This window comes from Mustela putorius, unplaced genomic scaffold (genome assembly GCF_011764305.1).
Source record: "Mustela putorius furo isolate JIRA1106 unplaced genomic scaffold, ASM1176430v1.1 tig00003845_pilon_pilon_pilon, whole genome shotgun sequence".
NCBI classification, from domain to species: Eukaryota; Metazoa; Chordata; class Mammalia; order Carnivora; family Mustelidae; genus Mustela; species Mustela putorius.
Genome location: NW_025421998.1, coordinates 15,417,744 through 15,530,479, shown reverse-complemented (window position 1 = coordinate 15,530,479; position 112,736 = coordinate 15,417,744). Strand labels below are relative to the sequence as shown.

Sequence of the window (112,736 nt, the reverse complement as noted above, 5' to 3'; positions counted from 1 at the left end):
TCTTAGACATTTAGACTTTTTCTGGTTTTAGAGAAAAACGTGCATGAAGGAAAACAAGTATTATTTTGTCAGAGCTATTTCATGAATAAAAAACTGCTGGATGTAATGACACAAATGTGTGTATTTGCGCAGGTCAGGTAAGCTCCATCTGTGCTGTTCTGAGAATAGACCAAATGACAGAAGTGCCACCAGGAGGAGTGTGGGAGTCTGAGGATTAACCAAAAAGAGTTTTGTAATGTGGAGAAAGGGGCGAGGAGGGTATGTACATTCTGGTGTTGGGACCCAAATCTCCAGAACATGGTGGTATGGTCACATAATATCCTGTGTCAGGTGGAGAGTCACATATACACCAGGTCCACTGATGATGTCTAAGCAAGAGGTGAATTTACAATGTACCCTGAGGTTACAATGTACCCTCCCACACATGCTGGGCTGAAAGAGTAACATGGGCCCATGCTCACGGAAGCCAAAGCTCACACAAATGTTGGTTCTCTGTATAGAACAAGAGGAGTGAAGTCTAGGGTGAGAATATGCTTTGTGAAGTCGGGCTGTAAAAGCCAAAGCAATAATGTCTGCAGTAGAGTTTTGTTTCCCTAAGGCCTGAACAGATTAGATCCCGGGATTGGGCACAATCTCTGTTCCATGTTTGGGTGGGATGTGGGTGTAGACACTTACTTTTTATGTTCACATCACTGAAAAGTCACCCTCTCCTCCACACCCCTCCTCAAACACACTTATCTGTTGTGCAAGTCTTCTACTGAGCATTGCTCTGTGTTGCTCTGTAGTCACTTGTCCCTGTAGGGAACTGGCATGACTCAGTCTGTGAAATTCAGTGACACAATTGAATTCAGAGCCTCCGTATATCCATGTGTTCTTGTGAGGAAAGAAGCACCTGCTGTTGTGTCGTCTACGGTCACCCTGTGCTAGTAACCTCATGGGCATGGGTCTCATATCACCCTGCCTACACGGACAAAATGAAACCAAAAGTCTGAGCCTCAGTAAATCACCTGCCATGAAAAGCACAGATCCCGGTGGAATGTTGGGGATCACCTAGTGCTACAAGAAATCTCTGCTATTTCCTTCAGAACAGTGTCATCGGAATGGACTGAGTGTGTAGCAACTCAACAGCCCTGGGCTTACAATCCTAACTCACATAGCAGCTACAAGAATGAACTTGGTATAAATAGAGGGACCCTCAGCCACAGCCAAAGAGTATATTTGAGAGCATGTGTGCAGATGGATCTTTTCTTTCCATTAGCTGTGACCTTTTGGAAAGGAGCAAAGTTGGCTGTGGTTTAACTGTTCTTATTTCATCTTTCAGCACCAGAGCCAGTGGTTGCAGAGCCCCAACCAGCAGGGCCAGCTTGACTTCAAGCACTTCCAGGAATCCACCACATTTGAAGGAGAACATAGCGCCCTCCTTCCACCCACACTGCTTCCAGGACCACCACCCTCCCCCTCTTTGCACCTCCCAGTCCAGGGCAGCCCAGGTCCAGTTGGGGAAGGAACGTGCTGGAGAGTTGAGCCACGGGACACAGTGCCTAGGACCCCCAGCAGTGACATTAGCTCACACGGCTTAAGTAATTTGCTAGTTTCCTCTCTGTGCCTCCATGCTTTCCACATGCAGAAATAGTTCTACATGTCTGAGTAAGGGCCCAGACATGTGTCCTAAGAGGTCTGAAGAAATTTTTGACAAGGAATAAATCAAAATTAAATTTCCTCTTTTTGTATCTTGTGGGCTTTATGTTGTTTCCACATGGGAAGCTCTAGTTGGTTTCCAAAAGCACCTGTTTCCCAAGAACTGAATCTGATTGTAAATTAAGAAAAAATCCTTCCCAATTTTAAATGACATGTTGTTTAAATTCTAATGTATTGAAGTTACTACATTAAATGGATTTGTTAACAAAAATAGAAAAAATAAACAATCACTACCTTTTCCACCACTTAACACACTGAATATTTTGATTTACATCCATATGTGTAGAAATATACACATACATATTAACGAGTGTTCTAATTGTTAGTGTGTTTGCATGTGTATGTGTGTGTTTCCCTTACTTCTAACGTAGAGCTGCCAACAGTAGAGGCTAATGTTGTTGAGCACTCACGGGTACCCAGGAAAGTTAACTCATTTTATCCACACAACTCCAAGAGATGGGTCACTTCAACTCCATTTCACAAATGAAAAAATTATGTCAGAGGGTTCAAATAGATATAGAACCAAGATTTAAGCTCAAGCATATGGAGTTCAGAAGTCAAGTACTTAATGCCTTCACCATTTTACCTTTTCAGTGTTAGTGCAGCTCTCTTGAGATTCTTGTGACATCAGGAATTTTTTTTTTAATTTTTTATTTTTTATAAACATATATTTTTATCCCCAGGGGTACAGGTCTGTGAATCACCAGGTTTACACACTTCACAGCACTCACCAAATCACATACCCTCCCCAATGTTCATAATCCCACCCCCTTCTCCCAAACCCCCTCCCCCCGGCAACCCTCAGTTTGTTTTGTGAGATTAAGAGTCACTTATGGTTTGTCTCCCTCCCAATCCCATCTTGTTTCATTTATTCTTCTTCTACCCACTTAATCCTCCATGTTGCATCACCACTTCCTCATATCAGGGAGATCATGTGATAGTTGTCTTTCTCTGCTTGACTTATTTCGCTAAGCATGATACGCTCTAGTTCCATCCATGTTGTTGCAAATGGCAAGATTTCATTTCTTTTGATGGCTGCATAGTATTCCATTGTGTATATATACCACATCTTCTTGATCCATTCATCTGTTGATGGACATGTAGGTTCTTTCCATAGTTTGGCTATTGTGGACATTGCTGCTATAAACATTCGGGTGCATGTGTCCCTTTGGATCACTACATTTGTATCTTTAGGGTAAATACCCAATAGTGCAATTGCTGGGTCATAGGGCAGTTCTATTTTCAACATTTTGAGGAACCTCCATGCTGTTTTCCAGAGTGGCTGCACCAGCTTGCATTCCCACCAACAGTGTAGGAGGGTTCCCCTTTCTCCGCATCCTCGCCAGCATCTGTCATTTCCTGACTTGTTGATTTTAGCCATTCTGACTGGTGTGAGGTGATATCTCATTGTGGTTTTGATTTGTATTTCCCTGATGCCGAGTGATATGGAGCACTTTTTCATGTGTCTGTTCGCCATCTGGATGTCTTCTTTGCAGAAATGTCTGTTCAGTGACATCAGGAATTTTGGTGCCTGTGACACACTAGACCAAGTCTGAGCACAGCCACCAGTCATGTGACATGTTATAGTGTCACCACCAGAGTGTATTCAACCAAATGAGTCTGAATCTGCTAAATTTTGAATGAAAAATAACCTGGAAACCTTGATTGTCTATGGCTCACATAGGATCAGTACCCCAAAGAAAGCTTCATAAGGACTATTTCAGAGAAAGAATTAGAAATGTGGAATTGACCATTATTACAAGTGATACTGAATTGGAAGACTCAGTTGTCATGCTGTCCTTTACTTTGGACTCTCAATTAGCACTAAATAAATTACACAGAGGCCAGAGAAGGATTTTGATTGTTTTTATTGTGCCTATTATGAAAAACACACAAATGTTAGGTAACAAGCATGTTGGCTTGCAGGTATATAAAATAAAGACTTCAAGGCAGTAATCTGGTTAAAGAGTTCAAGGAATGAGGTTGTAAGGTGTATGGTGGTTGTACCCAGAGGCATGGGGACTGGGTGGCTGGGAGCTGGTGGACAACAATGAGCGGGTGGTGCAAAAGACTCTGTGGATGCCCCCTGGCCCAGCCCCTGAGTCATGGCAGAATTTGTTCTAGCTGCAGAGTGAAAGCTTCTGTTTGTCAAGGGGTTTGTAAGCCTGTTTTTGGATAATGACACAAGAAAAGACACATGTGAACTGAAATAACCCAATATCAGAAAGAAGGCTCACTAGATCCTCAGCAGATACTTTTAGGGACACTAGCCAATGGCAAGAAGTGACACCTTGTGCCACCATGTATTAGGAACTCTTCCCACTGCCACTGAGTTCTGGTCTCCCAAGTAGACAGATGACGATGATGATGGAGTAGACCAGGCTCTTCAGGAGGAGGAGGAGGTAGGTATAGTAGACAGATGTGTTCCCAAGTTGCAGCTGCAGAGTGTCTAAAAGAAGCATTTCATCAATTTCACATGTTGTTTTGAAAGGCTAGGACTTATTAATGGGCGAAGGGTGACTGTATACACTTCTGATGACCTAGGTTAAAGTGACACACTCACACCAGCACAACTGGAGAATAAACACCTTCATCACCATCTCCACCACCACCGGCCCCAAGACAACTCAGAACACAGTTTGAAAACACAGTTTGAAAACATCTATGAAATTCACCTAGAACGTTCCAAAGTAATAAAAAGTAAGGTTGTGTTTTAATGAATGAATCCAATGGGAAAAAGGCATTGGTGATAAATAGCTTTTAACATCCCTTCTTCCCTACCATGTTTCGAAGTAAGAATAAGAGGCAATATAAGTTCTGCAGAAATTTCATGGATAGCAATTAGCTTAAAACAAATACAACTTTGTTGAACTTTGTAACACCTCAGAATTGCGTTGGATCTTATAAATCTGACTCATGAAAAAAGAAAGAGTAAGAGGCAATATCCACTAAGTACAAACTAGCTGTTACTTATTTTGGCAACTTTGTATGCACAGCTTAACTTTATTTAATTTTTCAATAACCTATGAGATTATTATTATTTTCACTCCCATTTTTACAAATAATCTGAAGACAGAGAGAGAAGGGCTGATTTCATGCAACTAGTAAGTACCAGAAGCTAGATTTCAAATCCAGCAATACATCATTTAAGAACATTTTCTCAGCTCTCTATAATTCTGCATATTCATGTGCAAAAAATAGCAAAGATATAAAAATGATTAAGCAAAACTATAAGCTAGGATGATGATAATGAAGAAGGTGATGATGATGGTTACAGCCCACAAGTTTTTTGATACTGGACATGGAGGGTGGATCAGCAGGGCTAGAACCAATGTTCTTCATCATTACCTCTGTTCATATGTTGGGAGAAAACACCAGGAGCTAGTACTTACGATGTAGCAACTAAGTGAGATACCTATGCTAGACATTTCACATATGTCACGTTATATCTTCTATGAATGAGTTAGGTGTTATTTGTGTCATTTTGGTGTGTTCAGAAAATGTAAATAGTTTAGCCACAGTCATGCAACTTATATTTAAAAGAGTGGAGTTTAAGTCCACTCTGTGGCACCAGAAGCCCTGCACTCAAACCCCCTCCCCATGTGTACACCTGTCTCAGGGTCTCGGCTTTGGGGATTAGAGCAAGAATAAAAACTAAAAGAGTATATGAACTCTTGATTCAGATGGTCTGGTATGAAGCCCTAGATCTTGCTGTGTGGTATGGAGACAAATAAATTTAGCTCATTGCCCCCCTGTGTAAAATGGGAATAAAATCCTCACAGTGAGTGTTAGGAGATTTAAACAAAATGCACTCACAATGCAGCACCTTCTGTATGAGAAGCTCTCAGTGTCAGTTCATGTTATTAACCACCAGCAAGAACATTTCTTTTAAAAATTTAGAAGCAATCTGGAAAAAAAAAATCTAGAAGCAATTGATATCCTGTTTTCCTCAGTCAGTAGTAACAAAGGTAACAGAAGTTAATGAATTCCACTGTTGAAAGAATTCAGAGCACATCACTGCACCCCTAACTTATCGTCCTCTCACACCCAAAGCAGCATTTACTGTGTGATGATGATTCCTGAGAGATGATGGATTGTCTTAAAATATCACTCAGTCTATTGTCCAAGATTAAGCATTCTGAGGTTTTTCCCTGAAGCCAGGGCAGTTCAAGGGTGATGTTGACGAGGAGGAAAAAATGCTACAGCAGAACATAAAGGCAAACATAGAAAAAAATCTTACCATTTTCATCATTCAGAGAAGATTTTGTGGAGTTAATAGCAGCAAGCTCTGAAAGAAATGAGTGCAAGTATTATTCAATTGTTCAAATCCATTATTTGATGTGTATCTGTGATGTGGATAGATAGATATTTAGATGATAGATAGATAGATAGATGATAGATAACAATTAGTAAGCAGAGAGGAGAGTCTTTACTAATATGACCTCTGGAATTCCAGAATTGATTGTTCTGAGTCTGTGTAATTCAGTAAATCAATTCAAAATTGTATTTTTGTACATGAAGATGTTGAACTTCATGAATTATGCATTTCTTTCCTTTTTTCCCCCATAGCTGGAGGGTAAATGCCTAAGACTACCATATATATATGGCAGTCTTAGGTATATGTGTGTGTGTATATATATATATATATATATATATATATATATATATGATTTCTTTTCAGCAAAACAGAATTCATTGTTTTTTCACCACACCTGGTGCTCCATGCAATACGTGCCCTCCTTAATACCTACCACCTGGCTGCCCCAACCTCCCAATCCCTGCCCCTCCAAAACCCTTGGGTTCTTTTTCAGAATCCATAGTCTCTCATGGTTCACCTCCCCTTCCAATTTCCCTCCACTCTCTTCTCTCTATCTCCCTATGTCCTCCATGCTATTTGTTATGCTCCACAAATAAGTAAGACCATATGATAATTGACTCTCTCTGCTTGACTTATTTCACTCAGCATAATTTTCCAGTCCCATCCATGTTGATACAAAAGTTGGGTATTTATCCTTTTTGATGGAGGCATAAGACTCCATAGTGTATATGGGTCACGTCTTCCTTATCCATTCGTCCATTGAAGAACATCTTGGTTCTATCCACTGTTTGGCAACTATGGCCATTGCTGCTATAAACATTGGGGTACAGATGGCCCTTCTTTTATTGCATCTGCATCTTTGGGGTAAATACCCAGGAGTGCAATTGCAGGGTCATAGGGAAGCTCTATTTTTAATTTCTTGAGGAATCTCCACAATGTTCTCCAAAGTGGCTGGACAACTTGCATTCCCACCAACAGTGTAAGAGGGTTCCCCTTTCTCCACATCCTCTCCAACATATGTTGTTCCCTGTCTTGCTAATTTTGGCCATTCTAACTGGTATAAGGTGGTATGTCAATGTGCTTTTAATTTGAATCTTCCTACTGGCTAGTGATGATGAACATGTTTTCATGTGTCTGATAGCCATTTGTATGCCTTCATTGGAGAAGTGTCTGTTCATGTCTTCTGCCCATTTTTTGATATGATTGTCTGTTTTGTGTGTGTTGAGTTTGAGAAGTTCTTTATAGATCCTGGATATCAACCTTTTGTCTGTACTGTCATTTGCAAATATATTCTCCCATTCTGTGGGTTGCCTCTTTGTTTTTTTGACTGTTTCCTTTGCTGTGCAGAAGCTTTTGATTTTGATGAAGTCCCAAAAGTTCATTTTCACTTTTGTTTTCTTTCCCCTTGGAGACATGTCTTGAAAGAAGTTGCTGTGGCTGATATCGAAGAGGTTACTGCCTATGCTCTCCTCTAGGATTCTGATGGATTCATATCTCATATTGCCAAAGACTATTTTGTTTTCTTTCTCTGCTCATAGCTCCTAGCACAGTGCCTACTGCAAAGTAGGTGTCATATAAAAATTTGTTGAATGGAAAAATAACCAGAAACTGGCTGCTGTACAGTCCTCAGCACCCACTGCTGACTTGAAGTACTGTTCCCAAGATGAATCCATCCAACCCTAGAATCACAGCAGAACCTTACATGTTTATAAGGAGTCTGGTTTAGGTCACTTTCCCATCTAAGCAAAAGAAAGCAGTCATATCTTTCAAATCATACAAATTTCAATATCCTCACATACTGCACATAATTTTGTGGAATGGTAGTATTTGTAGACATGACTTTGGAAGGGGAGTATGAATGAAAGTTAATACCTATTAAATGATTACTACTCTGCCAGACACTGTGTTAAAGGTTCACATGTATTACGTCATCTGATCCCCCAGTTACACTCATATCAGCTGAATTTGCAGGACTCCATTTTACCCAGAAGGAAATAAAATTTAGAGTCTATGTACCTTGCAAAATTATACAAGTGATTGTTAGAGCCAGCCCTCAAAGGATGATGGTGGGCATTTACATGAGTGAGAGCATGTGAAAAGCACCTTGTAAAACACCCCATAGAAATGGAACATAATTCCCCATTGTACACTGTCAAACACCATCTATTCCAGATATCTTAGTCTTTCATCTTAGCCAATGACCTTTTCATTACAGATACTCATTTTTAAAAATATTTTATTTATTTATTTGAGAGGGAGAGAGCATGAACAGGGAAAAGAGACAAAGGTAGAGGGAGAAGCAGATTCCCCACTAAACAGAGAGCCTAGGGGCACTTAGTCAGTTAAGTGGCTTTCTTTGGTTCAGATCATGATCCTGGGTCCTGGGATCCAGCCACCATTCAGGTTCCTTGCTCAGTGGGGATCCTGATTCTCCCTCTCCCTCTGCTTGCCTGTAGCTCCCCCTACTTATGCCCCCCCTCTTCCTTATTCTCTCTCTCTCTCTGTGTCAAATAAATAAATAAATTACTAAAAATATAAAAAAATAAACAGGGGGCCCAAAGCAGGACTCAATCCCATGACCCTGGGATCAAGACCTGAGCCAAGGGCAGGTGCTTTACCAACTGAACCCCCATTCACCCCTGAATGTGAACTTGTTTGTAGGGATAGAATGAAGACCGTGTCACATTTAGAGCCATCTGAACACACACAAAAAAGGAGTTGTATTTACCTATAGTGTAAATACAAAACAAAGACAAAACAAAACACAAAAGCACCCAAAATACATACTAAGACAAAATTCAGTAAAATGATCATTGACCACAGGATACAGGAAGAGAGAGTTGCAACGCTCTTTTGTTTTATCCTTTTTCTGATATATTTAACTTTGTCCACAGAGACATGGTTATGGTGTGCAATTTTATGTACTCCGCACAATCTTATTTTGGTGGGCTTTTGAAAAAATAGGTTTGAGATATAACATTTGAATATATCCCAGAAAGGAAAATGTTACTATAATTATGTTAATTATAATTACTATAATTGTTAGATGATCATATTATATATAATTACTATATATAATATACAGTATATAAAATACTATATACAACTATAAATAATTACTAGAATTGTTAGATGTTAAAATATCCTCAAGAACTTACTTTACAGTGGCTTAAAGATCTCCTTTTTTTCCATACAGTGACTTTATTGATCATATTTATATCTGAAATTAATATAACACTGTATGTTTACTAACTGAGAGTAAAATAAAACTTTAGAAAAGATAAATGAAAATCTCTTATCATCATGTATTGTTTGACATAAAGACAGTACAGTAACAAGTTTCGTATAAAACCTGTACATGGGATCTAGGTGCTCTTTCTCAAGACTTGTCAAAAATGAGGACAAGATGAGTTTTTTCTCTTGAGAATCACTTCATCATTCTGTGCTTTCATGTATCTATATACATACATGTAAGTTTTTATCAAAAACAAAAACAGGGATGCCTGGGTGGCTCAGTCAGTTGTACATCTGCCATTGCCTCAGGTCATGATATCTGGGTCCCGGGATCTAGCACCCCATCAGGCTCCCTGCTCAGAAGGGAATCTGCTCCTCTCTCTCTTTCTCTCTCTCTCAAATAAATAAATAAAATCCTGAAAAAAAAAAAAGAAAATTCTGTGAACCAAAATTAGAAATCTGCTATTGAATTGCATTAACAGAAATGTGTTTTTTAGCTTTCTTGCTATGAGAACTTGGAGACATTCCTTTCAGAAATGCTAAGTAAAATACGTCATATACACAGGAACTTCTCCCTTACCATAATTCTCACCATGAAACTTACTATACTTTTTACTTTTCTCTGCACACTAGAGAAATCAAAACCTAACAGGATACTTCAGCCAAGGGGTTACATTAAATTTATGCCTTGCTCATTTGCTTCCTGTCAGTTATAGAAATTAAAACATTAGGGCTGACTTATAATCTTATTTAAGTAAATTTTAGGAAAATATATAAATAAATACAATGAATATAGTAATAAATTCTCCCATGTTGTGTTTTCAACAAGCATTTTCACTGGCATAATTTCATTTGATCTTCATCATAGGTCAGGTAAAAGTAAATGTTTAATGTGAATATTGTCATTGGAGCAACCAGGAATCTGGGAAATACCAAAAATTCAAAACTGGGTAATTTTAAAGATTTAACTGGCTGTATTTATAAACCTGTTCAGGAGTCAGGCATCATCCTATCCAGGAAGTAGAGAGGAGCTTCAAAGGCCAATAGGAAAGAGGTTTTTCAAGATAGGGGGTGAAAATGAAATTATCAGCAAGGAAACCACTGGCTGAGGCAAGGTCATCCTCTTATGGGGAATGGAGGGGGACCATCAGTAAACTGCCTAGTGCTGACCAGGAAATTCCCATGTCCACTCATTAAAGATTACATTTCTGGGTGTTGACTCCGCAGTTGGGTAGGTATGAAGACTTAATGACTTGTGGCCTTAAGCTAACTGAGTACATTTTGAACCTGTGGTTTTCCTTTATAACAACTCTGCCTTTTGATCAGACTCTCAGCTGAACTGAGAGATGGGTTCTAAATTGAAGGCATTAACACTACTCTCAGCAACTGCTCTGACATTCTCACAGTAATTGTTGTTCCTCTGGGTGATAACCTTTTTCTTAACCCTTGTGATAGTCACAGGTTTCAACTTCAGCTTTACAATTTTTGAGTTGGTCATTCTCTTCATTCGTTGTAATGTTCCAGTCTTAGATCATTTGCTTGGAGATTACTGGCTTTGTATTTGCATGTAAAGCTTTTGAGAGGACATAGCACACCAGGCAGATTATTATGATGCCTCTAAACAGGATAATTCCTCATGTTTGTCATAGTCCCCAAGACTTGAAGCAATTAAAATCAAATAAGTAAGAAAGACACCATTAAAGAGTAACTTTTAAGCCACATGGCTTGCACAATGATCTGATGTTATTGGGTTTTAATTTTCCCAATAGTGTTCAACTTGGTATAGAACATGGTGTTGCCTACAGCAAAGATCCAGATTGCTCAGCGGAGTCACAATCAAGGGCTATTTTACTTTCAAGAACTGCTTTAGTCAGAGTCAAAGAGTTTTACTTGTTTGTTTGTTTGTTTTTTGTTTTTTTGGGGAGGCTACTCTTTGCTTTAGGAGAGCATCTGCAACAATTTCAAGAATGAAGGGAAAGATCTTGATTGTACTTCTTTATAATTATCCCTCACTGAAGAAGTAGGACCAGTCAAAGGAGTGAATCCCGGTGGTGTCTTGGTAATTCCTAACTAACTTCCAATAGAACTTTATGGTAATCAACCAATAAGATGTCTTATGACCTTGAGAAAAATTAGGATTTTTTTAGGGTTATATTTTCTGCTAGGTAACTCTGATTCTAGAGATTAGGCCTCTTGGCATTGACCTGGGAGAATCAGGCCATTGACAGAGTAAAGGAAAAGAAAAGAGGGAGAAAGGATGTCATATCTAAAGTATGAAGCTTGGAACCCCTGTCCAGATGAAAGCAGTCTATTTGGATGTCAGCTACTTCTCTGTCCCTCAATTTGATTCAGAAACTCCAGTGTCTGGGCAGGACTAGGGGTCAGGTGGAGACTTCTGTAGCTGTGGAATGTGTACAAGGTTCAACTATTAGTTTTATAGCAGGAACACTTAGTAATGTCCCTCTTCTATTGGAAATGTCCAGGGCTATCTTCCTCTGATATTGTGTCTTAAATACCTAATCACCAGGCGGCACCCTGTGACTGAGAGGATCCTTTAACTGTGCTCTAAGAAGGTTTCTGTAACCTGGTGATGACAGGCTTGAGCAACAGATACTGAGGACTCACATCCAAAGGATCAGCAGAAGTTTGTACACTGAGACAATTCCAGGAAGTTTGCAAGGTTTTCCTAAAGGCTCCTGTGATTTTCCCTGTGAATTATGTGCCCTAGTCACTGGAGATCACAGAAGGTGTACCCAAAGAGGAAACCCATTTTTAAGAATGTCTTTGCAACAATGAGGACATCAGCCTCTTGAGAGGGAAAGGCTTTACCTCACCCAGAAAATATATAAACAATGACAAGGGCATATTGACAACATGTACCAACTGGCAGTGGAATGAAGTCCAGCTGCAGGTGTTCAAAGAACCCAGAGGGAAGAGGCATGAAGCTTCCAGAAAGCAAGCAATTTTTCCAGAATTATGGAGCTGACTGGTCAGACAATGGTGTTTTGTACTTTTGAAGTCTCCAACCTGGTGGTTACCAAGCCAATTCCTTAAAACACAAAAGGACTTTTAGATTTGCAATTTGGGCTCACCTGGGTGGCTGAGTCTGTTAAGCATCTGCATTCAGCTCATGTCCTGAGGTAATGGGATTAAGCCCCATTGGAGGCTCCCTGTTTAGTGGGAAGTAATGGGATTAAGCCTGGGGTAATGGGATTAAGCCCCATTGGAGGCTCCCTGTTTAGTGGGAAGTCTGCTTTTCCCTCTCCTTCCACCCCACAACTCATGGTCTACAAAAAAGACTAAAAATTATGCACACATTAGTGTATGGCCAGTAAGAGATGTAACTGAGTTCTGGCCAAAGAATACTCTTGTGCAACACCAATTTTCCTGGACAATTCCTGAGGGTTCCACCCAAGGGAACTCGGTCTAAACGTTTAGGGGCTTGGTTGTGTGCCAGGTCAGTTGGCTTCTGGGCAAATATACTAGCTCAACAGAGCTGAAAAAAAAAAAAAAAAAAACATGCTACCTCGACTTAACACTAGCATAACACTCTGCCAGCCCAAGCTGGCCTGCCCTGTAAAGCAAAATCAATTACAGTAGGAGTTTAAACAAAAAGAGAGTCAAGCATGAACCAAGAACTCACCCACAGCCATTGGATCAGGTGAGAAATATCCTGAATTCAAAGGACTCACAGTTACCAGCTCTATGTTTCGCTTTGTTACTGAATGTCCCTGGGAGTCCATTTCAGATTCTGTCACAGCCATAAAACCTGTTAACGAACAAAAATTGGAACTAAGTAAATGTTAAAAATCTAATAGCATTATTAATCAATGTATTAATGAATCACTCAGCATCCCATCTAGGAAGTAGAGGGGAACTCAAAAGGATTAGAGGAAAGGAAACCTTTTTAACAACAGTGAGGGAGCAGAAAAAGAAAATTCTTAGCAAAGAATCCATTGTTTTAGGCAAGGTCATCTTCCTAAAGAGAAAGAGGGGATCCATCAGGAATCTTTCTGGGGCTGATCAGGAAATGCCCATGTTGACTGGGTAAATGTTACTCTTCTGGAGGGTTGAAATTGTACTTGGGTTAGGTATTAAGTCTTGGTTTAGTGACTTGGAGCCTTAAACTGAGTGTTACCATTTTAGGCATGTGGGGTTTTTTTTCCCCCAATGTGCCAAGAAGACAAAAATTTACTTCAGAAATTTAAACTTGTATATAGAAAGCTCTTCACAGTTCTTCTTACATGTTTGTTTCCCACTGCTTAAAAATTGCTTATGAATCACAGAGAAAAGTATAAACTGGCTACTTCTTAGGAGCCTTCTGTAGCCTTGGTCTGTGATGTTTATTCCAGGACGTTACTGAATCTACTGAGTTACTGGCTCACCATGGGCTAGGACACTTTCAGTTGGCTGCCCACAATGTCTAAACTGGTGTCTACACCAATGGGTCAACATTGGGACACCATGCCTGAATCATAAGGGACCCTCAGTGATTAGGAAAAGTCTATTTGCATTATGGTAATGATCCTCATTGGGATAGTAGTTCATCTTGCATCCCTTCCAACCTGGCATTCACTAGGACAGCCATAATGTTTGCTGAACAGCTTTACTAATGGAAAGAAATGTATTTATTTTGTAGAATGAAAGAAACTTTATACATATGAGCCTCACCCAATCTTTAGTAATGGCACTTCACCTTTTTCTGGTATATAAAATTCAAATCTGAAAACCTCAAGATCATACTAAAACCTCAGTAGCCAAATTACTATTTTAAGTTGAGTTGTGATTCGGCTCCATCAAATGAACACCATTTTGTGCCCTGTAACTCATTGTTAATGAGTCATACTTTGAGTTGAGCAAGGTTAAAATGAGAAGGACTGTAATGCCAAGAAGAATATTCTTGAAAGATATATAATTGTTCTTCTTTCCTGATCAAGTAAAATCATAAAAAGTGGACCCTCTGAACATTACATTTAAAAAGGGGGAGGGCACTCTGGCGAGATGGCAGAGAAGTAAGAGACCCTGTTTCAACCAGTCCCCTAAAGTGAGCTAAATATCTACTAGAACAATCTGAACACCATGAAATCGGCCTGAAATGTAAGATTATATACTTCTGGATTTCTGTGGGGGCAGAAGATCATCAGTGGAGGGGTAAAGCAGAGTGGGAGTGTTTGGACTGATATCAGAGGATAAACAGAAGGAGAGGGAGCCATCAGAAGGGAGACATTGGGAAGTAATACAACAATATGAAAGTGTCCTGTGCTCACAGACCAGCATTAACTTGGAGTCTGGTAAAAAGTACAAAAAAAGAACAAAAGGTCTTGAGGAAAAATTGGTAGAATTGCTCGGCCACAGGCTTGTACCTAAGCCCATGGTTCGAGGATGGTCACAGCTTGTGCCCACTCAAGCCTGAGAGCGCCCGACAGGGGCTCCTGCCAGTGGTCCCTGAGCCTGCAACTTCCCAATGCTTGCACCACCACTGGGGTTGGGTACACCCCAGCCCAATCTGAGAGAGCCTAATACAAGCTCTTGCCTGAAGTCCCTGGGCTGACAGCCTTCCATGACCTGCACTGCCACTGGGTTTGAGTGCACTCAGGATGGGTGTGGACTCCAGACAGTCAGCGACAACAGTCACCAGAATCAGGCTGGCCTGAACAAATATTGCTCACTGTTTTAGGGCACGGCGGTGTAGAGACAAGTGTGGTCCTCAGGACAACCACTGAGGTGGTGGGTGGGAACAGGCAATGCTGTGGCAGTTTGCAGTGTTCAATGGAGTTTGCAGAGGGGAAGTCTGTGTACTCTGAACAATCCAGAGGGGAGTAGACAGAGGCTTCTCTCTGAGGCGGAGGTCTGGGTGTGGACAGTTTACTTTGCACTAACCCTCCAAAAAGCCACCAAAAGCCATGAAAGAACAAAAGCCTCCAGAGAACCAAAGCCTGAACAGCAGGTTTCCGCAGAGCCCAGCCCCTTGATAGGTGGCAGGGCAACTCTGCCCACGCAAGACTGACTGAAGAACAATGCACAGGCCCTGCCCCCAGAAGACAAACTGAAAAGAACAAGAGGACAATAACCACAGGATCTCCATAAAACTGGAAAACCCTAACAATAGGGGGAAAACAATATTTTAAGCTCCCATTATTGCCTCCAAAAGTGTATATTTCATGAACACAACTTTTAAACTGATTTGTTCTCATTCTTATTCTGTTATTTTTTTAAACTTACTTAGCACTACAACTAGATGTTTATTACAACACATTACATAATAACATTTTTAACTTGAACTTTTTTCATACATATACCTGTGTTTCTTTTTTTAATATATAAATATAGATAGATATAGATATAGATATAAGCTTCAAGGTAGTCTTTTTTTCCCCTATTCAATACTACCCCTATATATAAAATACTTTTAATTTCCCTGGATCTCTGGAAAGTTGAGTCCTTTAACAAACATAACAAGATACACTCAGGATGAACTGAAATAACCTTCCTCGCCCACATCATGGGTTATAAACACATTTCCATCTTATTCTGTCAGTGTTTATGCATATTTGTTTCTGTTTATGTACTATATAAATCTTATTCTTGGAGTTCATTTTGGCTGTTTTGTTTTATTTTGTTTTTTTCTTTTCTTTTCTTGGTTTTCTTGTTTTTTTTTTTTGTTGTTGTTTATGTACCTTATAAATCTTACATTTGGGGCTCATTTTTGCTGTTTTTTCCCCTTATTTCTCCTTTTCTCTCTCTTTTTTTCTTTTTTCTTTCTTTTTGGTGGGGATTGCTGATTGCTCCAAAACTTGGTAAGGTGCACCTTGGCTGGATTGTGTTTGATGTATCCAGTATGTATCCCTTCAAACATCTCTTACCAAAATGACTAGGAGGAGGAACAGCAAAGAGAGGAGAAATTCAGAGACTGTGACCTCTGCCACAAAACTATTGGATGTGGACATAAACAATATGTTGGAAATAGAACACAGGGTAGCAATTATCCAGACAATAGCTAGGTTGGAGAATACCATTAGTGGCAAAACAGAATCGGTAGGACAGAAGTAAGAGTTGATCCAGCAGAACTTAAAAATGCTATCAATGAAATTCAATCTAATCTCAATACTCTAACAGCTAGGGTAAATTACATAGAAGATCGAATTAATGATCTGGAAGACAAGCTGATAGAAAAGGAGTATCAGGAGGAGACCTAGAACAAACAGATTAAAAGCCATGAAAACAGAATTAGGGAAATAAATGATGCCATAAAATATTCCAATGTCAGCATTACTGGGATTCCTGAGGGGGTGGAGAGAGAGAGGATTAAAGATATAGTTGAAAAAAAACCTGGATGAAAATTTTCCTAATCTGGGAGATAGAACAAGTGTTCATTTTCTGGAGGCAGAGAGGACACCCCTGCAAAATTAATGCATCTAGAGTGATATCTGGACAATTAATTGTGAAAATCACGGTTCATAAAATCAGAGAGGATGTGTTAGAGAGATTCCTTATGTACAGAGGAAGGACCATCAGAATAATGTCAGACCTAGTCCACAGAAACCTGGCAAGCCAGAAAGGGCTAGCAGGACATATTCAGGGCACTAAATGAGAAGAACATGCAGCCAATTATACTTTATCCAGCAAGGCTACATTCAGAATGGATGGAGAGATAAAGAGCTTCCAAGAACGGCAAGATTTAAAAGAATATGTGACCATAAAGCTGGACCTACAAAAAAATATTAAGGAGAGTTCTATAAAAGAAGAAAGAACCCAAGAGTAACATAGAACAGAAATTTACAGAGACAATCTATAGAAACAAGGACTTCACAGGCAACATCATGAAAATAAAGATTTATCTTTCAATAATCGCTCTCAATGTGAATGGCCTAAATGTACCCATAAAATGGTGCAGGGTTGTAAACTGGATAAAACAACAGGACCCACCCATATGCTGTCTATAAGAGACATATTTGGAACCTAAAAATAAACCCAGACTGAAAGTGACAGGCCTCAAAAGAAAGCTGGGGTAGTGCTTCTTATATAAAATAAATTAGATTTTAAGCTAAAGACTATATTCAGAGATACAAAAGGACACTACATTATTCTTAAAGGGTCTGTCCATCATAAAGATCTAACAATTGTCAAGTGTTTAAGCCCCTAGCATTGGAGCAGTCAACTACATAAGCCAGCGCTTAATCAAAATAGTCATGTTGATAGGAATACATCAATTGTAGGGGATCTTAACACATCACCAGCAGCAACAGAGAGGTCATCTAAGCAGAAAAACAACAAAGAAACAAGATCTTTGAATGACATATTGGATCAGATGGACCTTATAGATATATACAAAACATTCCACCCTAAAACAATAGAATACTTATTCTTCTTGTGCACACATGGTACTTTCTCCAGTTTAGACCACATACTGGGTGGCAAATCAGTGCTGAACCAATACCAAAAGACTAAGATTATTCTTAGACCACAATGCTTTGACATTGGAGCTCAACCACAAGAAAAAGTTTGGAAGGAATTCAAACACTTGGAAGCTAAAGACCATCCTGTTCAAAAATGTTTGGATCAACCAGAAAATCAAAAAAGAACTTAAACAATTCAAGTAAACCAATGAGAATGAAGACTCATCAGTCTAAAACCTACAGGATATGGCAAAAGCAGTCCTAAGGGGAAAATATATATTCATCCAAGCCTCAGTCAAAAAAAAATTAAAAATTCCCAATTACACAAACACTCGTTACACCTTAAAGAATGAGGAATCAAAAACCAACTAAGCCAATCCCACAAACGAGAAGGAAAATAATTAAGATTAGAGTAGAGATCAATGTATTAGAATCTAGAGATACAGTAGAATACATCAACAAAATAGAGGCTGGTTCTTTGAAACAATTAATAAGGTCAATAAACCACTGGCCAGACTAGTTCAAAAGAAAAGAGAGAGGACTCAAATGAGCAAAGTTATAACTGAAATGGGAGAGATCATGACTAACACCAAGGAAATAGAAATAATCATCAGAAATTGTTATCAACAACTGTATGCCAATAATTTAAGCAACATAGAAATGCATGCATTCCTAGAGACTTATATTCGAAGACTGAAACAGGAAGAAATTGCCAATATCTAGTAACAAGATTGAAGCAGTGATCAAGAACCTCCCCAAAAATGAGTCCAGAACTGACAGATTCCCTGGAGACTTCTATTAAACATTCAAGGAAGAGATAATACCTATTCTCCTGACATTCTTTCAAGAAATAGAAACAGAAGGAAAACTTCCAGACTCTTTCTATGAAGGCAGGATTACCCTAATCCCCAAACCAGGTAAAGCTCCCAACAAAAAGGAGAATTTTAGACCAATATCCCTGACGAATGGACTCCAAGATTCTCAATGAGATCCTAGCAAATAGGATCCAACAGTACATTAAAGAGATTATCCATCATGCCCAGGTGGGATTTACCCCTGGGATGCAAGGTTGGTTCAACATTTGCAAATCAATCAATGTGACAGAACAAATCAATAAGAGAAGAGAGAAGAAACACATGGTCTTCTCAATTGATGCAGAAAAAGCATTTGACAAAATATAGCATCCTTCTGTGAATAAAACTCTTCAGAGTATAGAAATAGAGGGAACATTCCTCAACTTCATAAAATCTGTCTATGAAAAACCCACAGGGAATATCATTCTCCTATGGAAAAACCTGACAGCCTTCTCAATGAGATCAGAAAGATGACAAGGATGCCCACTCTTGCCACTGTTGTTCAACATCATAGGAGAAATCCTAGCAACAGCAATTAGATGACAAAAAGAAATCAAATGTATTCAAATTGGCAAAGAAGTCAAACTCTCTCTCTTTGCAGATGACATGATACTTTATATGGGAAACCCAAAATACTCCACACCCAAATTACTAGAACTCATACAGCAATTCAGTAATGTGGCAGGATACAAAATCAAGGAACAGAAATCAGTTCTTTCTTAAACATGAACAATGAAAATATAGAAAGGGAAATTAGGGAATCGATTCCATTTACTAGAGCACCGAGCACCACAAGATACCTGGGAACAAACTTAACCGAAGAGGTGAAGGATCTGTACTGGAAGGACTAGAGAACACTCATGAAAGAAATTGAAGAAGACACAAAAAGATGGGAAAACCTTCCGTGTTCATTTATTGAAGAATAAACATTGTTAAAATGTCTCTACTGCCCAGAGCAATCTGTACTTTCAATGCCATCCCGATCAAAATTCTACAGGCATTTTTCAAAGTGCTGGGACAAACAGTCTTAAAATTTGTTTGGAATGAGAAAAGACCCTGTATTGCCAAGGAAATGTTGAAAAGGAAAAACCAAGCTCAGGGCATTATGTTGCCTGATTTCAATCTTTATTACAAAGTGGTGATCACTAAGACAGCATGATACTGACGCAAAAACAGAAACATAGATCAATGGAACAGAATAGAGGGCGCTGATATGGATCCTCAACTCATGGGCAACTAATCTTCTATAAAGCAGGAAAAAAAAAATATCCAGGGCAAAAAAGACCATCTCTTCAATAAATGGTGGTGAGGAAATAGGACAGGTATGTATAGAAGAATGAAATCGACCATTCTTTTATACCATGCAAAAAGATAAACTCGAAATGGATGAAAGACCTCAATGTGAGGCAGGAATCCCTCAAAATCCTGGAAAACATAGGCAGTAACCTCTTCAACATCCACCACAGCAACTTCTTTCAAGACATGTCTCCAAAGGCAAAGGAAACAAAAGCGAAAATGAACTTTTGAACTACATCATGGTAAAAATCTACTGCACAGCAAAGGAAACAGTCAACAAAACTATGAGGAAACCCACGGAATGGGAGAAGATATTGCAAATGACGCTATAGACAAAGGGCTGATATCCAAAATCTATAAAGAACTCCTCAAACTCAGCACCCAAAAAACAGATAATCAGGTAAAAAAATGTCCAGAAGACACGAACAGACAGTTCTCCAAAGAGGACATACAAATGGCTAACAGACACAGGGAAAAATGCTCATCATCATTAGCCATCAGGGAAACTCAAATCAAAACCACATTGAGATACTGGCTTATGCCAGTTAGGATGGTCAAAATTATCAGGACAGGAAACAACAAGTGTTGGAGAGGATATAGATAAAGTCGGAACACTCAGTGTTGTTGGGAATGCAAGTTAGTGCAGCCACTTTGGAAAACAGTGTGGAGATTCCACAAGAAATCAAAAATAGAGCTACCATATGATTCTGCAATTGCACTACTGGGTATTTACCCTGAAAATACAGATGTAACGAAAAGAAGGGCCATATGTAGCCTGATATTCATAGCAGCAATGGCCACTATCACCAAACTGTGGAAAGAGCCAATAGGCCCTTAACAGATGAATGGATAAATAAGATATGGTCCATATACTGAACTGTAATATTACCCAGTCATCAAAAGGATGAATACCCAACTTTTGTATCAACATAGGACCAGACTTGAGCAGATTATGCTGAGTGAAATAAACCAAGCAGAGAAAGTCAATTATTATGTGGTTTCACTTAATTGTGGAGAATAAGGAATAACAGGGAGAATATTCGGAGAAGGAAAGGAAATGTGAATTGGGGTAAATTGAATCATGAGATACTGTGGACTCTTAGAAAGAAACTGAGGGTTTTGGAGGGGAGTGGGTGATGGGTCAGCCAGGATATCAAGGGTATTAAATGGGTATTAAGGAGGGCACGTATTGCATGGAGCAGTGAGTGTGGTGCATAAATAATGAATCTTGGAACACTTAAAAAATAAAATAAAATTATATTAAAAAATAAAGTGAGGATAAAGTTATTTTTTTAAACATATTTAAGAGAGAGAGAGAGAGAGAAAACATGAAAGGGGGTAGGGTCAGAGGGAGAAGCTTACTCCCTGCTGAGTAGGGAGCCTCATGTGGGACTTGATCCTGGGACTTCAGGATCATTACCAGAGCCAAAGGCAGTTGTTTAACCAACAGAGTCACCCAGGCGCCCCTCTCTGAACATTTCTTATGTGCAAGGTTGCTAGGTGCTTTCACATGTATTGTTTCATTTAATCCATACAATAAGTAGAAACTATATCACTTTGACAATAATATTTTGGATGATGAAACTGATGTGAGAAAGGCTAAGTGAGTTTGTCTTTCTTTTCTTTCTCTTTTTTTTTTTTCTCTTCCACGGGCCATATTACTTTTTTTTTTTTTTTAAAGATTCATTATTTATTTTGAGAAAGAGAGAACACGGGGAAAAGAGGCAGACAGAAAGAAACTCAAGCAGACTCTGGGCTGAGCATGGAGCCCGACGGCGGTCTTGATGTCAAGAGCATGAGATCATAACCTGAGCTGAATAAATGAGGAGTCAGATGTTCAACTGACTAAGGTATCCGGGTGCCTTCAAAGCCCATACTATTTGAATTCCATTGGGAAACAGCAGGACATTTATGCCATCATTAAAGAAAACAACATTAGAGAAAATATTATGTATATTTGTTTTCATTAATACTTGACAGAAAAGGGGCACCTAGGTGGCTCTGTGGGTTAAAGCCTCTGCCTTACGCTCAGGTCATGATCCCAGGGTCCTGGGATTGAGCCCCACATCAGGCTCTCTGCTAAGCAGGGAGCCTGTTTCCCTTTCTCTCTCTCTGCCGGCCTCTCTGCCTACTTGTTATCTCCGTCTGTCAAATAAATAAATAAAATCTTTAAAAAAAATACTTGACAGAAAAGGTAGGGTTTTCCCTTTGAAACAAAGTGTTCTGTGTGGTTATATTCATTTTTATGTGCACATACCTTTGTTTACTGAAGGAAAAAGAATCTCTTGAACAACTTTTTTTCCACTTTCGTGGTTGACGATACATTTGTGTTCTTTATCCATTGATGCTCCAGTCACGGTCAGCCAGCTGAATTTCATGTATGTGTCCTTAGTCTTCATGGTGTCTCCCTGCTGAGATTTCAGGATTGTTTTGTCATCCTTTTCTTGCCAATCTACTTTGATAACATCAGGGAAAAAATCCTCAAGAAGACAAAGATATGTTCCAGCCTTATGGACTTCTACTTCAGCAACTGAAGGAAGAAAAACTGTGGGCTTGGGAGAAATATCTTCATCAGGAGTTTTATCTGTTGAAGAAAATGGAATAACAATGAGAACATAACTAGAGAAACACAAACATTGTGTGGTTGGGAAACAACCAGCACATAGTAAAGGGGAGGAAAGTTGCTATAGAATTAATGCTTTTTGTAGCTTTTCATCCACAGAGGGTTATGAGGTGCTTATTTTCTTAGTTTCTGTGGGCAAAGAGGTTCTAGAGGTTATGAAACATGACAAAGTCCCAGACATTTAAGTGAAAGAGCCTAGATCAGAACACAGGATATTTTTAAATAATACACAGTCACTTGTTTGAATGGAAATCTATCAAGTTACCCTTTTAGTTACAAATATGGGTTCCAAGCCCATTTCTGAATATGAGAATTCTTCTCCTTGATTTATGATTTTATAGAACATCTTGTTCTCATATCTGAACCACTGCAGGATTTTGAGTAGGACAATGTTTAATGCTGCACCTCCAACTAATTTACAATGCCGGAAATTTAGAAACCAAATGGCCATATATCCCAAACTTCTATTTTAAAAAAAAATTTTAAATTATTTTCAGAAATGTTCTTAGAGTAACCTAATCTTTACTTCAGGAAATGTTCACTAAAAGCTAATTTTATATTGGCATTTCATTTGAAGTTGAAGCATTACTGGGAAGACACCACATTTTGACTCTTCACAATTCCCTTTAAATCTGAATCTGCCAGCTAATTGTCCTGAACTTGTTGTAGTACCCCTTTCATTTCTCTTGATGAATAAAGTCACATATAATGATATAATGTTAACAGCTCTGGTCAGAGTTTCTTGTAAATATAATGTCAAATTTTATAGTGAAACATCATGGTTTCTTGTAAATATAATGTCAAATTTTATAGTGAAACATCATGGTTCTCATGGGCATATCACTTGAACACTGGGAAATTGTTTGGTTATACATTTATTATTAACTAATGATTCAAATTACAAATAGTAATACTCTTTCCAATTTGAGTTCAAACTGAAACACAAAAGCTTTATTAATTTTTTCTTTCCAGTCGTTTGGAGTTAGAATAATAATTTCATGGCCATTTCCTAAGAAATGACTAGGATTTCTCCTTTGAGAAAAAAGGGAAAAAAAATTCCTCAGAATTTTTGCCTGTGCACCAGAGCTCCCGATTTTTATACTAAATGAGTGAACAATGCGTTTTTTAATTCATTCTGTAAATAGGTATTAGATCATAATGCACTTGTTTTAATTTTGTACATCTTCCTGATAGTACAAATAGTATTTTACTGATTATAATAGAAAGACACTGTATTTTTCCTCAACCATATATTTTGGTTTTTAATTTAAAAAGCACGTTATATAAAGCAAGATCTACTTTTCAAATACATGATATTCCCATAATTTTTGCTCCTACTCAATACATTAAAGAATCTAATTTTTATCTTACAAAGTTTGGTTTCTGTTAGTAATACTTCTGATTCATCATAGTAAAGAACTTGATAATCCAGTCATGGGCTTGGGAAAATCTGGATGGTAAGTCATTCTGCCTATATCCTGTCACTTTTCTTTTCTTTTTTTTTTTAATTTTTATTTATTTATTTGACAGACAGATCACAAGTAGGCAGAGAGGCAGGCAGAGAGAGAGAGGAGGAAGCAGACTCCCCACTGAGCAGAGAGCCCGATGTGGGGCTTGATCCCAGGACCCTGGGATCATGACCTGAGCCTAAGGCAGAGGCTTTAACCCACTGAGCCACCTAGGTGCCCCCTGTCACTTTTCTTTATCTAGAGTCCTGGGGATTCATTCTTTTTAGGAAAAAAGGTATCTTGAACTTCCATAACTTTTTCAATGTCATAGATAACTGAGCATTAAGTAATATTCTTCATTTTTTATGAATTCTGCCTATGTTTTATGGAATTTCTATTACATATTTTTTTCAACATTCCTCATTTTAGGATTTTATTTATTTTAGAGAGAGAGAGAGTGGTGGGGGAGAGAGCGGGATTCCTGAGCAGGCTCCACACTCAGCCTGGAGTCCAACACAGAGCTCAGGGCTCAATTCAACTACCATGAGATCATGATCAGTTGTTTTATAGAAGAGCCACCTAGGTGCCCCTCACTATTCTTTATTAAACTTACTAAGAGTGTTTTTTATGGCCACAATCATTTCATTGATTTACAAAACAGAAACTGATTTACAAAATAAATAATTTTGTCTAATACATCTATATTATTCATAATCAGAAAAATTTTCAGCTAAATTGCCTGAGTTTATATATTTGATGAATATAAAGCTGTATGAATCATATATAAATTAACCAAATGCAATGACATTTTCAATTAAGTATGATACTTTGAATCTGCATATTAATACTAATTCAAAATTCCTCTATTTTATTCTTCTCATTTTATTAAAAATACTTAAAGCTATTTCTTATGTATATATGACTTTCAAATTGATGACATTTCTAAGTATATTTAAACATAAAAAAAAGTAGTAACTGTATTTCTAAATATATTCCTAAGTATTTTCTAAATAAAATTTAAAATTCTAGTTGTTTTTCTGCTAAATACCAATATGAAGCCCATGTTTGTGTTTGACATGATATCATAAGATAAAGGATTAAAATTTATGTAGCCACAACAACTTAAAAATTAAAAAAAACAAATTTGAATTTCATTTTTATGCCAAGTGAGGGAAAAGTCCATTAAACAAACTCCTCTAAAAAAAAAAAAAAAAAAAAAAACTTCAGATTTTTTGTGTATCAGTGGACAGTAAGATAATTTTTCACTAGAGTGGTTAGAAGTAAAGCCAAATCTTCTGGAGAATTTCTGCTCTGTCAGTATGATTGGTTAAAAATCACTCTCCATACTGGATACAATTCTCCCTCTAGGTTTGAAATGAGGCAACATGTATGCAACACTTGTTAAGTGTTATGTGCCAAGTACCTTATTTACAGTCTCTCATTTAATTTTCATATGCACCCTGTTATCCCATCTTTTGGATTAGGAAGCTGAGACCAGAAAATAATCACCCAAGTTCACAAAAGCAACAAGTTGTGGAGCTGGAGCACAGGTCAGTCTGAGTCCAAAGTACAAATCTCTGACAACACCCTTTCACCATCCGAAGAGACAATGTGTCAACTCACACAAGTTATTATCTGATCAACTTTGTTCTTGAGTCAAATTCTTTCAATACAATTATGTATGTTCTGCATAAGCACTTCATGCAAGTCCACTTGGACACAAGGTCAGATGCTGTTACAGTGTTTGCACAATGTAGTCTATGCCGACCTTTACCAGAAGGATTGGTATAAAAATCTCTCCTAAGATTTTCACATCTAAACATGCTACGAAAATGAGACACTATAATCATAATTAACATTACCATAATTATTAGCAATTTATTTGTGATTATTGTTCCTCCAACATGACATTTTATTCTCATGGGACCAAACTTTCCCTTACTAATGGGAATGCAGTATTTGGGGATAACAATTGGACCTATGTCATGTTAGATTGCTAGACTGTCACCTGCCTGACCAGGTCTGCTGAAGGTCACCATCTGTGAATGACATTAAATTTCATGATGCCCACAGTAAAGATGCAGTGGAAGCATGAAATGCATTTGTTAAAGATCATTTATTTTATTTCGTAAAATGTATGTGGAAGGAAATGCCCAGTCTTTCACTTTGCATTCCTCCTAAAGGACTCATGCATTGAAGTCTTTTTTTTTCTCATTTTGTGGTGGAGAAAACAACATGTGTGAAAATTGGGTGGGTTTCATTTTTTTCAGTTAATAAAAAGTATGTACTCTAATTCATATTTCTCCTACCTTTGAACATAAAATTATACCCTACGCTTTGTACTTTTTTTCTTCTACTTTCTTTAATGCTTTTGATCTTCTATTTTTATTCATTGCCGAACTGTACTTGCATATTTTATTTTAGGCCTTCTCAAATAGATTTTGTAAATAGGCAATATAAATAAATGAGAAATAGCTTGTATATTAGAGCTTGTTTCTGTTTCTGCCTGGAGCTTGATAGTTTCTTGAGGTCTACCTTGAAGTTGACATGTAAAAGGGGAGATACTACTTCAAAAACTAATCATGTACTGTATGGTGACTAACATAATAATAAAAAAAAGAAAAATGGGAGAAGATGTTTGCAAATCCCACTCTGTGATATAAATACAAAACATTCGGAATTCAAACACACTGAAATGCCAGAGCATAAGAGGAAGCTTTCATCCCCCAAATTATGCCTCATAAAACAGAGGTTGCCTTATGTTTCAGTTTGGGCAACTTCTCATTTTAAATAATGGTCTTGTAATACTCTACTTTGATTAAACAATGCACTTGGACAAGATATCAACTGGAAATAAACTCAATTAAAACTAGTTTAGAGGTAGTACCAGTAAAAAAAAAAAAAAAAAAAAAATTAAGAACTTTCATATGGATTTGGTAAACATTACCTGGGACTAAAGTCACTATACAATACAAAGCTTACATTGTACATATACATAATGACAGAATAAATGAAAAAATGCTTTTATTTTCTAAGTGGATTAAGGTCTCTTCCAATTAAATATCCAATGTTCTCATCATAAAGGTACCCCCAAACTTACATTCGTACCCTAAGATGACCTAGAAATTTGTTTTAATGAATACATTTTAATGCATGTGAAGAATCTGAACACAAGTTTGACAGAAATTTGAGGCAGAAAAAAGCAGTATTTTTCAGGTGATATTTGTAATAATACAATTTTAATTTATAGACATAATCCATTGAAGGTATAAACTATTAAAAGTGAATATTTGAGGGATGCCTGGGTGGCTCCTTCTGTTAAGTGTCTGCCTTTGACCAGGATCATGATCCCAGAGTCCTGGGATAGAGAACCTTGCTTGGGATCCCTGATCATTGGGAGTCTGCTTCTCCTTCTCCGTCTGCTCTCCCGCCTAGCTCCTATGTGCTCTCGCTTTCTGTCTCTCTCTCATGTGTGCATGCTCTGTCTCTCAAATAAATAAAAAATAAAACATTTTATTTAAAAAGTGAATATTTGATTTTTATGTACATTAGTATAATTTTATATATACAATTACAAAACCTCTCCCTTATTTACATCCAGACGTTTCCACTGGAAAGGGAGAGGCTAACAATATATGAGGTACTGCTTACTACATTCTGCTTGTTCTTAGAAACATGTAAAAATGAGTCATAGAAATTGGAAGTATTCTGCAAATACTGACCAATTGTTCTAAAGTGACCTGTAGACTAGATCAAAATTAACACATTTTTCTATACTCCTGGTTTGAGAAGAACTCCACTGGATGATAATTGGAATTTGTAGAACTAACTTTTTTAATGATGGATCATGTCTCAACTTATGCAATAGATATTTTTATATTTAATTTCATTTAGTTCCACAACATCTACTTGAGATGGTGGCTACATTGACAGACTGAATGGACGGAAATATAACACATGTTAACAGAATACGTGTCATTATACATCTTTGATACTTTATTTTTTCTCTTTTCCAATTTTTCCCTAATGGGCATATATTATTTTTATAATTTTAAGAAAGTGATAATGATGCTAAATTTATTTGCTGAAGAATGATTATATAGCAAGTGATAGATCCTGACTCATAGTCCACATTTTTCTCTGCACCACAATCTCCCAAAAAAAAAAGTTTTCAGGACTTTCTGAATTACCTCTGTGTCACCATTATTTAATTAGATTGCTAATTACATTGCAGTCAATTGGGAAAAAAACAGTCCTACAAAGTTTCTTTTCGGGCACCTGGGTGGCTCAGAGAGTTAAGCCTCTGCCTTCTGCTCAGGTCATGATCTCAGGGTTCTGGGATCAAGCCCCACATCAGGCTCTCTGCTCAGCAGGGAGCCTGCTTCCACCTCTCTCTCTCTCTCTCTTTCTCTCTCTCTCTCTCTCTGCCTATTTGTGATTTGTCTGTCAAATAAGTAAATAAAATCTTTAAAAAAAAAGTTGTTTTTCAATTTATGAATTCATGTTTGCCTATGATGACAAGAAAAACACCAAAATATATCATTCCTTTCATTTTTCCAAAGTTTCACCAGCCTTATGAAAATTCTTTGAAAACATTTATTCAACTAGATTCTGTAGGGTAGAAACATTTGTGTGAGATGTTCTCCCTCATCCAAAATTTTTTCTCTAAGTCTAATGAAGAATGAAAAAATTTACTAGGCCGAATTTGGAAAAACCAAACCTAGCTTATGACATTCTTGGATATGTTTGTGCAGTTAGATATGTCAATACCTGATATGAATTGCCTTCAGACAGAAATTCAAGTTTATCAATTTTTTGTTCATTCCTTTCCTTTGGTTATTTTTAGAATCTAAAAAATAAGATACACAAATTTATGTACAAATCTCTCAACACAGAAATCCTTAAGGGATTAATGGTTCTACCCCTTAGGAACTCCAGATGCTCCAGCTAGATAGCTCCTTGTTAATGTCCTCCAAGCTAGATCAGGTAACAACTACCCCTAGGACTGGGACAGAGTCAACAACCTCTCCTAGTAACCCACTGCTACTTATGACCAAACTCGGACCAAACTTAGAACTCTGAGCCAGCACCAGCTCCTACCCTGCCTCCCATCCCCGACCCACATCACCTAGCTCCTCTCCCCACTTTATAGGGAAGAATTTTAAAATATCTTACCTGTAACCCTGAGCAATGTGCCAGGACCAAAAACTTTTTTGGCCGACCAGCTACCCCAGGTACACTGTCTGAAAAGCTTTTACAGAAAACTTCCTGTGTGACTCCTTTAAAATGAGGTCATATTCTTTCAATATTTATGTAAATATATATAAATAGACACTGCTAACATTAAACAAAGATGAATCTCAGGCAAAATCACATTAGATATGAGCATAGTCAAGAATGGATGACCTGACCCCTCTCTGCCTGGACAGCTGGGGTCTGCCTTTCCCATCTCAATTACACACATTGGGGAATCTGATTTTACCTTTAGTCACCATGTTCATGGACTTCTAAATCTTTTTTCTTAAAAGGTTTTCATGTATCATATCAATTTTTTTCCTAGAGTGTAATTTATAGTTACTATTTCTGTGATTTTAACAAGAATAAAGATATAAATAATATTTTTTAAAAATTTAAAAATTAATTTTAAGTTAATATTGAAAAAATTAATATATGAATGTTCAGTATTTTATAGGTATATATATACTTTTTATCTCTACACACTGAGGAGTGGTTATCTGGCTTGATTATAAATTAAATTCTTTCCAGAATTCAGCCTTCACTGAAACAAGAACAGATGAGTTATTAAAGAGTGAAAAATATTAACCCATTTATTGCTGAAAAACTGTTTTTGAACTTCAAATTACCCTAACAAGTTCCAGGATATTGATTTAAAACCCTGAGCTGCTCATCAGAAGATCTTAATTTGGTTTGGTCTTTTTGCCTCTGTCCCAGCAGGAGTGCAAAGGCAGCTCTGCGTTCTGCAGCTGAGTCCTACATAGAGTACAACTGTTCCTGTTCTTCTCTGCCAGCTTCTATAATCCCAACAGATTTGATGCCAATACAGAAAGATTGAAAGGAATGGTGTCAAAAGGACTTGTCCCTTTATAAAAATACCCTAAGCATTGGGGCGCCTGGGTGGCTCAGTGGGTTAAGCCATTGCCTTCAGCTCGGGTCATGATCTCAGGGTCCTGGGATCAAGTCCCACATTGGGCTCTCTGCTCAGCAGGGAGCCTGCTTCCTCCTCTCTCTCTGCCTGCCTCTCTGCCTACTTGTGATCTCTCTCTGTCAAATAAATAAATAAAATCTTTAAAAAAAATACCCTAAGCATCACATTGTGATAATTTAATAAATGTATATTCAACATGACCTACTTGATGCCTTGGGAGGAAGAGAAGCAATTTTAATGCCATGATTTTTAGAAACAGAAGCATTGTTTTCTGCATGAAGAGTCAAAAAATTTTGAGCTATCACTATTACACATTTAACTGCATACTTTATTTAAAAGGTCAGACTACAAAAGGCTATATATTCAGAATACATTGATGGCTTAATGTTTCTCATAGCATATAATGGTTAGACCATGCACTAAGGAACAAACAAGTATCTATTGTGTCCCAAACTTTGCCATAGTAACTAGTCATGTGAATGTAGGCAAATAACTGAACCCTCTAAGCCTCAGTTTCCCATCAGTGAAATTGGAATGAGAAGATACCATGTATAATGCTGTTAAGGATTGAGACAAGGCACAGAAACAAGGCAGTATGGTGTCTGACTCTCACTAAATATTAGTTAATATTATTATCTTTAATTGAATGGTTTGGGGTGACTTAATCAAATTTTCCACTAAAAAATGTAGATTTATAAGCAATAAATATCTATTACATAAACTAAGAAAGCAAAGGAGTTCTTGAATCTGACGTTTTATGTGTCTGACTATCACAGGCCAAAATACATGGGGCTCAATCAAGTTGCAATCTATAACACTTATCCACTAGGCTACAAGCTTTTTCAGTGTTGGCACTGTGTCTTGTGCATCCTTTTACCTCTAGTGTCGAGCATAGAAACGGTCTTCAATAAATGAACAACCAAGGATGTAAAACCATGCTGACAGCTTCTTTTCATGGACTCTGGAGATGAAATGGTTTTCTGAGCTCACAAATTCCATTAAACTGGACCATGTCTAGGCAATATTACAAAAGCCACCAGAGCACAGATTTTGACTAAACTCAGCCTACCCACTAAGGAACTAAAGTAATAACATTATGTTGATTTATTGATGTTCTATGATTGTCCACTGAAAGAGTTAAATTTTTGCACTGTTCTTAAAGATGAGATCAAAACCAATCATCTAGGCTTTGCAGATTATTAGAGAAAGGAACACTATTCATTAAGTAGGAGCACTATTAAGATTATAGGTACTTCATCAAAGAGTGTCTCACTTAAAAGGCCACCTACATGAAAAACATCTTGAACAAATAACAAATATGTCACAGCTATGATCTCAGAAATATTTTAATTTCAAGCCTGCATCAATAGTTTTGTGTGTATATTTTCTACAAGTAGAATTTCAATATGCTTGCAAGCAAGGAAGTAAATAAACCATTCACAAAGTAGTTTTATTTCCATATACAGTGACAAGTTTTGTAGCTATATATGGAAACATTTTTAAGCTGCAAAATTCCTATCTAAATGCTAAGTTGATTCTACATGATTTTTCTAAAAAGCACCTATCAGTTTTTCATTCAGAGTACCTAAAAATAAAAAAGTTACTTACCAGGAGAAGTTATTATAAGTTAGTTTCTTCCACAGATATCTTGATCCAGACTGGTTAATGGTTATCATACTGGTTAGAGCTTCTACAGAAATGTAAGCCTTCTCCTGAGGTTCAAGTCAGGGCCAGCAGGTAGAAACCTTGTACTGACAGTGTGGTCTTTTGAGGACATTAAAAGTTCTTGAATATAGGCTTCATGGCATCTAATATTTTATAAATTTCCTCAGATTAATAGATTTAAATATCTGCTTTGTTGGAGGGAGCAATCATGGAAAGTGCTGATAAAGAATAGAGATGAAGAAAGCAAATAAAAAGAAAGAGAATGGGAGGAAGAGAGAGAGACAGAGAAAGAAAAAAGAAAAAAAAAAGAAAGAAAGAACAATGGAAGGAAGAAAGGAAGAGAGAGAGGGAGAGAAGGAAGGAATGGGAGGGAGGGAGGGAAGGAGAAAGAAAGTGAAAAAGAAAGAAAGAAAGAAAGATCAGGATAAAGTGGTCAACCAATGACTTTGCTAAATTACCAGAAACAGTGTTCAGAGAATTAAGAGGATTTGATTTCCAGGTGTTCCAGTGTGTGAAACTGCTCAGAGATGCATCAAAGGAAACCTCTTCTGTTCTCACAAACACCGGCCTAGTGTGTCAGCAGTTAAGGGTTATATTTCTGAAATATATTTCTGAAAAAGCTAACATGTCAACAGAAATATACTTGAGAAATGTGGATGATGGGCTCCATTTTTTAGTAAGCCACTTTTACCATTCAGCAACACAAATCTTCACCAGGGAAAGCAAAATGAGAAAACACTTTCTAAGATGATAGTATTTTCCTGGAATAAAAGGAAAACATTGTAGAATTCTATCTCCCACAGAAAAATAGATTCCTTATTAAAACTCAAATTGGAAAACAAACCCTCTGCTATGCTGAAAGAAGAAGCCTCTTGGAAGCCATTCTGTGATCTTTGGAAATATACCTGCAGCCTTGCCTCTGTGGATAAGTAGCTGTGACAAGGCATTTGCCCTTCCTCGTTTCCCACATCCCATTTGCTGTGTGAGCATTAAGCTGTGTATGTGCAAAAGGCCCTTCCTGTTCCAACAGCTTTTGAAGCTGTGATTAAGAGCCAGAAAGGGTCTGCTGTGGCTGCTTAAGTAGAAAGCAGTTGAGGGTTAGTAATGGAGAAGGTTTCCTTATAGATCCCTTCTGATTCTGTGACATTGCAAGATCCCAGCATGCACAATAGCAGGGCTTCCTGAGACTTCATGACATTAAGGGTTATCAAGGAAAAGACTCTGTTGTCTTTCTTATCTGAACCAAAGCAGGAACTGGGCTTGTGTCGTTCATAATCCTGGATGAGCTATCCAGGATTTGTTCCAGCTGTTCTCCTTTTTGTTGGTAGCACTGTCGAATGGGCTCTCCAAGGACCCTAGAGAGCCTGCATCATATGTGCATGCTTCTGTCTGCTGTCCTGGCAAAGGAGACTCGATCCTGAGAAATTCTATCTTCATTTGAAAAGCAAAGGAGAGAAGTCAGAGGCAATTGCATAAATTGACAGTGGACATGAAAACAGTGAACCAAAGAGACAGGAGTTTAGTCAACCTACAAATCCAGCTGGAGACACATGTCCATTCATGGAGTTGGTGTTGCCCTGGGGTAGTCAGAAATTTCTCCAAAATGGGCATACATCAGGACTGGGGAGGTGTTAGCAAAATGGTTCTTCAGAGGCAGGACTGGGGAGGAAGTTTTGTTTTAAAACCAATGAAAGACCTTCACAGTAAGATATGTCTCAGTGACACTTTACTATGTTCCTGGCATAAAAAGCTCTCAGATCCCAAAACACCCCTGTTACAATAACTCAATGTTATCTTCTTTTGGGGGCCAACACTTTCACTTTTTTCCTTTAAGTTTTACTTCAATCCCACCTATCCTTGAACTCTTTTTCTCTCTGCGTTAATGGCTTTCTCACCATATTTGGTAAGAGTATGGAGAGTATAAAGCTATCAGAAAAATGGAAGAAAAGATGTATTACTGTATATAATAACAATGACATAATAATCCCACAATGTTATGCAGGACTTTATGCATTTTATATACTTTATAAAATGAACTTTATACACACCATTATGTCATTATGTCTTTTATAGATCAGTAGTCTGAAGAAAATTCACAAATTTGGAAGAATTTGAACAATTACTATAGTAATTACTTTAGGTGTTATGATGTTACAACACTCTGTTGTGGGTAAGAAAAATGGTGGAGGAAAAAAATCCTTTGTTTTGCTACCCTAGACTCTCTTCCTATTCACAATTCTTAGCTTTTCAAAAGAAAGCAAACATTACTGTTGTTTGGAGGACAATGTAAGTTGTGACATTTAAAGAGTCCCTGAGTTCCTGTGGTGGCTGAGCTGGGTCAGTGAAGCAGTTCCGTTGTAAGGGAACTGTGATGTATTGACCCTGTGCTAGACTCGTCCTGTATGTAACGTTCTTCAGTCCTTGACAACCCCATGAGAAAGACAGGGATTGAGCCCCATATTGGGCTCTCTGCTCAGTGGGGAGCCTGTTTCTCTCTCTCTCTGCCTGCCTCTCTGCCTACTTGCGATCTCTGTCTATAAATAAATAGATAATATCTTATAAAAAAAAAAAAAAAGCTTGAAACAGTTCTGCCTAAAACTTGAGTGTGGTTCTGTTACATACCATGTGGAGTTGATGTAAACTCTGGTTTGAGCCCTGCCTGAGGAGAAAAGAGAAGAAGAAGCCAGGATGGCTGAGTTTTCCTCCTGAGGCAGCTGCTCTTTTTTCCCTCTTTTCCAATAAATACCATTTCTGAAGTGATCCATACTGGGTAGTTTGAATGTTGTGGAGGTGGAGGATGGTAGACCAGAAGGTCAATGGCCTACAACTATGAGGACTGACTCTTGCTAAGCAGGAAGCTTCATTTTGGGAATGAAAAGGACTAGGAGACAGAAAGAAGACACCGATGGTCACTCTGGAGAGAGGTCCTCTGGTCCACCATGGCTGCTAGGCATTTCCTTACAGTCTCTGTGTCTGTGTTTGTGTTTATGCCTGTGTGTATCGGTCTGTGTGTGTGCATGCATGAGTGTGCAAATGCATTTGCATCGCTTTCTGTCCTGTGTGTTTGTGCATATGTGTGTCTCTGTGTATGTGTTGTATTAAGAGGTAGCAGTTGTGTGAATATGGCTAATTGGGGGAGGCCACACCTTCTACCTGACTGTATGTTAAGGAAGGCTGAGAAAGAGTATCTGACATTTTTCCTTCCTAGAGTGGAAACAAATGGATTCTTTCACTCAGATTCATAAGGTGTGGTATTTCCTGGACATAGACGAGAGTTTCAGATGCTAGGAGCCTAGAAGGGAGATAAATGGTCATTTCAGACACATTCATGGAAAAATATATTTTCTCATCTTGAATTATTTCAAACATGGAAGTAAACAAAGGCAGAATTTATCTTTTATTTATTATATTAAACATTTTCAAAAAATAGAAATTTTATTTTCTTTACTTTTCATAACTTTAATAGCTTTCAATATTGAAGACATTTTCTACATGGTAGGTGAGCACATTGCTCCATTATCTCATTTAATCTTCACAAAGCCTACTAAGTGGGTGGTTTTATTATTGGTTCTATATTTTATATGAGAAAATGGAGGCTTTGGACACACCAGTTATTATATCAAAGGTCTGACTTGAGTAAGTGGCAGAGCAATAGTCTGTACCAGAGGATCTATGTCTAGAACACACAATCTTAAATAAGATATTTTATTTCTTCCATACATACTTTTAATATAATATATATATGTAATATATATATATATATGTAATAAGGATATACACGTATATGTACATAAGTATGTATGTATTTATAGAGGGGTCTATATATTTCTCTCAATGTACCAGAGTGTGATCTTTGGATTCATTACAGGAAATATTCTCAATGTGCTGCTTCCTCAGTAATGCTTCCTGGGATTCATTGATTCACAGATTAATTCAGCAAGTGTGTATGGAGGCTGCACTAGAGACAAGGCTTGCACAGACCCTGGGAAGGTCACAGTCACAGAGAAAAAGGTCCTACTTGGGAGTACTCATCTTCATCTTCCTTCATTTGGCACCACACCTGGCCCTCATACTCATGTCTATGGTCTCAGTCCTGTGCCCTCTCTCCATTTCAAGCCCCTTCTCACAGAGCCTGAACCATAGATAATCTCTGGAAACCTCAGGAAATGAACTGCTATGTCCTGACTCTCAGGCACTTTTCAACAACTCCAGGCAGAAGCTCTCCACAGTAGGCAATCAGGTCAATGGGAAGTTGCAGCAGGAAGCCTGGCATCCTGAAGGCACAGCTGATGGCTGTCTGCTTCTTTTCCCCTTGATTTTAGTCCTGAGGTACCTCTCAGGGAGCACAGGGTGGGGACTGAGGTTGAGGCTAGGACTGGGACGGAGGTTGTCCTGTGGAAATGAGAGAGTCCAGAACTGAAGAGAGGTTCCTGGGGCTGATTGTAGGCTCTTCTAATACTTTGTACATTTGCACGTGGCTTCATCTACTGTGTTCTCTGGACTGTAAAAAAGAATTTCAGTAGAGGGGACAGGATGTCTCAGTGCTGCCTATTTCCTGTTCTCATCATATTGCCTATAAGCATGTATTTTAAGAGACCTAATACATCAGATACCCAAAGGCTGATTCATTTTTTTTTTTTTGTACCAATAAATCACCTTTTTTTTGGTAGGTACAGCGTTGAGTAATTATCCTTTTTTCTACTGTGGGTATAGATATAGATATTTCTGGTTGCATCATTTTGGCTACTAACTGGAAAGAGAGAGAGTGAGACAGAGATATAGACACATATGTAGATAGAGACAGATATGGAGACAGAGACTGACAGATATGTAGATAAGGTATACCTAGTATAGATACAAATATTGCAAATGGGTGTCAAGGAAGACTTTTCTAAATTAATTGTCCCAATTATTTCATGGTAAGGAGTAGAGACAGATGCAAAATTTAAAAGAAGTACCAATGATAATACTGAGTCCTCCTCTAGGCTGTATGTTTAGTTCTTGGATTTCTCATCTCTTAATCTCAAAGCAGTTACTGCGGAAGGAGCATCTGCTCCACAGAAGACAACTGGAGATGCTCCAGCTCATGTCCTCAGACTCCACAGTCCAGGACCCATGGGGTCTATGCAAACCCTGACTTTTGTTGTTGTTGCTGTTTTACTGTATTGCTCACGATGGTCAGTTTTTCTCAAGGCTTTAAATTGTAAAATTTGGTTCCTAGATTCAAACAATAGTATTTTCATTGGTTCTTTGACAATACTTTTTTGTAAATTAGTTTATTTTTAGAGTCAGAAAGCTTCACAGATTAAGGTTTTTATAATGCTGTATCTTGTCTACATAGTTCTATGTAGTTACTACCTTCTGAACAGTCTCTGTAGTACATATGTTTCCTTTTTTCAGAAAATAAAACAGGCCACATCCTTTGCAGAATTATTAGAAAAAGGCACTTTTGCTCCAGGTTGACACAGCCCTGCTCAGGGTATAGAGGAGGGTGGCCATGGGATGGGTTTTGACCCCCATCGTGCCCCCTCACTTAGGCATATATGAGCAGGGCACACTGGTAACACCAAACAGAGGCTGCAACTTCAGGTTCCTTACAGGGAAAGGAAGTGTCATTTTTGTTGATAACATATACATGTCATTTCTTCCTCATTCTGATTTTGGAGGGAGGTACTAACATTACCAATTGAAAATAGATTCCTCTAGTTTGGAACAGCTTCATTCAAGTTAGGACAATCTCCTTGGGCACATTCCTCATTGTTTCTGTTTCTCTGTCTGTCTCCTGCTCATTCTCATGATGACATCACTAAGCATGGGGAGAGAGTTCCTTCTTCCAGTCTTCCTCCCGCCATCTTATTGCACAAGATCAGAACCTTCTTGTGCAACAAACAGCCCTGAACCCACCACCACTGACTCACACCATGCCATGGGCTGTAAAGTTTCCACCCTGTAGCTTCTGTTCTTGTTGAAGCATCAATTCTTTCTGCCATGATATAAGTGCATTTGCAGGATTTTCATGGTGATCATGAGATTTCCTCCAGAGATTGAACACCAAGCATATTATCTGGCAGCTAAATGGGTGGAATTCCACCTTCAGAATGAGCTTTTCACAACTACTGAATATTTCTGAACGGCTTACTTCTCTCTGAGATAAATATACCATTTCAACATAAGAGTCTATAACTAGGAATGCAAGTCAATAGGAAATTATGTCAAACCAGACATTTAAGACAGGGTTAGTGACATCTGTGGGGGGTACATTGATGGATACATCAGAGTCCCTTTTCTCTTTCCTCTGATACTGAGGCATTACACAGCAAGACATGTATAAACTACTTAATACAATGCCTACCTAGTATATAAGGAATTTTCAGTTAAAAAGAGCTATTATTAACATCTTATCTGGAACATTATGTTTATTAAAATTCATACAGAACTTAAATCTTTTTCTTTGAATGAACAAAGGAAAGAATCAAAGAAATCTATTGACCTATGGATTATAAATACTAATTCTACCACTTCCAGAATAAAACTAGATTTTTGGTAACTGTTTGGTAACTTCAACTTAAACGTTAAAAAAAATCAAAAGGACAGAACTCACAGTAGGTAGGGATAATCAGTTTGTGATCAAACATTTAAATGTTAACTCATCCATGACAGAAAGTTAGATGAAGGAAGGACAGAAAAGATACATCAATTATAACCAACGTGAGAAGCTGGATTTTTGTTGACATTATGAAAGTGGCAGGCATTTCTCGACTTTCTTTTTGTAAGAGTTAGGATTGGTACACTAGTGTATACTTGTTTATTGTATTAATGAACATCCAGAACACTGAATTGAACTCATCATAATACTGGATCATAAAGCCCTGTAATCATTTATTGACACAGAGTTAGAGGTCTCTTTGCCTTTTGCTACTTAGATGATGATGACTTACCTAATAACTTGACAAATACCTCAGAATCCCTCATTTTCCTGAAGAACAAAAGCATTAAAAATAATCTATATGCTCCTCTCTATTAAGCTAGTCAACTAGAAAAGCACAACATTTAATGATAATTTCTCAACACTTGTCCAGTTTCTTGTTTTCTTGCTGAGGGAACAGGGCACATCCTGTTCTGTTAAAGATGGGACTTTGGTGGCTTTGTGGAAGGTGAAATGAAAGGAACTAGATAAAATCTCCCAACTCTGCAGTTTGTTTTACTTATTTGGGGGCAAATATAACCCACATACTTGACTATTACTTGATTTTTATTCTTTTGCTCCTTGATTTTTATTCTTTTGTGAACAGTGGACCTCTCCTTACCTTGCCCTGGACATTACGAAGTGGACCTTCAGGGACTGCACAGATGGTTTTCCTTATTCTCTGGTTGCTGTCTGGGAGTAGCCAGTGGGAGCATCAGCAAGAGACTGGGAAGTGGGAGAAAGTGAGGTCTGGGTTCCCTCCCTGAAGGGGGCCTGCATTCTCACAGAGACCAACATATATTGCCAACTCCTGCCATACCAGAGGTTAATGCTCAGGAACAAGAGGTGCATGAGGGAGAAGTCTTTCCCTTTTATACCACTTAACCCACTGGAGGGATTTGTTTCTTTTCCCCAGGGTCCACTGGCTTGGAATTCTAGTATCCAAGAAGAAATGCTTTTGTCAGGTGACATGGTGATTTTTTTTTGTACATTATTTTTTATTTTTATTTATTTCTTTTTTATTATTTTTATTTATTTATTTATTTATTTATTTTTATTATTAATTTTTTATTTTTTATAAACATATATTTTTATCCCCAGGCGTACAGGTCTGTGAATCACCAGGTTTACACACTTCACAGCACTCACCAAAGCACATACCCTCCCCAATGTCCATAATCCCACCCCTTTCTCCCAAACCCCCTTCCCCCAGCAACCCTCAGTTTGTTTTGTGAGATTAAGAGTCACTTATGGTTTGTCTCCCTCCCAATTCCATCTTCTTTCATTGATTCTTCTCCTACCCACTTAAGCCCCCATGTTGCATCACCACTTCCTCATATCAGGGAGATCATATGATAGTTGTCTTTCTCTGCTTGACTTATTTCGCTGAGCATGATACGCTCTAGTTCCATCCATGTTGTCGCAAATGGCAAGATTTCATTTCTTTTGATGGCTGCATAATATTCCATTGTGTATATATACCACATCTTCTTGATCCATTCATCTGTTGATGGACATCTAGGACCTCAATGTGCGAAAGGAATCCATCAAAATCCTTGAGGAGAACACAGGCAGCAACCTCTTCGACCTCAGCTGCAGCAACATCTTCCTAGGAACAACGCAAAAGGCAAGGGAAGCAAGGGCAAAAATTAACTATTGGGGTTTCATCAAGATCAAAAGCTTTTGCACAGCAAAGGAAACAGTTAACAAAATCAAAAGACAACTGACAGAATGGGAGAAGATATTTGCAAATGACATATCAGATAAAGGACTAGTGTCCAGAATCTATAAAGAACTTAGCAAACTCAACACCCAAAGAACAAATAATCCAATCAAGAAATGGGCAGAGGACATGAACAGACATTTCTGCAAAGAAGACATCCAGATGGCCAACAGACACATGAAAAAGTGCTCCATATCACTCGGCCTCAGGGAAATACAAATCAAAACCACAATGAGATATCACCTCACACCAGTCAGAATGGCTAAAATCAACAAGTCAGGAAATGACAGATGCTGGCGAGGATGCGGAGAAAGGGGAACCCTCCTACACTGTTGGTGGGAATGCAAGCTGGTGCAACCACTCTGGAAAACAGCATGGAGGTTCCTCAAAATGTTGAAAATAGAACTGCCCTATGACCCAGCAATTGCACTATTGGGTATTTACCCTAAAGATACAAACGTAGTGATCCAAAGGGGCACATGCACCCGAATGTTTATAACAGCAATGTCCACAATAGCCAAACTATGGTGATTATTTTTTTGAGCTTCAGTTTCCATTGGCCAACTTTGCATTTGAAAACAGAACAAAGATTCCCATGACTGTTTCCACAAAGGTTAAGAATCCTGGGGCACAAAGCAATGGGGGTAGGGGTGGGGTGTGGAGCATTAATCCTGAGGAGGAAAAGGGAAATTTCCCAGTACCCATCCTTTGTGCCCCTCAGCATCCATACTGTTAATTTGCCTGGGGGAGAAATCCATGCACCCACAGCAGGAGGTACACACAGTCATACTTGAAAGCGTATCTTCCTCTCTGCCTCCAGATGAACACATGAGGTTGAATTTCTATCAACCTTCTATGAAAGGCTTTCAGGCAAAAAAAAAAGTGGGAAACAACTTTGTTGAATAAAACTATGATTGTGTACAATTCTGCTTGAGATGTTCTCATTCTCTCATCTGCAAGTAGATAAAAGAGATGTAAAAAAAAAAATGAGGAAATTAAAATACAGTGTTAATAGGAAGACTCAGTATTGGTGTCACTGTCTATACCTGGTATTTGTTCTGCAGAGAGGAAAAGAAACACTCAGGCCACGAAGGTACACTGAGTTCTCTGGGCATGAACTTTGTCTCTAATTTGGCACATGGAGTCAGTAGGAATCAGCAGAGAAAAGAGATTTTGTTTTGTAAATGAAGCAACCTTTGATGGAAAAGAGCAGAAAAAGAGTGGTTAAGACAAAGGCTATTCCACATATTTCTAACCATCAGATGTCACATGGTATGCCTAAGTGCTCAATAACATGCAAGAATTTTAATATTAAGTAACATGTGAATTCTATTTAACAGTAAATTTAAAAATAAAAATCAAAAGCCATACAGGTTTTTCTATGAGTCAATAAGGGTATGTGTGACATGGTAAAAATTCTCCTATTCCCAATGTTTAAAAGTGGCATCTCCAAGGTGTGCCCTTTCCTCTACCCAAAACTGTGTTCCTGAACCCATTCTGGAACATAAAGAACATCCAACACAAAACAGTCAACATAGATCTCCACGTGTACCCAGAAATTTTCAGAACTGTGATTCTTAGAAAATGACTCTGATGTAACAGACATTAATTTTTCCACAGTACTAATGTGTGTGATCGGTTGGTAATGGATAATAGAACTATGAAAACTATGGTTTTAGGGGCACCTGGGTGGCTCAGTGGGTTAAAGCATTTGCCTTCAGCTCAGGTCATGGTCCCAGGGTCCTGGGATCAGGCCCTGTATCGGGCTCTCTGCACAGCAGAGCCTGTCTCTCAGCCTCCTGTGATCTGTTTCAAATAAATAAATAAATAAATAATCAAACAAAAAGAAAGAAAGAAAGAAAAGAAACTATGATTTTATGAGATGTTCTAAGACATTATTTGGCATTAATTTCATAATATAATGCTGCTTCTATTAGTCAAAATTATTGTGTCTCACCCACCTGAAAAGTGAAATAAATGAGTTGAGCCCAAATCATCAGGATATTTCAAGCATCCATCTATGCAAAATCCCCCACCCATGAGGTAATGTGAGCCCCTCTCTAATAGTCAAAATGCCAGTCTCAGTTCAGCAGACATCAATGGAGTCAACACCGTACTTGGTCCTGTACATTCTAATAAGATGCTTTCAGTGTTGTTAGAATCAGCCATTTAAACAACAATTTAATTAGCAACCATTTACTTAAGATAGGAGGTTTTGTTGGTCTCTGGATGGTTTGGCTTTACTGTGTGTGGCCCAAGTGTCCTTGGTGAAGCTTCACTTATCCACAAGGAGAAAGGCAGCTAGAGGAAATGACTCCAAATATGACTCGTTTTTCCTTCCACATGGGGTGGTTTGCTCCCCACACACAGGGCCACTCTCTTTTTAGGTTGTAACTCAAAGACACTATGGACCCATGTTGAAAACTGAGATTTACATTGACCTGGGATGACTTCTCTGACAGTGTCTTCATATGTAGCTAATTTCTCTCTAACAAAACTCTAATACTCAGGTCTCAGAGTCACTCCCCTATGGAGTCAGGCACTGAGAGGAAAGGGTTCAGTGGTATGAGGATATGGGAAGAAAAATGAAGGAATATCACCCAAACAGAGCAAAAGTAAGTTTCTGTCTCTCCCCCTCCTCCACCTCCTGCACATGGTGGAGGTCTTCATCTTGACCCAGGCTTCATTAGAGGAAAGGGGTGTCGGCGTTTTTCACAATCAGGCGTGTGTTAAATATAAATCTCCTAGTGCAAAAATTCCGGGAGACATATGAGGAGGTAATGAATCTGAGGGACTAATTATCTACAAATGTTTTGGGCTTTCCTTTCAGCAATCATTTTTACCAGTGCTATTAAGTTGTACATAAACTGTGAATCTTCAATTGAAAAGGCATTTATTTCAGCTTAGACTTCCTCAGAGAGCTTTTTATTTCCCCCACATATGATAGCAGGTGTTTTCCTGTTTGGGACTAGAGGATCAGTAATACAGTTTTTCTTTTCTTTTTTTTCCCTCAAGAAGTTGACAAATTTTATAAGAATTTAGTAAACATTGTGATATCTTATTGGTATAATTTTGCTTTATTACAGAGGATCGACCCCATTACTGTGGTATTTAAACTACCTCCCTGTACAGATGACAAAAAAGAAGTCCAAGGAATACGGCCCCCAAATCCCATATGGAGTAACATTCAAGGAGAATTGGAAGTGAGGGCCCCAGGTCTCATTCAGGGCTGTTGCATCAACCTGCCTGCGGATCATGTCCCCCCATATGAGTTGACCACCAGATACGCCAGTGCATGAGGGTGCTGAGAAGTTAGTCCTACCAACTGCTTCCTGTGCTTTGCTCATGGAGTCTCTACTGCAAAGTAATAAGCATTGGGCAGGACAGCAGTTTGAAAACTGGAATCAAGAGTCAAATTCCTATTTCAGTTTTCAATTATTTTATGGTAAATCTCTCTCTGAAATGATTTGCACAATATTTTACTCCCACATTCTTCTTTGGAGATGGCCAGAATCTTCAATCACCAGCCTGTCACAGATCCGTTCAGTAGAAATAAAGATAAGTCACAATATGAGACACATTTTCTAAAGTTGCATTTCAAAAACATTAAAGAAACAAATAAACTTCAGGATTATTTTATTTATTGTGAGATATCAAAACAGGATTTCCCCATTTCTAAATTGAGGGTAGTAGCATTCATCTCAAGGACGACTTCTTTACTTCAACATGTAACTAATATAGAAATTATTAAGAAGGTATTCCATATTTTTTTTTTACTAATCTCCAGAACATGGCTTGTATGTTATACAAGCAGCCCATCTCAGGTTGAACTAGCTATGTTTCAAGTGCCCAGGAGTCACATGTGGCTAGTGGCTAGTGGCCACTGAATTGAGCAGCTTATATTCTGCTCCAAATGCTTCAGAAACACGGTGCTGGATGACCTTCAGAGCAGTCCCTACAGACTGGACAACTCCCTGGGTTTGCGCTCGCCTGCATGCCAGGGGCTTCTTAGTTTCCAGGGCTCTGTGCAGTGCACCAATGGAGAGGGAAGGGGGCATTAACGAGAGTCGGGTTGCTGAGAGCTGACCCCAGGACATCCCCAGAGACCCAGAGTCATTGGAATGTGCCAGTCTTCAGTGCCCTGGGAGACAGAGACCTTTTTAATCAGGGTCCTGGTCAGAGCACAGGGCTGTGGTATACCCAGGCAGCGCAGTAGTACAGGCCTTCGTCGCTTTTCTCTAGTTTCAGCAGTGACAGAGTGCAGCTGTAGCTATCCTTGCCCTTCTGGGCATAAACTTTGTCTGCTTTCAGGACAAAATCCCGTTGCACAAGGGACCTGGACATGTCTAGGTAGAGGAGCCTCTTCGGTGCCGTACCCTCCTGGTGGCGGTACCAGTGGATGTAGCTGACTGAGCTGTCCACTTGGCAATCCAGAGAACATGAACTGCCCACACGTGCCACCAACAAAGCAGTCTGACTCAGCTTGAGCCCTGCTCCACCACCTGCCAGGGAAGAGGGGAAGAGCTGTGAGACAGTGATGGCCAGGAACCTCAAGGTGAACCCTGTACTCTGCACTGGGAACAAGTAAGGACTTACCGGGAAACAGGAGAGCACACAGGATGGCAAGGGGACCCAGCATGGTTCTGTCTCCCACCTGGTGAAGAGAAACCCTGGGTGACCTCCTGGCGGCACCTGCTAGGAAGAGACTGTCTGGGTGTGTTGAAGAGGGCAGGTTAAGACCTGAATGTCTGTTTCCCAGAGGCACCTGCAGTTACTAGTGAGAAAGAGGCTGGGAGGAGAGAGGGAGGGGCCAGAGGGCTGGGACAGGTCTGACCACAAGGCAGGAGGGAACATCAATGATTAGGCTGCTCAGAATCACTGAGGACTATTGGAGCAAGGAGGGCACCAGTGGTATAACAGCAATCCTTGATTGGACCTAAGCACCACACTAACTGGTTTCTGCTCATTGTTTGACCAAATCCTGAAAGTCACCCTTAACATGAATGTAACTACCCTCAATTTAGAAATGGGGAAATCCTGGTTGTTATTTAAGTAACTCTTCCGAGGCTGCATGCCTACAGGGAATTCGGTGGGGATGTGAGCCAGGTCTGGCTGGAGACAAATCTCAAGCCTCCAATGGCCACTCAGTAACGACAGAGCAATGGGTGTGCAGGCTGCTCCGGAGGCAGGGATAAGCACAGTGCAGAGATCCCTGCTGAAAAAGCAACAGGTCCCCTGAGCTAGTCCTGGACCATTTCTCCCAGAGGTCTCCTCAGAAGATGGAAATGCCCTAATGTGACATGACAGCTCTGCAGTCTTCGGCTAGCTAGTCTTCTCCTTTTCCTCATTTGTCAAAAGGACCTTATTAGGATGCATGCAGTGTGAGCAGGGAATGTGAGCAAAGCTTGTTGCCTGTCCCAAATGCATAGAAAAAGCTCAAGAAATGTTGGGGATCCGTGTTTCATCTTAAAACTGGATTGGTTGCAGTAAATGATTTCTGGGGTCCTCATAGTGTAGAATTTCAGGAAATATGATAGTCCTGTAAAACCAGGCGTGTGTTTGTGGGGGGGGGGCAGGGGTGTATGGTCAAAGGAAGAAACCTGCATTGAGCCAGGATGCAGAGGCGACCAGGGGGCAGGACCTGTCAGATCCTGTGTGAAATCCTTAGAAATGGTAAAAGCGGGGCCTCAGGAGGGTCAGCTGAGAAAGGCATCAGGCATCTGAAATGACGTTTTCAGAGGTAAAGCTAGTAAAGTAAGTACAGGTTTCCTTGCCAGTTATCTAAAGTAGAGGAGGACCTCCTGGGTCCAGTTATGGTAATTAGCTATGCTAATGAGAGCCTCTTTGGCTGGTAGGAGAAGGCAGGAAGGGTACTTGATGGGGCAGGGAGGTGTGGGTCCCTCACACCCCTACTAGACCCAGCTTCTGAGCTCCTCCTCTTGGTAAACACTGAGAGGCACACATGCTGAGCTCTAACCAAGATTCAAAGCTCAAGTGTCCTAAAATGCAGGCTTTGAGGTTGTGCTAATCTGGTGAGGTGTTGAGTAGAATATTCTGCTAAAAGAATAATCCAGGCTCATCATTCAGACACTCAGCAGGTGTCTAGGGCAGCCCTGCTAAATGTTAAGTAGGAAAGAGACTGAGAATGGTGGTGACAATGGGGACTGACATCTGCAGAGCATAACAACAGGTGGAAAGAGTTTGCATATGGAAGATGACCAGTGTGGGGGGGTGAGAAAGCCCATAGATTCTTCTCTTCTTGCTTTCTCTCTTTTCTAGATTTTCACCAATAAGGAAATCTTCCTTTGGGGGAGAAAATCCATAACCTTCTATTCTTTTATGAAAATAAATTTTATGTCACATTGTCAACATTCAGAACTCTGTTTCTCTCAATTACTGTTCCCATTTGTCCACAAACACTGCTGACATTAAGGGCTCAACACCTGTTGGCTATGAGCAGTCTTAGTTCCTACCAAACCTCCAGCCAAATGCTCTCCTGGGTGAGACAAATGACAAAAGTAAAACAATTCAGCCTGGAGGGTGTAGTGCCCTTTCTTCAAAGGAGAACAGTCTATGGGTTGGGGAGCTCAGAGTCTCACAAGCAGGGGAGCACTCAGCCCCAGGGATTTTGGGCAAGAGGGAGTTTTATAGAGACTTCAAAACAGTAAAGGGGAAACAAGGAGGAATAGCAGGTCAGTCAGGGGATAAGGAGAGAGTGCTTGGCTTAGGTTGATTGGCCGGGGTTGCATACCTGACCTTACTTAGAACAGGGGAATCCTTGCAGATTCCTGGTGTTTGGTGCCTGCTTAATTGGGACATACTGTGTTTTGGTCAAGGACAACATTTATAGGGACAGGGAATTTACCTAAGTTTTGGTTTGCTGACTTGAACCCCCAGGCAGGAATGGATCCATCCTGGGTCTGGAAACGCATTTCACCAGGTGACAGTTGTGTTCTTTTACTTCTCTTCTTGCTGTGGTACATCTGTGCTCTTGTGTAAGTGGTGCTGAAAGGTCATATTTTTAAAGATGGGCATATTTAAAAAAAATAATAAGGGAAACTTTTGAGCAAGACACAAAGGGTAGCCAAGACTTTACCACCCACTCATGTAGAGAGTGGAGGGTCCTGAGCCAGACCCTGTGTTCTCCAGGAAGAGGAAAATCAGGTGGCCCTTGAGGTAGCAACACTTCCTGCCCAGGTCATCCCACTGCTGCCATGAATGAAACTGCTCTGATGCCCCCAGACCTCAGCTCCAGGGGAGTGACAGGGAGTCAGAGCAGGTGTGGACTCAGGCAGACCTGTGCAAAGAGCCAGGTACTGAAGCTTGGACATTTCACTGAATCTCTGAGACGCAGGTGTGCTTTCCCTGACCAGGGGCAGCTCCCTTTTCCCCCTGGGAGAATGTGAGACCTAATCCAGTTTGACTTCTTCTCTAGGTCACAGGGAGTAAGTTGGATGTACAAGCGATGTCAACTTTTAGTGAGCATGAAAACCTTAAAAACACAAACCAGGAAAGCCATTGATATGTTGTCTGCAGGGAACAGCAGGTTCAGATTGACTCCACGTGCATGGAAGCCTTACAGACCTGCTGACCTGGGGAATGTCCAGCCATGGGGCTCAGCCTGAGAGGCCGGTTCCCTCCACAGCCCACGATGTCATCTGATCAATGATGCACAAGGGGGGATGTCCTTCTCAGTTCAGAGCTGCCAAATTCGACACTTGGGAGAGTCTGAATGATACCTCATAACCCTGGGAGGATTTATTGCACTGACAAGAATAGAATGACAGCTCCAGTCCACGCCCTGCCACCTGGCGGATGTATGTCCTTAGTAAAATCCCTGTAAATGGGAATAATAATGCTCACTTTCCAGACACCATCCACCATGGGCCTAGGATTGGGCCGATTTGGTTGCTTTGTAAATCAATATTACCAGCCAGTCTGAAGTACGATGTGATTCTTATAACCACTTGTTTCGTATAACATGCCAACATAGTTATAACAACCAGATTTATCAGAGCAGCTCATTGAAATCTTAAAATACTTCATCTGTGCAGTCACATAAGTAATGGAGCCTTGATTTAAACACAAGACTAACAAATGCAAACTTGTCACAGCATCCATTCTATACATGTAGAATTCTCTCTCTCTATATATATATATACGCATACACAGAGAAAAAGAGAGTTACGTTTAAGTAAGTAAGGTCATGAGAAAGATTTCAGAGAGGTTGCAGAACTTAGGAATATCTCTCACATATCAAGGGAGCAAAGAGCAGAAGCTGTTCTTGAAGAGCAGTCATTCCGGTAACAGTGCTGGACCACAGAACACAATAGAAATTCTTCTAGCACTGGTGAATTAATAGCTGCTTGCCTTCTAGAGAGACTAATATATATATATATATTTTTAATTTCATAACAGAAATCATTGATCCATTAAATAGTGTCAAATACACTTTTGAATGCAATATATGGTACATATGGATTCCTTCCTTGCAAGTCTAAAGTATGTGTAATTCATCCCATTCTGAAGATGACAGAGTCTTCAGGAGGTTGAGTAGCCCCACTAAGAAGAGCTCACCCAGAACTTCAAGTCAGCCAGCTTAATAGGTAAATGAAGCATGTGCACTATGTAACACGTTGGATGTTTTTCACTAAGATATTAATATATGTTCTCTCTGAGTTGTTGCTTTGAATACAAATTGTGATTTAACCTAATAGGCTAGATAGGTTTCTTATTTATTTATTTATTTTTAATAATAATGTGCTTCCCTCTTAAGAACTGCATTGTTTTATTACTTACACTGACTTCTACCACCCCCTCCTGGCCATTGCAGGTACGTCCTGCACCTGATCATCTTCAGTATTGCTCACCGGGTCAGTGAAGTCTCTTACAGCAAACAGTCACTTAGGAGTGGAAGGGCCCAGAAATACAAAGCAGGAAAACTCTTTTTTTTTCCAACTGTGTACTGAGTGTGTGTGGTAGTTTTCCGTGAGTGGCTCGTCATTGCAAGGCCCCATTTTGCTAGCCTCAAATGAGAAAATAGACTGATAGGCTTGGTGTCATACGTACCTGTAAAAACTACAGAGATTTGCCTGTGAATATGCATATTTGCATTCATATACAGGGAAGAGCTACAGAGATTTGCCTGTGAATATGCATATTTGCATTCATATACAGGGAAGAGCTTTCCTGTCAATCCATGCCTGTCCATCTGTCTGTCCCCCCAGTTCATTGCCCCTCGGTGCTGCTCTTGATGCCCCTGGTTGCAGACACTGCATTAATTCATCCACCGACAGTGACAGACACTCGTGCTGCTGCCCAGACTGGCTGTCAGCAGCAAGGCTGTCCCTGACAGCTCAGGGGCTCTGTACACTGGGAGTCCCCTGACCCTGAAGCTGTCAGTCAGTCTACTGATGACATGACTCTGGCCAGGTGTCATGATATTGGGAATCTTAGCTGGGGGATGGAGGGCCAAAGTCCTGTGGGATGATTTCTGGGCTCCCCAACAAGTAGGGGAGCCTGACCTCTGCATTTCAGGGCTCCCTTCTGTGGGGAGACTGCTTTTGCCTTCTGCATCTTGTGGGAAACAAAGTTGGCTTGCCAACATACTAACCTGCTGGACCCTGGGAGGAGGGAGAGTACCAACATCCAGGGAAGGATGGGCACCACGGAGAAGCCTACATTGGCCTGGTGTGTTTTCAAGGGCTGGAGACAGAGTGATGTGGGCAGGAGCCCAGCCTGGCAGAGCTTTTCTAGGCATTAGGAGCTTCTGACTCAGACAGGTGTCTTTTGGCAACAGATGCCTTCCCAATGTCAAATGTCTAGTTCAAATGGTGCTGGATTATGTGTCTGTCAGCTGATGACAGCAGTGACCAGTGCCTTTTACTCCCAAAGTGATCCTGTCACAGGTCCAGCCTCACATATGTTCTGTACCATCACTGTCTATAATGGTGAAGCCTCGTTTTGCAGGGTGAGCTTCTGGAGATTGCAATTCTCTCTCCTGGTCACGACTGTCCTTCTAGCTTTTTCCTGAGGGGCTTTCGGCTTGGAGTTCCCCATCATCCCATTCCCTTCTTGCCTGGACGATGATGTGGTTACTTGATTTCCAAATGTCACCTCAACAGGCAGAAGAACCAGTTAGTGTCTCCCCAGGTTAGGCTCCTGAGACAGCTGGGACTGAGCTAGAAGGAAGACCCTGGAAGGGCTGATTTGAAGGGAGTTGCATTCAGGGGTGTAGGGATATATGTGAGGTGGGTCTCGGGTCTCCATTCTTCAGTGAGCCCCAGAAGAAAATCAGAGCTGGTAGAGTACAGGGTGGGGAGAGAACGTGGCTCCTCTCTCCAGCTGTCAGGCCAGGCTTCCCTAGAAGACAGTGTGAGCCCCGGGGGAAAGGATATTCCAACACCTGAAACAGCCAGTGCCTCTTTGTTCCTGGTGATCCCAGTCCCAGGACACTAAGTACTGTGCGCATCTGAAGGGCCCTTTCCCTCAGGGAAAGAGAGATGGAAAGCAGTCAGGCTGAGCTGAGACAACAGCTCTAAGAGTCAGCGACCCTCCAGTCCCCTGTGATTTCATAGGTGCTGTAAGCCTGTGCTTGAAAGGCCTGCCTGCAACTCCTCAGACTTGTTGTGCCAGGGACAAAGCTTTCCACATCTTCTGTGTGCAGCATCATCATCAGTCTCATCTTCCAAACCTAATATTGGGTGAGCCCCTTCCCCCTACTGCTTCTAAAGGGTGAACATTATCATTCCTCTAACTTTCTTCTCCTTCAAGGTGTTTTGGGTGTTCATGTTAATTTTAGTATATGCTTGATAACTTGTGCCCCAAATGCCTGTTGCACTGAATCTTTAATGAATTTGCTAAGAACTACCATCATGACAATATTGAGTCTTCTAACCCATAACATGGATCCTCTCTGGACTTATTTAGATATTCTTTAATTTTTTTCTCTGCAATATTTGTTCTTTTCCACATTCAAGATTTGCTCTTCTTTTCTTAAATTGATTCCTAAATATTTTATTTCTTTTGGTTCTATTGTAAATGAAATTGTTTCCTAAATTTCATCTTCAAGTGGTCAAGCCAGTATATAGAAATCCAACTGATATTTTGTACATTGAATATGTACCTTGTGATGATGCTGACCTTGTTCATGAGTTCTACTTTTGGTTTTGTGTGCGTGTAGATTCTATGGAATTACCTACAAACAAGCCCATGTCATCTGTGGGTGAAGACGTTTGGCATTTCCTTTTCCATATGCTAGAGATCTTCGTATTTTGACTAGTTGCACTCTCTAGAATCTGTACTACCATGTTGAATAGAAGTGTCAAGAGCAAACACCCCAGTCTGGTTCCTGTTCTTTGGGGAAAAGCATTCAGTCCTTCAGCATTAAGTATGATGTCAGCTGTGGGTTTTCATAGATGTCCTTTATCAGGTTGAAGGTGTTCCTCTGTGTTGAGATTGTTTCTTCTGCCAATGGAACTATTCTCTTAAGCTCTTTAGTGAATATTTCATTTCGGGTTACAAGTTTTCTATTCTAGATTTTAGTTCTTTTAAGTACATGTTTGTGTTGTACCTTTGGTATACTTGTAACAATATGCATTTTTAGCTTTTTGTATTTATTTCATTTATTTATTTATTTTGGGCTCCTGTCCACCACCAGCAGGTCCAGGATGTCGCAGTCACCACGGTCCAGGTAGAGCAGCAGCGCGCACGTGGGGCTGGTGCCCAGATTGTACATGCTAAAGTGTACGTCTTCTCAGCTTATACCTTTTCTGAGTCTTTTCATGGCTCCTCTGCATAAGAAGATCACCTTAGTGTGAACCAACTATGTATGGCTGGGTTGGGCTTTTTTGAGTCCCTGCTAAGCACGCACACAGCTTCAGCCGAGCACATGCTTGCTGCAGTCATGACCCCAGCCGCAGACCAGCAGAGCCCCTGGCCTTCCTGCTTGCACACCACACAGCTTGTCAGCTCCACTTCGCATCGCTACATCCCACATTAACCCAGGTCCTTACACTGTGTGACTTTGGATCCCATTCACAAGGCCTCTCCTATTTGGGAGGAAACTTCCGGCTCACGATGCTCAGTGTGGGAGCTGAGGGAAGAACAGGAGCAATGCAGACGAGTGCACTGCTTTCGTTCCTGAATTCTGTAGGTTTTCAGCTATAAACCATTCTCAGACAATTGTGCAACTTGGACATTTCCCAACCACCGAAATAGTCACTTTTGTTGCTCTAGTCCGGTTTTATTTCTAGCATTCACGGGAAGATTTGTTGACCATAAAGAGGACCTTGCTACCGTTCACTTTTAAATTATGTAAACTATACGTATTGCTATGTTTTAATCCAATCTTTGGCTTTATTTAGAACTCCCAAATAATCCCAAGACATGCCAGCCCCATGAGGCTCAAACGCCATTATCTTGACAGGTGGGCAGTGAGCCTAGAAACAGGAAGACATGGTGTGACCATCTCCTCGACTCCTTTCCAGGTGAGAAGGCATGTAATCTGCCCCAGTGTCTCTCCAGCAGTTTAATAGGCTGGAAAGTGAAGCCTCCCAACAGCAATAACTTGTCTGTGTATTTTATGACAAACTTCTCCTGAACTATAGGACATTTATGAGGTTAAGATGTGGAACACATCTTTTCTTAAGGTTCTCTGGTATTTATTTACCTGTACCATATAGGTTCTTGGCTATAATGCAGCAGACACTCTCAGGAAAAGAAAATATCCTATTTGGGGTATATTATCTGAGAAGATTAAAGCAATTGTGAGACAGACTGCTTCCTTCATGTGAATCGGCTCTATCCCTCACCTGCTACCCTGGTCTTCCCGAGGCTACGTTTGTTATGACACTTCCGTGATTGTGACAGTAATATAGGCCTTTAACTTGTGGTCATAAAACCGATATTATTCATATCATGTTTTAAATTCTCATATAAAAGTAATAAAATATTTTGCTGTAGAGATTTTGGAAGTCCCAGAAATGATTGAAATCACCTGGTTATTTTCTTTTTCTGATTTGCAAAACACACAGATATATGTATAGGTTTTTATTTTTATAAATATGGTCTTATGGGATATACAGGATTTTCATTACATATTTGCTTTTGCTTGATAGCATGAGTATTTAGAGAATTGTTGCCTAACACATAAATATAAATTTTACTGCAAAATATTTCATGGAAATATAATAATTATTTAACTTTTCTTCTATTCTTAGAATTTTTTACTTTTTCTGGTTTTAGAGAAAAATATGCATGATAGAAAACAAGTATTATATTGTCAGAGCTATTTCATGAATAAAAAATTGCTGGATGTAATGACACAAATGTGTGTATTTGCGCAGGTCAGGTAAGCTCCATCTGTGCTGTTCTGAGAATAGACCAAATGACAGAAGTGCCACCAGGAGGGGTGTGTGAGTCTGAGGATTAACCAAAAAGAGTTTTGTAAGGTGGACAAGGGGACGAGAACGGTATGTACATTCTGGCGTTGGGACCCAAATCTCCAGAATTGGTGAGAATATGCTTTGTGATTTCAGAATGTAAAAGCTGAAGCAGTGAAGTCTGCAGTAGAGCTTTGTTTCCCCAAAGCCTGAACAGAGTGGATCCTGGGATTGGGCACAATCTCTGTTCCATGCTTGGGTGGCATGTGGGTGTGGACACTTATTTTTTAAGCTCATATCACTGAACAGCACTACTCTGCTCCGCACCCCCCCTCAAACACACTTATCTGTTGTGCAAGTTCTGAGGATTGCTCAGCCTGGCTCTGCAGTCACTTATCCCTGTAGGGAACTGGCATGACTCAGTCTGTGAAATTCAGTGACACAGTTGAACTCAGAGCCTCCATATGTCCATGTGTTCTTGTGAGGAAAGAAGCACCTGCTGTTGTGTCGTCTACAGACACCCTGTGCTAGTAACCTAGTGGGCATGGGTCTCATGTCACGCTGCCTACACAGACAAAATGAGACCAAAAGTCTGAGCCTCAGTAAATCACCTGCCATGGAAAAGCACAGATCCTGATGGAATGTCGGGGATCACCTAGTGCTACAAGAAATCTCTGCTATTTCCTTCAGAACAGTGTCATCAGTGTGGACTGAGTGTGCAGCAACTCAGCAGCCCTGGGCTTACAATCCTAACTCACATAGCAGCTACAAGAATGAACTTGGTATAAATAGAGGGACCCTCAACCACAGCCGAAGAGTATATTTGAGAGCAGAAGCTTGTGTGCAGGTGGATCTTTTCTTTCCATTAGCTGTGGCCTTTTGGAAAGGAGCAAAGTTGGCTGTGGTTTAACTGTTCTTATTTCATCTTTCAGCACCAGAGCCAGTGGTTGCAGAGCCCCAACCAGCAGGGCCAGCTTGACTTCAAGCACTTCCAGGAATCAACCACATTTGAAGGAGAACATAGCGCCCTCCTTCCACCCACACTGCTTCCAGGACCACCACCTCTTTGCACCTCGCAGTCCAGGGCAGCCCAGGTCCAGTTGGGGAAGAAAAGTGCTAGAGAGTTGAGCCACAGGACACAGTGCCTAGGACCCCCAGCAGTGACATTAGCTCACACGGCTTAAGTAATTTGCTAGTTTCCTCTCTGTGCCTCCATGCTTTCCACATGCATAAATAGTTCCACATGTCTGAGTAAAGGCCTGGACATCTGTCCTAAGAGATCTGAAGAAATTTTTGACAAGGAGTAAATCAAAATTAAATTTCCTCTTTTTTGTATCTTGTGGGCTTTATGTTGTTTCCACATGGGAACCTCTACATGGTTTCCAAAAGCACCTGTTTCCTAAGAACTGAACCTGATTATAAATTAAGAAAAAATCCTTCCCAATTTTAAATGAGATATCGTTTAAATTCTAATATATTAAAGTTCCTACATTAAGTGGATTTGTTAACAAAAATAGAAAAATAAACCACCACTACCTTTTTCACAACTTGACACACACTGAATATTTTTTTTACATCCATGTGTATAGAAATACACACACACATATTAATGAGTGCCCTAATTGTTAGTGTTTGCATGTGTACATGTGTGTTTCTCTTACTTCTAACTTAGATCTCTCAATAGTGGAGGCTAATGTTGTTGAGCACTCATGGGTACCCAGGAAAGTTAACTCATTTTATCCACAGAACTCTAAGGGATGGGTCACTTTAACTCCATTTGACAAGTGAGAAAATTATGTCACAGAGAGTTCAATAGCTGTAGAACCAAGATTTAAGCCCAAGAACATGGAGTTTAGAAGTCAAGCAGCTAACCCCTCTGCCATTCTACCTTTTCAGTGTTAGTGCAGCTCTCTTGGGATTCTTGTGACATCAGGAAACATGGTCCCTGTGACACACTGGAACATGTCTGAACACAGCCACCAGTATTGTGACATGTTATAGTGTCACCACCAGAGTGTAAACCAAATGAGTCTGAATCTGCTAAACTTTGCAGGAGAAATAACCTGGAAACCTTCACTGCCTGTGGCTCACCTAGAATCAGTGGTCCAAAGAAAGCATCATAAGGACTATCTTAGAGAAAGAATTAGAAATGTGGAATTGATCACTTATTACAAGTGATGCTGTATTGGAAATATCAGTTGTCATGCTGTCCTTCAGTTTGGACTCTCAGTTAGCACCAAATAAATTACACAGAGGCCAAAGAAGACTTGATTGCTTTTATTGTAACTATTATAAAAAACACACAAATGTCAGGTAACAGGCATGTTGGCTTCCAGGTATATAAAATAAAGACTTCAAGGCAGTTATCTGGTTAAAGAGTTCAAGGAATGCAGTTGTAAGGTGTATGGTGGTTGTACCCAGAGGCATGGGGACTGGGTGGCTGGGAGCTGGTGGACAACAATGAGGGGGTGGTGCAGAAGACTCTGTGGATGACCCCTGGCCCCACCCAGGAGTCATGGCGGAATTTGTTCTAGCTGCACAGTGAAAGCTTCTGTTTGCCCAGGGGTTTGTAAGCCTGTTCTCAGAAACGACACAAGAAAAAGACACATGTGAACTGAAATAACCCAATCTCAGAAAGAAGGCTCACTAGATCCTCAGCAGACACTTTTAGAGAAACTAGCCAATGGCTAGAAGTGACACCTTATGCCACCATGTGTTAGGAACTCTTCCCACTGCCACTGAGTGCTGGTCTCCCAAGCAGACAGATGACGATGATGATGGAGTAGACCAGGCTCTTCAGGAGGAGGAGGAGGTAGGTATAGTAGGCAGATGTGTTTCCAAGTTGCAGCTGCAGGGTGTCTAAAAGAAGCATTTCATTAATTTCACGCGTTGTTTTGAAAGGCTAGGACTTATTAATGGGCGAAGGGTGACTGTATACACTTCTGATGACTTAGGTTAAAGTGACACACTCCCACCAGCCCAACTGGAGAATAAACACTTACATCACCATCTCCACCACCACCGTCCCCAAGACAACTCAGACACAGTTTGCTGGTCAAGTCACTCAAACATCTATTAAATTCACCTAGAATTTTCCAAAGTAATAAAAAGTAAGGTTGTGTTTTAATGAATGAATCCAAAGGGAAAAAGGCATTGGTGATAAATAGCGTTTAACATTCCTTCTTCCCTACCATGTTGTGAAATAAGAATGAGAGGCAATATACGTTCTGTAGAAATTTCATTGATAGCAATTAGTTTAAAACAGATACAGTATCTGGACTTTGTAACATATCAAAATTGTGTTTGGGTCCTATAAATCTGACTCAAGAATAAGAGGCAATATCCATTAAGTACAAACTAGCTGTTACTTATTTTGGCAACTTTGTATGCAAAGCTTAAACCTTATTTAATTTTTCAATAACCTATGAGATTATTATTATTATTATTTTCACTCCCATTTTACAAATAAACTGAAGACAGAGAGAGAAGGGCTGATTTCGGGGCACATGGGTGGCTCAGTCATTAGGTGTCTGCCTTCAGCCCAGGTCATGATCCCAGAGTCCTGGGATCGAGCCCTGCATTGGGATCCCTGCTCTCTGGAGAGCCTGCTTCTCCTTCTCCCTCTCCCTCTGCTGTGTTCCCTCTCTCATTGTGTCTCTGTCAAATAAATAAATAAAATATTAAAAAAAAAAAAGGAGGGCTGATTTCATGCAACTAGTAAGTACCAGAAGCCAGATTTCAATCCCAGCAACAGGGCATCTAGGAACACTTTCTCAGCTACTCTATAATTCTGCATATTCACACGCAAAAAATAACAAAGACATCAAAATGATTAAGCAAAACTATAAATTAGGATGATGATAATGAAGAAGGTGATGATGATGATTAAAGCCCACAAGTCCCTTGATATTGGACACGGAGGTTGGATCAGCAGGGCTAGAACCAATGCTCTTCATCATTACCTTTGTTCATATGTGAGGAGAAAACGCCAGGAGCTAGTACTGACGATGTAGCAGCTAAGTGAGATACCTATGCTGGACATTTCACATATGTCACTTCATATCTTCTATGACTGAGTTAGGTGTTATTTATGTCATTTTTGGTGTGTTCAGAAAATGTAAATAGTTTAGCCATAATCATGCAACTGATAATTAAAAGAGTGGAGTTTAAGTCCACTCTGTGGCACCAAAAGGCCTGCATTCACACCCCCTCCCCATGTGTACACCTGTCTCAGGACCTCGGCTTAGGGGATTAGAGGAAGAATAAAAACTAAGATAGTATATGAATTCTTGATTCAGATGGTCTGGGATGAAGCCCTAGATCTTGCTGTGTGGTATGGAGACAAATAAATTTAGCTCATTGTCCTCCTGTGTAAAATGGGAATAAAATCCTTCACAGTGAGTATTAGGAGAATTAAACAAAATGCACTCACAGTGCAGCACATCTTCTGTACGAGAAGCTCTCAGTGTCAGTTCATGTTATTAACTTCCAGCAAGAACAATTCTTTTTTTTTTTTTTAAATCTACAAGCAATCTGAAAAAAAAATCTAGAAGCAATTGATATCTTGTTTTCCTCAGTCAGTAGTAACAAAGGTCACAGAAGTGAATGAATTTCATTGTTGAAAGAATTCAGAGCACATCACTGCACCCCTAACTTATAGTCTTCTCACACCCAAAGCAGCATTTACTGTGTGATGATGATTCCTAAGAGATGATGGATTGTCTTAAAATATCAGTCTATTTTTAAAGATCCAGCCATTCTGAGGTTTTACCCTGAAGCCAGGGCAGTTCAATGGTGATGTTGATGAGGAGGAGAAAATGCTACAGCAGAACATAAAGGCAAACATAGACAAAATCTTACCATTTTCATCATTCAGAGAAAATTTTGTGGAGTTAATAGCAGCAAGCTCTGAAAGAAATGAGTGCAAGTATTATTCAATTGTTCAAATCCATTATTTGATGTGTGTCTGTGTTGTGGATAGAAAGATGATAGATATTTAGATGATAGATAGGTAGATGATAGATAACAATTAGTAAGCAGAGAGGAGAGCCTTTACTAATATGAGCCCCACAATTCCAGAATTGATTGTTCTGAGACTGTGTAATTCAGTAAATCAATTCAAAATTGTATTTCTGTACATGAAGATGTTAAACTTCATAAATTATGCATTTCTTTCTTTTTTCCCCCACAGCTGGAGGGTAACTGCCTAAGACTATCTTGTTTTCCTTCTCTGCTCATAGCTCCTAGCACAGTGCCTACTGCAAAGTAGGTGTCGTATGAAAACATGTTGAATGGAAAAATAACCAGAAACTGGCTGCTGTACAGTCCTCAGCACCCACTGTTGACTTGAAGTGTTGTTACCAAGATGAGTCCATCCAATCCTAGAATCACAGCAGAATCTTACATGTTGGAAGGAGTCTGGTTTAGGTCAATTTCCCATCTAAGCAAAAGAAAGCAGTCCTACCTTTCAAATCACACAAGCTTCAGTATCCCCAGATACCGCACATGATTTTCTGGAGTGGTGGTATTTGCAGACATGACAACACTATGAATGAAAGCTAATACTTATTAAATAATTATTACTGTGCCAGACACTGTGTTAAAGGTTCACAGTGTGGAGATTCCTCAAGAAATTAAAAATAGAACTTCCCTATGACCCTGCAATTGCATTACTGGGAATTTACCCCAAAGATACAGATGGAGTGAAAAGAAGGGCCATCTGTACCACAATGTTTATAGCAGCAATGGCCACGCTTTCCAAACTGTTGAAAGAACCAAGATGCCCTTCAACGGAGGAATGGATAAGGAAGATGTGTTCCATATACACTATGGAGTATTATGCCTCAATCAGAAAGGATGAATACCCAACTTTTGGAGCAACATGGATGCGAGTGGAAGAGATTATGCTGAGTGAAATAAGTCAAGCAGAGAGAGTCAATTATCATATGGTTTCACTTATTTGTGGACCATAACAAACAGCATGGTGGGCATGGGGAATTAGGAGAAGGGAGTTGGGGGAAATTGGAAGGGGAGGTGAATCATGAGAGACTATGGACTCTGAAAAACAATCTGAGGGGTTTTAAGTGGTGGAGGGGTGGGAGGTTGGGGGAACCAGGTGGTGGGTATTAGAGAGGGCACGGATTGCATGGAGCACTGGGTGTGGTACAAAAACAATGAATACTGCTATACTGAAAATAAATAAAGAATAAATTAAAAAAACAAACAAACCTGTATGTGTGTTCTAGGTGCTCTTTCTCAAGGCTGGTCAAAAACAAGGACAAGGGGCTGGTTCAGTGGGTTAAAGCCTCTGCCTTCGTCTCAGGTCATGATCCCATGGTCCTGGATCGAGCCCCGCATGGGGCTCTCTGCTCAACAGGGACGCTGCTTCCTCTGCCTATCTCTCTGCCTATTTGTGATCTTTGTCAAATAAATAAATAAAATCTTTAAAAAAAAAATGAGGACAAGATGAGTTTTATCTCTCTTGAGAGTCACTTAATCATTGTGAGCTTTTATGTATCTATATACATATATACAAGTCAGTTGGGCATCTGCCTTTGGCTCAAGTCCTGATACCTGGGTCCTGGGATCTAGTACCATATCAGGCTCCCTGCTCAGCAGGGAATCTGCTTCTCTCTCTCTCTCAAATACATAGATAAAATCTTAAAAAAAAAAAAAAAAGGAAAAAAAGAAATTCCATGAACCAATATTAGAAATCTCCTATAGAATTGCATTAACAGAAATGTTTTTGTTACTTTTTTTGTTATGAGAAGGACTTGGAGACATTCCTTTCACAAATGCTACGTAAAACACTTACACACAGGAACTTCTCCCTTACTATAATTCTTACCATGAAACTTACTATACTTTTTACTTTTCTCTGCAAACTAGAGAAATCAGAACCTAACAGGATACTTCAGCCAAGGGGTTACATTAAATTTATGCCTTGCTCATTTACTTCCTTTCTGTTAGCTATAGAAATAAAAAATTTAGGGCTGATTTATAATCTCACTTAAGTTAGTTTTAGGAAAATATATAAATAAATACAATGAATATAGGAATAAACTCATCCATGTTGTGTTTTCAACAAGCATTTTCACTGGCATAATTTCATTAGATCTTCATCATAGGTCAGGTAAAAGTAAATGCTTAACATGAATTTGGTCATTGGACAAGCTAGGAATCTGGGAAATAGCAAAAATTAAAAACTGAGTAATCTTAAAGATTTAACTAGCTGTATTTTAAACCTATTCAGGAGTCAGGCATCATCCTATCCAGGAAGTAGAGAGGAGCTTCAAAGGCCAATAGGAAAGAGGTTTTTCAAGATAGGGAGTGAGAAAGAAATTATCAGCAAGGAAACTATTGGCTGAGGCAAGGTCATCCTCCTGTGGGGAATGGAGGACAATCTAATTCCTAGTGCTGACCAGGATGTTCCCATGTCCACTCACTATACGCTGCACTTCTGGGTGTTGACTCTGCAGCTGGGTAGGTATGAAGACTTTAATGGCTTGTGGTCTTAAGCTAACTGAGTACATTTTGAGCCTGTGGTTTTCCTTTTTAACAACTCTGCCTTTTGATCAGATCTCAGCTGAACTGAGAGATGGGTTCTAAATTGAAGGCATTAACACCACTCTCAGCAACTGCTCTGACATTCTCACAGTAATTGTTGTTCCTCTGGGTGATATTAACAGGTCTTAACCTTTTTACTTAACCCTTGTGATAGTTGTGATAGTCACTTCAGCTTTACAATTTTTGAGTTGGTCATTCTCTTCATTCGTTGTAATGTTCTAGTCTTTGGTAATTTGCTTGGAGATTACTGGCTTTGAATTTGCATGAAAGCTTTTGAGAGGGCATAACACACCAGGCAGATTATTATGATGCCTCAAACAGGATAATTCCTCATGTTTGCCATAGTCCCCAATTCTCAAAGCAATTAAAATCAAATATGTAAGAAAGACACTATTACAGAAGAAACTCTGTTAAGCCACATGGCTTGCACCATGCACCATGACATGCTGTTATTGGGTTTTAATTTTCCCAATAGTGTTCAACTTGGTATAGAACATGGTGTTGCCTACACAAAGATCCAGTCTTGCTCAGCAGAATCATAATCAAGGGCTATTTTATTTTCAAGAACTGCTTTGGTCAGAGTCAAAGGGATTTCTTTGTTTCTTGTTTTTGGGGGGAGGTTACCTGTTGCTTTAGGAGGGCTTCAGCAACAACTTCAAGAATGAAGGGAAAGGTCTTGATCATACTTCTTTATAATTATCCCTCACCGAGGAAGTAGGGCCAGCCAAAGGAGTGAGTCCTGGTGGCTTCTTCATAATTCTTAACTAACTCCCAATAGAATTCTATGGTAATCAACCAATGAGATGTCTTATTGACCTTGAGAGAAATTAGGAAAAGGGTTATATTTTCTGCTAGGTAGCTCTAATTCCAGAGATTAGGCCCCTTCTCATTGACCTGGGAGATACAGGCCATTGACAGAGTAAAGAAAAAGAAAAGAGGGAGAAAGGATTTCATATATAGTTAAAGTATGAAGCTCTGAATCCCTGTCTAGATGAAAGCATTCTATTTGGATGTCAGCTACTTCTCTTTCCCTCAATATGATTCAGAAACACCAGTGTCTGGGCAGGACTACGTGTCAGGTGGAGATTTCTGTAGCTGTGGAATGCATACAAGGTTCAACTATTAGTTTTATAGCAGGAACACTTGGTAATGTTCCTCTTCTACTGGAAATGTCCAGGGCTATCTTCCTCCAATGTTGGGTCTTACATACCTAATCACAGGGCTGCATCCTGTGACTGAGAGGACCCTTTAATTGTGCTTTGAGAAGGTTTCTGTAACCTGATGATGACAGGCTTGAGCATGAGACACTGAAGACGTTTCCCTCTCCCTCTGCCCCACAACTCATGGTCTACACCAAAGACTAAAAATTATGCACACATTAGTGTATGGCCAGTTAGAGATGTTACTGGCCTCTGGCCAAAGAAGACTCTCATGCAACACCAATTCTCCTGGACAATTCCTGAGGGTTCCACCTGGGGAACTCGGTCTGAAAGTTTAGGGGCTTGGTTGTGTGCCAGGTCAGTTGGCTTCTGGGCACATCTACTAGCTCAAGAGAGCTGAAAAAAAAAAAAAAAAAACGTGCTACCTCGACTTAACACTAGTATAACACTCTGCCAGCCCAAGCTGGCCTGCCCTGTAAAGCAAAATCAATTACAGTAGGAGTTTGAACAAATAGAGAGTGGAGCATAGAGCCAAGAACTCACCCACAGCCATTGGATCAGGTGAGAAAGATCGTGAATTCAAAGGACTAACGGTCACCACCTCTGTGTTTTCCTTTGTTTCTGAATGTCCCTGGGAGTCCATTTCAGATTCTGTCACAGCCATCAAGCCTGTTAAAGAACAAAAATTGTAACTAAGTAAATGTTAAAGATCTAATAGCGTTATTAATCAATGTATTAATGAATCACTCAGCATCCCATCTAGGAAGTAGAGGGGAACTCAAAAGGGTTAGAGGAAAAGAAACCTTTTTAACAATAGACATGGAGCAGAAAAAGAAAATTCTTTGCAAAGAATCCATTGTTTTAGGCAAGGTCACCTTCCCAAAGGGAAAGAGGAAATCCATCAGGAATCTTTCTGAGGCTGATCAGGAAATGCCCATGTTGACTGGGAAATGTTACCTATCTGGAGGGTTGAAACTGTACTTGGGTTAGGTATTAAGTCTTTGTTTAGTGACTTGGAGCCTTAAACTGAGTTTGACCATTTTAGGCATGTGGGTTCTTTTTTGTTCCCCCAATGTTCCAAGAAGACAAAGATTTACTTCAGAAATCAAAACTTGTATATAGAAAGCTCTTCACAGTTCTTGTTAAGTGTTTATTTCCCACTGCTTAAAAATTGCTTGTGAATTACAGACAACAGTATAAACTGGCTACTTCTTACAAGCCTTCTGTAACCTTGGTCTGTGATGTTTATTCCAGGATGGGACTGAATCTACTGAGTTTCTGGATCACCGTGGGCTAGGACACTTTCAGTTGGCTGCCCACAATGTCTAAATTGGTGTCTACACCAATGGGGCTCCATGGGACACCATGCCTGAATGATACTGCATCATAAGGAGCCCTGAGTGATTAGGAAAAGTCTATTTGCATTATGGTAATGATCCTCATTGGGATAGTAGTTCATCTTGCATCCCTTCCAGCCTGGCATTCACTAGGACTGCAATAATGTTTGCTGAACAGCTTTACTAATGGAAAGAAATATATTCATTGTATAGAATGAAAGAAACATTATACATGTGAGCCTCACCCAATCTTTACTAATGATACTTCACCCTTTTCTGGTATATAAAATTCAAATCTAAAAAACACAAGATCATACTAAAGCCTCAGTAGCCAAATTACTATTTCAAGTTGAGCTGTGATTCAGCTCCATCAATTGAACAGCATTTTGTGCCCGCTAACTCATTGTTAACGTGTCATGCTTTGAGTAGAGCAAGTTTAAAGTGAGAAGGACTGTGATGCTGAGAAGAATATTCTTGAAAATACATAATTTTTCTTTTTTCCTCATCAAGTAAAGTCATGAAAAGGGGACCTTCTGGTTATTTCATTTTAAAAAGGTGGGGGGGGCACTCTGGGAAGATGGCAGAGAAGAAAGAGACCCTGTTTCTTCCTGTCCCCTAAAGTGAGCTAAATATCTACTAGAATACTCTGAACACCATGAAATTGCCCTGAGATGTAAGACGATACACTTCTGGATTTCTATGGGGGCAGAAGATCATCAGTGGAGGGATAAAGCAGAGTGGGAGTATTCGGATTGATATCACAGGATAAACAAAAGGGGAGGGAGCCACCAGAAGCAACACATTGGGAAGTAATAAAACAATATGAAAGTGTCCTGTGCTCACAAACCAGCATTAACCTGGAGTCTGATTAAAACCACACAAAAAGAACAAAGGGTCTTGAAGAACAATTGGTAGAATTGGGCGGACACAGGCATGGACCTAAGCCCATGGTTCGAGGGTGGTCACAGCTTGCACCTGCCCAAGCCTGAGAGATCCCAACAGGGGCTCCTGTCAGTGGTCCCTGAGACTGAAGCTTTCCAATGCTTGACCACCAATGGGGCTAAGAACACCGCAGCCCACACTGAGAGAGCCTCATACAAGCTCCTGCCTGAGGTCCCTGGGCCCACAGCCTTCCATGACCTGCAGTACCACTGGGTCTGAGTGCACCCAGGATGGGCAGGGACTCCAGACAGTTGGCAACAGCAGTCACCAGAATCAGGATTAGCTGGACCAATATTGCTCACCATTTTAGGGCACGGAGGTGCAGAGACAAGTGTGGGCCTCAGGATGACCACCGAGGTGGTAGGTGGGAGCAGGCAATGCCTGTGGCAGTTTACAGTGTTCAATGGAGTTTGCAGAGGGGAAGTCTGAGTATTCTGAACAATCCAGAGGGGAATAGACTGAGACTTCTCTTTGGGTGTGGACAGTTTGCTTTGCACTAACCCTCCAAAAAGCCACAAAAAGCACTGAAAGAACAAAAGCCTCCAGAGAGGAAAAAGCCTGAAAAGCCTGTTTCCACAGAGTCCAGCCCCTTCATAGGTGGCAGGGCAACAAAGCCCAGGCAAGACTGACTGAAGAACAATGCACAGGCCCTGCCCCCAGAAGACAAACTGAAAAGAACAAGAGGACAATAACCTCAGGATCTCCATAAAATTGTAAAACCCCAACAATAGGGGGAAAACAATATTTTAAGCCCCATTACTCCCAAAAAACAGTATATTTCATAAACCCATCTTTTAAACTAATTTGTTCTCATTTTTATTCTGTTATTTTTTTAACTTACTTAGCACTACAACTAGATGTTTATTACAACACATTACATAACTTTTTAAATTGAACTTTTTTCATACATAAACCTGTGTTTCTTTTTTTTAATATATCGATATAGATATAGATATAGATATATACATATAAATAAGATATAAGCTTCAAGTTAGTTCCCCCCCCCCATTTAATACTACCCCTATATATAAACCAGTTTTAATTTTCCTGTATCTCTGGAACATTGAGTCCTTTAACAAACATAACAAGATACACTCTGGATGAACTGAAATAACCTTCCTTGCCCACATCAAAAGTTTATAAACACCTTCCAATCTTATTCTGTCAGTGTTAATGTGTATTTGTTGCTGTTTATGTACTATATAAATCTTATTCTTGGAGCTCATTTTGGCTTTTTTTTTTCTTTTCTTCTACTTTTCCTGGTCTTCTTGTTGGTTTTTGGTTTATGTACCTTATAAATCTTATTTTGGGGGCTCATTTTGGCCGTTTTTTTTTCCCACTTTTTTTCTCCTTTTCTCTCTTTTTTTTCTTTCTTCTTTCTTTTTGGTGGGGAATTCCAATTGCTCCAAAACTGTCCAAGGTGCACCTTGACTGGTTTGTGCTTGATATATCTAGTATACATCCCCTCAACCATCTGTCACAAAAATGACTAGGACAAACACCCAAGAGAGGAGAAATTCAGAGACTGTGACCTCTGCCACAAAACTATTGGATATGGACATAAACAATATGTTGGAAATAAAACTCAGGGTAAAAATTATCCAGACAATGGCTAGGTTGGAGAACACCATTAGTGGCAAAACAGAATTGCTAAGGACAGAATTAAGAGTTGATCCAGCAGAACTTAAAAATGCTATCAATGAGATCCAATCTAATCTCAATACTCTAACAGCTAGGGTAAATGATGCAGAAGATCAATTTAATGATCTGGAAGACAAGATGATAGAAAAGAAGTATCAGGAGGAGACCTAAAACACCTTAAAAGCCATGAAAAGAGAATTAGAAAATAAATGATGCCGGAAACATTCCAATGTCAGCATTACTGGGATCTCTGAGGGGATGGAGAGAGAGAGAGGATTAGAAGATATAGTTGAAAAAACACTGGATGAACATTTCCCTAATCTGGGGAATGGAACAAGTGTTCATTTTCTAGAGGCAGAAAGGACACCCCCAAAAATCAATGCATCTAGAATAATCTCCAGACAATTAATTGTGAAAATCATGAGTCATAAAATCAGAGAGAATGTGTTAAGGACAGTTAGGAGAAGAGATTCCTTATGTACAGAGGAATGACTATCAGAATAACATCAGACCTTTCCACAGAAACCTGGGAAGCTAAGAAGGGCTAGCAAGACACATTCAGGGCACTAAATGAGAAGAACATGCAGCCAAGAATACTTTAGCCAACAAGGCTGACATTCAGAATGGATAGAGAGGTAAAGAGCTTCCATGACCGGCAGATTTAAGAGAATATGTGACCATAAAGCTAGAACTACATGAAATATTAAGGAGGGCTCTATAAAGGAACTCAAGAGTGACATAGAACAGAAATTTACAGAGACAATCTATAGAAACAAGGACTTCATAGGCAACATCATGACAATAAAAACTTATCTCTCAATAATAACTCTCAATGTGAATGGCCTAAATGCACCCATAAAATGGCACAGGGTTGCAGACTGGATAAAATGACAAGACCCACCCATATGCTGTCTATAAGAGACATATTTAGAACCTAAGGATAAACCCAGATTGAAAGTGACAGGCCTCAAAAGAAAGCTAGGGTAGTGATTCCTTTTTCAAATGAATTAGATTTTAAGCTAAAGATGTATTCAGAGATACAAAAGGACACTACATTGTTCTTAAAGGGTCTTTCCATCAATAAGATCTAATAATTGTTACGTATTTATGCCCCTAGCATTGGAGCACTCAACTACATAATCCAGCTGTTAATCAAAATAAAGAGTCATATTGATATGAATGCATTAATTGTAGGGGATCTTAACACACCACTACCAGCAACAGAGAGCATCTAAGCAGAAAATCAACAAAGAAAAAAGATCTTTGAATGATACATTAGATCAGATGGACCTCATAGATATATACAAAACATTCCACCCTAAAACAATAGAATACTCATTCTTCATGAGCACACATGGTACTTTCCCAAGTATAGACCATATACTGGGTTGCATATCAGTGCTGAACCACTACCAAAAGACCAAGATCATTCTCTGCATGTTCTTAGAACACAATGCTTTGACATTGGAGCTCAACCAGAAGAAAAAGTTTCAAGGAATTCAAACACTTGGAAGCTGAAGACCAACCTGCTCAAAAATGTTTGAATCAACCAGAAAATCAAAAAAGAACTTAAAGAATTCAAGGAAACCAATGAGAATGAAGACTCATCCATCCAAAACCTACAGGATATGGCAAAGGCGGTCCTAAGGGATAAGAAAATATATAGTCATCCAAGCCTCAGTCAAAAAAAATTCAAAATTCACAAATACACAAACTCTCCTTACACCTTAAAGAATGGGGAATCAAAAACCAATTAAGCCAAACCACACACAAGAACTAAAATAATTAAGATTAGAGTAGAGATTAATGAGTTAGAATCTAGATATACAGTAGAACACATCAACAAAATAGAAGCTGGTTCTTTGAAACAATTAATAAGGTCGATAAACGACTGGCCAGACTGATCCAAAAGAAAAGAGAGAGGACCCAAATGAACAAAGTCATAACTGAAATGGGAGAGATCATGACTAACACCAAGGAAATAGAAATAATCATCAGAAATTGTTATCAACAACTTATGCCAGTAAGTTAAGCAACATAGAAGTGCATGCATTCCTACAAATTCCAAGACTGAAACAGGAAGAAAATGACAACCTCAATAGATCAATGTCTCCTGAGAATGAAGCAGTGATTACAACCCTCACAATAAACAAGAGTCCAGACCTGACAGGTCCCTGACAGTCCAGGGACGTCTATCAAACATTGAAGGAAGAAATAATACCTATTCTCCTGACATTTTTTCAAGAAATAGAAACAGAAAGAAAACTGCCAGACTCTTTCTATGTAGACAGCATTACCCTAATCCCCAAAACAGGTAAAGCCCCCATCAAAAAGGAGAATTTTAAACCAATATCCCTGTTGAATATGGATGCCAAGATTCTCAACAAGATCCTGGCAAATAGGATCCAACAATACATTAAAGAGATTATCCACCATGACCAGGTGGGATTTACTCCTGGGATGCAAGCTTGGTTCAACATTTGCAAATCAATCAATGTGATAGAACAAATCAATAAGAGAAGAGAGAAGAAATACATGGTCCTCTCAATTGATGCAGAAAAAGCATTTGACAAAATATAGCATCCTTCTGTGATTAAAACTCTTCAGAGTATAGGAATAGAGGGAACATTCCTCAACTTCATAAAATCTGTCTATGAAAAACCCACAGTGAATATCATTCTCCTATGGAAAACCTGAGAGCCTTCTCACTGAGATCAGAAAGATGACAAGGATGGCCACTCTTGCCACTGTTGTTCAAAATCATAGTAGTAATCCTAGCAACAGCAATCACACAACAAAAAGAAATAAAATGTATTCGAATTGATGAATAAGTCAAACACTCTTCACAGATGACATGATATTTTATATGGGAAACCCAAAAGGCTCCACACCGAAAATATTAGAACTCCTACAGAAATTCAGTAATGCGGCAGGATACAAAATCAATGAAAAGAAATCAGTTGCTTTCTTATACACTAACAATGAAAATATAGAAAGGGAAATTAGGGAGTCGATTCCATGTAATAGAGCATCAAGAACCTCAAGATACCTGGGAACAAACCTAACCAAAGAGGTGAAGGATCTATACCGGAGGAACTAGAGAACACTCATGAAAGAAATTGAAGAAGTAACAAAAAGATGGGAAAACATTCCATGCTCCTGTATTGCAAGAATAAACATTGTTAAAATGTCTTTACTGCCCAGAGCAATCTGTACTTTCAATGCCATCCTGATCAAAAATCCACAGGCATTTTTCAAAGTGCTGGCACAAACAGTGTTAAAATTTGTTTGGAATGAGAAAAGACCCCATATTGTCAAGGAAATGTTGAAAAGGAAAAACTAATCTTGGGGCTTCATGTTGCCTGATTCCAAGCTATATTACAAAGCTATGATCACTAAGACAGCATGTTATTGGCACAAAAAAGACACATAGATCAATGGAACAGAATAGACAGTCTTGATACGGATTCTCAACTCATGGTCAACTAATCTTCGATAAAGCAGGAAAAAAAAAAAAAATCCAGGGGAAAAAAGACAGTCTCTTCAATAAATGGTGGTGGGGAAATAGGACAGCTGCGTATAGAAGAATGAAACTCGACCATTCTTTTATACCAAGCATAAAGATAAACTCAAAATGGATGAAAGACCTCAATGTGAACCAGGAATCCATCAAAATCCTGGAGGGCATAGGCAATAACCTCTTCAACATACACCACAGCACCTTCTTTCAAGACATGTCTCCAAAGGCAAAGGAAACAAAAGTGAAAATGAACTTTTGAACTACATCATGGTAAAAACCTACTGCACAACAAAGGAAACAGTCAACAAAACTATGAGGAAACCCACGGAATGGGGCAAATGACGCTGGAGACAAAGGGCTGATATCTAAAATCTATAAAGAACCTCTCAAACTCAGCACCCAAAAAACAGATAATCAGGTCAAAAAATGTCCAAAAGACATGAACAGACAGTTCTCCAAAGAGGACATACAAATGGCTAACAGACACATGGAAAAATGCTCATCATCATTAGCCATCAGGGAAACTCAAATCAAAACCACACGGAGATACTATCTTATACCAGTTAGGATGGCCAACGTTTTTAGGACAGGAAACAACAAGTGTTGGAGAACATGTAGAGAAAGGAACACTCAAACAGTGCTTTGGGGAATTCAAGTTAGTGCAGCCACTTTGGAAAACAGTGTGGTGATTACTCAAGAAATTAAAAATAGAGCTACCATATGATCTACCATTGCACTATTGAGTAAATACTGGGTATTTATCCTAAAGATACACAAGGATCTGTAATGAAAAGGAAGGCCATATGTAGCCCATGCAGCAGTGGCCACAATTGCCAAACTGTGGAAAGAGCAAATAGGCCCTTCAACAGATGAATGGATAAAGAAGATACGGTCCATATATTGAACTGTAATATTACCCCATCATCAAAAAGGATGAATACCCAACATTTGTATCAACATGGACAGGACTTGAGGAGATAATGCTGAGTGAAATAAACCAAGCAGAGAAAGTCAATGATCATATGGTTTCATTTACTTGTGGAGAATAAGGAATAACAGGGAGAATATTAGGAGAAGGAAAGGAAATGACAATTGGGGTAAATTGGAGGGGGAGATGAATCATGAGAGACTGTGGATGCTTAGAAAGAAACTGAGGGTTTTGGAGGGGAGTGGGTGATGGGTTAGCTGGTGATGGGTATTAAGGAGGGCATGTATTGAATGGAGCAGTGAGTGTGTTGCATAAACAATGAATCTTGGAACACTGAAAAAATAAAATAAAATTATATTAAAATAAAATTATATTAAAAATAAGGTGAGGATATTGCTCTGAAAAAAATTTTAAAGTTTTTTTAAAATTTATTTAAAAGAGAGAGAGAGAGAGTAAGAGAAAATATGAAAGGGTAGGGTCAGAGGGAGAAGCTGACTCCCTGCTAAGTAGGGATCCTCATGTGGGACTTGATCCTGGGACTTCAGGATCATTACCAGAGCCAAAGGCAGTTGTTTAACCAACAGAGTCACCCAGGCGCCCCTCTCTGAACATTTCTTATGTGCAAGGTTGCTAGGTGCTTTCACATGTATTGTTTCATTTAATCCATACAATAAATAGAAACTATATCACTGTGACAATAATATTTTGGATGATGAAACTGATGTGAGAAAGGCTAAGTGAGTTTCTTTTTCTTTTTTTCTTTGTATGTTCCATAGGCCATACTATTTTTTTTTTTAAGATTCATTATTTATTTTGAGAAAGAGAGAACACGGGGAGAAGAGGCAGACAGAAAGATACTCAAGCAGACTCTGGGCTGAGCATGGAGCCCGACGGCGGTCTTGATGAAAACCTGAGATCAAAACCTGAGCTGCATAAATGAGGAGTCAGGTGCTCAACTGACTGGTATCCAGGTGCCTTCAAAGCCCATACTATTTGAATTCCATTGGGAAATAGCAGGACATTTATGCCATCATTAAAGAAAACAACATTAGAGAAAATATTATATATATTTGTTTTCATTAATACTTGACAGAAAAGGGGCACCTAGGTGGCTCTGTGGGTTAAAGCCTCTGCCTTAAGCTCAGGTCGTGATCTCAGGGTCCTGGGATCGAGCCCAGCACAGGACTCTCTACTCAGCAGGGAGCCTGCTTCCCTTCCTCTCTCTCTGCCTGCCTCTCTACCTACTTGTGATCTCTCTCTGTCAAATAAATAAATAAAATCTTAAAAAAAAATACTTGACAGAAAAGGTAGGGCATTCCCTTTGAAACAAAGTGTTCTGTGTAGTTGTGTTCATTGTTATGTGCACATACCTTTGCTTATTGAAGGAAAAAGAATCTCTTGAATAACTTCTCTGTTATTCCTTTGGTGGTTGACAATACATCTGTGTTCTTTATCCATTGATGCTCCAGTCACGGTCAGCCAGCTGAATTTCATGTATGTGTCCTTGGTCTTCATGGTGTCTCCCTGCTGAGATTTCAGGATTGTTTTGTCATCCTTTTCTTGCCAGTGTACCTTGATAACATCAGGGAAAAAATCCTCAAGAAGACAAAGATATGTTCCAGCCTTATGGACTTCTACTTCAGCAACTGAAGGAAGAAAAACTGTGGGCTTGGGAAAAATATCTTCATCGGGACTTTTATCTGTTGAAGAAAATGGAATAACAATTAGAACATAACTAGAGAAACACAAACATTGTGTGGTTTGGAAACAACCAGCACATAGTAAAGAGGAGGAAAGTTGCTATAGAATTAATGCTTACTGTAGCTTTTAATCCGCAGAGGGTTATGAGGTGCTTATTTTCTTAGTTTCCACAGGAAAAGAGGTTCTAGAGGTATGTAACTTGACAAAGTCACAGACATTAAGTGAAAGAGCCAAGATCAAAACGCAGAATATTTTAAACAATACACAGTCACTTGTTTGAATGGAAATCTATCAAGTTACCCTTTCAGTTACAAATAGGGTTTCAAACCCATTTCTGAATACTAGGATTCTTCTCCTTGATTTCTGATTTTATAGAACATTTGTTCTCATATCTGAACCACCGCGGGATTTTGAGTAGGGCAATGTTTAATGCTACACATCCAAATAATTTACAATGCATGAAATTTAGAAACAAAATGGCCATATATCCAAACTTCTATTTAAAAAAAATCATTGATTATTTTCAGAAATGATCTTAGAGTAACCCAATCAATTAATGTAATGGTCAGAATTTTGTTTTGCTTCAGGAAATGTTCACTTAAAGCTAATTTTATATTGGAATTTCATTTGAAGTTGAAGCATTACTGTGAAGACACCACATTTTGACTCTTCGCATTTCCCTCCAAATCTGAATCTGCCCCCTAAGACTGATGAACTTATAATACCACTTGATTGTCTTTCATTTTACCTCTGAATAAAGTCACATATAATTATATAATGTTAACAGCTCGGGTCAGAGTTTCTTGTAAATATAATGTGAAATTATATAACGAAACTTCATGGTTCTCAAGGGCATATCATTTGAACACTTGGATATTCTTTGGTTATACATTTATTATTAATTAATGATTCAAATTACAAATAGTAGTACTCATCCCAATTTGAGTTGAAACTGAAACACAAATGCTTTATTAATTTTTTCTTTCCAGTCGTTTGGAGTTAGAATAATAATTTTTATGATGTTTTCCTAAGAAAAGACTAGGATTTCTCCTTTGAGAAGAAAGAAAAAAAATTCTCTAGAATTTTTGCCTGTTGGGACACCTGGGTAGCTCAGTGGTTTAAGCCTCTGCCTTCAGCTCAGGTCATGGTCTCAGGGTCCTGGGATAGAGCCCTGCATCGGGCTCTTCACTTGGGCGGGGAGCCTACTTCCCCCTCTCTCTCTGCCTGCCTCTCTGCCTACTTGTGACCTCTCTCTCTCTCTCTTTTAAAAAAAAAAAAAAAAAAAAGAATTTTTGCCTGTGCACCAGAGCTCCCGATTTTTTTCTCTTCCTTTTTTTTTTAAGTTTTTTTTTAATTTATTTTCAGCATAATAGTATTCATTATTTTTGTACCACACCCAGTGCTCCATGCAATCTGTGCCCTCTATAATACCCACCACCTGGAACCCCAACCTCCCACCCCCCTGCCACTTCAAACCCCTCAGATTGTCTTTCAGAGTCCATTGTCTCTCATGGTTCATGATTCTTATACTAAATGAGTAACAAACAATGATGAGTTTTTTAATTCATGCTATAAATAGGTATTAGATCATAATGCACTTGTTTTCATTTTGTACGTCTTCCTTATAGTACAAATAGTATTTTGCTTATTATAATAGAAAGACACTGTATTTTTCCTCAACCATATATTTTGGTTTTTAATTTAAAAAGCATGTTACATAAAGCAAGATTTATTTTTCAAAGTAGTTGGTATTCTCATAATTTTTGCCTCTACTCAATACATTAAAGAATCTAATTTTCATCTTACGAAGTTTGGTTTCTGTTAGGAATACTTCTGATTCATCATAGTAATGAACTAGATAGTCCAGTCTAGGGCTTGGGAAAATCTGGATGGTAAGTCATTCTGCCTACATCCTGTCACTTTTCTTTATCTAGGGTCCTGGGGATTCATTCTTTTCAGGATAAAAGGTATCTTGTACTTCTATAACTTTTTCAATGTGATAGTTAACTGAACATTAAGTAATATTCTTTATTTTTTATGGTTTGTGCCTATATTTTATGGAATTTCTATTACGTATTTTTTCAACATTCCTCTTTTTAGGATTTTATTTATTTATTTTAGAGAGAGAGAGGAGTGGTGGGGGAGAGAACAAGAATCCTGAGCAGGCTCCACACTCAGTCTGGAGTCCAACACAGAGCTCAGGGCACAACTCAACTACCATGAGATCATGACCAGTTGCTTTATAGAAGAGCCACCCAGGTGCCCCTCACTATTCTTTATTAAACTTATTAAGAGTGTTTTATATGGCCACAATCATGTAATTGATTTACAAAATAGAAACCGGTTTATAAAAATAAATGATTTGTCTAATACATTTATATTATTCATAATCAGAAACATTTTCAGGTAAATTGCCTAAGTTTATATATTTGATGAATATAAAGCTGTATGAATTATATATAAATTAACCAAATGCAATGACATTTTCAAATAAGTATGGTACTTTGAATCTGCATATTAATACTAATTCAAAATTCCTCTATTTTATTCTTCTCATTTTATTAAAAAATACTTAAAGCTATTTCTTATGTAAATATGACTTTCAAATTGATCACATTTCTAAGTATATTTAAAAGTAGTAAAACAAAGTAGTAACTGTATTTCTAAATATATTCCTAAGTATTTTCTAAATAAAATTTAAAATTTTAGTTGTTTTTCTGCTAAATACCAGTATGAAGCCCATGTTTGTGTTTGACATGATATCATAAGATAAAGGATTAAAATTTATGTAGGTACAACTACTTAAAAATTTAAAAAAAAATTTCAAATTTATGCTAAGTGAGGGAAAAGTCCATTAAGCAAATACCTCTAAATTCAGGTTATTTTGTATATGAGTAGACAGTAAGGTAATTTTCCACTAGAGTGGTTAGAAGTAGAGCTAAATGATCTGGAGAATTTCTGCTCTGTCAGTATGATTGGTTACAAACCACTCTCCATACTGGATACAATTCTCCATACCAGATGCAACTCTCCCTCTAGATTTGCAATGAGGCAACATGTATGCAACACCTGTTAAGTGTTATGTGCCAAGTACCTTATTAATAGTCTCTCATTTAATTTTCATATGCCTCCTGCTCATCCTGTTATCCCATCTTTTGGATTAGGAAGCTGAGACCAGAAAATAATCACCCAAGTTCACAAAAGCAACAAGTGGTGGAGTTGGAGCTCAGGTCAGTCTGAGTCCAACATCCAGACTCTCTGACAACACCCTTTCACCATCAGAAGAGACAATGTGTCAACTCACACAAGTTATCTGATCAACTTTGTTCCTGAGTCAAATTCTTTCAAGACAATTATGCATGTTCTGCATGAGCACTTCAGGCAAATCCACTTGGGCACAAGGTCGGATGCTTTAACAGAGTTTGCACAGTGTAGTCTATGCAGACCTTTACTAGAAGGATTGATATAAAACTCTCATCTAAACATGCTACAAAAATGAGACACTATAATTATAATTAACATTACCATAATTATTAGCAATTTGTTTGTGATTATTGTTACTCCAACATGACATTTTATTCTCATGAGACCAAACTTTCCCTTACAAATGGGAATGCAGTATTGGGGGATAAAATTGGACCTATGTCATGTTAGATCCCTAGACTGGTCTGCTGAAGGTCACCATCTGTGAATGACATTAAATGTCATGATGCCCACAGCAAAGATGCAGTGGGAGCATGAAATGCATTTGTTAAAGATCATTTCTACCATTTTGTAAAATGTATGTGGAAGGAAATGCCCAGTCTTTCACTTTACATTCCTGCTAAAGGATCATGCACTGAAGTCTTTTTTTCTCATTTTGTGGTGGGGAAAACAACATGTTTGAAAATTTGGTGCGTTTCATTTTTTTCAGTTAATAAAGAGGATGTACTCTAATACATGTTTCCCCTAACTTTGAGCATAAAAGTGTACCCTACACTTTGTACTAGATAATCACAGGCCTTTTTTCTTCTACTTCCTTTAATGCTTTTGATCTTCTATTTTTATTCATTGCCGAACTGTACTTGCATATTTTATTTTAGGCCTTCTCAAATAGATTTTGTAAATAGGCAATATAAATAAATGAGAAATAGCTTGTATATTAGAGCTTGTTTCTGTTTCTGCCTGGAGCTTGATAGTTTCTTGAGGTCTACCTTGAAGTTGACATGTAAAAGGGGAGATACTACATCAAAAACTAATCATGTACTGTATGGTGACTAACATAATAATAATAATAAAAAAGAAAAATGGAAGATGTTTGCAAATCCCACTCTGTGATATAAGTACAAAACATTCAGAATTCAGACACACCAAAATGCCAAAGCATAAGAAGCAGCTTTCATCCACAAATTTATGCCTCATAAAACAGAGGTTGCCTTATGTTTCAGTTTGAGGAACTTCTCATTTTAAAAAATGGTCTTCTAATACTCTACTTTGATTAAACAATGTACTTGGGCATGATATCAACCTAAAAAAAAAAAAACTCAATTAAAACTAGTTTAGAGGTAGTACCAGTTTTTAAAAAAAAAAAAAATTTAAGAAGTTTCATAGGGATTTGGTAAATATTACCTGGTACTAAATATACCTGGGACTCTATACTATATACTTACATTGTTCATATACACAATGACAGAATAAATGAAAAAGCGCTTTTATTTTCTAAGTGGATAAATATCTCTTTCAATTAAATATCCAATGCTCTCATCATAAAGGTATCCCCAAATTTACATTCCGACCCTAAGATAACTCAGAAGTTTGTTCTATTGTATACATTTTAGAAGCATCTGAACAATCTGAGCACAATTTTTATAGAAACTTGAGGCACAAAAAGCAGTATTTCTCAGGTGGTATTTGTAATAACATAATTTTAATTTATAGGCATAATCCAATGAAGACATAAACTATTTAAAGTGAATACTTGAGGGATGCTTGGGTAGCTCTGTCTGTTAAGTGCAATGACCAAGGTCATATCCCAGAGTCCTGGGATAGAACACCTTTCTTTGGGATCCCTGATCATTTGGAGTCTGCTTCTCCTTCTCTGACTTCTCGCTCCCCAGCTCCTGTGTGCTCTCTCTTTCTCGTTGTCTCTCTCTCATGTGTGCATGCTCTCTCTCTCAAATGAATAAAAAATACAGCATTTTATGAAAAAAGTGGACATTTGATTTTATGTTCAGTAGTATAATTTTATATATTCAATTATAAAACCTCTCCCTTGTTTACATCCAGATGTTTCCACTGGAAACGGAGAGATCAGCTTAGGTTGAGGCTAACAATATATGAGGTACTGCTAACTACATTCTGCTTATTTTAGAAACATGCAACAATGAGTCTTAGAAATTGAAAGTATTCTGCAAATACTGTCCAATTGTTCCAAAGTGTCCTGTGGACTTGATCAAAATTAATACATTTTTCTATACTCCTGATTTAAGAAGAACTCCACTGGGTGATAACTGGAATTTGTAGGACTGACTTTTGTAATGATGGATCATGTCCCAACTTATGCAATATATATTTTCATATTTAATTTCATTTAGTTCCACAACATCTACTTGAGATGGTGGCTACATTGACAGAATGGATGGAAATAGCAAATGTTAACAGAATATCTGTCATTATAAATCTTTAACATTTTATTTTTTTTTCTCTTTTCCAATTTTTCCCTAATGGGCATATATTTTTAAAACTTTATAACTTTAAGAAAGTGATAATCAATAAATCTAAATTTATTTGCTGAAGAATGATTATATAGAAAGTGATAGATCCTGACTCACAGTCCACATTTTTCTCTGCACCACAATGTCCCCAAAAAAGAGCTTTTAGGACCTTCTGAATTACCTCTGTGTCACCATTATTTAATTAGATTGTAAAGTTTATATTGCAGTCAACTGGGAAAAAAAACAGGACTAGAATATTGCTTTTCAATTTGTGAATTCACATGTGCCTATGCGGACAACACAAAAAAACGCCAGAATATACCATTCCTTTCATTTTTCCAAAATTTCACTAGCCCTATGAAAATTATTTGAAAACACTTAATCAACTAGATCCTGTAGGGTAGACACATCCATGTGAGATGTTCTCCCTCATCCAGGCAAAATTTTATCTCTAAGTCTAATGAAGGATGAAAAAATTTACTAGGCTGAATTTGGAAAAACCAAACCCAGCTTATGACATTCTTGGATATGTTTGTGCAGTTAAATATGTCAATACCTGTTATGCATTGCCTTCAGAAAAAAAATGCAAGTTTATCAATTATTGTTCATTCCTTTCCTTTGCTTATTTTTTTAATCTAATAAATAAGATATACAAAATTCATTACAAATCTCTCAACACAGAAATCCCTAAAGGATTAACAGCTCTACCCCTTAGGAACTCCATATGCTCTAGCTAGTTAGCTCCTTGTTAATGTCCTCCAAGCTAGATCAGGCACATCTACCCCCAAGACTTGGACAGAGTCAACAACCTCTCCTAGTAACCCACTGCTATTTATGATCAAACTCGGACCAATCCTAGAACTCAGAGCCAGCTCCTAGGCTGCTGCTCCCTACCTCCCACCCACATCACCTATGTCCTCTCTCTACCTTATAGGGAAGAATTTAAAAATATCTTACCTGTAACCCTGAGCAATGTTCCAGGACCAAATACTTTTTTGTACCATGAGCCACCCCAGCCCAGGTACACTGTCTGAAAAGCTTTTACAGAAAACTTCCTGTGTGCCTCCTTTAAAATGTGCCTGTATTCTTTCAATATTTCTATATATATATATATATATGTAAACACTGCTAACATTAAATAAAGATGAATCTCAAGCAAACTCACATTACATATGAACTTAGTCAAGAACGAATGACATGACCCTCTCTGTATGGACAGCTTGCGTTTGTCTTTTCCATCTCAATCACACACATTGGAGAGTCTGATTTTACCTTTAGTCACCATGTTCCGGAAACTTATAAATATTTTTTCTTAAAACGTTTTCATGTATCATATCAGTTCTTTTCCTAGAGTGTAATTTATAGTTACTATTTCTGTGATTTTAACAAGAATAAAGATAGAAATAATATTAAGAAATAAATATTTAAAAATTAAAGAATTTTAAAGTTAATATTTAAAAATTTAATATATGAATATTATATATATATATGCATAATCTCTACACACTGAGGAGTGGTTATCTGTCTTGATGATAAATTAAATTAAATCCAGAATTTAGCCTTCACTGATACAAGAACAGATGAGTTATTAAAGAGTGAGAAATATTAACCCATTTACTGCTGAAAAACTGTTCTTTGAACTTCAGATTGCCCTAACAAGTTCAAAGATATTGATTTAAAACCCTGAGCTACTCATCAGAAGATCTTAATTCAATTTAGTCTTTTTGCTGCTTTCCCAGCAGGAGTACAAAGGCAGTCTGAGTTCTGCAGCTGAGTCCTACATATGGTACAACTGCTCCTGTTCTTCTGCCAGCTTCCATAGTCCAAGCAAATTTGATGTGCATGCAGAAAGATTGAAAGGAATAGTGTCAAAAGGACTTGTCCCTTTATAAAAAATACCCTAAGCGTCACATTGTGAGAATTTAATAAATGCATATTCAACATGACTTACTTGATGTCTTGGGAGGAAGAGAAGCAATTTTAGTGCCATGATAAAAAACAGAAGCATTGTTTTCTGCATGAGGAGTCACACAAATTTTGAGCTATCACTATTACACATTCAACTGCATAGTCTATTTAAAAGGTCAGACTACAAAAGACTATATATTCAGAATACATTTATGGCTTAAAGTTTCTCATAGCGTATAATGGTTAGACCATGCAGTAAGGAACAAACAAGTATCTATTGGGTCCCAAACTTTGCCATAGTAACTAGTCATGTGAATGTAGGAAAATAACTGACTCTCTAAGCCTCAGTTTCCCATCAGTGAAATTGGAATAAGAAGATACCCTGTATAATTCTCTTAAGGATTGAGACAAGACACAGAAACAAGGCAGTATGGTGTCTGACTCTCACTAAATATTAGTTAATAGTATTATTGTCTTTAATTGCATGGTTTGGGGCACCGTAATCAAATTTTCCACTAAAAAAATGTAGATTTTATAAGCAATAAGTATTTATTATATACATTAAGAAAGCAAAGGAGTTCCTGAATCTGACATTTTATGTGTCTGACAATCTACAAAATACATGGGGCTCCCTCAAGTTGCAATCTATAACACTTATCCACTAGCTACAAGCTTTTTGAGTGTTGTGACCATGTCTTGGGCACCCTTTAACCTCTAGTGTCAAGCATAGAAACTGTCTTCAATAAATGAACAAACAAGGATGTAAAACCATGCTGACAGCTTCTTTCCATGGGCTCTGGAGATGAAATGGTTTTCTGAGCTCACAAATTCCATTAAACTGGACCATGTCTAGTCAATATTACAAAAGCCATGAGAGCACAGATTTTGACTAAATTCAGCCTACCCACTAAGAAACTAGAGTAATAACATTATGTTGATTTATTGATATTCTATAATTATACACTGGAAGAGTTAAATTTTTTGCTCTGCTCTTTAAGATGAGATCAAAACCAATCAAATAGGTTGCAGATTATTAGAGAAAGGAACACCATTCATTAAGAAAGGAGCACTGTTAAGACTATAGATACTTCATCAAAGAGTGTCTCACTTAAAAGGCCACCGACATAAAAAACATCTTGAACAAATAACTTACACAAATATATCACAGGTATGGTCTCAGAATCATTTTAATTTCAAGCCTGCATCTATAGTTTTGTGTGTATATTTTCTACAAGTAGAATTTCAATATGCTTGCAAGCAAGAAAGTAAATAAACCATTCACAAAGTAGTTTTATTTCCATATACTGCGACGTTTTGTCACGATATATGGAAACATTTTTTAGCTGCAAAATTACTAAGTGCTAAGTTGATTCTACATGTTTTTTCTAAAACGCATCTATCAGCTTTTCATTCATAGTACCTAAAAATAACAAAGTTACTTACCAGGAGAAGTTTTTGTAAGCTTAGTTCCTTCTATAAATATCTTGATCCAGCCTGGTTAACGGTTACCACACTGGTTAGAGCTTCTACAGAAATGTAAGCCTTCCCCTGAGGTTTATGTCATGGTCAGCAGGTAGAAACCTTGTACTGACAGTTTGGTCTTTTGAGGCCATTAAAAGTTCTTGAATATAGGCTTCACGGCATCTGATATTTTATAAGTTTTCCTCAGACTAGTTAATCTAAGTGTCTGCTTTGATGGAGGCAACAATCATGGAAAATGCTGATAGAAAATAGAAATGAAGAAAGCAAATAAAAAGGAAGAGAAAGGGAGGGAGGGAGAGAGAGAAGGAAATAAAGGAAGGAAGGAAGGAAGAGAGAGAGAATGAGAGGAGGGAGGGAAAGAGAAAGAAAGTGAAATAAGAAAGGAAGAAAGAAAGAAAGAAAAAGAAAATAAGATCAGGACCAAGTGGTCAACCAATGACTTTTCTAAATTACCAGAAACAGTGTTCAGAGAATTAAGAGTTTTTGATTTCCAGGTGTTCCAGTGTGTGAAACTGCTCAGAGATGCCTCAACGGAAATCTCTTCTGTTCCCACAAACACCGGCCTATTGTGTCAGCAGTTTACAGCTATATTTCTGAGGGGGACAGGCTTCACTAACTGAAAAATCTAACATGTCAATAGAAATATACTAGGGAAATGTGGACAATGGTCTCCATTTTTTAGTAAGCCACTTTTACCATTCAGCAACACAAAGCTTTACCAGGGAAAGCAAAAGGAGAAAATACTTTCTGTGATGATAATATTTTCCTGGAATAAAGGGGAAAAATTGTAGAATTTTATCTCCCATAGAAAAACAGATTCTTTATTAAAATTGAAATTGGAAAGCAAACCCTCTCTTATATTGAGAGAAGAAGCATCTTGGAAGCCATCCTGTGGCTTTGTGATCTTTGGAAATATACCTGGACCTTGCCTCTGTGGATAACTAGCTTTGAACAAGGCATTTGCCCTTCCTGGTTTCCCACATCCCATCCTCTGTGTGAGCATTAAGCTGCGTATGTGCAAAAGGCCCTTTTTTTCCCCAAAAGCTTATGAAGCTGTGATTAAGAGCCAGAAAGGGTCTGCTGTGGCTGCTCAAGTGAGAAAGGAGTTGAGGGTTAGTAATAGAGAAGGTTTCCTTACAGATCCCTTCTGACTCTGTGACATTGCAAGATCTCAGTGTGCACAATAGCTCGGGATGGGGGGGACTTCCTGAGACTTAATGACCTTAAGGGTTATCAAGGAAAAGACTCTTATCTGAACCCAAGCAGGAAATGGGCTTGTGTCATTCATCCTCCTGGAAGAGTTATCCAGGATTAATTTCAGCAGTTCTCCTTTTTGTTGGTACCACTGCTGAATGGGCTCTCCAAGGACCTGCATCATATGTGAATGCGTCTGTCTGCTGTTCTTGCAAAGGAGAGTTGATCCTGAGAAATTCTCATTTTGCGAACTTCATTGGAAAAGCAAAGGAGAGAAATCGGAAGCAATTTCATAAATTGACAGTGGACATGAAAACAGTGAACCAAAGAGACAGGAGTGTAGTCAACCTACAAATCAAGCTGGAGACACATGTCCATTCATGGGGTTGGCGTTGCCCTGGAGTAGTCAGAATTTTCTCCAGGATGGACATACATCAGAACTGTGGAGGTGGTAGCAAACTTGTCCTTCAGAGGCCAATGAAACCAATGAATGTTTTAAAACTAATGAAAGACCTTCACGGTAAGATATGTCTCAGTGGCCTTTTACTATGTTCCTGGCATAGAAAACTCTCAGATCCCAGATGACTGCACCAAAACACCCCTGTTACAATAACTCAATGTTATCTTCCTTTTGGGGACAACACTTTCATATTTTCCTTTAGATTTTACTTCAAACCCACCTATCCTTGAACTCTTTTTCTCTCTGAGTTATGGATTTCTCACCATATTTGGTAAGAGTATGGAGAAGTATAAGGCTATCAGAAAAACAGAAGAAAAGACCTATTACTGTATAAAATAACAATGACATAATAATCCCACAACTTCATGCAGAACTTTATCCATTTTATATACTTTATAAAATGAACTTTATACACAACTTTATACATTTTATAGATCAGTAGTCTGAGGAAAATTCACAAATTTGGAAGAATTTGAACAATTATTATAGTTACTACTTAGGTATTATGATATGACAACACTGTTGTGAATAAGAAAAATTGTGGAGGAAAAAAAATCCTTTGTTTTACTACTCTGGACTCTCTTCCTGTTCACAATTCTTAGCTTTCCAAAAGAAAGCAAACTTTACTGTTGTTTGGAGGTCAATGTAAGTTGTGACATTTAAAGAGTCCCTGAGTTTCTGTGTTAGCTGAGCTGGGTCAGTGAAGCAGTTCAGTTATAATGGGAAAGGACCCTGTGATGTGTTGACCCTGTGCTAGACCTGTCCTATATGTCACGTTCTTCAGTCCCTGACAACCCCATGAGAAAGACTGAGTAACATCCCTGGATTGTGGCAGTTAAGTGGCTGAGCAAGAATTCAAACAAGTTCTCTGGCACTCGAAAGGCTTTGTAATTTCCATCATTCATTCATTCATTCATTCATTGTATAACATTGTACACACTGGGATGGCTCCTTCCTGGGAAACTTCTTGTAGATGGAGAAACAGAAAAAATTCACATGTCCAAAAGCCAACCTAGTCCCCACAGGAGTAAGGATAAAAATAAAGTGACTTTGGGTCACTCAGGCTTAAGTAGTCAGGAGTAGGCTGGATTTGAATTTTGTTGTTATGTTATAGGGTTTGAATTTGTTCTTATCAGAGTCCAGACACCTAGAAGTCCTCTAGTTGTATTTTGTCTTTGTCTCTTCACTTGTTTTTGAGTCCTCTCCTTGTTCTGCTCCCCAGAAAGAGTCTGTTTCTCGAAGCTCTCTGAGCTCTGTCCCACTGTGCCTTTTGCCCAAGGTCTGCTAATGTGGTGGTGAATGGTCAGGGAAGCGACATTCTCTGATATTTTTACTAAGTTCCAATTTTAAGCAGATACAGTGAAACTGGGTCTTAAAGACATGGCCTTCACAAGTATTCCTGCCTCTTTTCCAGAGGTGGAACATTCTCAATCCTTGTCTCCCTCCCCCATCTGCAGGAGGTTCCTACCAACTTCAAGCTGTGGTTGGATGCCCATCCTTGAGCAGATGAAAACGTGTTACTTTTGGACAGAAAGGAGATCTTCTGGGCAAAGTTTCAGTGATTGCCTCCTTTGCCTTCCTTCAACTGCCATGGGATTCCACCAGCGCCTTCCTCTGCAATGAAGTCACTTTTGTCTATGGTGGGTAGATTAGGTCTGGATGGATCATAGCTTTTGTTCCCCTCTTGCAGCACTAAGGGAAGCTTTCTCTGGATTGTCCCTGATCTTCCATGTAAGAATTTCTTTTCTTACGGTTCTGGAGAAGACACAAAAATACCCCTTATACATTCCTAAGGTTCACACTCTTCCTCCAGCCTATGGAGCTTTTATTATTGCATTAACAAATTCTACTTGAATCATCTGATCAGGTGAATGTGTTTGACAACATCTGTCCAAGGTGAGCAAAGGCTCACCTCCTGTTTCTTCCTGCAAGTGCCTGTCTGTCTCCATTTCTTCTAAAATTCATATACCCTGCAACCTCAATTCCCTGAATGACTCAAAGAAATTATTGTTTCATTCCTACTTTTTTGAATATTATTGTAAAATTGTAACAGTGCCCATTTCATCTCTCTACATCTCTGAACTCAGGTGGCTCCTGTGCCATATATTTTGATTTATTGTTTTTCTATTTTTCTATCATTAAAAGTCTAAAAAGCCTGGGCACCTGGGTGTTTCAGTCAGTTAATCCTTCTGCTCAGGACATGATCCCAGTGTCTGGGGGTTAGAGTCCAGCATTACCTGCCTCTGCCTCTCTCTCTCATTTTTATTCTCCTTGCATTTTGCTTGTTTTGTTAATGGCATTGATTATTTTTCTTGAAGAACATTGACCTATCATTTTGTAGAGTGACTTATATTTTGAAATTTAAAAAAATTTTCCTCAAAAAATTTTTCTTAAAGATAAATAATAATTTAAAATAAAATTCAGAGAAGTAACTTTCAGGTGATTTTAGCCTAAATTCTACTATTGTAGAATTTCCATTGTTAAATTGGGTTTATTTCCTTACTGAGTTGTGACATTTCTCTTAGTACTCTTGATGAGGGAGCAGGAAGCTGGCTGAAGACAAAGCAAAAGCTGGCACCTTGCACCCCCTCTCCACCCGCTCCCCTCAGTAAACTGTGATACATTCCGCAGGCACCCCTGACTGCCACCAGTGAGAAACAAATAGTTAACTTTGCAGTGATCACAATACTGCAAGACAGGAATCTCCCAACTATCTTGATGTTAAGGACTTGCTAAAAGACAACAATGGTCTTCTGGCACCTTGTAGGCCCTCTTTAGCATATGAAAGCTCCCTTGAAACCTCCCTTCCCCTCACCTTCCCCCAACCGCAAGGTACTTAACCTGCCTTCTCTCACAACCTGGGCAGCAGCTCTTCTTGCCCAGGGGTCCTTCATGGAGTAAACTTTGTCAATATTTTCTCTTATTTCATCTTGAATTTTAGTTATAGTTACAAACTCATTTCATTATACTTTGTTGCACAGAAAGGGTCATCAAAAGTTCTCTGCAGGATCTGATAACAAGTATTTTATTTAGTTTTTTGGCCTAAGGTATCTGTTTTGAGTCCTCACATCTACCATTGTAACACAAAAGCAGTCATAGACAGGAAATAAATAGGCATGGAAGCATTCCATAAATTTCAGCAGGTGTTCTATTTGTTTTACTAAAAATTAAATAAGAAAAGAGTAAGTTAGAGGTTTTGTTTCATATTTTGTTAAATTATGTTCAAATATGCCATAATAATCCACATAAGCAATGTAAAACCTGAATATAGAGAGCATAAGATATGCTCCAAGCACTTGGAAGAAGTTTGTGTGTATAATTTAAGTTACCCCCCTAAAGTTAAATATGATTATATTTTCAATTTTCAAGTGAGGAAAATAAATCAATCGTATTTTAAGCAATTTATCTAGAGTAAGTATGGGCAGGATGGATATGTCACAAATGGTCATTGAGGAAACACTGAGAAATGGGGAAACAAAATAAAAATAAATGTCACTCACAGTATATTATTCTAGGGCAAGGATTGATAAACATGTTCAATAGAGGGCCAAATGGTCAACATTTCATGCTTTCTGGGTCTCTGTTGCAACTCCTCAACTCTGCCTTTGTAGTGCAAAGCAGCTGTAGACAATTCCTAACCACAGGGTCAAGGCTTCATTTTAATAAATGTTTACAAAACTGGGGCTTGCCTGGCAGGGGAGCCTTTGCAGACCCCCTCTTCTATGGTAAATACTATTGTTATTATGGTTAATTGTAGATTTTTAGTTTTTCTTTTCTTTTCCTTTCTTTTTTCTTTTTTTTTTTTTCAGGGACTTATAGAGCTGTAATGATATTAGATGGGAAAATATAAATATATAACAATTTTAAGTGTTTTATATACAATTATATTTTACATTTTTATATAAATAATGTCATTATTAAATTCACAAACAAACAAAAATATTGACAACATTAGTGCTGAAAATACTGACTCTACCTTTGCCCTCCATCTTGATCAAGTCCTCTCCTGGGGCGACATGTTCTGGGCCTCTTGGAGCCTAACATTCACACTTAAGAAATGCCCAAATCTGAGGAAACTTGCTCCGACCCTCACTGAATTTTAAAATTTCATGCATAATTCTTCTGAAAACAGGTTTTCAGTGTCTACATAGTATCTTGTCGCTTCAATGCTGAAAGACCCCCTCCCCTAGAAGATAGATAGGATAACTAACTGCTTGTTTGCTTTTCTGTGAACCGCTGCCTTTTAGGTGTAAATTAGGTTATTGATTGCTCTTTTGCCCTTCTGTAACTGCTTGGCCTATAGAAATAATAGAAGACACCATGATGGCATTCCTACCTTCCCCCTTCTTGTTCCCCCTCCCTGCCTCTCTCCTCCCGCGCGCGGGCCCTCAGGACCAATCAGCTTGTTCCCCCTTCCTGCCTCTCTCTTCCCGCCCGTGGGTCCTTAGAGCCAATCAGCAAACTCCAAGTATGCCTTTTTCAAAAGTTCTAACTGTCAACCAATCAGTTGCGCTCCACCCAAAACTTGTTTGTACCTGTCTATAAAAACCCGGCACCACCCCAGCCGGGTGTGCTCAGCTAGCAGGAGCTGCTGACCACCCGCAGGCGCGTGCTGACCACCCGCAGGCGCCTGCGTAACAATAAAGAACCTCTTGCTGATTGCATCCAGTGGCAGTGTTGGATTCTTGGGTAAGGGGATCCGCGGGTCTTTCAATGCCACGTAAATAAGGCTGTCCTTTTGATGAGGGAGCAGGAGGCTGGCTGAGGACAGGGCAAAAACTGGCGCCTTACACCCCCCTCTCCACCTGCTCCCCTCCATAATATGTGTGACATTCCTCAGGCACCCCTGACTGCCATAAAACGATAAATAGTTAACTTGCAGAGATCACAATCCTGCAGGACAGGAATCTCCCTTGCTCTACAGATGTCCTGGAGATCTAAACAGGGAGGTTACCTTATCAATAGCACAAATTTTCAGAGGCAAATAACTCTCAGTTCCTCAAGCCCTAATGTCTCCCTCCCCATGATAAAGGAAACCAGAGAAGGCTGAGGTAGAAGGCAATGTAAATGATAGTGAAATGCCAATTGAATATTACCCCCACCTTAAAAGACCACCAGAGACGTGAGTCAAAGCCAATCAGCAAGGGTCGTTTATTGCAGGTTCGAACCTGGACCTCTGCGCCGCTCGTTGCCCATAACGCCGAGAGGTCCAGAGCTGGGTTGGTGCAGGGTTTTTATACACAGGTACAAACAAGTTTCGCGTGGGGCTGAGCTGATTGATTGACAGTTTGAACAGGCATACTTGGCGTCAGTGAATTGGGTCAGGGGACCCCGCGCAAAAGCAGACAAAGCAATTTTACAGAAGCAGAACTGGCCGGTTAGCCCACGCATGTGAAAAAAGCACTATCAGGATATTGAAGGCCTGGTTACTATCAAGTAAAGACAATTGGGAGTCTCCTGGTGGAATGTTACATTCCTGCTATCAAGCATCCTTGTTAGTGAGAATTAGGTTTAGAAGAAATTTAACTTTATTTACTTTTCCTTCTACCTCCGCCTCCTTCGGTTTTTTATGGAGGGGAGGTGACATTAGGGCTATCATAAGGTAACTTCTTTGTTGTAATCTCAAGGACATTTGCAAACCAAGGGAGACTCCTGTCTTGCAGGATTGTGATCTCTGCAAGTTAACTATTTATCGTTTTATGGCAGTCAGGGGTGCCTGAGGAATGCTACACCTATGGAGGGGAGCGGATGGAAGGGGGGGGTGCAAGGCGCCAGCTCTTGCTTTGTCCTCAGCCAGCCTCCTGCTCCCTCATCATTCCCCCCTGAACAATTTTGACCCTTAAATCTTTAAGGTGGTTGAAGGTGGAAGGTCTCATCTTCTGTAACTTCTTCGTGCTGAATAGGGGCGTAGAGCTGTCCCTACCCGCTCGGGTCAATATTGATCAGGGTAGGAACGTATAAGGGAGTTACGAAAGGTGGAGGCAGCTGAATCCAGCGCTGACAGTGAAGAGACGTCCTCGCGCACGACAAGGATCGTCTGTCGTGGTGTAGTCATTGTAGCAATGGAGTCTCGGCACCAAGTAGAGAAACATGGAACAAAGCAACATATTAAGATTAATAAGGCGATAAGAATAAGAAGCCCGAAAAGAAAATTCGGCCATAGTCCTCCTTCAAATTAGGAACTTAACCATTTACTGAGAGAGAGAGAGGGATCTTGTAGGGCCTTAATCTGGGTGTTCATATCCTTTATTATTCCTGTGACATTTTTGCGATAGTCTGGGATGTACACGCAACATTCTGTCTTGATATTGCATGTGTGCCACCCTGGGCTGCTGTCAGGACTTCTAAGGCCATCCTATTTTGTAGGACTGCCTTGCGTATTTGTGACACTTCGGTATTAAGTAGGGAGATGCTATTCAGTGAGTCATTGAGTGCCTTTGTAGTATATTTATTAAGGGCTTCTACATGCCACATGACATCCTCTAGTCCCGCAGATGGAACAAAAATGGATGCTAAGTGATCATACCACTTAAAAACAGATCGTGTCCATCTTTGTTTCAAGTTGGGGAGATTAGCTGGGGTTGTAATGGTTTTAGTAATGCGCCCATGAATCCAGGCAAATCCTAAAGTACAGCGACCTATCCACCCTGGAGGAAGCCAAGGCCACAGGTTGGTTCCACATATCCAGTAGGTTCCGTTTGGAGCTGGTCATCTAATGCCAGGTCACCTTACCCAATCAGTAGCAAAACATTCAGTAGCCTGGAGTACTATTACTTGGGAACACATTTCTAAAGACAGCCATCTTAGATGTCGTGTGTTATTTGCCCAAGTATCATACATATGATTTATTTGTTCCCAGCATAAAACTGTCTTTTGAGTGAGCTGTCCAATGGGTGTGGGTATGAAAGACAAATATGTATCCTAGATTTGATATACACCATCCTTAGTATAGCCATATGGAGGGTCTTGTAATTTAGACCCATATTTGATTGGGGAGTTATGGCTTGACAGCAATCCTCTTTCTTTCCAAATAGCTCCATGGGCATGTGGTACCAAGAAAGCATATTTGGAGTCAGTATAAATGTTTATTCTTAGGCTTTGGCAATTGCAAAGTGCTAGTGAGCACTATGGCACACCTAGCTTTTCTTATTTTTTCTATGAAAACTACTGTCATCAGAAAATCAACTGTCATTCATATTTTTAACAGGGGCATCTTAAATCTGGCCTGATAGAGTAAGCAAGATCAATAACCTTTTTTGCTCTATAGAGAAAGAAGTACAGTGGTCAGGTTCAGGCATACAGGTAACTAGGTTTAAAGTTTGACAAGTTTTAAGTATTATTTCTGGCATATCTGTTAGTGTAGCCCAGTATTTAATAAGTCGGCCTCCATCATTCATTGGTGGCCTTTGGCTTCTAAGACAAATCTGGACCTGATGTGACATCATTACAGTCAAGGACTGTCCCATAGTGAGCTTTGAGGCTCTTTTATGAGGGAAGCTGTTCTAGGTTTTGCTAAAGCATCTATTTGCAATTGCACCTCAACAGAGGTGGCCTCTAGGATAAATATGACAAAGGGGTGAAACCAATAAGAAGACCTTTGAGTGGTCCAGCCTTAACAATATCCTGATTACAGAGGATCACTGGCAAGTGAGAAAACTTGTCAAGAGATAAGGGGAGTCCCCCATGGATCATTCAATCCAATCATAAAGAATGTGGGGTTATCCATTGTCTCCACAAGTCCATAGTTAATCCTATGGAGTGCAATATGCTGGCTTTTAGGCAATTTCATTATCCCAGCTGTTTAATCATGTGCTGTGGGGTCTGCTAATATCCCCACAAAATAATAAGATCGACTAAAGAAGCTATAGTGCAACTTCTCTGAAGTTTACCTCAAATTGTTTAGCTTAGGTAAACAAACATTTAAAGACAATCAAATCTAGAATTTAACATCCATGAAGGTGTGTTACCGAAACATAATTTTTCTCTCTAAAGTAACCCTCATTTCCAGAGATAGCCAAATCAGGACTAATTCACTTGTGAAACAAGTCCAGTTTTAACAAACTTGGCCCATTATTTACATAAGCTCAGCAAGAACAGTGACTGTGATCAATAGATCTTTTAGAATCTGCTTTGCTGGAACTTTGTATAAGGAATCTCTAGGTTGAACTTTTAGTAGCCTCTCCGGGCCAGAAGCCAAGCCCTGTACTGGCCATCAGGCATGCCTGCAATACCTTTGGGTGAATTCCTCTTCCCAAGACTGCACCTACCAAGGAGTGACATTCTTTACTCACCTGGTGAGGCTGCTGGGAACTCTGTAAGCAAGGTATCAGGCCAACAGTCCCAAGGGGCTTTATGGCTCCAGGTTTCATAAAGTCAACCTTAGTTCCTTTAAACTGTCTGGTCATATCTGAGTCTTTTCAAATATGACATCCCAGTCAAAGCCTTGGTAAAATAACCCGTGTTTCCAATTCTTTCCTATTACAAGGAGAACAGATTCTTATTGGACTTATGCAAATGACTGATTGCCATGGAAGAATGAATACTTACTGAGACCTTTTAGTTTCAGAGGGTTCAGATAGAGAGAAAATTTGAATGCTTTGATTTGTTTGCAAATCAATACTTTTACATCTCTGTAAGTTACAGATAACTTAAGGAAAAAGTATCCCTAGTCTGGAAGAGCAAACATTAGAGAGAACCAGCAATGTTTAAAGTAAGACAAAACATTAAGAGACACAACACTATAATCTTTTAGTTCATTTAGTCCCATGTTACTAATTCTGGTGAATGCAGCTTTAGTCAGTTTTGGAAATTCTTACCCATTTCAGTTTTAGGATTTTCAAGCATATCAAATATCTGTATTTGTCCTGAAAGTCCTTTATAGGAATATCCTTGAAGATAAAACTCATTTTACCAGAGAATTAAAACAATTATAAATGACAAAAACTCAGAATGGATATGGTGAGAGCTAAAGAGACATGGGAGTTTACAATTTAGCTGCAAGGAAATCAGGTTATTTCTGTGACACATAACATTTCCATAATTACAGTATCAAGCAATGATCTCTCAATACGTTAAAACTTTAGGAAGTGTGCAGAATCTCTAGAATAGTTATAGCATTTTCCCAAATGTAACCCAAGGTTTATCATTGGTTCAGTAGTACTTCATGAGCAACTTCACATACCAAGGAAAAGCCTGAGTTAAAGAGATTTACAATTTAAATCCTGTCAACATTTGCTAAAATTTTAGAAAGTTTTAAAGCACATGCCTAAATATAATTAGGGATGTTAAACACCTGATAAAACAAAACATAGAAACTGGTTTTTCTGGGCAGGCAAAGAGAAAACCATTTACATTTTCTTAACAGCAGATCAATTGATCTAAGAAAACATTGTCCTTTTGAACAGAGAATTTCAGTCTTGTACCAATGTACCTTTAAAACCCATTCATTTCAATCTTAATCCATTCTTGACCATAGCTAAAATTCCTTTTCTGAAGATTTCCCTTCACAAACCTTCTACAACTTTCCTTTGCATTCAGGTTTTGTCCCAAGCCATTTCCTTCTAAACAACCATCTCATTTAGGACAAAATTACCTTCCTTTACCTTCAACAAAATGTATTCCCATTCCTTAAATCTTTCTTACATATCTCCTACTTTCCTACATACAGAGTTTCCCTTTATTTCCATCAGTCTTAGTTACACTAAGCAGAACTTTGTATTCTTAGAAACACCTTTAATTATTAACCAATTGTGAACTGTTACAACAGAATTCTTCAGGTGGCAATTTATGAATCAGTTAAGTGGCAAACAAGTTTACCAACAGATTTAAATACTCTTAGTTTCTTTGCAGTAAGAAGTCAAAAGCACAAACCTATATCCAGAAATTTATGACTTAGCATTTTATCCTGTTTGGGTAAGACCTAGATGTCCACAATTTAATTCCATTTGTCATCCAAGCAAAACTTTAAAACTTTCAGGTTACCAAAGACTTTGAAAGTTACTTCAGCAATTACCCATTAGAAATTTGAGACAGACAATTAACCATCAGTTTAGTCATTTCTTTGCTAACAAATTTTAACAAGTAACACAAGCTTATCTGACCTTCAGTAAACTTTGATAGAATAAAAGTTTCACATTTACTGCTGTAACTTCAAAGACAGGTCTTATCTTAATTAAACCAACAAACTTAACTTAGTTCCAATAGTGATTTATGTTCCACCTGGGCCCACTCCACTTTGAATGTTTACCTGAGACATGCGTGGGAAGATCTGGAGTGGGGAGTGTTAGGTCCAGGGGTGCTCTTCTTGCTCCTTGACAGTGGAGAGAGAAGGAGCTGTGGTGCATGATCTAGAGGCCAGTCATGCAGGCTGCACACACGTTGGTACAGAAACACGTAAGGGGGGAACAGAAGAAACAAAGTGCTGCCAGGAGGCAGAGAAAGGATTCCCAGTTTTAGAGCTCATAAGCCCCAACAGAGGAGCAGACGCCATGCTTTCCCACCAGCAAGGGGGAAGGGGTTAGGCAGTCCAAGTCAGGCCAGAGAACACAGGGAAACTTCCCCAAAACAAAGAGAGTTTCAGCAGCTGCTTGGGAATATTCCTTATGGTCTCTGTCTCGAGTTAGACCAACCCCAGTTGGCTCCAGTTATAGCCATTAACACGGGAAGTGAGTGAGGGAGAAGCCCCCACATCTATTAGGAGTAACAGAGAGAAATAAAGCCAGAATCCCCTTTGGTAGGGATGGCCCAGCAACCTGGGTTTACTAGAAGAAGGCTTACTTACGTACTAGCTGACTCATTTGGGCAAACACATTCCACAAAAGCCCCTTAGTCTGGGGTCCTGGTGTAGAGCAATGAAGGCGTAGGTATGAGCGGTGAAGGTATCCTAGGTCCATTTGCCCTGTTTCCTGCAGAGATCTAACTGATAGATCCCACTGAGGCCATGCAGTGTTACAGGAGCTCAGTCCTTTCCTAAGTTTTGCAATCCAAATTATTTCCAGTGGGTTAAAAGGCACCCCAAGGTAGAGTCCTTGGGAACTGAAGAAGCCTACTGAGGCCATGCTTCCAGAAAAGTAATGAAGGTCCATTACCAAATCCCCCCTGACTCCTGGGTAGCGTCCCACGCAGGATATGTCAGAGGTTCCTGTGTGTCAAAAGCGACCAGAGGCGTCCCTCAAGATATCGCTATTGATCACCGTCATGCCTTAAAAGGCCCTGGAGGGGTGCCGGCATCCCTCCACTTCCCCATCGCATCCTAGGCTGCTGATGGGTGCCTGGTGAATGGACTAAAATGCTTGTGCCATGCTATCCTGAAGACTGCATACTGTTTTGCCATATTAACCCATGGAAATACTAGAAAAGTTTGGCAAGGGGAAATTACTCAATTTCATAGCTTTAGGCGGTTTGCAGAAGACACTGACGAGAAACAGTAAAGATTGAAATCCATCATGGTCTATGCGACATTCCAACACATGTGGTCCTTACAGCCAACTTCCCTAGGAAACGGTACCCGGTTGCGTTTTAATTCAATCGGGTACTAGTTTCGGCCGGCTCCCAGTGGAGGTCTCGCGGCCAGAAGTGGCTAGACCGGGCATGTGGAGGGGATCACATTAGATCAATCAGGAGGAAACCTCACACGGGAGTCTTAAGATTGGCAGCCGTCCTGGGGACTTAGGTGGCTGTCCCGTGCCCAAGAGAGACAACTTTATACAAGAACAGGAATAAAGAGAGGCCATCAAGTTTCTGGGTCTTATTGCCATTCTGGCCAGGGTACTAGCTTACAGCCAAAAGGCAGACGCTCTCCTCCCCATAGAGTAGCCATGGGCTAGAGGATTACAGCCTGAGCAATTGACATGCAAGTGTTCCAATAAGACCATACTCCTTGAAAAAGGCCCTGGAATCAGAGTAAATGGAGAGAAAGTACTCACCAATTTTGCACCGAAGCTCAGAGTCCAAATGTAAAGACTCACAGCCCCACGTTCGGGCGCCATATGATGAAGTTCTAGAACCTAGGTGAGGTTTGGTGGGCTGAGGTCCGGAGCCGATGACCAAGAAAGAATTCTTGAGACATCTTTGGTGCAAAATGGTGGTTTATTAAAGCACGGGGACAGGGCCCGTGGGCAGGCAGAGATGCGGCCGCCCCGGGTTGTTAGGAGTGGTTGGTTATATACGCAGGAGTTGGGTAGGTGAGGACGAAGGGGTATTCAGAAGGGCTATTGGGGCAAAGAATACTATCAGGATATTGAAGGCTTAGTTACTATTGATGAAGTTCCAGAACCTAAGTCAGGTTCGGTGGGGTGAGGTTCGGAGCTGACGACTAAAGAAATAATTCTTAAGACATCTTTGGTGCAAAATGGTGGTTTATTAAAGCACGGGGACAGGACCCGTGGGCAGGAAGAGCTGCTGCCCCGGGTTGTGAGGAGTGGCTGGTTATATACACAGGAGTTGGGTAGGTGAGGACAAAGGGTTGTTCAGAAGGGCTATTGGGATAAAGAAGACTGTCAGGATATGGAAGACCTGGTTACTATCAAGCCAAGGCCACTTTCCCTCTAATGAGGCACTAACATAAAGACAATTGGGAGTCTCCTGGTGGAATGTTACATTCCTGCTATCAAACGTCCTTGTTAGTGAGATTTAGGTCTTAAAACAAATTTAACTTTATTTACTTTTCCTTCTACCTCCGTCTCCTTTGGTTTTTTATGGAGGGGAGGGTGACGTTAGGGCTTGAGGAACTGAGTTATGTATCTTTGAAAATTGGGCTATTGATAAGGCAACTTCTTTGTTGTAAATCTCAAGGACATTTGTAAACCAAGAGAGACTCCTGCCTTGCAGGACTGTGATCTCTGCAAGATAACCATTTGCTCTTCTTGTAGGGCAGTCAGGGGTGCCTGTGAAATGTCACACATATTACCAAGGGGAGTGGGAGAGAGGGGGTGCAAGGTGCCAGCCCCTGCTCTGTTCTCAGCCAGCCTCCTGCTCCCTCATCACTATCAACTAAAGACAATTGAGAGTCTCCTGGTGGAATGTTACATTCCTGCCATCAAGCATCCTTGTTAATGAGATTTAGGTTTAGAAGAAATTTAACTTTATTTACTTTTCCTTCTACCTCCACCTCCTTCGGTTTTTATGGAGGGGAGGGTGACATTAGGCTTGAGAAACTGAGTTCTGTGTCTTTGGAATTTGGGCTATTGATAAGGTAACTTCTTTGTTTGTAAATCTCAAGGACATTTGCAAACCAAGGGAGACTCCTGTCTTGCAGGATTGTGATCTTAGCAAGTTAACTATTTATCATTTTATGGCAGTCAGGGGTGCCTGAGGAATGCTACACCTATGGAGGGGAGCGGATGGAAGGGGGGGGTGCAAGGCGCCAGCTCTTGCTTTGTCCTCAGCCAGCCTCCTGCTCCCTCATCAGCTCCATCACCCCATGTGGGCAATTCAATACATTAATGTACTGCGCTTCTGAGGAATAAATAAAATAATCTTTGTAAAATATTCAAAACAGATACTCTGAGAAGCTTAATCCCTCTTTTCTTTCACTTCTTTTTTGAAAGAGTTCATTGTTCTCAGACTCCATATTTCATTCAGGGGGTCTTCTGACCTTTTTTCTGCAGCTGTTGTAGGAGACAGGAGAGGCCTTGTGAGACGTAGGCCCTCAGATTCATTCTCCTGGAACCCACGCCAGTCAAGAATCATGATGGGCAGGGTATGGGACACAAAGATTCTCAGTTTGCCCATGAGAAGGTTCTGACACTGCTGGGTTAGGAATGCATTTTGCATCCATAACATCTCTGCCTTTGATAGCAACACCTGATTCTAAGAAGGAGAAACAGAGAATGAAGATGTTGTCATGATCTAAGGGAACCAGAGGTAAACTGTGCATGGTAACTATGTGGTCAGATCTCCAATAAACACAAGTATCAAGTTTTTCTGAAGTAAAGAACTTTCCTCTGCATTTGAAAGTGACTCTAAGGATATGGGGAAGGAGGCTTTGTAATTTCACACATTGCTTGTGTGTATCACTATATTGATGGTGATAGTAATTTGTGAAAGACCTTCACCATCTTGACAAATAAAAGGAGCATATATTATCCTTTTTAATCATCTGATCTGTATTCAGGATATTTATTTTCCTTGCAGAATCCTGGAGAAAAATTCTTACAGGTGTTAACACCATGTTAGAGGTGCCTGAAGTACTTAGGACATGTTCCAATGGCATAGTGCTCCTTTTGTCCTAGTGATGAGGGAGCAGGAGGCTGGCTGAGGACAAAGCAAGAGCTGGCGCCTTGCCCCCCCCCCTTTCCAACCGCTCCCCTCTATAGGTGTAGCATTCCTCAGGCACCCCTGACTGCCATAAAATGATAAATAGTTAACTTGCTAAGATCACAATTCTACAAGACAGGAATCTCCCTTGGTTTGCAAATATCCTTGAGATTTACAAACAAAGAAGTTACCTTATCAATAGCCCAAATTCCAAAGACACAGAACTCAGTTTCTCAAGCCTAATGTCATCCTCCCCTCCATAAAAACGGAAGGAGGCGGAGGTAGAAGGAAAAGCAAATAAAGTTAAATTTCTTCTAAACCTAAATCACATTAACAAGGATGTTTGATAGCAGGAATGTAACATTCCACCAGGAGACTCTCAATTGTCTTTACTTGATAGTAACTAAGCCTTCAATATCCTGATAGTATTCTTTGCCCCAATAGCCCTTCTGAATAACCCTTTGTCCTCACCTACCCAACTCCTGCATATATAACCAACCACCCCTCACAACCCGGGGCGGCCGCATCTCTGCCTGCCCACGGGCCCTGTCCCCGTGCTTTAATAAACCACCATTTTGCACCAAAGATGTCTCAAGAATTCTTTCTTGGTCATCGGCTCCGGACCTCAGCCCACCAAACCTCACCTAGGTTCTAGAACTTCATCACTAGTATTGACCCTGAATGTGGAGTGAGGTGTTGCTTCTACCTCTGTGGCACGGGATTTATACCTTGGTGTCTTCTATAACTAAGACAACTGCCATTTAAATAGGGATATAATAATCATGGATTCCTTCAATATGGCCATAGGATGGTAATAAAAGCATGGAATTTTTATGTTACAAATGTCGTTCTACCTCCAAAAACTGTAATGACCATGAATAAAATTGGAAAGTAATAATAAATACTTATGTAGTCTCTATATGCCTTTACTGTCTTCATTTTGAATCATTTAGGTACTAGAAATCTCTCTCTACTGTGCATTACCAGACAAATGGGTTTTCCTTCGTACATTTCACTATGTCTTTTCCAGGGTCCCTAACAGCCTAATTTAGGGGGATAATTTAGTGGGATTTCCTTGTATTGTCCTGCAAACTGCTTACATTTGTACAATAATTGTCAACCTCATATGGGCTGACCATGTGAACAGAATCTAAGATGTTTTCCTGCCAACCTCAGGAAATACAACAGAGAGAGAGACTCAGGCTGGGCACCCAGCTGTGCAGCCTCTGTGGTTGCCCATATTGAGAAGGATGTGGGTGGGTCAGAACTCAAGATGGTTCTTGTGCAGCTTCTCTGGGCAACTCTGATGCTGTGGGTCCTAATCCAGCTGCCAAAGAAGTACATGGCCTCATCTTGTTTCCTTAGGAAATTCATTTTCAAGGTTGAAGCGGAAGTTTGTTGTTCTTTCCGCTTAAGTGACCCTAGGTAAGATGTGTTGAGACAAATGTGAGATATCCTCTCCCTGATCTTGCTTCAGTCAGTACCAATAGATGACTTCTTTGTTAATGTCCTCAGTGGTAACCTTGCAAGATATACGGGCACACTCATCTCTTGCTCTGGAGATTGATATTGTGTGTTGCTCAAACTTTAGCTGCCCAAAGCCAACTACAAGCAAAGATAAATTCCCAAGAAAAAATTATATGGAAAAAAAGCAACAATAAATATTTTCCTGAGTTTCTTCTGTAGACTGAAGTTCCTGGGGGACAATTCATAGGCCTGGGAGACAAGAAAATGAATGCTTTCAGCTGTGGCATCTAGTTGGCTGGGCTGGCTCCCCTGTGATAGGGTAAGAAGTGAGGTTCCTGTTACAGAACTCCTCAGGTCAGAGGCTGAAGGGTGGGGCTGCTTCAAGTTTCTCAGAAGAAGTGGTGGCTTATATATTTCTGTGGGTTGTTCCTGATCTGTCCCAGATGTGAGCAGGTCTGAGGCATCCTGTGTCCCCATGTAAGTGGGCTCCCAATCTGGAAAGAAATTCCTGGTAAATGGATCTTTTTGGGGTGTGGCAGGATTATTCTCACACCCACTCAACCATTCCCTGCAATCTCATACTGCAGAACCTTGCTCAGAAGCATGAGGACAGGCATTTTATATAGAAAAGTCAATTGATGGTTTATTGGCATTTTATTTATTCTCTGAAGACAGCTAATCTCTGCATTTGTGTTGTAACACATTGGAAAGATTTGTGTCACTCAATGTTCAATATTAATCTGCCTCTGCTGTTGGGGACAATGTAGGGTTCCTTGTATTGTCCTGCAGTGAAGAAGGGGTTTAGTTCCATAATCAAGAGACACCAATTGATCTGGTTCACTGCCTCTCTCTGCCACCTCACCTTATACCAGCTGTGTGAGGAGTCACTGACCCCTTAGTACTTCAGTGACCTCAGGAGTCAGACGTTCTTGCTGATACTGCAACAGAACATTTCCCTGATCTGTGTTACACGAGTTACATGTGCTGAAATGTGAGAACATGGAGAGAGAACTCGGACACACTCACCTATACCCAATCCCCCTACACCCTTCCTCCACACACATGCAGGTAGGCTTTTCTGCTCTTGGCAGGTTCTCTCTCCTCTTTCACAGGGACAATTAACAGTGGCCCAATATGGTGGCCTTTTGAACAATCTCAATGAATTCTGAGCTCTGTTGTGATGACTTCATGCTGGCCCAATCTCCCCACACCTCCCAGCCAAAGGAAATTATTCCAATTCCAATCCACTGGACCTCTAGTGTACATGTAAGGAATTGCAGTCATTAAACTTTTTGGTGAATTCCAGTTCAGAAGGCATGAACTTAATAGCTTTGGCTCAACATTAAGCCTAAATTCATTAAGCTTTAATTTTTTAGTTTTAAAATGGGCCAATAATAATCAAATTACAGAACGATTTTTTTTTTACATGCAATAATAATGGCACACAGTGATTCCCTGTCCTAGTGTGAACTTTACCCACGTATTGAGTCTCTGGATGCTGAGATGATGGACAATGGTACAGCCTGAGTGCAGTCAGCCCCCACAGAAGAATTTCATTCCAAAAACACTTTGAAAGCAGAGATCCTGAGGTCAACTGGAAATTTGTGCAAGTATAATACAAGATGTCTTCCTGGAAAGCTCCAAAAGTGTTTCAGACCAGGGAAGACTAAGGCTGGGGAGCTAGCGGTGGGCTGATTGTGGTTGCTGCTGTAGGGAAGGATTTGGATGCTACAGACCCAAGAAGATATTCTGTTGGTTGTCTTCACAGTTCTAGGGTAGGTGAGTATCATTGGCACAGTAGTAAATGAAAACATCCTCTTTTTCTATGAAATTTATGGCAGAGATTGAAGTAAAAATGTGAGAATCATTTCACCTCAACTTTGCTCTATCCACCTACATGAATTTGAGTTGGGATTTTATTAACATTTCAAAAATCCGGTCCTCCAAAGCCCGATTGTGTTTTGCCCCTACCAGTGAATGAATACCTTTTCAAAAATCATTCTGGATTTCTTGCAATATATGTCAATATATTTCTTTACTTAATTTTTTTTTCTTTACCTTTGTGAAATGTGTATTTGGAAATGTTCCCTCTTTGATGGAACTGTAAATAAAAGAAGAGCATTTCCAATGAACTTCCTGTTGAAATATTTTATTTATTTATTTGAGGGAGAGACACAGACAGAGAGAGTACGAGAAGGGCGAAAGGAAGAAGCATATTCCCTGCTGATTAGGGAACCCAACTATAGGGCTCAATCTAGGACCCTGGGATCATGACCTGAGACGAAGGATGACACTTAACCATCTAAGCCACCCAGGCTCCCCAAACTTCTAATAATTATAAGAAACATTACAGAATTTCTTTGCCTTCTCATCCAGATGGAAATGGTCCAGGAGTATGACTCAGGAGCCCAGAAGAAGAAGAAAGTGAATACTTTCTTCTTGGCAGATGATACCCCATCTGCCAGGCTGTGTCCTACAGAAGCAGGCAGGATAGTGGGTGCCTGGTGGCTGGATGCCTCCTGCCTTAGTGTCAGGAGGGCATGGCCTGAAATGGGGAGGATGAAAAAAGTGGTTGATAAGGTCGATTGCTGGCCCTTTAGTGCTCACTGCAGACTTGGAGGGAATGAGGGCACTGTGTTTTGTAGGCTTCTTGCTGCTGTGTTCATCTCAAAATAAGACTGGTGGTATCTGGAGAACTGTTGACATAAATGTGAAGGGACTATGAAAGAATCTTGATTTCTGTGGAAATGAGAATTGTTTCTACTTGCAAGGAGCTATTTAATGAAAATACTTTCTCAATATAATATTTTAAAATATTGCATGTGTAATAAATACTAACGTTCAGAAGAGGAAATATTTAGGGCACCTGGCTGGCTGAGTTGGTAAGTGTCTGACTCTTGATTTTGACTCAGATCTCAGAGTCTTAAGATTGAGCTACACATTGGGCTTGTGCTGAGTGTGGAGCATGCTTAAGATTCTCTCTCCCTCTGCGTCTCCCCAGCTCTCTAAAAAATGAGCTAATACTTAGGGAGTATTTTTTATTCTTGAAGTTTCATTCTAGATGTCCTTAACCTTGTCCATCCTCATAACAATTACATGATATGGATGCTTGTAAGTTTTCATTCCATGGAACAGGACAGCGAGGGTCAGAGGAGTGACAATTGAATCAAGGAAATTCACTAAGCTGCTATGTAGGACATGTGTTTAAATATCATCCTTGATGAAATAGAATAAAAGACAAAGATGAAGATTAAAAAATTCCCTTGAGCATCTCACCAGGAGCAAAACCTCTCTCCATTATGGTCTCTGGACTTCTCGATTTCTTCTTTGAAGATACATGGACATAAATGTTGTTTTGTGGGCTACAAATTCCTTGATGAGTCACAGGTGCAATATACACAGGGTTTTGCAGTTTTCTTCTTTCAGTTCACGTCATATTCTGAGCAACTCACCACGTCACTGAAGCATTTCTTCATGTCACTTAGGAGTTGCCTTAATCTCTGCAAATTTCTTAATCTCTTTCTGCCTCAAAAATCCTCATCTGAAAATAGATGTGATAGCTATCCTATCACAGAACTTAGTGTACATTAAATAACTAAGAGCCTTTCAGCCTAATAACTGCTAGTCCGGGTTCTGAAATACAGTAAACTTTTGATAATAAGTACATATGTTTTCTACTACAATCATTCCACAAATTCAATATCCTCATACTGTCGACCATTATTATGTACACCAAATTTTCATGTGAAAAATCTTTGGTGACCCCTTTGAAGTACTATCCTTGAAAATCAGTCACATATTATTAGTACTTTATGTTTATGCATTTATTTTTCCATATTCCTGTTTTCCTCCATCTTTTCTTCAGCAAAGCTTTTTAGCTTGCCTTTTATGATTTCCATATGGTTTTCTCTAAATGTATGCATGTCTTAAAACTTGAAACAGTTCTGCCTAAAACTTGTGTATGGCTCTGTCACATACCATGTGGAATTGATGTGAACTCTGGCTTGAGTCCTGCCTCTAGAGAAAAGAGAAGATGAAGCCAGGATGGCTGAGTTTTCCTCCTGAGGCAGCTGTTCTATTTTCCCTCCTTTCCAATAAAGACCATTTCTCTAGTGATCCGTACTGGGTAGTTGAATGTTGTGGAGGTGGAGGACGGTAGACCAGAAGGTTAATGGCCTACAATTAAGAAGACCGACTCTTTCTATGTAGGAAGTTTCATCCTGGGAATGAAAAGGACTAGGAGACAGAAGGAAGGCACCCATGGTCACTCTGGAGAGAGGTCCCCTGGTCCACCATGGCTGCTAAGCATTTCCTTACAGTCCCTGTGTCTGTATTTGTGTTTATGGCTGTGTGTATCTATCTGTGTGTGTGCATGGATGAGTGTTTAAGTGCATTTGCATTGCTTTCTGTCCTGTGTGTTTGTGCATATGTGTGTCTCAGTGCATGTGTTGTATTAAGAGGTAGTAATTGTGTGAATATGTCTAATTGGGGGAGCCCACACTTTCTACCTGACTATAGCTTAAGGAAGGCTGAGAAACAGTATCTGACTTTTTTCTTTCCTATACTATGAACAAACTCTTTCTTTCACTCAGATTCATGGACATAGACAAGGGTTTCAGATGCTAGGAGCAAAGAAGGAAGATAAATGGTCATTTCAGAATCATTCATGGAAAAATGTGTTTCTCAAATTGAATTATTTCAAACATGGAAGTAAATGAAGGTAGAAGTTATCTTTTATTTATCTTTTTAAATACTTTCAAAAATAGAGATTTTATTTTCTTTATTTTTCATAACTTTAATAGCTTTCAATATTGAAGGCATTTTATACATAATAGGTGAACACATTGGCTCCATTATCTCATTTAATCTTCACAAAGCCTACTAAGTGGGTGATTTTATTTTTGGTTCCATTTTTCATATGAAAAATGGAGGCTTTGGTCACACCAGTAATTTTATCAAAGGTCTGACATGAGTAAGTGGCAGAGCAATAATTTGTACCAGAGGATCTATACCTAGAACCCACAATCTTAAATAAGATATTTTATTTCGGGCACCTGGGTGGCTCAGTGGGTTAAGGCCTCTGTCTTTGGCTCAGGTCATGATCCCAGAGTCCTGGGATCAAGCTGTGCACTGGGTGTGCGTGTGTGTCTGTGTGTCTGTGTGTCTGCTCAGCAGGGAGCCTGCTTCCTCCTCTCTCTCTGCCTGCCTCTCTGCATACTTGTGATCTCTGTCTGTCAAATAAATAAATAAATAAATAAAATCTTTTAAAATAAGGATGTTTTATTTCTTCCATATGTACTTTTAATATATAATATATCATATACCACTATGTAATAAAAATATGCATGTATATGTACATAAGTATGTATGTATTTTCAGAGGGGTCTATATATTTCTCTTAATGTACCAAAATGCATGCTTAGGATTCATTACAGGAAATACTCTCAATGTGCTTCCTCAGAAATTCTTCCTGGGATTCACTGATTCACAGACTGATTCAGCAAGTGTGTATGGAGGCTGCACTAGAGACAAGGCTTGCACAGACCCTGGGAAGGTCACAGACACAGAGAAAAAGGTCCTATTTGGGAGCACTTGTATTCCAGAAGCACTGGTCTTCATCTTCCTTCATTTGGCACCACACCTGGATTTCATTGTCATGTCTATGACCTCAGTCCTGTGCCCTCTCTCCATTTCAAGCCCCTTCACATGCCCCTGAACCATAGATATCCCCTGGAAATCTCAGGAAAAGAACTGATATGTCCTGACTCTAAGGCAGAAGCTCTCCACAGTAGGCAATCAGGTTAATGGGAAGTTGTAGCAGGAAGCCTGGCATCCTGAAGGTGCAGCTGGTGACTGTTTCTTTTCCCCTTGATTCTAGGACTGGGGTACCTGTCAGGGAGTACAGGGTGGGGGCTGAGGCAGAGACTGGGGCTAGGTTGTCCTGTGGAAATGATGAGAGTCCAGAACTGAAGAGAGGTTCCTGGGGCTGACTATCGGGCCCCTGGAATACTTTATACATTTCACGTGGCTTCATCTACTGTCTCAGTGCTGCCTATTTCTTGTTCTCATCATATGACCTCTAAGCATGTGTTGTAAGTGACCAAATACATCTGATACATCAGATACCCAACGGCTGATTCTTTTTTTTTTTTTTTTGGTACCAATATATCACTTTTTTTTGGTAGGTACAGCATTGAGTAATTATCCTTTTTTCTTCTGTGGATATAGATATAGATATTTCCGGTTGTATCATATTGGCTACTAATTGGAAAGAGAGAGAGTGAGACAGAGATATAGACACAGATATGGAGAAATAGACAGATATGGAGACAGACACTGACAGATACGCAGAAACAGGTATGTCCAGCATAGATAGAATTATTGCAAACGGGAGTGTAGGAAGACTTTTCTAAATTAATTGTCCCAATTATTTCATGGTAAGGAGTAGAGACAGATGTGAAATTTAAAAGAAGTACTGATGTTAATTCTGAGTCCTCCTCTAGGCTGAATGTTTAGTTCTTGGATTTCTCATCTCTTAATCTCAAAGCAGTTACTGGGAGGGAGCATCTTCTCCACAGAAGACAACTGGAGATGCTCCAGCTGATCTACTCTGACTCCACAGTCCGGGACCCATGGGGTCTATCAAACACTGACTTTTGTTGTTTCTGTTTTACTGTATTGCTCATGATGGTCATTTTTTCTCAAGGCTTTAAATTGTAAAATTTGGTTCCTAGATTCAAACAATAGTATTTTCATTGGTTCTTTGACAATACTTTTTTGTAAATTAGTTTATTTTTTTTAGAGTCAGAAAGCTTCACAGATAACCAACCCTGAACCCACCTCCACATGGCATTCACACCATGCCATGGGATGTAGAGTTACCACCCTGCAGCTTCTGTTCTTGTTGAAGCATCAATTCTTTCTGCCATGAAATATGAACATTTGTAGGATTCTCATGGTGATCACGAGATTTCCTCCAGAGACTGAACATCAAGCATATTATCTGGCAGCTAAATGGATAGAATTCCATTTTGTTCATTGCCAGCACCTTCAGAATGAGCTTTTCACAACTACTGAAAATCTCTGAACAGCTTACTTCTCTCTGAGATAATCATACCAATTCACAAAATAGTCTATAACTAGGAATGCAAGTCAATGGGAAATTATGTCAAACCAGACATTTAGGACAGGGTTAGTGACATCTATGGGGGGTACACTGTTATCCATCAGAGTCCCTTTTCTCTTTCCTCTGATACTGAGGCACTACACAGCTAAATGTGTATAAACTGCTTAATACAATGCCTACCTAGTACATAAGGAGTCTTCATAAAAAAAATAGCTATTATTAACATCTTATCTGGAACATTATGTTTCTTAAGTTTCATAAAGAGCTTGACTCTTTTTCTTTGAATGAACGAAGGAAAGAATCAAAGAAATCTATTGACCTATGGATTATAAATACTGATTCTATCACTACCAGAATAAAACTAGATTTTTGGTAACTGTTTGGTAACTTCAATATAAAAGTTAAAAAAAAAAAAAAAGGGGGAAGAACACAGTAGATAGCAATGATCAGTTTGTGATTAAACATTTAAATTTTAATTCATACATGACAGAAATATAGATGAAGGAAGGACAGAAAAGATACATCAGTTATAACCAATGTGAGAAGCTGGATTTTCGTTGATATGACATAAGTGGCAGGCATTTCTCTACTTTCTTTTTGTAAGAGTTAGGATTGGTTCACTAGTGTACACTTGTTTATTGTATTAAAGAACATCAAGAACACTGAATTGAATTCATCATAATACTGGTCCATAAAGCCCTGTAATTATTTATTGACACAGAGATAGAGATCTCTTTATTTTTTGCTACTTAGGTGGTGATGACTTACGTAATAACTCCACAAATACCTCAGGATCCCTCATTTAACTGAACAACAAGAGCATTAAAAATAATCTATACGTTCCTCTCTATTAAGCTGGTCAACTAGAAAAGCACAACGTTTAACGATAATTTCTCAGTACTTGTCCATTTCCTGTTTTCTTACTGAGGGAAAAGGGCATATCCTGCTCTGTTAAAGATGGGACTTTGGTGGCTTTGTGGAAGGTGAAATGAAAGGAACTAGATAAAATCTCCCAACTCTGCAATTTGTTTTACTTATTAGGGGACAAATATAACCCAGTTATTTGACTACTACTTGATTATTATTCTTTTGCTCCTCCACGTGGACAGTGGTCCCCTCCATACCTTGCCCTGGGAATTACAAGGTGGACCTTCAGGGACTGCACAGATGGTTTTATGCTTTTCCTTATCCTCTGGTTGCTATTTGGAAGCAGCCAGTGGGAGCATCAGCAAGAGACTGGGAAGTGGAAGACAGTGAGGTCTGAAAGTGAGGCCTCCCTGAAGGGGCCTGCATTGTCACGGGGACCAACATAAAGTGCCAACTCCTGCCATACCCAGAGGTTCATGCTCAGGAATAAGAGGTGCATGTGGGAGAACTCATTCCCTTTGATACCACTTAACCCACTGGAGGGATTTGTTTCTTTTTCCCAGGGCCCACTGGCTTGTAAATCTAGTGTCCAAGAAGAAATGCTTTTGTCAGGTGACCTGGGGATTGTTTTTTGAGCTTCAGTTTCCATTGGCCAACTTTCCATTTGAAAACAGAACAGAGATTCTCATGACTGTTTCCACAAAGGTTATTCATCTTGGGGCACAGATCAATGGGGGTGGGGTGGGGGTGGAACATTAATCCTGAGGAGGAAACGGGAAATTTCGCAGTATCCATCTTTTGTGCCCCTCAGCATCCATACTGTTAATTTGCCTAGGGGATAAATGATGCTCCCACAGCAGGAGACACACAGGGTCATACTTGAAAGCATATCTTCTTCTCCGTCTCCAGATGAAAACATGAGGTTGCTTTTCTAGCAACCTTCTATGAAAGCCTTTTAGGCAATAAAACTGGAAAACAATTTTGTTGGAAAAAACTATGGTTGTGTACAATTCTGCTTTAGAGGGTCTCATTCTCTCATCTGCAAGTAGACAAAAGAGATGTTTAAAAAAAAATCCCGAGGAAATGAAAATACAGTGTTAATAGAAAGACTCAGTATTGGTGTCACTGTCTATACCTGGTATCTGTTCTGCAGAGAGGAAAAGAAACACTCAGGCCATGAAGATACACTGAGCTCTCTGGGCATGAACCTTGTCTCTAACTTGGCACATGCAGTCAGTAGGAATCAGCAAAGAAAAAAGAGTTTGTTTTGTAAATGAAGCAAAGTTTGAAGGAGAAGGGCTGAAAAAGAGTGCTGAAGACAGAGGCTATTCTACACATTTCTAACCATCAGATGTCACATGGTATGCCTAAGTGCTCAATAACATGCAAGAATTTTAATATTAAATAGCATGTGAATTCTGTTTAACAGTAAATTTTAAAATAAAAATCAAAAGCCATACAGGTTTTTCTGAATCTATAAGGGTATGAGTGACATGGTAAAAACTCTCCTGTTCCCAATGTTTAGAAGTGGCATCTCCAGGTTGTGCTCTTTCCTCTACCCAAAACTGTGTTCCTGACCCCATTCTGGGGAGTGGAACATAAAGAACATCCAACACAAAACAGTCAACAAAGATCTCCACGTGTGCCCAGAAATTTTCAGAATTGTGATTCTTAGAAAATGACTCTGATGTAACAGACATGAATTTTTCCACAGTACTACTGTGTGTGATCAGTTGGTAATGGATAATAGAACTATGGAAACTATGATTTTATGGGGCACCTGGGTGCCTCAGTGTGTTTAAAGCCTCTGCCTTTAGCTCAGGTCATGAACCCAGGGTCCTGGGATCAGGCCCTGCATCGGGCTCTCAGCTCAGCAGGGCGCCTGCTTCCCTTCCTCTCTGCCTGCCTCTCTGCCTCCTTGTGATTTCTGTCAAATATTAACTAAATAGATAAATAATCTAAAAAGAAGAGAAACTATGATTTTATGAGATGTTCTTAGACATTATTCAGCATTAATTTCATAATTTAATGCTGCTTCTATTAGTCAAAATCATTGTGTCTCACCCACCTCAAAAATGAAACAAATGAGGGACGCCTGGGTGGCTCAGTTGGTTAAGCAGCTGCCTTCAGCTCGGGTCATGATCCCAGTGTGCTGGGATCGAGTTCCACATCGGGCTCCTTGCTCAGCGGGGAGCCTGCTTCTCCTTCTACCTCTGCCTGCCTGTGCTCGCTTTCTCGCTCTCCCTCTCTCTGACAAATAAATAAATAAAATCTTTTTTTAAAAAAAGAAATAAATGAGTTGAGCCCAAATCATCAGGATATTTCAAGCATCCATCTATGCAAAATCCCCACCCATGAGGTAATGTGAGCCCCTCTCTGATAGTCAAAATGCCAGTCTCAGTTCAGCAGACATCAATGGAGTCAACACTGTACTTGGTTGGGTACATTTTAATAAGATGTTTTCAGTGTTGCTAGAATCAGCCATTTAAACAACCATTTAATTAGCAACCATTTACTTAAGATAGGAGGTTTTGTTGGTCTCTGGATGGTTTGGCTTTACTGTGTGTGGCCCAAGTGTCCTTGGTGAAGCTTAAGTTATCCCCAGGACAATGGCAGCTAGAGGAAATGACTCCAAATATGACTGGCTTTTTGCTCCACATGGGGTGGTTTGCTCCACACACAGGGCCACTCTCTTTTTAGGTTGTAACTCAAAGACACTATGGACCCATGTTGAAAACTGAGATTTACATTGACCTGGGATGACTTCTCTGACAGTGTCTTCATATGTAGCTAATTTCTTTCTAACAAAACTCTAATACTCAGGTCTCATAGTCACTCCCCTATGGAGGCAGGCACTGAGAGGAAAGGGTTCAGTGGTATTAGGATATGGGAAGACAAATGAAGGACTATCCCCCAAACAGAGCAAAAGTAAGTTTCTGTCTCTCCCCCTCCTCCACCTCCTGCACATGGTGGAGGTCTTCATCTTGACCCAGGCTTCATTAGAGGAAAGGGGTGTCGGCGTTTTTCACAATCAGGCATGTGTTAAATATAAATCTCCTAGTGCAAAACTTCCGGGAGACATAGGAGGAGTTAATGAATCTGAGGGACTAATTATCTACAAATGTTTTGGGCTTTCCTTTCAGCAATCATTTTTACCAGTGCTATTAAGTTGTACATAAACTGTGAATCTTCAATTGAAAAGGCATTTATTTCAGCTTTGACTTCCTAAGAGAGCTTTTTATTTCCCCCACATATGGTAGCAGTTGTTTTCCTGTTTGGGACTGGAGGATCAGTAATATAGTTTTACTTTTCTTTTTTTCCCTTCAAGAAGTTGACAAATTTATAAGAATTTAGTAAACATAGTGATATCTTATTGGTATAATTTTACTTTATTACAGAGGATCAACCCATTACTGTGGTACTTAAACTACCTCCCTGTACAGATGACAAAAAAGAAGTCCAAGGAATACAGCCCCTAAATCCCATATGGAGTAGCATAAAAGGAGAATTGGAAGTGAGGGCCCCAGGTCTCATTCAGGGCTGTTGCATCAACCTGCCTGAGGATCATGTTCCCCCCACATCAGTTGAGTACCAGGTATGCCAGTGCATGAGGGTGTTGAGAAGTTAGTCCTACCAACTGTTTGCTGTGCTTTGCTCACAGAGTCTTTACTGCAAAGTAATAGGCAGTGGGCAGGACAGGAGTTTGAAAACTGGAGTCAAGAGTCAACTTCCTATTTCAGTTTTCAATTGTTTTATGGTAAATCACTCTCTGAAATGATTTGCACAATATTTTATTCCCACATTCTTCTTTGGAAATGGCCAGAATTGTCAATCGCCAGCCTGTCACAACTCCATTCAGTAGAAATAAAGATAAGTCACAATATGAGACTCATTTTCTAACGTTGCATTTAAAAAAGTTAAAGAAACAAATAAAATTCAGGATTATTTTATTTACTGTGAGATATCAAAACAGGATTTCCCCATTTCTAAATTGAGGGTAGTAGCATTCATCTCAAGGACAACTTCTTTACTTCAACATGTAATTAATATAAAAATTATTAAGAAGGTATTCCATGTTATTTTTTTTAATACTCTCCAGAACATGGCTTGTATGTTACACAAGCAGCCCATCTCAGGTTGAACTAGCTATGTTTCATGTGCTCAGGGGTCACATGTGGTTACTGGCTAGTGGCCACTGCATTGAGCAGCACAGATTCTGCTCCAAATGCTTCAGAAACACTGCACTGGACGACCTTCAGAGCAGTCCCTCCAGAAGGGACAGCTCCCTGGGTTTGAGCCCACCTGCTCGCCAGGGGCTCCTTAGCATCCAGGGTTCTGTGCAGTGCACTAATGGAGAGGGAAGGGGGCATTAGTGAGAGTCAGGGTGCTGAGAGCTGACCCCAGGACAACCCCAGAGACCCAGAATCAATGGAATGTGCCAGGTCTTCAGTGCCCTGGAAGACAGAGACCTTTTTGCTCAGGGACCTGGTCTTAGCACAGGACTGTGGTGCTCCCAGGCAGCGCAGTAGTACACGCCCTCATCGTTTTTCTCCACTTTCAGCAGTGACAGAGTGCAGCTGTAGCTATCCTTGCCCTTTTCGGCATTGACTTTGTTCGCATTCAGGACAAAATCCCGTTGCACAAGGGACCTGGACATGTCTAGGTGGAGGAGCCTCTTCGGTGCCGTACCCTCCTGTTGGCGGTACCAGTGGATGTAACTGACCCAGGTGTCCACTTTGCAATCCAGAGTACGTGAACTGCCCACGCGCGCCACCAATAAAGCAGTCTGACTCAGCTTGAGCCCTGCTCCACCGCCTGCCAGGAGAGAGGGAAACAGCTGTGAGATAGTGATGGCCAGGAACCTCAGGGTACCCCCTGTCCTCTGCAATGGGGAACAAGTCAGGACTTACCGGGAAACAGGAGAGCACACAGGATGGCAAGGGGACCCAGCATGGTTCTGTCTCCCATCTGATGGAAAGAAACCCTGGGTGACCTCCTGGCTGCACCTGCTGGGAAGAGACTGCCTGGGTGTGTTGCAGAAGGCAGTGAAGACCTGTACCTCTGTTTCCCAGAGGCACCTGCAGTTACTAGTAAGAAAGAGGCTGGGAGGAGAGAGGGAGGGGCCAGAGGGCTGGGACAGGTCTGACCACAAGGCAGGAGGGAACATCAATGGTTAGGCTGCTGAGAATCACTGAGGACTATTGGAGCAAGGAGGGCACCAGTGGTATAACAGCAATCCTTGATTGGACCTGAGCACCACACTAACTGGTTTCTGCTCATTGTTTGACCAAATCCTGAAAGTCACCCTTGACATGAATGTTACTACCCTCAATTTAAAAATGGGAAATCCTGCGTCACATTTTAAGTAACTCTTCCGAGGCTGCATGCCTACAGGGTATTAGGTGTGGATGTGAGTCAGGTGTGGCTGGAGACACATCTCAAGCCTCCAATGGCCACTCAGTACTGACAGAACAATGGGTGTGCAGGCTGCTCCGGAGGCAAGGATAAGCACAGTGCAGAGATCCCTGCTGAAAAAGCAACAGGTCCCCTGAGCTAGTCCTGGACCATTTCTCCCAGAGGTCGCCTCAGAAGATGGAAATGCCCTAACGTGACATGACAGCTCTGCAGTCTTCAGCTAGCTAGTCTTCTCCTTTTCCTCATTTGCCAAAAGGACCTTATTAGGTTGCATGCAGAGTGAGCAGGGAATGTGAGCAAAGCATGTGGCCTGTCCCAGATGCATAGAAAAAGCTCAAGAAATGTTGGGGATTTGGTGTTTCATCTTAAAACTGGATTGGTTGCAGTAGATGATTTCTGGGGTCCTCATAGTGTAGAATTTCATGAAATATGATAGTCCTGTAAAACCAGGTGTGTGTGTGTGTGTGTGTGTGTGTGGTCATAGGAAGAAACCTGCGTTTAGCCAGGGGGCAGAGGAGACCAGGGGGCAGGACAGTTCAGATCCAATGTGAGATCCTTAGAAATGTTAAAGGCAGGGCCTCAGGA

General features: G+C 39.6%; 1 protein-coding gene and 1 gene segment (V, D, J or C); both read right to left on the bottom strand.

The window, feature by feature from the left end:
- Positions 1-3,548: 3,548 nt before the first annotated feature.
- LOC101692183 lies at positions 3,549-44,929 on the bottom strand. The segment is given in 7 exon segments: positions 3,549-4,147; positions 5,939-5,986; positions 12,894-13,019; positions 22,054-22,380; positions 29,043-29,106; positions 44,307-44,608; positions 44,703-44,929. Coding segments are annotated over 7 exon segments (1,053 nt in total).
- A 10,821-nt stretch (positions 44,930-55,750) lies between these two features.
- On the bottom strand, positions 55,751-111,862 carry LOC101691899. The gene is made up of 9 exons (XM_045089638.1): positions 111,647-111,862; positions 111,240-111,551; positions 97,321-97,329; positions 81,328-81,378; positions 71,953-72,282; positions 62,758-62,883; positions 58,349-58,396; positions 56,491-56,573; positions 55,751-56,347 (listed from the first exon to the last, which is right to left on the bottom strand). The coding sequence occupies exons 1-9, from the start codon at positions 111,702-111,704 to the stop codon at positions 56,285-56,287; spliced, it is 1,080 nt and encodes a 359-aa protein (XP_044945573.1). The 5' UTR covers positions 111,705-111,862; the 3' UTR covers positions 55,751-56,284.
- Positions 111,863-112,736: the final 874 nt, after the last annotated feature.

Coding starts and splice junctions, on each gene's coding strand:
- LOC101691899 (XM_045089638.1), bottom strand. CDS start 111,704: ATGGGAGACAGAACCATGCTGGGTCCCCTTGCCATCCTGTGTGCTCTC. Junction 111,552..111,646: donor GTGTGCTCTCCTGTTTCCCG/GTAAGTCCTGAC, acceptor CTCTCCTGGCAG/GCGGTGGAGCAGGGCTCAAG. Junction 58,397..62,757: donor ACCTGATCCAATGGCTGTGG/GTGAGTTCTTGG, acceptor CATTTCTTTCAG/AGCTTGCTGCTATTAACTCC.